Source organism: Anthonomus grandis, chromosome 10 (genome assembly GCF_022605725.1).
Source record: "Anthonomus grandis grandis chromosome 10, icAntGran1.3, whole genome shotgun sequence".
Taxonomy (NCBI): Eukaryota; Metazoa; Arthropoda; class Insecta; order Coleoptera; family Curculionidae; genus Anthonomus; species Anthonomus grandis.
Window position 1 is genome coordinate 16,401,034 of NC_065555.1, and position 109,651 is coordinate 16,510,684.

Sequence of the window (109,651 nt, forward strand, 5' to 3'; positions counted from 1 at the left end):
AAACAAAATTAAAATAAATAAAAATATAACATGGTTTGTAATAAAAAAATATATAGGCGGATACCACTGTATCTATAAATCTATATTATACCTATATCTATTTTTAAGGGTCAGCCTTAGATCTGCAGAAGACATATTAAATAAATCCACATGAACTTGATTAAGGAACTGGTTCGTAATTGCCATCACATTATTCATTGGAGACACACTATCAGAAATAACACAAAATAAATTGTGTGGATTCCGAAGCCTTAAATTGACTTTTGGTGCATTTATTTTGATGAAGTTTTTAAGATCACAGTTACAATATTTAATGTTATTTATAATAAAGAACAAATATATCACCTCTTGTTGTTTTCTCCTATCCAAAAGAGATTCCATCATAAAAGTCTTAAGCATACTATATGAGATCATATTTTATTTTTTTATTTATTTTTTATTTTATTTATTTTCTTAAGGATACAAACAGGTAAACCCACTACAGTATCCACTCATAAATATAGAAGCAAATATAAACTTGCAAACACTAAAGTTAAATACACTTAACAATTGCTAAACCAGAAAAAGACTATTAAATTTTAAATACTAATTCCTACACAAAAGACAAAGTCTGGGACACGAATTATAGTAGCTCTGTCTTCAATACACCTCTCAGGTTTTTGTTATTATGTTATTATAAAAATTTGATAATCTCATCATTCTACACAGTGGAGATGACTGACAACTGTTAGTATTTCTGAAAGGTAAATTAAAAAGATCTTAACTGCCGTGATGGAACATTAAACCTCAACCCCTGCATCAGACATGGACAATCCACTTTATTATTCAACAGTTTATGCAAAAATAAAAGGTCTGAAATTTTTCTTCTGTTGTCAAGAGTAAGTATACCAAAATGTTTTCTTATATCACCTAAGTCATTAGTGACAATATTTAAATTATCCCTATAATAAAGACACTTTAAAAATTTATTCTGCACAGATTCAGAGGATTTCAAAATTTTAGCCTGCCTATTAATAAACCCTAACATTTTATACGCACTTAGCACTAAGGTATTAATATGTTTATCAAAAAGTAACTTCTCGTCAAAAATGATTCCCAAATCCTTCACATCTTGAGCCCTTTTAAGATCAACATTATTTATATTATAATTAAATCGGATTTTTAATTTATTTTTAGTAAATGAAATAAACTGAAATTTTTCAATATTTAAAAAAAGGCAATTGATCCGACAGTATTCAACAAGGCTTTCTATATCCTCTTGCAGGAGCTGGCAGTCTTCGTGTGATTTTATAGGTCTATAGGATTTAAGATCATCTGCATAAAGCAAAAAATCCGAGTGTTTAAAACATTTAAATATATCATTTATAAATATTATGAAAAAAAGGGGGCCCAAATGAGATCCTTGGGGCACCCCCGACGTTACATTAACTATTTCGGAGTTTACGCCGTTTATGCAGACTGTGAACCTTCGATTTGAGAGGTAAGATTCAACCCATTTTAAAAGATAGGATATTAATTGATTTGCCGGTTTATATATCCATATAAGGATATTCATTGTGCTTTCTAACCTAGAGATACCTGGCAAATCTTTTTTGAACTTTTTCAATTTGATCAATATGTGTTATTGTTATAGGCATCCAGATATGTGAAGCATATTCCAGGTGCGGTCTCACCAAGGCATTATAACTGATTTGTGCGAAACTACCGTCAATGTGCTGGCTGTTAGTAAATTTGGGAAGCCGAATCGTAACGGGCGTCAGGCTGTTAGGGTGATCCTTGGTAGTACAGGCAATGTTAGGCTTGTTTTGAAGAACAAATTGAAGACTGTCGGTAAATTCTTCATCGAGACGGACATATGACGCCTCGGCAGCGCAATGAGCTTAAGGCAGCCAAATCGGAGTTAAAGCGACGCAAAGAGGAAGGAGAAAATAATATTTATATAAGATACATCAATGGTTCCCCCAAAATTGTAGCAAAAAACTAGACTCGCCTTTATTTTCACATGCTAGTGATGCCTACTTAACTTGTTTTTATCAAAATGTTCGTGGTCTTAACACTAAAACCGAGACTTTTTTTCTTGCCGCCATTGCTCAGGATTTTCACACCATATGCATCACCGAGACATGGTTGAGGCCATGAGTGGTGAAATATTTCCAAAGACTTATGATGTTTACCGGTCGGACCAAAAATTTGAATCCATTATTGCCACACGTGGTGGCGGAGTTCTCTATGGAGTTTCTAAAAATATTGTGTCTGAAAAAATTAGTTTTTCTCATTTTTGCAACAGTATTGCGCCCTCTATCGATGTTGTTGGCTGTAAATTTACTATTAGGTTACAGATATTTTACATGATTGTTTTGTACATCCCACCATCTATCACATCTGTAATTTTCGAGCAATTTCTGGATCAGTTTACACTCATAATATCAAAGCTAAACCATAATGTAATAATAGTGGGCGATTTTAACGTGTCTGATTTCTCTATTAACTCACCTACAGGTAATCATGTTAGTCAAAAGTCTATTGCTGTGAATAATTTTGCTAACACTTTTAATCTTGTTCAGTGTAATCACATCCTAAACTATAATAACAGACTATTGGATCTTGTTTTATCTAACTTCACCTGTACTGTTTCGCTTAGTGACATGCCTTTTGTCTTGGAGGATTTGCATCACCCTGCACTGGAAATTGATTTTACTGTCTCAGGCCAACGTGTCCATAATTTTCAGCTTAATAAAAACTTATCTCATTCTTTTAATTTTAGAAAGGCCAACTTCCATCTCCTTTATGGGTCAATCCTTGAAGCTGACTGGTCTACTGTGTATTTATCCTCTAACGTTAATGATGCATGTGGAGCCCTATATGATATATTGAATGGCATATTTGCCGCTCACATTCCTGTTAAGCAGCAACGTAAAATAAGATTTCCAAATTATTATTCTCGAGATTTGATTAAGAACATTTATAGGAAAGAAAAGGCTTTCAAGGACTTTAAAATGTACAATTCTCCATTCTTTCAAAGTAAATTCCATTCTCTTAGACGCCTTATCAAAGTACAAATATGCAATGAATATAAGTTGTATATATCAAACACCGAAAGGAATATTTCTTTGGACCCATCTAGCTTTCGAAATTTTATTGGTTCTAAGAAGGCTGGCACCAGGATTCCTGGTATGATGAGGCTACCCGATGACGTGGTAATTAAAGACCCACAAGACAAAGTTGATGCTTTTGCACTGTTCTTTGGTGAGGCATTTATACAATCAAATTTCATTAACCATTCGTCGACGTCTGATAATGTGCCCCACTTTGACATTTCCAACGTTTGTGCTTCCCAGATTATTTTGGCTAGTAAAAAACTCAAAAATAAGTTAAGATCTGGTGTAGACGGTGTGCCTAGCTTCTTGGTCAAAGATTGCATTGGTGTCCTGGCTGATCCGCTGACCTACATTTTCAACTTAATACTGTCAACAGAACAAATTCCTGAAATTTGGAAGACTGCTAAAATAATACCTATTTTAAAAGCTGGGGACTCTGATCAAATCGTGAACTGCAGGTCAATCTCATTACTCTGTAACTTCTCAAAAATTTTCGAAATTATCCTGAGTCGGTCACTATTTAGTCACGCAAAAGAGCTCATCTCTGTAGACCAGCATGGATTTTTTAGCGGGCGATCTTGTGTTACTAACTTATCCTGTCTGTCTAGCCACATCTGTGAATCACTTGATGTTAATACTCAAGTCGATGTTATTTATACCGACTTCCAAAAAGCCTTTGATCGGATAGATCACTATATTTTGCTGCATAAATTAACTCAGTATGGTTTTTCAGGAAGATTATTTAATTTATTTCATTCCTACTTGATTGGTAGATCTCAATATGTTGAATATGAGGGCTTTAAATCGAAACTTTTTAACGTAACGTCGGTTGTGCCACAGGGCTCGAACCTGGGTCCGTTCCTGTTTAGTTTTTTTATAAATGACTTGATTGAGTCCCTCACTTGTCATAGGCTGGCTTTTGCCAATGATTTGAAGCTATATTTAAATGTATATGGTTTGGAGGATTGTGTTTTTCTTCAGAACTGTCTAAATACATTGGAGGTATGGTGCGCTGTTAACAGGTTAGGCTTGAATGTGGCTAAATGTAGTGTGGTCAGTTACTCTACATCAAAAACACCCTTAAATTTTAATTACTTTATTAATGATACTATTTTGAGTAGATTAGAGCAAATTACTGATCTTGGTATCACCTTTGACTCTGAATTTACATTCATTTCACACTTCAACAACATAGTCAAGAAGGCTTGGGTTCATAATTAGAAGTTCTCAGAGTTTTACTTTGGAATCTACATTAAGACTGCTTTTCTGTTGCTTTGTGAGATCAAAACTGGAGTTTGGCTGCATTATATGGAACCCGCTCTATCAGAATCATGTTGGTCTCCTTGAATCTGTTCAGCATAGATTTGCTAAGTTTTTGGCCTTCAGGCAGGATGGCATATATCCGGTAAGAGGGTTTGATCATCGGCAGCTATTGGAAGCTATTGGAACGCTTCAATCTACATCCATTACATCTCAGAAGAATGATCTTCTCTGTAAAATTCCTGCATGGGTTACTGAATGGATTCATTGATAGTCCTGTACTTCTTTCTGGTGTACGTTTCATGGTGCCTAGGCTTAATGCTAGACATCCCCTAACATTCTTTCTGCCAAGGCCTCATACTAACATCCTGTTGAAATCGCCACTATATACAATATGCGCTATATTTAATCGGATCTATCACATGTGCGATATAAATTTCTCTCCGGTTCATGTGATTGTCGATATCTTGGTGGATCATTACTCTTGGGATTAAGACCCATGTGTTTAAGTTATAGTTATATTGCAGTTAATTTAATTTAATTTTGTTGAATATGTGATTATCTTGTTAAACTTTTATAATTGGGTTTTTATATCATATTAATAGTTATTTGTTCTAATTTTTTGGATAACTTTTGAGATTGTGACTTACTTTACTTTTTTTCTTTTCTTTTCATTCTTTTAGGTTTGTGTGTGTTTTTTTTTAACTATATTTTTCATTGTTTTGCAACTGTTTCCTGTTATTGGGCAAGTTGCCTGTTGGAAATAAAGGCTTATTATTATATTATTATTTCTTGGATATTATCAAAACCATTACTTTCCAGAAGTTCAATCAGATATTCCAAAGTTTCTCGTATAGGAATGCTTGGGAACAAAGAAGATACATTGAAAGAAACAAGAATTTCATTTTCACTTAGAATTAAATTATTGACTTTTCAAATAAACTGTTGGTTGTTTTTGACTGAAAAACATTTATAAGGTAATTTTAATGTCTCAAACTGCTTTACTAAAAACTTTGAAATGTTGTGAGTTGGAGATCCTATAGTGGAGACAATTGGTCTCATATTATTGCCAGGTTTATGGATTTTTGGTAAACATGTCAAGAGTAAAAATAAAGAGTTTTGGTTAGTGGTAAAACTGTCTCCTAATTTAATTTTCAATTATCTTTGTTCAAACCTACATACAGTTGTAGATTGCAAAGAACTTAGTGCAGGTATCTCAGATCACAAGGAAATCATTGCATCTGTAGCCTTAGCTTCTTGTATTTCCTCTAAAAGGGATAAACATAGATATGGTAGATTATTTTCTTGCAGAAACTATCAAATTTGAACTATTATGCAATCAGTATAACTGGAACAATATCTTAGACTATCCTAACCCAATGGAAGCCTTCCACTTGTTACTTTTAAGGATTTTTAATAGGGCTTTTACTTCAGTTCATATAAAAAAGAATAAGAAAAAGAAATCTTGGTACATAAAGGGAATAAAAGTTGCTGCCAAAAATATGGGATTTTTACATTACATGAGAAAATTTTCATTACATAATTATTACTTTATGAATTACTACAATAACTACAGGAAAATTTACAGATCTACTCTGAAAGCAATACAGCTATACAATTCTCAAAGGTTGAAGTGGTCAATTGTGATATAATAATAATAATAATATAATAATAAGCTTTATTTCCAACAGGTTACATATACCCAGTTACAGGAAAATCAATTAAATATCCTAAATGTACAAGTACGAATGCATGAACTGTATTAGATTCATGCAACTAAACTATAAAAGAATTGCTATATAATAAAAAAAAATAATTAGTGAGTTTGAGAAAATAAATAATAAAAAATCAACACTAAATTAGGATAAGAATCAAGAATTAATTTAAATCAAAAGAGCAGAAAAAAAAATGAGTAAACAAATGTATTCAAACTAAAAACTAAATAACCTAGCCTCCCCCACCGGCCATACGCAGGTGACTCAAAATAAGTGCCAAATTGTCATGGTGAATGTCATAAGAATCAGCAATAGTGTTAAAGTTTTGACACATAAAGTGAATAGGACTCTGGTACAGAATGTTGGACCTGGCTGTGTCCAAGTTAAAAGCTGGACACTGTCTAGATCCTGGGCATGGTATATGAAAGCAAATCCTTTGCAAAAGGGATGGGCAGTCAATTTTATAGTTAAGTAAATTAAACAAGAATTTCACCGAATGCATTTCTCTCCTCTTCGCAAGTGACCGTATATCTAGAGAGCAGCAGGTTATGGTCAAAACCCCTTGAAGGATAGACTCCATCATCCTTAAATGCCAAACATTTAAGGAATCGCCGTTGGACTGATTCTAATAGGTGAATGTGCTGGTTGTAAATGGGAGACCAAATGAGGGAGCTGTAGTCCAGCCTGGATCTAACAAATGCATAGTAGAGAGTTTTGGCAGTGGCACAGTGTTTGAAAAAAGTTTGCAATTTCTAATAATAATGCCCAGCATGCCAGTAGCTTTAGAAACAGTATCTTCAATGTGAGGGATAAAAGGAAATTTTTGGTCAAAGGTGACTCCAAGATCCTTAAAACAGGTAGACCTTGCCAGAGACTCTCCATTAACTGAGTAATTAAAGACAACTGGACTTTTGACTCGAAAGTAGCTGGCCACATTACACTTGGAAACATTAAGGTTAAGCCGGTTCAAAGCGCACCAATGGTGTACAGTATTGATGTTCTCTTGCAGTTGACCACAATCTGCTATAGAGTCAATCCTATGGAAAAGCTTTAGGTCATAAGCATATGCTAACCGAGGGCAATTGAGGGTGGAGATCGAGTCATTAGCGAAAACGTTAAAGAGAAGGGGGCCCAAGTTAGAGCCCTGAGGAACTCCAGAGGTGGGTGAAAAACAATCAGATCTAAAGCCTTCAACCACTACAAACTGAGAGCGGTCAACTAAATAGGAGTTAAGGAGCTTTATCAAGCGATCGGAGAATCCAAACTGGCGTTCAAGCTTATTTAATAGGATGAAGTGGTCAATCTGGTCAAAAGCCTTTTGAAAGCCTATGTAGATAACATCGATTTGACCTCTATCATTAAGTGCTTCGCACACAAACTGAGAGAAGAATGCTAGGTTTGTAGTACATGAGCAGCCAGAAACAAAGCCATGTTGATCGTTGGCCAGCATGGACTTAACCTTGGGAAAAATTAATTTATAAAGAGCCAACTCGAATAGCTTTGAGAAATTGCACAGAATGGATATAGGGCGGTAATTCTCAATTGTTCCAGCATCGCCCTTTTTAAATTTAAAGATAGGGCAAACTTTGGCTTGCTTCCAGATATTGGGAAAAATACCTGTGTTAAGGATCATCAGATTAAAAATGTGGAGCAGAGGGTCTGTAAGTGCAACAGAGCAGTCCTTTCTAATTCCTAAAAAACCAGGAATTAGAAATTAGATCTGGGCCAGAGGTCATTTTGCTTTTCAGACACTTGCTCGCAATTATAATGTCGGTAGCCGCGAGCGCGACGACGTCTATGCAAGTTAAGGGAGGATCAGAGACGACAGGATGATCGCTGGGAAGTGAGTTCGTGTATACACTCCTGAAATAAACTCCAAAAGCGGACACAATGCTGGGGGATTTGAGACTGATTACGTTTGCTTCGATTCGAATAAAAGACCAAAATTCACTCGGATCGGAGGTTATTTTGTTCTTAATACTATGGATGTACATTTTGTAGGCCTGTGCAGTTAGAGCTTTAATTGTCTTGCGCAGAGATCTAAATATCTCTAGATGATGATTAGACTTGGAATTTGGAAATCTTAAAATCACGAAATGCTCTTTCCTTTTTATATATATGACGAAGTGATATGCAGTGTCTGGAGGAATCGTGTAATTCCAATAGTCTCAAATCAAATCAAAATATGCTTTATTGTCATAAGAGATAATCTTGTCGACAAAGCTGTATGGGAAGAATGGCATTACCATACATAGATACAAACAAAAAAAAAACACATATACAATACACAAATCATACATAAGTATAAAATAGCAACTAAAATAATGCTCAAAAAAGAAAATCTCATACAGCAAAACTTAAGTACTACATACACATTTCTGACAGGGCACAGACAAATATTCGTCAGAAAATATAAAATATATAATGTCATATGTTAAAATCTATCTAAAAAGAAGTCATTTACTTCATAGTAGCCTCCTGCAACCAACAATTTTTTACCCTTTTCCTAAAGACTCTATTACTTTGCACTTCCTTAATATCATTAAATTTTACATATTATTAAATTTTTATACTTCATGCACTAACATGTATTTACGCATTTAGGTGCATGTCAAAGTATGACTATTAATAACTAGTAAGAATTGGTAAATTAATTATTATTGTAACAAAACATCAGTCTCTTATGCTGGTGGCACAGTGGCAGTTTTTTTCTGGAGAAACTTTGGACTTGGTAATATATTAAAAATCTCATTATATAGCAGTATATCTTATGGTAGCAAACCAACTGAATTTGATACTATTTAACAGCTTAGCAGCAGTTAGGAATTATGTGAATGTTAGATTAAAAAAATGCTTTATTTTTAATAATACATAATAATACATAATAAGCTATATTTAGAAGTAAATACCTTCAGTAAACATGATAAAAATTTAGTTAAATTTGTTTCCTTTCATATCTTGTAATTTTATACTATTTTTATTAGCATTGTAGTTTTTTATTGACAATTTGTATACATTGTTATGATGTTGATGGTAATAAACAATTTGATTTGAATATCTATGCCTTCCATTACCTCATAAAAGATTATTTTTTACACGTCAATGTATCCACTCCCACATGTAAAGTTGGTTACAGTTGACGTCGAGAGATAGAGAGCAACTCCCAAACGTAGATACACCATATCTCATATATTTATTTATTGAATCACAGCATCAACAGCCATAGATGCCAATTATTACAGATACCACCTATAATATGTACTTACTACTCTAAAATGTAATCCAAATATAATATTAGCATATAAATGTACAATGCACCCAATAAAAATTTTAAAATATTTCTTATAATCTATAATATCTATAATTAAGTATTTACAACTACCCACATTTAAAAAAAAAAATATATATACATATTTATATCATGACATATCAGGCCTGAGATTGAGAAGCAAAAATTCTAATGTCAACAATTTCTGTAAAATGTCTTAAATCTGTAATAGCAATATCAAGGTCAGAGGCATAAATATTAAAATAATCACACATTCATTATATAGGTGAGTTCTGTATATATTTGTTATAGGACATTCAAGATAAAAAAATTTTCTTTGTCTGGTATTACCAACATTAATGGCAGCATTGCCATAATTTGAGAAGCATCAATCTTATTTGTCAAACTTTTATAAATGTACACTAGGGATGTTCTAATGCGCCGATTTTCTAGTGATGATCTGTTAAATATTTTCAGAAGTAAATTATGGATAACCATAATTTGCTTCTGAAAATTGTTTGGGATAATATCCAAATCTCTTAAAAAACACATATTTTAAAAATTTGCGGTGTACAAGCTCTATGGTTTTAATCCAGACGTCTAATTATATCGTATAAATATATTGTGGTGACCAAATTATGCTTTATTTTAATCTTGGAAAACCAGACTATCAAACAGTTTTAAACAACACTCAACATAAAGTTTTTGGTAGTTCTAATAATGAAATTCATTATTCTGTGTGCCTCATTAATTGTGTTAATAATGTGATCGGTAAAAGCTAAATTACAGTCAACAATTACACCTAAATCATTTTCATTGCTGGCATGCTGAACATTTTTGTATTATTGAAATGAAATGAGTTTGCATTACACCAATCAACAACCCTATCTAAATCATTCTGCAGAGAGATGCAATCACCTAGAGAGGTAATTTCCATGTAAATCTTAAAATCATCTGCAAAAAGTAGTTTTTGTAAATCATTAGAAACAGAAGCAATTTTATTTATGGCAACCAAAAATAAGAGTGGTCCCAAATTGGAACCTTGGGGAACTTCTGAGGTACTAGTGTAAACATCAGACCTGGTGACCTTAACCTCTACAAACTGTTGTCTACTTTCTAAATAGGAAGAAATTAACTGAATTAAATCTGTAGTTTATTTATTTATTTCATTATTTATTTATTTATTTACGGAATCCATTTACAAAAGTGTTACATAGCATACCCATACAAACATATATATTCAGATACAAAACTATCTATAAATCAATGAAAGGTGTAGATGAGTTAACTAATTAAAGCCCCTATGAAATAATATTCTTTCACTGCCCCTTAAAAGATGTAATCCTAGAGTCAAAAAAGCTTATCTGTGCTGACAGACCATTAGCACTTTGAGCCATTCGTGTAATTGGCTCATTAATACCATAATTGGTATGGTGGAATGGGACTGAAAATATTTCTGATTGTCTATTTAATCTGGAAGGCACCCTAAGTTTAAAAAGAGACAATAACTCGGGACAATCTATAGTAGCATTTAAAACCTTATGCATAAAACATAAGTCGAGTAATGTTCTTCGTGACTCTAATGTGGGTAAGTTCAGGTTATCCCTGACCACTGATAGTAATACTCCTGTCTCCTGTAACCACATCTAAAAGCAGCCACCCTTAAAAATGTATTTTGAGTTTTTTCAATCTGCTCAATGTAGCAGCTATATGACGGGGACCACACAATTGAGCCATACTCCAAGATGGGCCTAACAAGAGAGCAATAAAGTAATTTAAAAGTAAACAAAGACAAATCAGTTGTAGACCGTTTGGATAAAACCCAGCATTTTCATTGCCCTACCAGTCACCTGATTGATGTGGCTTTTAAAAGACAACATTAATTCCTCTGGCTTGGATGAAATTCCGGTATTCGTCTTAAAGTTTATTGGGATTCACTTAGCCGGACCCACTTCCAATGTGATCAATGAGAGTCTTTCTACCCAAATTTTTCCTTCTGCTCTTAAGTGGGCAAAAGTAGTGCCTGTTTTTAAGAAGGGAGAAAAAACGAATATTGCCAACTATCGGCCAGTATCCGTATTACCATCCATATCGAAGGTATTTGAAAGGGTTATCTATCAAATAGTTATGAATTATTTAACTCACCATCAAATAATAAATAAACACCAATACATATTCGTTCCCAAAAGATCGACGGAAATGGCCATTTATAGTGCAATACAATATATTATGGAGAATCTTGAGAGAAAGGCCAGTGTAGCTGTACTGTATTTCGATTTGTCTAAGGCGTTTGACACGGTTGACCATTCTTTACTGCTGGACATCCTGGAACGGTATGGCATCAGGGGTGCAGCATCTAAATTACTTAGTTCATATCTAGAGCAAAGAGAACAAATAGTTTGTGTGACACATTCCGGCTCACCAACGTTTTCCCGCCCCCAAATTATAAGAAGAGGTGTGCCTCAGGGCTCAATCTTGGGACCTGTGCTCTTCCTATTATATGTCAATGGCTTGCCTGAGCTGTTCCCTTCTGATATGATTTGTCAATTCGCCGACGACACATCAGTTATAGTTGCCAGGAAGACAGTGGCAGATCTTTCACGGGGCTGCTCATCCGCAGTGGAGCGCATGAGGACCTGGTGTCTGGACAGTAAGTTGTCTTTGAACTCTGGTAAAACGGGGTTGATTAATTTTTCGAAGGCCAATATTGTCTCAGAATCTCTACTTGTGTGGTCTGGTGGGCAGTCAATCCCTGTAGCCAATAGTGTTAAATTCTTAGGAATACACATTGACCCCAATTTAAATTGGGAACATATTAAAAACCTTTATTCCAGATTAGCTAGCTTGTGCGGATTGATTAGAAGATTAAGGGATGTAGTGTCTGAGGTATCTCTTCGCCTATTTTATTTCGGACAGGTACAGTCGATCTTACAATATGGTATCTGTTTCTGGGGATCTGCAAGAGGAGCTCTAGATATATTTAGAATGCAAAAGCGTATCATTCGTTGTTTATTGGGCATGACCTACAGAACTTCCTGTAGACCTTACTTCTGCAAACTAAAAATACTCACCCTTTCCTCCTTATACTTTTCTTCCTCGGTGTTATTTGTGAAGAGACACAATCATTTGTTTGTTGAGAATAGGGAAATGTACGCTGAGGATGTGACTATGATTACACGACATAGAAGCGATCTCCGCATTCCATTGCATAATTCAGCTTACTATGAAAGAGGTTCTCATTATATGGCCATCAGGGCTTATAAAATGCTACCTGCTGATATTAGAAGCATTGAATCTACAGTCCAATTTAAAAAAGCTGTTTACCACTGGTTGCAGATTAAATGTTTTTATTATTTTACTTTTGGATAATAATTTTAACTTGTGTTAGATATTTAGAATATTTATTTTAAATTTAAAATTTAAATTATTATTATTATTATTATTATTATTATTGTTATTATTATTATTATTACATGGAGTCAATAAATATTCCTAAGTCAGAAACCTCTGTTTTGACACCAATTGCTACACTCTTTATTTTATAAAGAAAAGCAATAGGGTTTCTTTGCTTAGAAAAAGTAATCTTACGGCACTTATCAAGTGGCACCAATCAAAGAACAAATTAAGGTCTTTTTGCAGGAGCACAGCATCAGAAAGGGATGTGATAGGCCTAAATAGCTTCACATCATCAGCAAACATTAGCACACGACAATTTTCAAGTTTCCAAACTAAATCAATCAAAAAGAGGCAAAACAAAACAGGGCCCGAGTGAGAGCCCTGTGGCACCCCAGATGGCACCAAAATTTCAGAGGAACATGTACCTCCAAGATTAACAATCTGGGTTCTACTTCTGATGAATCCCAAGATCCCCTGAAGAAGAGGCCCCACAATACCTAAAGCCCTAAGCTTCTGCAAGAGTACCCCATGGTTAACCCTATCAAAAGCCTTGGAAAAATCTGTATAAATTGAGTCAACCTGAAGTCCTTTCTCCAAGCAGCAGTAGAGGTAGTAGATAGTACATACAGCACCAAATTAGCATCAGTAGATCTGCCTTTTATAAATCCAAATTGCTCAGGATTAAATAAAGATTTAAAACTCCAGGCAATCCTATGACTGACCAGGCAGTCAAGCAGCTTTGGCAACTCAGATTGGTTACCTACACACAGCCCAATAATTGGAAATTTCATTTCTACTACCAGATTTAAAAATGGGTTTTAGAAAACTTCTCTTCCAGTGGAGAGTGGGATAAGAACCAGTACCTAGAGATTTGTTAAAAACGAGCAGTATTGGTTTTGTAAGAACACATTTCTTTAGGAAGAATGCCGGAATCCCATCTGGTCCAGCATAGAGCTTATATTCTTAGAGGAAGTAATAACCTCATAAACATCCTGCACATGGTCAAACATCCTGTACATGGTCAAACATCCAAACATGGTATGTCATTGACTTGCTCATCCGAATAGACGGATGAAAAGTATTCTGCAAATATATCCGCAGTATCCGAGATATTCATCAAGTATCCTTATAGGAGACCTGAGATGGGAAATCAGACTCTTTTCTTTGATTACGAACATGGGACCAGAAAAACCTGGGATCCCTAAATAAACCTGCTTCTACTCTACTTAAATGATCATCATCCTAAATATTTTATTTTAATTTCAATTTTTTGCCTTATTTGTCTGTACTTATCCCACCAAAAGCTTATTTTTGATTTTCTAAATTTGTTTAAAAACCGTTCCTTGGTTTTGATCATTTTAATGATCTTGCCATTGTACCATACAGGAAAAGTGTTTCCCACTTGGGGAGGAACACACTTTTCAAAAATTTCATTCATTATGCTATAAAACTCCTTTACAGCATTATTAACATCACAACATTTATACACATTATCCCAATTTCTGTTTTTATACAATGTGTACATAAGGTCAAAATTCGCTTTTTTAATATGAGATTTTGTGTTGTTGACTTGTTTACATTCTTCAAAATTATTATTGATATTTACTTCAATTGAAAGAACAGGATGATGCCTATCAATAGGCAACAATGGGTCATCATTAATGTTTGCAAAATAAACCTTTTTGTGCTCACTCTGAACCTAGTTTATTAAGAACCAGTCTTAGTGGAAGAGGCCAATTTCTTTTCAGCTTTTCTTTTAATGTCGCAATATGTATATCAAACTTTAAGACAGAATCAACCTAAACATTTGTTACAGTCTTTATTCAGAATTTGTTCCCCATATAATAAAGGATTTACTTTTGGAATAGCTCCTTAAAACATAATTAGCTTAATCTTATTGATGTTAAATGTAAACTTGTTTTGCGCCACACCATTTTTCTATATTGCTTATATTATTATGAATTGTTTCTCCCAAAGTAGTGTTGTTATTGTTCCTAGCCACAGTTGCTTTTACTTGGTTTTAGTAAAAAAATTATCTTATGGTGAATATGGCTTATTGACTGGCCAAATTCAAAGAGTAAAAATAGCTTGTTAAAAAATAGATCAAAGGTCATAGACGTTTTATTTGATGCCAACAGCCTACACCAAGATTGAAAACCTACACATTGTTATTATAAATCATTTACATTTTATTTGGCAAGTATGTTTTTTTTTACACAGTAAAATAACAATTATAAATAAACATTTTCTGGAAATCCCATAATCTGTCAGGCATGATACGTAAATTATTAAAAGATTACACAGATTTGTCCATTTCATTATACCTATCTAGTTATTTATAAATTATATCAAACATTAGACTTATATGGCTATATAGAGTTAAAGCTGTTTTATTACCTCTACATCAAAAAGAACTTGAACTATTTAGTCTTTTATGGATATAAAATCCCACTATTAGGACCAAATGAAAATATTGAATTTTGTATAAATAATTTCAATACAGTCTTAATAACATTCCTTTATATGCATTTTGCTTAGGTATGCAAGTGATTAAGTGTGTTTTTGCAATTAAATATAAATGAGTCATAACATCACCAGATTTATTTTATAATTGCCTGCTAAATGAGTCTATTGATAACATGTAGGTAATTTTTTCCTTTAAGCAATGGATAACACGTTTCTTTTAAATTAATATAAAAATCTACTCTTTATTTCCTTCCTTCCTTTTTAAATGTATGTACCTTCGCACCTTACACAATATTGTACAAAATCCCAACAAAGAAATTCCAAATATAATTAGCATGAAGCAATAACACAGACACCTGCCCGATTCAAGGTCTTCCACCTAACAAAGGTGTACCAGAGTCTGGTAAATTGAAGAATAAACAGCGGTAACATTGAAAGGCCAAGCACTCCACTGTAAAAAATTTAATGAACTTGGCAGTGAACTTTTTCAGTTCAATCAACAATTATGTAATCGATTTTTAATCTGTACAGTATGAATTTGCATACCAAAGAAACAGATCAAAACATCAATATAATTAATATGAATAAATAACACTTGGGATCTTATGACTACAAATTCCTTTATAATTGGACTGGGGCCCACAATACTTTATCATTTAAGCATCAGTATTTTATTTGTATTTACTATCTCACTTTATGATTTACTTGGCAGGGTCATTTTTATTAGCACATTTTTAAATCCATGGGGAAACCTCGCATGACTTGTACTAATACAATTATTAAATATTTATCCGTAATTAGATCTTTTGCAAATCAGACTCATATAATTTTTTTTAAGACAGTATAATTTTTTTTAAGAATCTATATAATTGTATAATCTAAGTGAATTTTTTCCTCACTATAAGTGTACATATATTAGATAAGATAAGTAAATTAAAAAAAAAATTCATGATAATAATGTCATATTTCCTTTTTAATCTTTCCCTAATAAAGTCAAATTCTAATCAGTACCGCTTTGTACAAGCAACTATTAAAGGTCAAGAAACGGGTTTCTAAAGCAAAAAAAGTTGTCTATATGTTTTTTATCACTTCTATAGTACTATAATAATGAATACTAAAATTTATTGCATTAATAAGCCGACCTTATATTACTGGCATTTCCCGTGAGTAAACTATTCATATTATAGTAAATTAATAAAAAATTGACTGACTTTAATACAGACGTTTACCTTGATAATTTTTCTCTTTAGTAGAATGGGCGATTTCCACGATTATTCAAAAAATCCAGGAATATCAGTCAAGCAGGAACCACTAAACGAATCCAGTATCATGATGACTTCAGCATCTGTACCAATCCCTGTCCGGAGGGATCCTCCTGAGTATCGAGATTATATTTTTGAGAGTGATTCTCAAAACACTTGGTATGGAAGTTTAGGTAAGAAATATGGAAAAATACATTATTCTATTTATTTTTATGTGATGATAAAATAAGGGTTGATCAAGAAGTTTTTTTTTTAATCCACAGATCTTTCATAATACAAAGAATTATAGACGTAGGTCTAGGACAGTAGTTACTACGAGTAAAATCAACTAAATTTTAAGATACTAATTTTAAGGTACTAATTCATTGGTTTTGGGTAAAATAGTAAAAGCAAAACACTTATATACATTTTAAAATACACTAAAAATATAAAATAATACAAATACAAAGAACTTAAAATCCCAAACCCAGAGCTGTTAAAGGGAAAGCACCTCACAAGAGTATAAGGGATATTCAGACAAGAGGTTACATATCTTTGTTTGTTACATATATTTTTTTTAAACTAAATTCCCTGTATCTAATGGTAAAGCATTATACAGTTTTATTTCCTCATTCATTCTATTTCTGCTAAATATAATAATCTTTCTTTATTTAGCAAAGAGTGCTACATACAAAAAAAAAACAAAAAAAAAATATACAAAGATGTTTGCTTATCTACATTGACTTAACACCAAGTTTTCAAATCAAATTGTTCCATATTGATATAATAAAAATTATGTTTTGGAATTGTCAGAAAAGGTTAAATTAGTAGAATACAAGTTATATAACTAACATCACATACATCAAAACAATTAAAAATTAACACAAGGTTGGCATAAACAAGTAGACATAAAAAAAATAAACAGCAGAACAAAGGTATGATCTTGATAGTAGAACATTGGCTAAGTATTGTGGGTTTTCTGCCATTAAATGTTTAACTTTCTTGAGAAAACATCTTTGACTCAGTTCTTTTTATATCATTAGGCAATAAGACATAGTGGTTGAAGGACTTTAAGGATCATATCTGCGACCCTCCTGTACTTGCGTTACTCCACTGGTATATACAGGGTGTTCATTTGAAAACTACCCACCACGGATTTATCGAAAACCACTGTTTACAAAAAAAACGCCGAAATACTTCAAAAGGTTTGTCAAGGGGGACAACTTTCTAACCTAAAATTACTTCACCCCCTTTCACCCATTGATCCCCAGGGTCATCCCCTTAAAAATTTTAAATGGCAAGGGCTATCGAGTAATAGCTTGTTTTAAAGGTCTTTCGAAGTCTTTTATTTTGACGTTTGATTTTTTTAAATCGGTCGATTCGTTTTCGAGAAAATTAGAAAAAGCTTTATCTTAATTTGTTCAGCTAGAAAACAAAAACATGAAAATATCAGTTTTTATTTCAATAAGTGTTAAAAATGTTGCCCGTTAGGGTTTGCCAAATCTACAATTCGTTTATAATTTAAAACCGAAACTACCAACATAAGGGGAATGGGTGAAAGAGGGTGAAGTAATTTTAGGTTAGAAAGTTATCCCCCTTGACAAACCTTTTGACGTATTTCGACGTTTTTTTTTTAAACAGTGGTTTTCGATAAATCCGTGGTGGGAAGTTTTCAAATGAACACCCGGTATGTTGATATCTCCACATGTTGCATAGTGACTCAGATTTTTATGAATGTAAGACGCCCCCTGGAGAACATATCCAACAATTGCAAGGATTCTTTTATCTTTAAAATTTTGTCGACGAAGCATTGAAGATGAAACATTGTTCTAATGATTTGTTTTTGCTGAATAAGGTATTTTCTATATGCATGGAATGCATAGGTTGGGGCAGAAGAGATTGTTGAATAGTAGTAGATCTTCAGGGTAATATAATCTACGTAAACGCCGCGTTGCAAAATTGCATAATACTTGCTTGAGGTGTTGGTCTATAATCACACCAAGAAAGTTAACTGATGCCTGCAGAACTAATGCTGTACAATTTGCTTAGGAAGATTTTATGGTTGATGGTTTCAAACACTTTAGTGAAATAAGAATATTCCCAAGGACTTTCGCTTCCTGTTAAAATTATCAAGGACGCAATCGCATCCGTTGTTGATCGCAACAAACCCATATTGTTTTGGAGTTAAGATTTTAGCGGTCTTACTAAACTGAAGAAGTCTTGTCTGAAAGGCCTTTTCAAAGATTTTCGAAAGAAAAACTGACAGCAGAGTAGTTGGAAATATCCATGCACAAAAGATAAATTAATTAAATGTGTAACTGGAGACTTTTTACAGGTAATCATATGGGTGTTGTTATTCTGCTACTTTCGTCCTAGCATCGGAAACATGGATGGATGGATTACTGCATGGGTCTGTGGCAATGTAAAGATCATGTTAGGAGTAGAGTTTTCGACAAGTCTGTTGACAGAATCTGTTGACAAGTCTGTTGAAGAATATTGGAGATATTGATTTGCTCTCTGATCCTTCAACTATCATTACTTTAAGTGGTGGTTTTTTCCTAGGCCTTACTGAGAGATGTGCATTTATTATATCGTAAGCCGTTTTGGATTCATTTGTAGAATTAATAAGGACTTCTGAGTTATGGTTTGTTTAGCGGAAGCTAGATTGGATTTATAGGGTTTGTAGCGAAATCGTTATATACCGGGTGGTGCGTCGCCGAGCGGAACATTGCTCGGTTCCCGTTTGGTTTTGCCTGAACCGAAAATTTGGTAATTTTGCAATTACATTTAATTAAATAATTCAAGATTCGCTTATTAAAATTTTTTGAAACTTTGCACGAGGGTTTTCCAGATTGGTCTTTTCAAAAAGTTATCTTACATTTTTTCTATAAAATGTACAGGGAAGCCAATGATTGACCCCCTTAAAATGTATATCGATTTTCCTGTGTTCCGCTCGGCGACGCACCACCCGGTATATATAAAATCCAATTGTTGTTTCCAGCTGATGTCCCAATAGCCAGAGTGAAGAAACATCATTCAATTGGTACTAGTTGATCTAGAGTGAAAACCAATATCAGCATGTATTGGTCAAGTGACCAAACCTTGGTTACCTGATTTGAAAATGGCACCGAGTTTTGACAACTTCTACTCCTCAGGAAAGATACTAGTTCGAATCGATAAACTGTATGTCTTACACAGACGACTTGACCCCATCTCGGTCGAAAGTATCACAGAAGGTGATAAAGAAATTATGTTTTTTGTATGAGTTGAGTAAACTACAAGAGAAAAACAATTTACAGATGAACCAAGCAGTAGTAGAGAATGAAATGCATTGTAATGGAAAAGTTCAACTTTCAGATGATGATAACAAAATGATGTTTTTTGCATGTATTTAGTTCGAGGCAGTAGTATTAAATTGGTTCTTATGGAAAAACCAAATTATTAAAGATTAACCAAAACGAATCCAGAAATTTTGATTTACTTATTTATTTACCAGTATCAACAGCCAGAGGCTAATTATAGACACTAAATATAACATCTTTATTACATAATAACTAAACATGAGAACAAAATAGGTTAACCTATGACATTAATAAGAACAAAATTACATAAACTAATAAGTGTCAAATATATACTAATTCCACTGTGTATTGGGCCTGATTCTGGGAAGTAAAAAAAGTTCTTCCTTCTTCTTCCCAAGCTGTGCGAAACAAGGTGGAGCGAGAAATACAAGAGCATCAGAGTTTAAAGAGAATTTTTGTGATATAATGAAGGCACTAGAAACCCTGTCTCGAGATGGCAATATTGCGACAAGGAAACATGCATATCAGCTCCATGCTGCAGCTTCCAAAGTTTCGTTTATTTTTAGCCTTGGATTGAGCCAATTATTCCGCTCTTTTAGAACCAACAGTAAACGTGCTCCAATCAGTCTCCTTGGATGCAGTTCAGGCATCACAGCATATTGGTCGTATTTTAAAACTGATCAAAAACCACCGTGAGAATCCCGAAAAAATAACAGAAGAAATTTTCAAATATGCTTCTGTTATTGCGGAAAAAATTGGATTGGATATGAAATCAATACCGCGTACTGCTGAAAGACAACAACACCGTAGCAACCACCCATCAAAAAGCCCCTCAGAATTTTGGCGCAGGTCCATAACAATTCCTTATTTGGACTCAATTATAAACTCCCTAGAAATAAAGTTTTCTGAAGAAAATAGACCATCAACCTTACATCATTTACTTTGTCAAAACTACATCCTGCGCAAATGAAAAACATTTCTTTGGAAGAACTTGAAGAGGCTTGCGAGGAATTTAAAAAATTTTACGGTGTTACAAATATCCAACATGGGATAGAGCTTTGGAAAAAAATATGGGAGGAAAAACCAGAATCAGTCAAAATGAGTGTTGTGGACATCCTCAAGGAAACTGATGATTTCTATCCTGAAATTAAGAAGGCTTTACAGATCCTTGTTGCATTACCTTGTACGACTTGTACTGTTGAAAGGTCATTTAGTAGCCTTAGGAGAATCAAAACCTGGTTGAGGAGCACCATGGCTGAAACTCGACTCAGTGGCCTCGCTATGATGAGTGTACACAGGCAACACATTTTTAAAAACTTGGACGATTTTGTTAACAAAGTGACTAACGAATTCGCAGAGAACCCTAGAAGATTATGTTTCAATTGATTTTCATGTAAATATTTTGTTCGGTTTTTATTTTTAATTAAAATTTTTGTTTTTTGTCTTTAGTTCTTTCATGCTGCCCCTCACTAGCTTACCGGCTGGCGACGCCCTTGCAGTTCTGTTATGTAAAGGGGATTGTTGGGATGAAGCTTTTTAAAAGCTGAAAGTACAATGTGTAGTGTTCAAACATGGATGGATATTAGCTCACTGACAGTAAATGTCAAAAAAACTAACCTCATGTGTTTTTCAATGAATACCTATAGTGGGACTACCAGGCAAGCATGTTCTTACCATTCATACCCCAGATTGTAAAATGAATATTAACTGTACTTGTTCTGGCAGCATCAAATCAACAAACAAAATTAAATACTTAGGTGTTTATTTTGACAATTATTTAAAATGGCAGCATCATAGTGATTATGTTCAAAACAAACTAAAAAAACTAATATATAAATTTTATGAGTTATTTTATTTAAATCCAGACTGTTTCTTTCCAACCTTTTATTTGAACAATCTGGAATATTTACTGTTACTCAACTTTATATTAAAAATGTACTTAGATTCTCAATTTACAGTAACCGTTTTAAACATTTTATTAGTCATAATGTTAATTAGAGCAAATACCCATCCCCATTTTAGTGTAACTCGAAGATGTATAAAATATATACAGTAGTGGCAGAAAGTAGAGCAACTTTTAAAAAAATAAAATTTCTTGACAACTAACCAAGGAATAACAATGATATTTATCCACAATACTTTTGGTCAAGGTAGTCTTAAATCAGATAAGAATTGACCTTCTAAATATTTCTGTTTATTTTTAAACTGATAAGAATTTGTGTACCTGGCAAAAAGTAGAGCAACATTTTTCTTAGAACTTACAAATCGAATAATATTAGTTTAATTCCAGCTGTTTACCGGTTGCATTAAAAGCAAAGTTAGTTTACAATGCCTAGAGGACGGCCTTTATCCGTTGATTTAAAAACACGAATTATAGACTGTCACAAAAATGGTGAAAAACGAATCAATATTGCAAGAAGGTTTAGTTTGAATAAATCTATAGTATCGCGAATAATTTCACGTTATGTGAAGCATGGACATGTTTTACCTAGAAAAAAAACGGGAAGACCAAGAAAAACCGATAAATATCAAGATAAACAAATTTTGAAAATATCTCCATTTTTGGGTTGAAGTAAAATAAAGCAGCGTTTATCAGAAGAATTAGGCGTTCAGGTATCTTCAAGGACAATAAGAAGTAGATTATGCGAGGCCAAATTATTTGCAAGACGTCCAGCAAAAAAGCCCTTATTATCTGCAAAAAACAGACGATCCCGTCTTCTTTTTGCTCGATCTCATTTGCACTGGACAATTAATGACTGGAAAAAGATAATATTCAGCGACGAATCAAAGTTTAATTTGTTTCAAAGTGATGGAATAGCATATGTTCGACGTCCTGCAAACCAAAGGTTAAATCCCAGATACACTTGTCCAACAGTAAAACATGGTGGTGGATCAGTTATGGTGTGGGGCTGCTTTTCCGGTTTCGGAATGGGGCCACTTCTTAAAGTTGATGGGATAATGGATAGATTTATGTACAAAGATATTCTGGAGAATGAAATGGTTCCATATGCAGACGAGAAAATGCCCCTTAGGCACATTTTTCAGCAGGACAATGATCCAAAGCATTCTTCTAAATATGTAAAGGCTTGGTTTAAACAGCAATATATTCAAGTAATGGACTGGCCAAGTCAATCACCAGATTTAAACCCCATCGAGAACCTATGGGAAATTTTGGATAGGAAAATAAGGGGGAAAACTTACAAAAATAAGGACGAATTGTTCAATGCATTACACGAAGCTTGGATTAATATGGACCCAGTAATAATTACTAGGTTACTGCAATCTATGCGCCACCGTTGTGAGGAAGTTATCAAAAATGATGGATATTTTACAAAATACTAAAATTGTAATTGTATTTCAGTTTTTACTAAAAGAAAAACATCAATTCTTAAAAAGTTGCTCTACTTTTTTCCCCCCCCAGAATTAATTTTTGTACATAAAAAATATAAACAAAGAATATTAAGTTAAGTTGTTGATAGATTTATAGTGCTTAGATCTTATTGGTATTATATTTCCAATATGATTGTATTTTCTTACTAAATAAAATAGATGTGTTTAAAATAAAGAAGTTGCTCTACTTTCTGCCACTACTGTAGCTCCCAAATTATTAAATATGTTGCTGCAACAATTTAAAAACAAAAACTATTATACTGTAAAGATAAAATTGTACTTATGGATTAAAGATAACATAAATTCCATCAAGCATGCCAATAACTTCCATTGAATTATAACTGGCTAGTATTAAGTCAGTTTAATATTTCTGAATTTAATAATATTATTTAAGTAGGTATTTGTTACTGTTATTAGTCTTAGGTTGAAGTTCATTATGAACTAATTATTGATGAGCTGAATGTACATACATATAGACACATTATGTTCATTGTATGCATATTATGTCATTATCTCATAATAATTATAAATTAATATTTAATTGATTGATTGATTAAATAAATAAATATTTTTGTATGTAAAAAAAAATTTTATCGAATATCTTTTCACTTATTACATTGGTTAATGTACATTTATTTGGCAGAAACCCATGGTGGTATTCAGATATATCAAATGTAACTTTTATACAATTTAGAAACTGAATTAAAGAGACCTATTACTAGGTCTATAGTTGCTTACAAGAAATACCAGAAAATTATATTTGCCACATCTACTGAACCTTGTCCAATTTCTGAACCTCAAAACAATATAAATCACAAATCTTTGTATCTGCTATACAGGGTGTAAATAACTAGATGCGAAAAAATTCAGGGGCTGATTCTTGGGTAAATTTTAAGAAAAAAACTTTATATGAACGTATGTTTTAAAAGGCGTAATTTTTGATATACCAGGTGATAAAGATTGAAGAAAAATCGATGTTTTTTAAAATACCTATAAAATTTGGTATGCATTTTCTATGAATCAAAAGGCATTTTCTGAGGCTCACTAATTTTTTTTAATTAGTACCAGTAACATTCGTGTAAGATTTAAACTAAATAATTTTGAGGAAAAATAGGGTATGCCACTTTTTTTGATATTTTTTTTGTTTTTGTAATTCTCATTTATTTCTGAGCAAATTTGATCTCTTGACTTTCTTTTGTCCGAGGTTGCGTATTCGGTTAAAAAAATAAAATCTATCTACCTAAATGTATTACGTTACGTGTTTATTATTAATGTTTAGATGTCATTCTAATTTTTGTTTTAAACCATATGAAAGAAAAAGAAATTAAATAATTATAAAACATGTTGAAAATGACCACCCTCTGCCATTATGCAAGAGTCTATACGTCGCTGCATTTGTCGACGAATCCGATAAAAAAATTCCGGGAGAATTTTGAATTACGGCACACGAATTAATGATTCAATTCATCAATATCTAGTACCGGAATTTTGTAGTTTTTTGAAGTTTTTAAATGGCCCACATGTGTTGAAATCTAGTGGATTCATATCTGGTGACCGAGGTGGAAAAAACTGAGAACCGCCTCGGCCTATCCAACGATATGCATATGTTTCGTCTCAATAACGACGTGCGAATAAACTAAAATGGCAGGAGCCCCATCGTGCATAAACCACATTACTCTTCTAACATCTAGGGGTACCACCCCAAGAAGTCCTGCAAGTATGTCTTGGAGAAAACGAGTGTATATGTTTCCCTATTCAATCAATCTCTGTGGTAAAAAATGTGGGCTAATAAGGTGGTCTCCAACGATTCCAACCCATACATTTAAAAAAATTGCTGTTGGTGATGAGCTTTAACTATGGCATGGGAATTTTCATGTACCCAAATATGGTTATTATGGTAGTTAATGATTGCCTCCCTGGAAAAAATTAGCTTCTTCGGTAAACAGAATCTGCCATAAAAGCTGAGGGTTTTGCTCAATGACTTCTAACAACCAACGAGAAAATTCAAGACGCCTAGAAAAGTCTCATGGTATTAGAGCCTGGACTCGTTGTACGCGATATGGATATAATAACTGATCCTTTAAAATAGTCCATACCGTCATATAATTGACATGTAGCTGCAGACCAATTTTTCTAGTACTGGTGTCAGGTTGTTCATTAATTAAATTAAGCTCTTCCAATCCCAAGAACTGACAATCAATCAACAATCATCAGCATACATTTAACAGGTTAATACAGATTAATAGGTTAATACATTATTTGAAAGGTTAAATAAAAAACGAAAAATGTTAAAAGGTTAAGTAAACCATGGTGTACCATATTTTTCATCAAAAATATTTATTTTAAACCTTGCACCAACGTCACTGATACAAATTTAAAAAAATCAGTGAGCCTCAGAAAATGCCTTTTGATGCATAAAAAATGCTTACCAATAATTACTAAAATACCTACAGGGGTTTCACAGGTATTGTAAAAAAAATATATTTTTCTTCAATATTTACCACCTGGTATCTTAAAAGTTAGGACTTTTACGACATACGTTCATATAAAGTTTTTTTATTGAAATTTATCCAAGAATCACCCCTTGAATTATTTCGTATCTATTTATTTACACCCTGTATATTAAGAAAAGTAATGGGCTAAAAATAAACTGCTTAGACACTATTTCCTAACTTAACCAATTAAAATATAATGGGACACACAATCAAAAGTTTTGCCTAAGTCACTGTATACACTAAGATAAGTACTTTTATAGGCTCGTTTAGTTATCTGAAAAACCAGTCTGGTTCTATCTAATTGTTGTATTTTTATGATAAGATTATAAGCTTTTTCCACCTACACCTAGTTAATTCTATATTTTTTTATTCCTGACTAAAAGTTCTTGTTGTATTTCAGGTCTCTCAACAGAACCAGCTTTATCCCCAACAAACACGTTTGACACTTACTGGGGCAACAAAATCCTAGAAAATGACCAACTATTGCTGAAATCTGAGGCTTTGATCCATATGGACGAGGATGACATATTCCAGGTGGATAAAGCCGATCTTATCCAGGGTTAGTTACTTTTTATCCCCAAATACGTTAAAAATTACCTGATTTTATTGACATAATATGTAAGTAGCTTAGTAAAATAATATCAGTTCTGGTTTTAGGACCTACACTCGCAGAACTGAATGCAAACGATGAGAACCTCCTCGGTGACCTGAACTTTGACGATTTACTTTTACCAAATAACCAGAGATATGCCACATTGGAAAGCAACCAGTCAAATAACCCGTATGGCAACAGTTTCGGGGGGAATTACGCCAATAATAACCAACTTCTTGGTGCCATGTCCTCTTCCTGTCCTCAGGGTGAGTTTTATTTTATTTGCCATTAAATAAATTACGGTTTCTGTCACGCCACTATTTTGATAATTCATCTGCACTTGTTTACTACATCGGTTTTAAGCGTGCATGAAATTATATCAATTTTATGACGAAACTTTGCACAATAATGAAGCAATCGTATTGATTTGATTGTTAAGTTAATAAAAAAATATGGAAAATCCCACGGAATTTTGCCAATAATAATCATAATGTTTATTATTCATATTGAGAGCGTGAACGAGACGGGTTTATATGGTTAATATTATTGCTTGAGACACTGTGATAATTTTTTCCCTTTGAAGTTTCTTCTAGAAAATTTCCTAAATGGTTCTGACCATAGCTAAAAGAAAATATATACATATGTAATACAAAATATTACACAAAAATATACATACAATATAAATAAACATTAAATCTGATTTTCAATGACATTTCATTTAAATTGCATATTCAGTTATGCTAAAACTGATGGCATTTAATTAAGTGTCTTTTTATTTATTTAATAGTAAACGGACCACGTGGACTATCAATAAAGGTCATAGTAAACTATTGCCATTCACAAATCAACTTCCTGCTTGTAAATTGATTTTTAAGCGATTTTGCGCATAAATTAGGTTGTTTTTTTTATACAATGATATTTTTGTGTTGAATAGGATGAGCATGCCAAGAAAATGGCACCTAAATAAATCCAATTAGTTTTAAAATAGCCGGATCCAACTACTTGAAGTATAAATTTTTTGAATGTTTTTGTTATGATTCACGTTGTGAGTAACGTATTAACAAAATAATTTTTCAGTTCCTTATTGAAATTCAGACCACAGTTTAACGGACTGATATTCTTCATTTTGCCATTCTCTGAAATATCTAAAGACGTTCCAGGAAGATCTGCGTAATTTGAATATTTTATTGAAACATTAACTGAATATCAATGTTCTACCACTGTTGCCTGTTCAATTTTAAGTTTTCGTATCTGTAAACTCTAAATGTGTTATTAATAAATATCAAATTTGTTACAATGGGTGCTTCTTGGACCTTAAGAATATTCATATTATTTAGTGTAAATATTCTGAAGAATATTCAAATTAAAATATTCTTTATTAGTCGAACAATTAATAATTTTTTTGAAAAAGCAAGGCTGGTGTACAAGTAAAGAGAAACCATTAAATATAAAACCACAAAAATTACATGAAACAATTTAAAATAATAAAAAAAGCGAAATAAAGTCAAATTTTAAAGTGCCATCCTGGTAGGATTCTTCTATACTACAGGGTGTTTCAGATCTATGGGATCAAACTTCTAGGGGTTGTTCAGTGCAACAGTAGAATCCATTTGAGTATAGGAACCCATGTCCGGAAATGTGTCACTACGCCACTACGGCCCTAAGACGCGTTTAAATTTAGAAAAAATATCAATTACCTAAATAGGATCTGATGCATTTATTTTTACCTTTTGTATATGATACCATCACAACAATTGTTCAAAATGTCTTCCTCCAACCTCAATACACCGATTTAAACGCCGCACATGATTTCGGCGGACTACACAAAAAATTTGATCCTCGTTTTAATTGATTTCAAATGCTGCTGTTATTCGTCCAATTAAGTCTAGCTCTGATTCTACTGGAGTTTCGTAGACTAGAGGCATATCCTCATAAGAAAAAATCGAGCGACGTTAAATCGGGTGGCCTAGGAGGCCAAGAAACTACTCCACCTCTGGCAATTCAACGGTGCCCAAACCGCTGAGCCAACAGTAAAGTGAGCCTGCGCTCCATCATGCTGAAACTATATTTGCTGTCTAACGTTTAGTGGAACATTTTCAAGGAGTTCTGGGAGAACTTCCTCCAAGAAACGCAGATAAATAGGCTCTGTTAACCGTTCCGGTAGAAGTTATGACCCAATTAAATAATTATCAACAATGCCTGCCCATACGTTGACAGACCAACGATTCTGATGTTTTGTTGGAAAAATTGCATAAGGATTTTCTTCGTCCCAAACATGGCTATTCCATGGGCTTATTCCAAGAGACGGTATTAAAAATACCGTCTCTTGTGAAAGAGGCTTCATCGGTCTACAAATTATATCGTAAAAAATTTGGATGTGCAATGATGTAATCCAGAAGCCATCGACAAAATTGAACTCTAGGATGATAATCGGCTGCAGTCATACCTTGAACTTTCTGGAAGTGGTAAGGATGGAGTTGTTGCTCGTGTAGTACCCGCCAGACAGAAGCGTTACTCGTATTCATATTCTTAGCGACGTCACGTGTGCTATTTGATGGTTCATCGGCAACTCGCTGAAGCACCTCTTCTTCAAATTCGACCGTTCTTACGGTTCGAGCAACACCAGTATCATGCATCTTGGTCTTAAACATGCCTGTCTCAGCGAGCCGCCGATGAACCGCAATAAACTTTTTGTATCCAGGATGCTGTCGTTCGGGATAACGTTCATGATACAACCGCGATGCTGCTCGTGCATTGCAGTTTGTTGCTCCGTATGCCAAATGCATATCCGCCAATTCTTGATTGGTAAAGTTTTCCATTAGCAATAAATGTTTAAAAATTGTAAGCTATAACATTTTTAAACATGGCATTGAGAATTGACATTGATAAGCGTTGATTTTAAACAATTGTTGTTATGGTATCATGCACAAAAGGTAAAAATAAATGCAGCAGATCCTATTTACGTAATTAATGTTTTTTATAAATTTTAACGCGTCTTAGGGCCGTAGTGGCGTAGTGACGCATTTCCGGACATGGGTTCCTATACTCAAATAGATTCTTCTGTTGCACTGAACAACCCCCAGAAGTTTGATCCCATAGTTCTGAAACACCCTGTATAATAAGCCCTATCCAATAGTAAAATCAATAAAAAGAGTGTCGAAAGGTCTTAAAAAAAAATTTATGTTTTCAGATTTATTAGTAAATGGTTAAACACCTTTTACCAGTGCAGATCTTGAAATAGGTAAAAGCAGAATGTGATCTTGCTTGATTTTGCTTTCTTGTGAGAGAGACAGGACCCATGAGTGCAAAACGATTTTTATAAATAAGGGTAGCAACTTCTAATATGAATGAAGATGTAAGATTTTTAGTTCAATAAGTGTGGTCTACAAGACTCTCTTTGAAACTTATTTACTTTAATCTTCTGCAAAGATTAAGAGCACCATTTAAGAGCACACTAGCTATATCACACCTACAGTGGTGGCCAAAAGTATGGAAACTTTAAATTTTTTCAAAAAATGCAGAAAATATCGCAATGCGAAAACTCTCAAAAATATAAATAAACAGCCTATCAGCAAATAAAGAAATTCCAATAGAGGTAAAGCAAAAGAATGTTGTTTATTAGTTTTGATGAAAGAGGAGTTATTTCTCTATGGCCAAATGTATGGAAACCTTTAATAAAATCATAATAATTGTTTACTACAAGCTGTTTAACGGTACGATTTTGTTTGAGTGAAGACAGGCATCATGCCTAAGTGTAAATACATCTATTGATTTAAAAAGTAAAATAGTTAAAATTTACCAGAAGGGTTATAAACAAATTGAAATAAGTAAAAATTTAAACATTTAAGGCACTGTGTCAAAAATAATTAAAAAATTTGAAGAGAGAGGAAATGTTTCGGTAGCCCACAAGCAAGGAAGACCAAGAAAGTTGTCCAAAAGGGCTATAAAGGAAATGAAAAGAATATCGATGAACGACCCAAAGAAAACTTCTATAGATAATTCTGGAGAAATGAGTGAAATGGGGATTTCTGTGTCTGCTCGCACGGCGAGAAGAAGGCTAAATGAAGTGGGGCTTTTTGGAAGAGTTGCTGTAAAGAAACCACTAATATCAAAGAAAAATAAAAAGGATCTCTTGAAATTTGCACGAGATCATCTTACCTGGTCTCACCAAAATTGGAATACTGTATTGTTTAGTGACGAAAGTAAGTTTCAATTATTTGGGAGTGACGGGAGACGTTATGTCCGGCGACCAAAAGGTGCAAGGTACAGTCACAAATACCAAATGCATACGGTAAAACATGGTGGTGGAAGCGTAATGGTGTGGGGTTGTTTCTACCGATCAGGTGTTGGTCCTCTGGTTAAAATTGATGGAATAATGGACCGTTTTCTACACAAAGACATATTGGAGAACAACATGTTGCCTTATGCTGAGGAGGAAATGCCATTGAGATGGTTGTTTCAGCAAGACAACGACCAAACACAAGTCAGAATTTGTGAAAAACTGGTTAAATGAACAGAGCATTGCTTTAATGGATTGGCCTTCACAGTCCTCAGATCTGAATCCCATAGAGAATTTATGGGATCATTTGGACAGGAAGATTCCAAACCATTCGATTTCAAACAAGGCTCAACTGTGGGAAATACTGCAAAAATAGTGGGCTGCCATTTCCAGTGAAGACTGTGCAAGACTTGTCGATTCTATGCCACGAAGATGTGGAGAAGTAATAAATTCAGAGGGATATGCCACAAAATATTAGCACATTTTGATTTAGATGTAATTTATATAAATAACTTTCTTCAGTTTCCAAACTTTTGGCCAAGAAAATATTAATTTTATTTCATTTTCTTTTTATAAAACGTTTAATTTCAAATTAATATGTTAAGTTAGGTAATATATTATATATACTTTATCACAATATGAGTAACATTATTATAGTTCCTGGTTTCTTTAAAAAAAAATACATATTAAAAAAGTTTCCATACTTTTGGCCACCACTGTAAATCCAACAATACGCAAACAAAGTACAAGCTACAAACGCTATATAAAATTAAAATTTGGCACACATCATTAGTACCCTAAATACTACGTTTTAGTCTATTCTAGCTCATTTTGCAAAACTTCGGCGGGACGTCATTATAATTATATATTAAATCATTACTTTCACCCATAGCAAAATGATCAGCAAAAACTCTACAAACAAACAACACACCTACAAACAAGTTATACTTGAACAGGTGTAGTAAAGAAAATAAAAATAAATAAAAATTCCAATAATAAGATTACGTAAGGCTGCCATTTTGCTATGGGTAGAAGTAACGACTTAATATTCTAGGACTATAAAGCATTCAGTGGGAGCTGTCAAACGATGTATCGCATGACATTCTACTTAATTTTATTTTTCATAATGGCATTCCGCCGCCATTTTGAAGTTTTGCAAAATGAGCTAGGGACCAAAAAGTAGTATTTAGGTTTGCTAATGAGGTGCGCCAAATTTTAAATTTTTATATAAAAAACGCATTCAAAAGATAAGAGGGGGAGGACAATTAGAGCCGCACTTTATATCAAAAACAAGATGATCCCGATTCCTAAGGTACGACTTAAACCACTCCTCAAAAGCCATACCTTTCAGCCTATACCAGGAGATGGAAATAATAGTCAGTGACGTATTTTCGGCTTTAGGGCGCGCCGAGTGAAGCAAGGGAAGAGGGAAATAAATTCAGTGGCGGCAACAGTTTCTCTTTAGTTATTATTTATAATTCCTATTATAATGGGATAGTAATAAAGAGGTAAATATGTACTTCCTATCTCCAGCTTATTTCATACAAAGAGTTTCTAGTTTTAAAAGATAAAATGATTTGAATTTCACATATGGGCTTAGTACTTTTACTATATTTATAAATTCCTATTATACAGGGTGTCTCACGACGAATAGACGCGATCGATATTTCGGAAACTAATTTTTCAAAAATTTTGAAAATTTGGCAACATGGCACAGTCGATGGGGGCTACACAACTAAAATATTTTGACAGTTGTGACGTTTCCGGTTATACCGGAAGTAGGTGTCAACTTCGTTATTTTAAATGGAACACCCTGTATATTTTTACTTTTTTGGCTTTTACGTGAAATTCTAAGTATATTTTGTATATAATGTCCTATACCTAAGTGTAACCGTTTTTGACATATTTTTAATTTCATGTGAAAAACTATGTTTATAAGCCCTAACATAATTACCGATTACTCCCTTTTAGTAGCCTTTATTTATTGGTTAGTTTTGGTTTTATTTTAGAGGAAGGACCACTTTAAAAGACTATTTTAAAATTTGGCTGAAAAAAAGATACAGGGTGGTCAAAAACTAGCATTAAAAATTAAAATGAAAAAATCATTAAAAGTCAATTTTTTTAAATGGAAACCCCCTATTTTTATAATTTTTTCATAAAGATAATTAAAAATAAGGTTAACTTTGTATAAGGTTATCTAGTCCAAAAATTGATAGTTTCCGAAATATTGGCAGTTTAAATTTGGCCTAATATTAAAAGCCGTATAATAACACGGCTCAAGGATTGTTGATTAGTTGGGCATGACGGTTGTCATAGTAACCGCTAGAAGCGGCAGTAAGACAATGGATTATATGCATTAAATTTATAAGTTACTTGCTATTTAAGTTTTCTTCCTAAAAGTGTAGTTTAATTAAAAAGTGTATATTTCTGTTATAATCCATTATCTTACTGCCGCTTCTAGCGGTTACTATGACAACCGTCATGCCCAACTAATCAACAATCCTTGAGCCGTGTTATTATACGGCTTTTAATATTAGGCCAAATTTAAACTGCCAATATTTCGGAAACTATCAATTTTTGGACTAGATAACCTTATACAAAGTTAACCTTATTTTTAATTATCTTTATGAAAAAATTATAAAAATAGGGGGTTTCCATTTAAAAAAATTGACTTTTAATGATTTTTTCATTTTAATTTTTAATGCTAGTTTTTGACCACCCTGTATCTTTTTTTTAGCCAAATTTTAAAATAGTCTTTTAAAGTGGTCCTTCCTCTAAAATAAAACCAAAACTAACCAATAAATAAAGGCTACTAAAAGGGAGTAATCGGTAATTATGTTAGGGCTTATAAACATAGTTTTTCACATGAAATTAAAAATATGTCAAAAACGGTTACACTTAGGTATAGGACATTATACACAAAATATACTTAGAATTTCACGTAAAAGCCAAAAAAGTAAAAATATACAGGGTGTTCCATTTAAAATAACGAAGTTGACACCTACTTCCGGTATAACCGGAAACGTCACAACTGTCAAAATATTTTAGTTGTGTAGCCCCCCTCGACAGTGCCATGTTGCCAAATTTTCAAAATTTTTAAAAAATTAGTTTCCGAAATATCGATCGCGTCTATTCGTCGTGAGACACCCTGTATATATAATTCCTATTATTCTGTTTTTGAAGGTGGTAGACATTGGTAGAGTAGTAATAAATAGATACAGTTTACACTTGATAACGGTTGCGGATACTACCAACCGAAACGTCGTGTTAAATGTTAAAATAAAGGCATTGCAAGTTCGAGAACCTATTTATTACTTTCCTATTATTCTAATTACGGGTAGAATTTTTAGTAAATAATCAGCGTCGCAAACCCTAAAACTCTTTCAGGTAGGTCAGGTACCTATAGTCTGCAGTACTAGCTATAAGGGTTGTATCCCTAAAATATCCGTTACGCAGGTATACACACTTTAGTTCTCAGGTAGGTTATAAGTTGCAGCATAGAGAATATAAAAGGTTTATTTATTATATTTCTCTAAAATAAAGGCCTTTTATTATATTTCTCTATGAGTTGCAGTGCTAGGTTACCTATAGTTGGCAGTACTAGGTACAAGGGTTGTATCCCTAAAATATTCCTTATGAAGGTATACCCACTTTAATTTTCAGGTAGGTTATAGGTTATTATTTTAAAACACTTACTTAAACATTAATTTGGATTATTATTATAACCTATTATTAAATTACGTATTTAAAAGAAACACAAAGCCAAAGTCAAACTAAAGATAATAGACATAGTTTTCTAGGCGATTTCTGTCTCTGTACCCAACCCAACCCAACTCTCTCTCTCTCCCCTATCTCTCTTCAAAACCGACGGTGCCTCTTCAGGATTCCTCGCGCGATTTGGATATACGGGTTTTCGGACGTATGGGGTTCTCCCAAAAAAACAATGTTCATGTAAAATTTTTATTAAAAAAGAACAGACAAATTTTGTAATAAGATTTTGTATTTGGGACTTAAACTAACTAACGTAAACTATGAAATAAAACTTATATAGTAGCGAGTATACTATGATAGATTAGTCATTCGCTATCTCATGCGGTCCAAGAATCGTCACTATCACTACTTTCGAAACCAGTGATAATAAGAGGTTCAACCATAACTTCAGCTTGCGTATCCAAGTCCCACATTTTTTGTTCTTCTTTAATGACGTGCCCAATACACTTCTTCCAATCATCTGCTGTCACGCCATTAATAGCTTCACTTAACAACAGCTTAACGTCATTTAATTTAAAGGTTGTATTTTTTCTCGCAACTTCACCTTTTATCTGCGCCCATATAAGTTCTATCGGATTTAGCTCACAGTGGTATGGAGGTAATCGCAATAGAGTAACTCCACATTTATGCGCCATTTCATCGATAACATATTTAATATACCGGTCTTTATGTACCCGGACAATATCAAGCAATTGTACTTTTAGCAAATTTTCATCAAACTGGATGTCTTTTGATTTTATCCAGTCTATTATGTCGGCTTTTTGGCAAGCAGACGTAGGTAATTTTTCTACTCGGCGACTGTGATACGGCGCATTGTCTATAACGATCACCGAACCGGGTTCCACAAGCCGTAATACTGATGAAAACCACTTTTCAAATACGTCACTGTTCATGTCTTCATGGTAGTCGCCACTTTTTTTAGATTCGAAAACGTTAAGCCCGCCATCCAAAAATCCAGAGTTACTACCTATGTGGGTAATTATCAGACGACGGCCCTTACCGGAAGGACATTTCAAGCCTGTCGATAACCCGTCAAGGAATGCTTGCCGTGAGCTTGTGACATTTAAGTCCTGCCATACTTTTGAGCGAGTGTGTCCCTCATTTAACCAAGTCTCGTCAGTATAATATATCTTATTCCCTTTAAGCCTATGGTCACGTATTTGTTTTAAAAATTTTTTTCGCCACAACACAATGTCATCTTTCTCAATTAAAAAGCTTTTGCGATTTCGCTTCAAATACCGGAAGTTTAAACCGCGTAATGTTCGCTTTAAAACTCCAAGGGATATTTTGGTTAAAGAATCATCATCATCTACTTCAGCCTTAATTTTCTTTAGTGTTGGCATTTCATTTCTAAAAAAAAACTGTGCACTTTGCCGCGAAGTATATATTTTATATCATCCTCTAAAACAATTTTCTTTCTACTTCTTGTTTCCTTTTTTTGCTTCTTGTTATTAACTTTAAGCGATCGGAAAACTGTTCTAGGACATAATTTTGTTAAATTTCCGCACAAATTTGCTGCGTCTTCGGCACATAAATCGGGATTTTGAGCGCGAGTACTTTCATATACAGTTTTTACCCTTACATGTTCGCCCATAGTTAAATGTTTTTTCACTTTTACCATTATACTAAAAATTAATATTTGAAATACACTTTTTTCACAAATTTCACAAACAAAACAACAAAAACACCGTATTAAACACCGAAGAAAAATACCGTAAATTAATAATATTATAAGTAATAAAATAAATTTATAATATATATTATTTATTATAATAACGTATAATAACGCAAGCAACTGCAACAACACTAAAATAAACAATAAACCCGCAAACACGCCCATGGGATGTATCAAATCGTATAACAAGGAAAGCATGTTTCTGCGTTTATAGACGTTGCCATTCTGTTAAAAGTAATGACTGTTTATCTCGCTGCCCCATTTACCGCGAAACAAGAGAGAAAAGGACGAGCAATATACTTGGCACCACTGCGCGCTTTATGCGAGCAAGGCGGGCCTATGACAACAGCCACTGAATTCACATAATTGGAGTAGGCGCGTGTCACCGGCTTTTAATGGATTTTGTATTTAGGGAATTAAATATTATTTTAAGCCACTCTAGTTGTGTTGCTTGTTGGTTTTTTCTGACGTCACTGACTATTATAAACGACTTCGACTATAGACAGCAGTATTCCGTTATGCAGACAATCAAAAGCTTTAGATACATTTAGCGGTTGGTTTACATTAAAGTAAACGTCAAAAAGTCATACACGGGGTGACACAGGAAAAATGGAACACTTAATAACTTTTTTACTTTTCAAGATAAACAAATGAAATTTGGCATATCGATAGAACAGTCATAAGAACATTTTTTGACCTATTTTGGTATTTTTTGTGCCTTCCGGTTTAACAGGAAGGGACACTAACTTTTTTATTTTTAATGGGAGAATTGGTATATTATTACGTATTTTGATAGAAAATAGACTAAGAATAATGATACCGCATTTGCTACTTTTTATTTTATATTCATAGAAAAAATCAATTTTTTAAATTTTGAAATGAGGTGCCATCATTGTATTGAAAATTTTAATTTTTAATCAAGTAATCACGGAAAAATAATATTCGTTGTGTTTTATTAATTAAATCAGTTTTTCAGAAATGCAGTCAGTAAACATTTCAAATATTAGTAAACACAAGAATTCTTTCAAAAAAGTGCGGCAAATTTATTTAAATAACAAACAATAATTGTACTTGACAAGACGTCATGTATTATGTCAGTTGAAAAATAATTTAAGAACGCGTCAAAACGCAGCCTCCTAGTCAAGAAATCAAAGCCTTCTACGCTATTTCTATTAATTAAATGCGTTTATTTATATGAATTAATTTGTTTTTTCTTATGGCATCAATTTAAAAAATAATCATACCAAATTATTGGGAAAAAAACGTTATTTCAAAAGTGGTTGTTCCCAATAACGTGCTTTTTCAAAAAATAAAGTAAATACCAAAATTAACGGTTTGGACATTTTAAATAGGCGTGTAAAAGATTTGAGTCATAAAATGCAATTAAAACTATTTTTCCCTGATTACTTGATTGAAAATTTTCAACAACAAAACTTTCAACACATTCGTACCATGAATGTGGTATTTAAAATTTTATAATATTTTAAAATTTTAAAAATTGACTTTTTCTATAAGTATAAAACATAAAGTAGTAAATGTAGTATGTATCATTTTTCTCAAAATAAAATTTTCTACCAAAATACATAATAATATACCACATGTCTCATTTAAAATAAAAAAGTTAGGGTCACTTCCGGTTCAACAGGAAATGACATAAGATGTTCTTATAGCAATTCCATCAATATACCAAATTTTATTTATTTATCTTGAAGAGTAAAATAGTAAAGCGCCCCTCACGCGATCAGTATTACAGTATTTCAAAATCGTGTGAGGGCAAATACTGATAGACTGTCAGTCGTGAATGAATGACTGATGTGATTTTCGGGATCCTGAAAAGTACGTCAGTCATTGGGGGCAGAGCTAAAAGATTGATGAAAATACTGACCGTGTGAGGGCGAGACTGTCAATCATTCCAACAGTCTGAATTGCATCGTGCACCGACAGAGGCAGAGATAAGTTGAGTACCGTGCACAATGGAAGAAACTCAGGAAACGACCCCTCTGAGCTACACCTGATTTGGGTGAAGCAGAAGAAAAAAGAAAAAAATATATTTTAACGAAATTTATAGACCTATACCGGGTGGTGCGTCATCGTAATATAGGTCTATGCCCCCATTGTGGAATTCAAGTATATCTGAATATTGTGACAGAGATAAGAAAAGAAGAGGATATGAAGCTCTGCTTAAAATTTTTGTGCAGTACAAACCGAATGCGACCATTGACGATGTAAAATGTAAATGTAAACAAATCAATACGCTAAGAAGCAATTTTAGGCGAGAGTTAAAAAAATTAAGGATTCCAAACGGACTGGAAGTGCAACAGACGATGTGTAATGAACCAAGCGCGTGGACGTTTCACGCACTTCCATTTCTATCTGAAGTGGAAATACCAGATAAAGGAAAAAATTCCATGAATCGAACCAAGGTATATAAAAAAAGTTTAAAAGTTGTTTATATCCTTAAAGCGCCTCAGATATTGCATTGCAAGTCTCCATGACAATTTCACTTATAGTAGTGGGAGAAATTACAGCACAGCAGAATATTTTAAATCCTCGAATGATCTTCCAGTTGCCAGAAAACGCAAAGTTACTGCTAATCTTTCATTTGCTGATATAGGATCGCTCATGTTTGTTCGTTGTTTCATAATATAAGGCTTAACCAAGTCCAAAAGTTCGTTGTACACTACACGTCTTGTCATTAGGAAATAATTTTTGTAATCCTCAGGGTCTGTGTCTTTAATAAAATTTAATAAATTCAGATGGGTATATTTTTCACGTTGACTAATCCAGCGTCTCTTTTGCTTATTACGTTAAGCACTTGTTAAATGTTAAATTATAATAGCAGCGCAAGCTTTCTTTTTATAATCCATAGCAAAATAACTAACAGATAAATGACGCGAACGCTTTAACTGCTTCAAGCAGCAGAGGATTGGAGCAAATCAGCAGACTGGTGACTGAACACACTTCAAGAGACGATTCGAGCAGACTGATGACTGATAGAAAATACTGATCGTGTGAGGTCGCGTGAAAAATACTGACGACATACTGTCAGTCTTCAAGACTGTCAGTAATACTGATCGTGTGAGGGGCGCTTAACTATTTTACTCTTCAAGATAAATAAATAAAATTTGGTATATTGATGGAATTGCTATAAGAGCATCTTATGACATTTTCAGTTGTTTTGCGTCATTTCCTGTTGAACCGGAAGTGACACTAACTTTTTTATTTTAAATGAGACACTTGGTATATTATAATGTATTTTGGTAGAAAATGTTATTCTGAGAAAATTGATACTACATTTACTACTTTATATTTTATACTTATAGAAAAAATCAATTTTTAAATTTTTTTTAATAGGGTACCATGAATGCTTTGAAAGTGTTCCCTTTTTCCTGTGTCACCCGGTATAGCATCGTGAGTACCTTTCGATGCCTAAAAGCCAAACTGTCCTGTTGTATACGTAACGATTGTAAATAGTTCCAAGCCCTCCTTTTGACAAGTTTTTCGATAGAAATTGGGCGGTAATTACTAGGATCTTCAGAGATCACACGTTTAAATAAGTACCAAAGAAAATTTTAGACAGTCCTGAAGCCAAGATAAGATATAGGTTTAGTTCTAGAAGACAAGTGCTTAATTAGACCTCTTGACTATATCTCTAGACTATACCTACTCGGACAGAAACATTTAACCCATGTTCGGTAATTAATACTATATCAGGAAATCCTATACTATCTAAAAACATATAAAATTATCACATTTATTCCTTAAAGACTGACTATTTATTTATACTCTATTTCAGAAGTGTGTAAAGCAATAAAACCTCATTAGGTATGCAAAAGTGGTACCTGGTGATCCACCAATATTTTATGCCACTACCTTAGTTTCAATGTAAAATTCTTTCTTTTCGTTGATTGCAGGTAGTGCCACCCGGTTTTGGGTCAATTTATGAGTTTTGCCCATTGTTACCCACTGATAAACATTGAAAACGGTTCGCCAAAGGCGTGCAACTGGGACTTGTTTTTTACCTTATAATTAATGTACTTAAATGCTATTTTATTTTAGAAAGTTACTTTTGTTTAAATGGAATAATATATTTTTTTCACAAATTTATTGAACATAATATGTAGAGTAAAACAGTTGAAAATGTCACTTTTGGATCTGGCACTTTTTGAACAGTGTATAACAATTTTAAATTATAATAGATTATAGTCTTCTTCGTCATCTGACGAACTGTCATCACCTCTTGACATTATAATTAAAGGATCGACTGTCTGATCGATGAGGTTGTCAAGATCCCACATTTTGTCCTCTTGCTTAATTACATGCTGGACTGCTTTTCGCCAATTCTCTGGTGTCGCTTCCGTAATGGCTTGATCAAACAGTAGCTTAACATCTTTTATTTTAAAAGTCAACATCTTTCAAATTAAAAGTGTTTTGTCTTGCTACAAATCCTTTTACCTGCGCCCATATCAGTTCTATAGGATTTAGTTCGCAATGATATGGCGGTAAGCGCAGTACAGTTATATTATATTTTTCGGCTATATCTTCCACGGCGTATTTCATGAAACGAGTTTTGTGTAAGTTTGCTATTGCCAGCAGTTCTTTTTTTATCAAATTTGCTTCAAACGCAATACCTTTTGCAGTCAGCCAATCGATAATTTCTTGCTTTCTCCAACTTGAAGTTGGCGTCTTCTCTATTCGCCGTGAATGATAGCTTGCGTTATCCATAACCACCACCGAATTAGCCGGAAGAAATTTTATCATTTCACCAAAATAGTCCTCGAAAACGTCTGAGTTCATGTCTTCATGGTAATCTCCTGTGCGAGTCGACTCAAAGGTTAGCAGACCTTCTTTTAAAAATCCCTCTTCGCTTCCAATATGTGTGATTATAAGTCTTTTTCCTTTTCCCGAAGGTACTTTAATACCCGTAGACAGGCCTTCTATGAAAGCTTGGCGAGCAATGGTTATATTTTTGTCTTGCCACATTTTTTGGACTATATAACCTTCGTTAATCCACGTCTCATCAAGATAAAAAACTTTCTTTTGCTCCCTGCGGTACTGCTTGATACTTCTCAAGTATTGTCGTCTCCAACAAACACTTTCGTCGCTCTCCAGTAAAAGTGCTTTGCGGTTATGCTTTTCCCAGGCAAAATCCATATTTTTTAAAGTTTTCCATAAAAGTTTTCTACTTATCAACGGAATACTGTCATCTCGGCCAAGCTCCATTAAAATTTTGTCTAGGGTGGGTATTTCCTTTTTAAAATAAAAAGAGTGAACTTTTCTTCGAATTATACATTTAGCATTTTCATCAAGGACTTTTGTAGGTCGTCCTGACTTTTGCTTGGGAGATTCCACTTGACCTGCTACTTTTCTTTCCCGCAACAATTTGAAAATGGTGGACTTTCCAATTCCACTCATTCGAGAACATTTTTCAACAATTTCTTGCACAGTAAAACTAGGGTAATCGTGTTTTATGCAATCATGTACATTTAAAATAATAACTTTTTCACTCAGCGATAGTGGAGAATTTTTAGTACGTCTTTTTGTTGGACTGAATACCTCCATTTTTTAAATATTGGGATAATAATATTGTGATTACACTACAGCGTAGCAGTGACTACTAACGTTTAAAATATGATTTAAAAGTATTTATAGTCTGTATATATTACCTGACCCCATTTTTGCATGTTACAAAGCGTTAAAAGATAGGTACCTATACAAAAGGATTAAAATTATTTATTTAGTATTTAATCTCTTTCAAAATAAAGGCATTTAATCCGTGAAAATTAAATTCATAAATATTATAAGTACCTGCGCCTATGAACTACCACGAAATGTAGCCAAACAGAACGGAATTCCCCAGTTTATTGCTCCATACACTTCTGAAATAGAGTATAATAACAATAATGAAATAGTCCCAGTGTCCTTAAATAGAACGTTTAGGTAATTTAAAGTTAAAAATAATTTGTTGGGGAGTTTGAGTGCTCAAAAAGGACTAGAATGAAATCATTAAAAATCAAATAAAATAATTAATATTCATTATCTCTGGTACGGTTTTGCCTTCTGGGTATACTCTAGCAATTATATTCTTCAAATGTTGTTTATTATCCAAAAAAGATCCATTTGGTACATTTGTGGGGTAAATTACAGGGTTTTCTGTCGTCCGCTTTTCGTCCAAGAAGAAATATTAACTCTTCCAGGCCTATTCATTTTTGAGACTGCTTGCTTGATCTATAAGTACCAATCAAAGTTTACAATTCACATTTATTTACAGTATTTATTAATTAACAATAATGAAATAGTCCCAGTGTCCTTAAGTAGAACATTTAGGTAATTTAAAGCCTTCTTTAAATAATTTGTTTGGGAGTTTGTATTTGCTCAAAAAGGACTAGAATGAAATCATTAAAAATCAAATAATTATTATTCATTATTCATTATCTCTGATACGGTATTGCCTTCTGGGTATACTCTAGCTAGCAGTTATATTCTTCAATTGTTGTTTATTATCCAAAAAAGAGCCATTCGGTACATTTGTGGGGTAAATTCGAGGGTTTCCTGTCGTCCGCTTTTCGTCCAAGAAGAAATATTAACTCTTCCAGGCCTATTCATTTTATTTTAATCTATAAGTACCAACCAAAGTTTACAATTCACAGTTCCCGGTATCCATGCAGGAAACAAGTTCTCCGCTACCTCAACCTGAAGAAAAAAGTCGATATTTTATGATAGTATTAATATATATAATCATCTTCCCATCTTGATTAAAAACTCCCTATCCCTAAGAATGTTCAAATAACAGTTAAGAAAATTGTTTATTGTAAGGCCTACTATTCTCTCGGCAAATTTTTTGGGGATTCCCTGTGATTTGGTATTGTGAATACTGTGTAGTGCAGCTTTTTAAAATTGTGGTTTGTAACTATGCATCTGTTAGAACTTTATTGTGATATGTCTAATTTTAACATATTTTAATCTATTTACGTGGTTTACTTTTCTGTATTTTTTTGTTTAAGTGATTTTTTTAAAATTTTTAATTATAACTGTATTTAATGCTTTGTTTATGACATTTTATTTATGTTAAAACAATACAGCAATATTTGATTTGAACATTATAACCAATGTGAACAAATGTGCTCTTCCAAAATCACATTGGGATTACCAAATTCTTAAAAAGTTAAAGTCAAATTCTTTATACAGGAATAGTGACTATGCAGTGCAAGTCATTAATAAAATTGGGCCTATTAAAATCTACTTAGGAAATTTGACTAGGAGTACACTTATTAAGCTGAAATGCATATTCAGTTTAATATTAAATTTATAAATATGGTTATTAACTTCCTTGTTATTTTCCGAAAAAGATGCAGATACTAAAATAATCTTTGTATTTAAAGAATTTTTAAGTTCAAAATTCAAACCTTTAAATGAATGATTTTTTTTTTCAAAGTCATTTGACTCAATGCTCAAAATCACAGTAATATTTAGAGACAAGTCGAAAGTTGTAAAAAGACAAATCTTCTGTGACTTGTCCACTAAGTGCATTAGGCTTAACAATAGTATGGAGTTTATAAATATTAAATTTAGAATACCCAACTATATCAGACTGTATAATATCGGTTTAGAAATACTTATATACACCCAAAATCGCAATATGTCGCTCACGATTCCTTTTTGGAAGGACTCAGATTACCTTCTACTTCACGTAGTTCATAATATAAATTATTTACGGGATGGGGTGGTAAAGTTGTAGTTGGTGTACTACCTTGTGAAGGTCCTATTCTTTCAATACTGCTGGATTCAACCCTGGATGTTGATACCGTAAAGTAAGACTTTAGCTTGATTTTTAACAGAGCCATTTTATCCGAGTATAATTTGTTCTTGGATTGAAGCAAACGAATGGTAGAAATCATGTGTCGGCTCATGACACAATTTTCTGGTGAAGGTCATTTTATTGTTGCAAGACACACAAGTTTGCCGCAAGTCCAGAGCTTGCTGGGATGAAAAAAATAAGACGATGGCCATTTCCGAAGTTATTTAATTAGTAAAAACCTCAAAACTCGTTAAATTTGCTAATATTCAAGTACAAAATGTCGACAAAAAAAAAAGAGAAAAGCGGACATTTAAGAGAATAGTTAAGAAACTGAAAATTTGTTAAGAAAATGAGGAAAAGAAAATGTCCTAATTAAAACTGTCCTTACTACCAAAATCGTTTACTGCGAGTTACGTTTTTATTCTCAAGAACTCCTTTATATTAGTGTAAAAAAATAACTATGAAAATATTGTATATGGCTTCAAAGTCATGCCAAATAATCATCTGGTCTTCTAAAGGGAAAAGTAGATAAATACTGTTTAGGGGTTCCTAGACAGTATTTATTTACTTTTCCCTTTTACAGAAGTAAAAAATTCAAAAAATACATATGTACTTAGAAAGCTAAAATACTCATGGTATATTTAAAAAATATCAATACCAAACAGGTCATTCCTAAAGAAACGTTCCAGGATCATTCTCTCAAGTGTCCGAAGATTGTAGATCTTTGGAGGTTATTTCCTAAACATTCTTGGATAGTAGTATAATTGGATATAAATATATTGCTATTTCTGGTAAATAACGATTACTGGAAGTTTCTAATTATTTAACTCTCTTCAGTAGTACTACTTTATAAAAAGTAAGAGAAAAGTATGTAAGTATCAAACAAGAAAAAGATATAAATACAGTGCAGACGTATAAATAAAATTATGGTTTGTAGAATAAAAAGAGGAAGAAACTGGATTAAATTACTTGGAAGACATTAAAAATGGATCCTAAATGGAAACTATGATTTTTCTTCTCAAAGGAAAAGCTTCCCAATTTTAGAAAATGACATCAAATGTCTTGAATGTATAGTAAACTATTATAAATTCCAAAATACATAAAACGTTTACCAACAATTCAGAAGAAATAAAATATTAATTTAAATCCCAGCAAGAAACTTGGATCATATAATAACGCAAGCAAGGCAAAATATATCAGATCCTAAGTTCACAATCGAGTTTGAATATTTTGGGAAGTTTTTAAAATTGGATTTATTATCTATTTAAGGAAATGAAGGCTTATTGGATAAAATATAACTGGAAGGAACATTTTTCATTATTCTATTATTTAGATATACGGGATAAATACTTTAAAAAATGATCATAATGGAATCTATTTTAACATAAGGTTATACTGTATCATGTAGTTTTTTTTTGATAAGGCACAATTTATCTTATCTGGTTCAATCAAACTACAGCAAAAGTATTATTTTATTAAACGCCTGCCTTCTTATATACCTTATAAATAAAAAAGTAATAATATCCTATAATATGAGATTAAATAAACCATGCAATAACAACAATGGATTATAAATACAATTCCTATGAATTTAGTCATGTTTAATGAGCTTTTCATCAAATCAACAACAAATGATATCATTGGCCTATTTAAAAAATAAAAAAAAATCTGGCTTATTACTTAAATTGTCTAGGGAATTTGAAAACTGACTTCAACTGCTTAAAAGGGATTTAAAACCCCCCCTAGTAATCTTGAAAAATCACTTCAAATGCCTAAAATTAAGCTGTTTAATATGGAGTAGTAACAAGTACATTTAAGAAGCTGTCTGTCGAAGAGCATGGATGGTACATACTTATTTCATAAAAGTATTAAAAAGACTCTTAACTGTATAATATCAAGGAGATCAAATGCAACAACATAGACAAACCATATCTTTCTTTGAATTTGTATATAGGCCATCCACCTTTACATAGCAGCTAGAAACTGTTGTAAACATTGAAAAAAGGATGTAGATAAGACCATTAGGTGTGCAGTTTACTGTCCCAGCTAACGGTGTAGCTTTAGAGCCTAATATAGACTTTAGAAGCAAATAGAAATTTCAAAAGCTTTCTATATTTCTAACAGAGGGAAAACTTGAAGGAATATTTTTGAATCTTATATAGGATCTTGGGTAGATTACATTGAATATTTCATTTTTTCAGTCTTAAGATGGGACGTTCTTTCTCAGAAATAGTTTTTTGCACAAAAAACATGTCCTACTTTTGATTATATATATATTTTTTGATTTATTAGGTGTTGCCATTTTGACAAGCGTCTGAGCCATACCTGATTTTTTCACTTTTAATACGTGGATTTATATTAATTAACATACATTTTGTGATTTATTAGGTGTTGGCATGCATTTACAGAAAAATAAGTAAAGAGGCTCAAATTCATATTTTTTAAATACTTTTAGCCCATAAGTCGTGATTAATTTCCGTTTTTATTCTTTAATTTTCTCCCTGTTTTCCTCAATTTTAGTATACTTTGTATCATCACTTTCAATAAACTTACTAGCTGAGATCTATTTTATATTTATATCGACGTCTCTACAAATATCATTGTCACTGTCAGGATACAATGCTTTCAATTCTTAGCAATTCTAACGAAAATAGTCTAAGCGTCCGTAGTACTATTATTTTCTTCCCTTAACTATTTATATTATATTTATATATTTATATTTCTTTGTGGTTTCAGGTTTAATGTTTTATAAAGAATTAGAACTGCCCTCGGGAGTTACAACGGCAAACTATGACATTAATTCAAGAACTCCAGTGTCTGCACTATCACCAGGTAACAAAACACATAAAAAATTTCATTTTTACATTGGAAAATGAAAACTGATTGACTTTTAGGTAGTCCCGCAAGTTCAAGTTCCTCAATACTAAATTCGCAACCTTCTCCGAAACATATACTAAACCTACAGCCTAAACAGAGTACTTTACACGAACTTCTTATGAGAAAAGACAAGGTTGAGTCCTCGCCTGAGAGGTCAATCTTAGGTAAGTTTTCGTTTTAAAGGGTACAGCCATTTTAATATTAAATGCAAATTATCAAAATACAATTTTAGATTCTGCGTGAAATTCTATGCATTATTCGTTCAACATATCACTAACAATTTTGAAAGAAAATTATGTAACTTCTTGGCTATTTTATGCTAATCTAAAAACACTAATCTTCTGAAACATTCCCAATAGCATTTTCCTTTAATAACTCCAAAGGAAACACTTCAAGGGTGTAGGATCTGGGGATCTTGCTGGCCATTCTATAGCAACAACATTACATATCAATAATATACTGATTTATATTTTGTCTCGGTTAATTTTTGGACGATTTGGATGTAGATGATGCAGTGATTGTAGATCTTGTAATGGGTCTTTTCACCATATTTCTTATTAAAGAAGTTCTTCTTGACTTCTCGTTTTGGCTCCGCAAACATTTTGTTTAAATATAATTACCGTAGAGAAAATGTCCAGGGGTGTAGGATCTAGGCATCTTGCTGGCTATGTTAACATTATACACGTCCGACAAATTTCTTTTTTGGCTGCCCAAATACCCATGCAATAAAATGTAATAGAAATTCTTAGGCAAAGCTTTAAGTTAAAAAGGGAACGACAATGCTTAATCGATTCCTTTTTTGTGCTTGCAGCTAAGAGGGAAATACTGAAATCTCCATGTTAAATTTAGTTCGAACTGTTGTAGTTAGTAGAGGGTGAGTAGGAGAAACGATATCGTTATGTTTTTTTCGTTTGTGACTTATTGCAGATTAATACATTGATTTCCGCACCCAAGACCTTCGTTGGCCGGGCGTGTATATTTTTATACGAAAGTTAAACAGTCTGAGCTCACTATTGGGATTTCGGTAGCTACAGGAGATGCAAAAGATGTGAATCGGATCAAAGTTACGCAATTTTAAATAGCGATAAAGATTCGTCAAATTTTCAGTAGGTCCCAAAGTTATCCGGAAAAATCCGAATCAGATCAGACCTTTTATGAAAAATCGATTTTCTTTTCTAGTTAGTGGTTTTATTTTAAATAGGGGAGAGTTGCTAAAACAGGATACCTAAAGTGCTTTACTGATTACTGATTTATTTGATCATTTGTTACTAAATATACAATAGAATAAGACAAGTCAGGAGAAAGAAACTGATAATCCTAACTAACTTATTTAAAAGAGTAAAACTATTATAAAAAAACCTAATTACACACATTAAAACTTAGAAACTATAATAACCACAAAAGCACCAACAAACAGTACAAACAAAGTACACACACTGACTAGGTAGGAGTGACTTTCAGCATGTTGCTAAATTCGCTGGTATCATAGACGACAGAACTTATTATAAGCCGTTTTAGTCTATTTTTAAATAAAAGGTGTCCAAATAGGGTATCAGCACTTTATTTGTGCATTTAATCTCAGATGTGGCAACGCCGCCACTTACGGTGGGAGTCAAAATGACTAGCGTCTGCCGCCTGGAAATCACTGTGCCTCTGCAGTCAGATGTGTGGTGCTACGTTGCCGCTATTCATATTAAAATACCGGCTGCATACTGCATATGATGCGCGCCGCACCGGCAGCACTGAGAGATATTTTTTAAGGTGGTAGTTGGTTAAAAATAAAATAGCTTTGTGTTCGAAAAGCCTCCATTGTTCTAAATGGAGGATTCTTTTATTAATTATTTTTTTAAAGGTTATATCGCTACGTACAGGGTACAGTAATAGGACATTATGTACCTATTTATGTACCTATACCTAATTTATATGGATTTTTCAGTTTTGGTTTTTAATGTTAAATAGTTGTCCTTCCTTATATACTAAAATGGGTGACATTTAACATTAGTGCAATCGGAATTACATGAACAAAATTCGAAAGGGCGCGCCTGGGTTGGAGTAAGACTTGATTTTAGAGTTGGATCTCAAAACGGATATCGACCGTGGATGGGTTAGTATCTTTTGAGCCGCGTACCGGGAATATTAACTTTATTTATTACTTTTTTTCGTTTTCACGCAAAAAAATTAATTTTTCCGCATATTTTTCCTTAAAAAAATAAAAATACTATACAATGCCTCTCCTCTTTAAATTTTCTTCAAAAAACGTTTACTCTTGATTGCACTAATATTAAATAGACCGCTAAAATGAGTTAAGAATTGATAAAGGTACCTACTACGATTTCAATGAACTCATAATGTAATAAAATCACATGGTATTTTATTCAACCATTCATGAGATAAATGTGTTGAAAATTGTGCTTGCTATGACTAGGAAAATGTGCAGGATTCTAAAGATGGTAAAAACATATTGCACCTTTCTGAATGTAACCATTAACCTTTGAATTGCTAATTTTTAGGATTCATAAACAGTTTGATATTTTATTCAATAAATACCTAGGTATTTTTTTATATGGGTAAAAAACATAAGATAAGAAAATGCGATTTGTTTATTGTTTATCTGCAAATAGATAATAGATTTAGCTGCATATTACAGACTGAAGAGCATTAAAATAGTAATAATGTAGGATTTGGAATTTTTAAAATATCGCTTTTGAGAAATATGTTTAAATTAGCAATTATTTCAAAAATATTTCAAATTTAGAAAGAAAATGATTTTCTAATGATCTAAACACCATCAATAGAAGGAATAAAGGCACCAATCCAAAATAAAACCATAGTATAGGTGACTAAATTTTATTAATAAAAAACAAAGAAAAAGATAAACTTATTTATGTAGCGAAGGGTTACCAGAAGTAGGACCCAATATCCCAATAAGGAAATGAAACCAATTTCTTACAAAAAAAATGCCGACGTTTCGACCTTATCCTTATATTTAGATCATCTTCAAATGTGGCTGGAAATAACACAATACATGCATAATGTAAATGGATATACATTTAAACCAATCACTTAGCTAATGATATTTGTTTATATCAAAATAAACAAGTAAATACAAAATTGCTAAACATTGAGCCTGCGAGACTGCAAGCGAGCACATAACGGCTCACCCAGAATGCGTTTTAATCATAAAATATGATATCTTTGATGAAAGCGGCAACATTCACTATGCTCTGCCGCGAGAGCGAGCGCCGGCGGCACAAGGAACGGTGGTTCCGCAGACGCTAGTGTCAAAATGTAAACGGTTCAAGCAGTTTCAGTTGCAATGGAGCCGCTTACCGGAGAGCAACGCGCTTTTTGTGTACGTGCATTTTACCAAATTATTAATTCAATCGTAACAGCACGCCGTCTATATCGCGCTCATTACCAATTACATGATATTCAATTATCACCTAGCCCTGATGTTATTAGAAAATGGATCAGAATGTTTGAAGCTACTGTACTTATCTGTACGGAAGCGAAGTCAGACGACTACTCTCAAAAGATCATTTTTACATAATATTTTGACCAAAGACTTGCATCTGCATGCATATAAGATACAGTTAGTGCAGGAATTAAAACCGAGGGATTACAATATACACGGTTAGAATTTGTCAGTGAAATGACGGAACGATTCGTCGATTTCAATAACATTTTATTCAGTGATGAGGCTAATTTTCATGTAAATGGCCACGTAAATAAGCAAAATTGCAGGTACTGGTCTGACGTTAATCCTCGCAGAAAACATGAACGTCCACTGCATAGCCCCAAAATGGTCGTATGGACTGCTATATCTGCTGATGGCATAATTGGACCGTATTTTATTGAAGATCAAAATGGACGGGCGCTTACCGTTAATACCGAGCGGTATTCTGCAATGTTACAAGATTTTCTTGCACTATCTCTCTGACAGTTTCAAGGTTTTAACTTAGAAACCTGGTTTCAGCAGGATGGTGCGACATGCCATACGTCAAATCGGGCAATTGAAGCTGTTCAACAATTATTCCCCAATAAAGTCATTTCAAGAAGAGGCAATATTAACTGGCCTATTAGGAACCCGGACCTGTTGCCACTTGATTATTTCTTATGGGGTTACCTCAAAAGTAAGGTCTACGAGAATAATCCAGCTGATACAAATCAATTAAAGCAAAATATCCAGGAGCAAATAAGATTAATATCAAGGGAAATGTGTGGACGGATTATCAATAACTTCGTTCTCGATTTGAAGAGTGCATACAGCGCAACGGACACCATTTAGACAACATTGTTTTTGGTTCATAAATTTCCATTGACTGTACATTAATTTGCCATAAATAAATGATCATAGAAATATGGTCTATTTGGTTTATGCAAACATCACATTGCTGATACCCTTTTTGGACACCTTGTATATTAAAGTTATTTATTAGTTTTAACGAAGCAGGGAGTTGATTAAATAAGCTAATTCCTCCATAAAAGGGGGTCTTTTTAAAATAAATAAAGTTAAATTTTGGCAAATAAAGAGCATCCTTACATCTAACATTATATACATTAAAATCACTTACTTTGCGGAAATGTTCTTGATTTTTAAATATATAAAACAATAATTTAAATATATAAATTCCGGGCATTGTTAAAATATTATATTTTTAAATGTTTCACGGCAGCTCTCATTATATTTCAAACCAAAAATCAGTCTCATAAATCTTTTCTGGAATACAAATACCCTTTGTGCCTCTGATCTATTATCCCAAAAAAAAAAAAGAAACATGTGAGGTCAAGAGAGGGTACACAATCCCATAGTACACACTCAGTAGACCCTTCATTCCTAGATGCCTTTTAAGGGTAAACAATGAAAAATACAGTCTAGATAGTTTGCTGCATATCTCGTCAATTTGAGAAAGAAAAGATAGGTGTGTCTATTATGTATCCCAAAAACTTGACTGACGATTCGCAGACAATTGAAACAGTATCCAAATCTTCAGAAAAACTCTGAGCTTCCAACACATCCTTTGAGAAACTTATGTATTTAGCTTTTTCCAAATTTATTATAAGGTGATTTCCCTCACACCAATCGTTAAACTTTTTTATAATAGAGCAGCCTTTGCATTCGATTTCCTCCATACTTTCTCCTGTAACTACAATAGTAGTATCGTCTGCGTACATGAACACTTAAACATCGCCAATGAGTTTCCTATGATTTTCCTATTATATGAGAGATCGTTCACATATAATAGGAAAAGCAACGGCCCCAAAGTGCCGCCCTGAGGAGTTCCCAAGTTCGCAGTTTTATTTGATACTCACTAACTATGCTATTGATATCTACTGTTTTTTACCTACAACTTTTTCATTGACTCTTTTTTATGTGTAAGTGTGGTTATTCATAATTGTCTTGATGATAACTTAGAAAAAGTAGTATTTTTTTAAAAAATTAAAATATCATGTTTTGCACACCTGGTCGGGTAAAATGAGATGGTGTTTAAAAATAATTAAAAAAATCACATAAAACCTTAATTATATATAGGGAGCTTAGAAGCAGAACAAAGTATCATTGCAATCATGAGTATCACTTGCAATACTAAAAAAAAATTACATTTTAATCTCGACAAAAATCGCACGAATACGTCTCATCATCATTTTCCACTCCGGCGCTAGCTTTCATCATTTTCTTCCTATTCTTCTGAACTGTTGTCTATTTTCTTTCTCTATGTCATTTTTTTTCTTTTATAATATAGACCTTTCAAAATATTTCAAGTCAAAAAATTAAAGTTAAAGTTTATGAAAATCACAAATCGAAAATTAGTGTTACAGTGTGGCTTCAGCAGGGTGGGATCAGAAAAAAAGAGTTTGGCTGGAGTAAAAGGCATCTGGAATATACAAGCTAATAAAAGTAAATAAATAAGTTAATATTAAATTCTAAAGCCTGAAAAATGGCCACTATCTTCGGACATATTAAATTTAAATAAGTAAAATATAAGCTGCATAGCATTCTTGGATTAACTTCTATTTTTTAATAACAGTAGATTGGTCAAAATTATTGATTCAGCAATTTCGCCTCTAGCATAGAATAAAGATATATAGCGTTGGGTAAAACGGGATAGTAAATGGGATAGTGTCCCGTTTTACCCACCTCCCAGGTATTCCATTTTATCCAAATGCACATGTTTAAAGTTATTTCTAAATTTTCACAACAAAAAAAATTGTGTAATGTTCACCTATCTCTCAAAATGCAACCAAAGACCTACAGAATCATAAAAAATCCCTATTCTTATTTAATTACCGACTTTAATTCAAAAAGTTCGTAACTAAAGACTAACAAAATACATACCGTAACCTTGCTTTTTCGAACTGCCGTTTGTTACTCATCGCAATAAGAAAATTAATAAGAATCTCCAGTTACTACATTTAGACAAATGTTATTTTTCGTGATTAACACCGCCATTCGACTGATGGCGCTGCTTGTTTTGAGAAAAGGAAAGGTATCCTGTTTTACCCAACTATCCTGTTTTGAGCAATCCTCCCCTACAATGATTTACGCACCCAAGACCGTTGTTTGCCGGGCGTGTATTTTATTAACAGATTTGGAGGTCACTATTAAATATTTATTTTAAATCTTAAGAGGGAAAAAGTTCAGGGATATAAGATCCTGGGACCTTTCTGGCCATTCCACGGCTCCAATACCTGATTGTTTAATTAATTTATTCCATATTTTAGCCATTCACTGTGTACATCAATTATATTTATATAATTAAATCACATTGAGAAAACTGTATGGATCCTTCTCTGCGAGGTCGAAAGATAAGGCACATTCTACTACGCTAGTAGTCAATGAATTTTTTTGGCGTTTAACGCTTATCTCTCATGTTAGTTTACGGATTGCGTCACTCGGTATGTAAATGTCGAGCGGGATTATCACTTGCATTAAGTCCGTCCTCTAAAATCGGCGTTATATTGTTTCAGATAATTTTGAATCATATTGACGAAGGTCGCACATTCCGCGTGTCATTTGAAGGTTCAAAATTCAAATGATTATTTAATATGTGCTACATTAATAAAAATTTAATGAAATGGGAAAGTCGTTGGACGGTTTTAAAGTCCGATAGGAGGCAACGTTTTCATACACTATATCGGGGTTAATGTTTTTATTTATTGTAGTTTAATGTTTTGATAAATTAACTATGAATTGCTAAATAATAAACCGTATTTAGTCACATGATTAATAATAAATTAAGACTATTCTCGTTCTTGGAAAATAAACATTTCAAAGTATCAACTTGGGTTTAAATGCGGTTAGCTGATTTTGATTGAGGATTATTACCTTACAACACGGAAAGGCTAGAATTAGTAAACAACTTTGTGGGGTTCAACATGTGCACAGGGGAAAGAGGGATGTTTTGTTTACAGCTTCTGCCTCTTTGGATTGCATTAATTGTGGCTCTAATTACCACAGAAGCTGTGCGTTTCAAGCTAAAGTAGCAGACCAAGATAAAATAGTTAATTGTTGTGATGGGTCCCGAAAAAGTGAGGCTAACCTACAAAAAAACTTAAAAACAGAAGAAAATAGTCTTAAAATAGTAATAAGTGTCGTGAAAGAGTGTCTTCTGGAATTTATGAACCCCTTTAAAAAAGGTATTGAACGGGAAATGAAGGAAATACAAAAATCTGTCCAATATATGTCAGACTGTTTTGACAAACAAAAAGGATCTCTTTTGAAGAAGTTCTTGCTGAAATTAAGTTTTTGAGGGATGAAAACACGAAGAAACCAAATTTGAGGAAATGGAGCAAAAAGAAAAGCTCAACAACATCGTTATTGTTGGGGTTCCAAAACAAAAAGAACCCTGTACACAACAAATTGTGGAGAAAATTCTGCAAAATATGGAGGTGTCCTTGAAAAATGGAGATATAAAAGAAAGTCTCAGATTAAATAAAAATGACAGTGGACCAATCCTAGTGAAATTTGATAACCATCAAATTAAAAAACAGCTATATGCACGGATAGGACAACTTAAGGGAACAACTGTAACGAAATGTGGCTTGGAGGGGAACGACCAAAGACTTTACTTCAATGATGATCTCACACTTAAAATTCGCACACTATTTAAAAAGGCCAGGGAACTGAAACAATCTCGACATTTCAAGGCGGTGTATTGCTCCAGTGGGCACATCTTTGTTAAAAAAAGTGATGCTGAAAGAGCAATAAAGGTAGTCTGTGAAAAGGACCTGCATTCGTTGCAAAAATAATTAAAAGGGATGTATAATATAGAAATGCCAAAGAATTAAGCCTTAAAATTCACTGATCAAAATAATATTTGTGATGAGTATAAAACTCATGATGTGATTACTTGTGATACCTTAGATGAATTAGCCATATTTGATGATAATGAAGACCTTCGCATAATTCATGTTAATATAAGAAGTGCGTATAAAAATTTTGATAATTTGTTAGTATTTTTAGAATCAACCGGTAAAACCTATGACAAAATAGTTATGACCGAAACCCATATCATTTATAACAGTAGCGATTTTAATATTCCTGGCTATTCTATGTTCTGGAATGAAAGTACCCTTAATAAGTTTGATGGTTGTATAATATATGTCAAGCAGCGGCTTTTCCAGAGTTACCAAATTAAACAATCAAATAATCTTAAATGTGCTTACCTGTCTTTGTGTAAAAACAATATTTTTGTTAATATTCTGGGAATCTATAGGTCACCTGCAACAGATGTGAATGATTTTATAGGTAATTTAGGGGACATTTTGAATACTGGCTTTTCCGATAGTAAACAAATATATGTTTTAATGGGAGATATTAATATTAATCTACTTGACACTTCCTCCCCAGTAGTAAATAATTACATAACAATGTTAAACTCTTATGGATTTTTGAGCACAATCAATAAACCAACCCGCATACAACATCAAAGTGCTACCTGTATTGATCATTGCTTCATAAAATGTAATAGTGCTGTATATAATAATCTAAATTCTGTTATATTAAAACAAGATTTCACTGATCACTACCCCATTTTATTGAATATCAAACATGATGCAATTAGTAAATCGGAATAGGCCAGTGTTTCGGAGGGTCAACTTTACTACTTTGAAACAAAAACTATCTCTTGAAACTTGGGACTCTGTTCTTGAAAAAAACAATTCCAACTCTTGTACGGAAAAATTCATGAATCTGTTGCAGCAGTATGTGGAGATGTGTTTGACTGGTCATGAGATAAATAACAAACAATTAAGATTGAAACCATGGATCACAGGTGGACTCTTAACATCTATTCGTAGAAGAGACAAACTAAAAAAATATATACATTAAATCTAAATAACGCTGAAGCATTAAATACCTATCGACAGTACAAAAATAGTTTATGCAAATTAATTAAAAAATCTAAGTATAATTATTACAAAACAAAAATGTAAAAGACTCAAAAAAAAATCTGGAAAATAATAAAAGAAGCCACAAATGATTTCATTATTAAATCTGATATAAAAGCAATTTGTAACGATGATGGCATTGAAATTACTGAAAAGAATTTGATGGCAAATGAATTTAATATATACACCAGCAATGTTGGTAAAAAGTTAGCAGAAAAAATTAATCCTCCATCCTGTGAACCAGGGTTTCAACAAAAAGTAAATAACAGTGAATCGTTTTTTCTATCTCCAATTGAAGAGCATGAAATTGTAAAATAAAAAATCTTAAGAATGGTGTCTCTTGTGGAGAAGATGGCATTACATCAGAAGTAATAAAAGATAATCATATTTTTTTACTTAAACCTCTGAAACACATTATTAACATCATTTTTAGTTCGGGAGTATATCCAACTGTTCTGCCCTGCTTTATAAGCAGGGTGATAGAAGGTTAATGAATAATTATAGACCAATTGCAATAATAAGTACTGTTAGTAAAATAATAGGAAAATGCCTTAAACATAAATTAATGATATTCTTGAATAAACATAAATTATTATCCGAAAGTCAGTTTGCTTTTAAAGATAATGTTAATACAGAAAATGCATTGTGCAAAGTGACAGAACAAATTATAAAGTCTTTAGATAGCAAAGAGAAAGTAGTGGCAATATTCCTGGACTTGGCCAAAGCCTTTGACACTGTGGCACATCACATTTTATTAAACAGATTATATGATATGGGGATAAGAGGAATAGCAAATAATCTATTCAGTTCATACTTGAGTAACAGAACTCAGAAAGTACAATTAACAGAGGAGAAAAGTGATCCTGTAAAAGTGGGAGTTGGTGTGCCACAGGGTACAGTGCTGGGGCCAGTCTTGTTTAACATCTACATGAATGGGATTTTTTCTGTGTTGAATGAGGGAAGGGTTCTCTGTTTTGCGGATGACAGTGTCATTATAGTAAATGGCAATACATGGCAATCAGCTATTAGAAAAGCAGAATTAGCAATAACATACATAAAGAGATGGTTGGATTTTAGTTTGTTATCACTTATATTGATAAGACCCATTTTATGATGTTTGCATTGACTCAGGCAACCCTTCCTAAAGTTCAAGAGCTCAAGGTACATGATTATCTTTGCGATATACAATCTTTGCACTGCAAATATCAATCTACCGTTAAAAGAAAATGTAATATTAAGTATCTAGGTGTATTCATGGATGAAAATTTAACTTGGAAATCACACATAGAATTTGTAACTGCTAAAATAAGGAAGTTGATTTATAAGTTTTATGAGTTACGTAACATCCTAAATATAAATTAAAATTCTTAAAACTATATATTTATCTTTAATTGAATCAATTCTAAACTATGGTATTATTGTCTGGGGAAATGCTCGAAAAACTTTTATGTCAGCTTTAAATGTAGCACAAAAGTATATAATTAAAATAATGTATTTTAAAAACAGAGGATACCCATCTGAATTGCTATTTCATGAATGCAAATTATTGACATTAGAACAACTCTACATAGTGGCAGCACTTAGATTTATGTTAAAAACAGATTGTTATAAACAGGAAATATCTCATCAATTAAATACTAGAAATTCATCTCGGCAAAATGTTAATATACCTTTAGTAAATAGTTCAGCCATACAGAGACATATCTATTTTCGTGGTCCCAAACTGTACAATTTCCTGCCTCTTTCACTAAGAACAGGAAACTATCGTCAAATTAAACATAGATTTAAAAGTGGCTTATTGATAGTGAGGTAGCAATTAATAATTTTGGCTAGATTAACTTGTTAATTCCTTCTCACTAGATTTCTTTTTCCACTAAATTAGCTTAGTCTCCTTCAATAAATTAACATTATATAACCTCATTATTATTATTATTATTATTATTATTATTATTATTATTATTATTATTATTATTATTATTATTATTATTATTATTATTATTATTATTATTATTATTATTATTATTATTATTATTATTATTATTATTATTATTATTATTATTATTATTATTATTATTATTATTATTATTATTATTGTTTATTGTTCATTTACTTAAGTATTTCTTAAAAATGTAAGTATTAACTACTGCACACACAGATTTATAATCCATTGTGCAGTTTAAAGTAAATTGTATAAAAAACAAATATATTAAGTTTGAATAAATTGAAATTGAAATATTATCGATCTCTGTTGTCAAGTTTACAACCATTTTCAAAAAAGGAAAATTTCAACTATATATCATAATGTTAATTTAATTTATTAATGTTAGATTTTGTATTAAAAATAAAATGTAAAAATATATGGATACTGTGAAAGCTCTCCTTGCGGACAGCTCCTATAAGCGGACGCTCTTATAAACGGACGCGGACATTAGATTTTTCTGTATGTAATCAAAAAATCTCCCATAAGCGGACGCGAAACTCTAATACCCGGACGATTTTTAGTTCCGCTTATTGCAATGTACATATCTACATACCTTAAATTCGGTAATTCCCCGATTTATATTAGGTGATTCCCCATTTACGCATTTCGTTGGTTAGCCAGTATGTAATATTGTGGTTTTTCTTCAGTTCAGGCAAATTCGTAGTTGATTGAGATATTTTATTATTGTAACTGTAAAATGGCACCAAAAAAAAATGATGCTCTCGTTAAAGGAAAAGATGGAAGTTGTTAACGTATTAGACAGAGAAAGTGTTTTGGTTCGTCATTTGGCAAAAAGGTTTAATATTGGGAAAACGCAAGTAGCTGAAATTGCCAAAAATAAGGCAGATATCAGGAGTAAATGGCAATCAGGAACTAATATAAATCAAAAGAAGGACTTTTTAAAAAAGGAAGGTTTTGCTATAGACAACACATGTTTTGAGTGGTTTGGGAAAGCTAGAAGTCAGAACATTCCAATCTCAGGGCCGTTAGTGAAAATGAAAGCTAAAGAAATCGCCAAAGTAAACTTTGGGCTATAATAATTTCAGTGCGTCCGACGGGTGGCTGCAAAGGTGGCGCAAGAGACATAGTGTGAGTTTCAAATGCATTATCTGGCGAAGCTGCTGCAGTAAATCAAGTTGATGCAGTTGTCACAATTTTTGGAGAAACTGCCGTCCGTGTTGCTTGGCTACAAACCAGAAGACGTGTACAACGCAGATGAAAGTGAATTTTTTTTCGCGCATTGCCCGACAAAACTCTGTCCCTTAAAGGAGAAACATGTGTGGGTGGAAAGTTGTCTAAAGATAGAGTAACCATTTTATTCTGTGCAAGTATGGCAGGTGAAAAATGCGATTTGATTGTGACCGGGAAAGCGGCTCGTCCCCGTGCTTTAAAAAACGTTGCTATTAAGGATCTACCAGCGACTTGAAAATTCAACAAAAAGGCATGGATGACCCGAGAAATCATGTTGTTACTGAGTGGTTACTGGAATTCGACCGGAAAATGGGAATCCAAAAAAGGCAAGTTCTTTTATTTTTAGACAATGCTTGCTCTCATCCTCATGATCTGAAAATGAAAAATGTGAAAATTATATTTTTACCGCCAAACACAACTTCAGTTTGTCAGCCCTTGGATCAAGGTATTATACAGAACTTTAAATTTTATTATCGGCATTTGATTTTAAAACATATTTTAACAAAAATTGACCATGTCCAAAGCTTATCTGAGCTTACAAAGTCTATTCATGTGTTAGAAGCTTTGTATTTTATAAAAACAGCATGGGATAAAGTAAGTTCCTCTACAATTAAGAACTGTTTTGGCAAAGCTGGATTCAGAAAAAGTGGATGTAGCTCAGAATTTGCTGAGCAAAATTATTGCGATGCTGAAGACGATCTGCCCTTAGCAACACTTGCTCAGTTACTGCGACATGCCAAACATTTAGGAGTAGTAGACCCCCAGAAAGTAGATGATTTCCTGGCCTTAGACAATAACATAACAACAGAAGAAAATGCCATTGACAACTTTTCGAATTTGGATGTAGAAAGCCCAGGCCAACTTGAATATGGTAGTCCAAACGACTCAGAAGAAGAAGTGGAACTGGTGGACTCACTAAGAGGTTCAAAAACTATAAATTCATATGGGGAAGCTCTAAATCATATTTCTATATTGAAAAAAATTGCCAAAGATGATTTCACTGCATTTCAACATTTAAAAAATTTAGAAAGTTATTACGAAAATTGTCTCCTTCAGCAAAAGATGGTGAAATTTCATCAGACAAACATTTTAAACTTTTTTCAAAAAGCTAAAGAATAATGTTTTTTTTTTATATTTATTTTTAATTTTTTTTTTGTGTTACGGAACCGTGAGTGTCCGCTTATGGGAGCTTTCACTGTATATAAATATATCTTCAAAGCAAAAAAAAATTATTAACATTTTTATTCCTAAAACCGCTTAAAAAAATTGAAATGAAAAACGGCAGGCAAAAGCTGATGTCATCTTGTAAAATGTCATCCTGACAAACGGCTTTGTGTTTATATTCGGCATTTGTGAGTTCGTTAGTTCCGTGTTTGGGTAGAGGTTGAGGAAATTCAGTGCTTTCGTGAATTGTTACGATAGTAAAAACTTGTGCCAACTTGGACAACTGTAAGAAATATTAAAGAACAGTAGGCTTAGTGTTATATTAATTTTACGAATCCGTTCGGTTTGTTTAGAATGTAAGTATTTGTAAAGAACGACTCGAACGGATAAGGTTTTTTTTTTGCTGAGGAATGCAAACACGGTACAGGAGTTAGTTTTAGTTTTGGCTTGACTGTTCGAAAGCAGAGTATTGATATTAAGCCGGTTTACGAAACTTGTAATAAAAGTATTGTTTTTGTTTTAGAAGAAGTAACTGTGTTTTTGTAACGTTATTATCCTTACATAGCAGCGGTGGGATAATACTCGCGATATTTCTTCGGAGATAAGCTACATACCGTAAAAGTTAGCTAGTGCGTGTGTGATGTGATACAGCTCGTTGTTTACAGAGAATGAAGGTACCCCTTAATGTTAATGTTCCTTGACGTGAGTTGTTAAAAGTTTGAGTGAAAGTTGTTAAAATGGGCAAAAAATCTAAGAAGGGAAAACGCCGGCGATCACCATCCTCCAGTTCTTCTTCATCAAATGAAGACCGCAAGGACCGGAAAATCCGGAGGTTAGAACAAAAGCTAAGCAAGCTGACTGATCAAGTAAGTCATAGTTATAATAAACAAATGACAACTTTTGGTTCGGTTGTCAATGAAACAATTATACCAGTGTTCGACCCTAGTCTGGAAAATTTGACTGTGTGTGAATGGGTTCAAAAAGTGGACGATCTAGCTACCCAGCACGGTTGGGAAGATTTGTTAACTTTAAAGTTAGCTACAAATCGCTTACGTGGTAATGCGCGTAAGTGGTATGATACAGCGCAGGTGGCTAATTTAGACTGGAGCGATATTAAGCAACTCTTACAAAGTAATTTTCCAGGAACAATAAAATTCGGGAAATTATTAGTTGAAGCTGCGCTTTGCAGACCATTTTCAAGTCAAAATTTGGGGGATTATTGCTTCGAAAAAGTGTCAAAACTCAATAAACTTCGTTTACCTATACCCGATGAATTTTTAATAGATAGTGTCATTGAAGGTTTAGTCGACAAAAACGTAGCGTTGGCTGCTAGGGCTGCCAATTTTCAGACGGTCGGAGAACTGGCTAACTATTTAAGTAATATTAGTAGTAATCCTACGAGTTTTAGGGCTGTAGATAAAGGTCCTAAAGTGTTTATTCCGCCTAAAGACGAACAAACTAAACAAAAATATTCTGTTCTTCCGTATGCTAGTGATAAGAGAAATCAAAGTAAGAAGAATGTAGCTTGCTATAATTGTGGCGAAAACCATTTTCTAAATCAGTGTAGAAAACCTTTAAAGAAATGTTTTGTATGTAAAAAGATTGGACATTTGCGGGATGGGTGCCCAACGAACTCGAAGCGCAAAGATAAAGACATTGTGGCGTCTTGTAAAGTATTTAATAGGAACGAACAACATCTGTTTGTAAAAAAGGCCTATGTTAACGGTCGTGAGGTTAAGTGTTTAGTAGACTCAGGTAGTTGCTGTTCCCTCTTAAGATTTTCCTTAGTACAAAAGTTACAACTAAATTATGTTACATGCGAACCGAAAGTTTTGACCTCTTTTAACGGTAATAGGGTTGTTGTAACGAAGGCTACTACTAGGGTAACAGTTGAAGAGGCAAGTGCCGAAGTCAATGTGCTTTTGTTAGATGACCATGAATTACGGTATGATTTTATTTTGGGTACCGACTTTATAAATCAAGAACATATTATGATGTTGAAAGTGCGTGACAAGCTAACATTGCGTACACTAAAACCGTTCAATTTTGATGCTCTAGAGGACTATGATGTTAACATAGTGGAAGTGAATCCTATAACATTAGATATGTTGAAAATTGGCCAGCAAGTTACAGATATCGAAACGTCGCAGTTGTTACAACTAATAAACAAATATCGTGACTGCATTTCTTTTTCGCTGCAAGATCTGGGTAAAACTGATTCGACCCAAATGACTTTAAAATTTAAGTGTGAAGAGCCCGTAGTTTACAATCCTTATCGCATGTCGATTTTTGAAAAGGAAATACTACGTAATATTGTTAAGGATTTGTTGGATAACAATATTATACGTGAGTCGGTTTCACCTTATGCGAGCCCGGTACTTTTAGTAAAAAAGAAAACTGGGGATTATCGTTTAGCGATTGATTATAGAAGATTGAATGCCAAGTTGGTAAAGGAAAAATATCCTCTCCCTTTAATAGATGATCAGCTGGATCGTTTAGGAGGTCATAATTGCTTTATCACACTTGATATGGCTTCTGGCTTTTATCAAGTGCCAATGGCGGAGAAGTCTATTGAGGCGACTGCATTTATTACGCCAGATGGGCATTACGAGTTCCTCAGAATGCCGTTTGGTTTGGCAAATTCGCCACGCCAAGGGCCAATGGGCAGTGCGAAAGAGTGAATAGAACAGTTTTAAACTGTCTGGCAACCACAGCTGGTGGAGATTCAGAAGAATCGTGGGACAAGTACGTAAAACAAATCCAGAGTATAATAAATTGTACATCAAACAAAACAACAAAAGTTTCCCCAATAGAAGCTCTCGCAGGTTATAAGGGCAAAATAGTGGCGGAGTCGAAAATTCTGAATTTTGTGAAGGAAGGTTTGAGTCGTACTGATTTACGTGTATTAAGAACCAAAATAGATGAAGGCATCGCAAAGGAGCAGTTGGCTCAGAAAGAGAGGTTTGATAAGAAGAGGTCCAAAGCAAAGGAGTACAGAGTAGGCGATGTGGTCATGGTTCTTAGAACCGATCACCCAGCAACGAACAGTAGTAGAAAGTTACTAGCAAAGTTCAAGGGTCCCTTTCGTGTTGACAAAGTACTATTTAACGACCGTTATCAAGTCGAAGATTTGAGAGATGGCTCCAAAAGGCTTAAGACGGTAGTAGCTGTGGATAAAATGAAACCATGGGTTTTGTTACGGGAGTAGTTAGTATAGGTCAAAATTCGGTTAGCATTGACCATAATGCAGTCAGCATTGGCCAAAATGCAGTTGGCATTGGGCTTGTTGCAGTTGGCAATGGTTAAAATGCAGTTGGCATTAGTTAAATTGCAGTTGGCAATGGTTAAAATTAAGTTGGCATTAATTAAATTGCAGTTGGCAATGGTTAAAATGCAGTTGGCATTAATTAAGTTGCAGTTGGCAATGGTTAAAATGCAGTTGGCATTAGTTAAATTGCAGTTGGCATTAGTTAAAATGCAGTTGGCATTGGTTAAAGTGCAGTTGGCATTGCTTGAAATGCAGTTGGCATTGGTTGAAATGCAATTTACATTAGTTTAAATGCAGCTGGCATTGGTTGAAATTTAGTTGGTGTTGGCTTTGGTGCAGTTGGCAATATCTAATGAGCCGTTGGCACGAGTTTATCTGAAGTTGACATGACTTATTATTGGTATTAGTTTAAGCAGAAATATCTTAAGTAATGATTTATTTGTTTGTCATCCGACTTAGTATTGAAACTAAATACATATGTGGAAAATCAAGTAATTTATTGCTGTAATAATATTAGAAACTAACTTAAGATTTTCTGTATAAACTTTTATATCATGGTAGATAATTAAAGGTGTTTTAGAATACAAATTGTATTAATAGTTGTTAGTATTTTTGTTGTTGCCGTAATGGTACTAAATTTGTATATTTTCTTTTGAGTATTCGAGGACGAATAATCTAACAGGATGGCCGAATGTAAGAAATATTAAAGAACAGTAGGCTTAGTGTTATATTAATTTTACGAATCCGTTCGGTTTGTTTAGAATGTAAGTATTTGTAAAGAACGACTCGAACGGATAAGGTTTTTTTTTGCTGTGGAATGCAAACACGGTACAGGAGTTAGTTTTAGTTTTGGCTTGACTGTTCGAAAGCAGAGTATTGATATTAAGCCGGTTTACGAAACTTGTAATAAAAGTATTGTTTTTGTTTTAGAAGAAGTAACTGTGTTTTTGTAACGTTATTATCCTTACACAACCATCGTCATAAACGTAGAATAATAAAAACTTATTAAGAAATCTATAATAAATATAAAATATTTAATTTCCATAAAAAATGCATTTTATTAGATAAGTACCTTTACTCTAATGAAGTACGTTAAAAAACGCATAAAGAGTTCATGAACGGTAATATTTTTTTATAATTTAAGGTATTATCTATTAATAATAAATATTTATCATGTAAATATTTTTTGACGTCACTGGTAAAGATTACTTCTGTCAGTGGAGTCAACAATGCGCTTTAGCGGCGTTATTATGTTGTTGCCTTTTTCTCTAATATACAGGGTGTTTCAAAAGTCATGGTCCAAACTGAAAGGGGGGGGGTAGGGGAGGCTATTTGGAATCACAATAACCCCCCATGTTGTTATCCCATTTTTGATGGTTTAGAAGTTGTAGCTGTTTTTCAGTTTTTTTCTATAATTTACTTCTGGCTTAAAAAATTATTTTTTTCTATGTCTGTGGCTTTATTTTTTAAATATATTTTTTTGTTTTTATTCCAACAAATGTCGAGTCTTTTTAATAAAAGTTTAGTGTAAAATTTTTTTTGTTTCGCTGCAGAAAATCTTGTTTAATTTGTTTTTGGATTCTTCAAAAATGAATTTTAACAATTTAATGAAGCACTACACAGTACACAAAGACCTACAGGAATTTAAACCAATGTTTAAAAACTTCCTACTATTTCTAGTCTTTCAATAAAAACATTTACATTATAGTGTTTATTATTTGATCAATGTATGTTAAGAACATTTTTAGAAAAATGAAACGTAAAAGAAATAAAATCATACAACATTTTTTGCTTGCATACCATAAATTTGGTAATATTTAAGTGCGCTTGACCTTCAAATTGGAATTCAGAATGCTATCAAGAGCCACAAACAAAAATGATATTCTCACATGGACCATTTTAAATAGCCAAACCACAGCATAAAGAAACCAGCAGTCTCACTCCGCTCGAAAATGTAAGCGAACTAATAGCATCCTTAGCCATGCCGCAGCCATGTTCTCCGGATGCCGAGCTCACTGTTTATCGAACTGTGTTCATAGGTGTATCGCCTAGTTCAGCGCCGTACTTAGTGACTATTTTGATAGCGTTTTTACAAAGCGTAGCGTTTTTTATAAAAACTTTTGTATTAAAAGAGGGGTATGTCAAAAATTATTAATGAAGCAAAATAATTGACTTTGCCAAAGTTTTTAATAGCTGCAAATTTGGCTGTATGGCTTAAATAACATAATTAAGCATCAGTTAAAGTTGCAGCAATGTAATATTTTTTTTTTTTGAATTTTTAAGGACATTATTTATATTTCTGCCATTTTAACAGTATTGCCATATTTAAAAGAGTTGCAACATTGTATACTTTTACTTTAGTTGGTACTTAATAATATAACAAAAATTCGCAGATGTTAGAATTGTTTTGAATTGTTGCCAACTATTTGTCTTTATTTATTGGCCTAAGAGTTTCTATTTGTTTTGAAATATTACTTTATTTGTATAATTAGTTATCCTTAAACTACTATGTAGTCAGATGTTAATCTAAAAGCGTTACTATACAGGGTGTTAATTAAGTATGTACCATAAATTATTTAACAGGCTAATTTACCCCTAACATGATTAAATTTATTAGGTTCAGTGTAATCTCGTACGGGACCTGAAGAAATATTTGTGGCAAAAAAATTGGGGCACCTGAATTTTGTGCCATTTTTAATATCTTATTTGATTTACTCAAATACAAATACATCTTTTTCGTATCTCGCTTATTTTTCGAGAAAAAAAAGTCCACTTAATTGTATATCCCTGGATCACACGAGGAATTTGGGGAAAAGTTTCATTTGGAATTTATTATTAACTAAGCAAGATACGAAAAAAATTTAAGAGACAGAAAAGTTTTATTTGTATAATCCACAGAACATAATAAAAATTGCACAAAAGTCAGTGGCATATATTTTAGTTGTTGTTAAATTTTAACACCCTGTATATTGAGAACGAAGAATTTCTGGACATATGTTTATATGAACCTTTTGTTTTAAAATTACTCAAAGAATGGTCTCTTAAAGTTATGGTTCATACCTAATTAACTTCCTGCACGTATTCTTCTATATCGTCGTTGTTAGATGTAGAAATGCGATGTTTATTTTTGTTTAAATATTTTGTTAATGTATGAACTTTATTTATATTAAAAAATCAATATTTGTACTATGTAGGTATTTTTATTTTACAAGATAATAACATCTAAAAAAATGTTTAAGTCCGGCTCTAGCCAAGGCAAAAGCCGCGTGGACCGTAGCGAGTGTCAGCGGCATCCCTACTATAAGCAAAAATGCCTCGCCTGCGTTAGTACACATGCACCGAACTCGCTTATTCAAGCCAATGTATTTTTATTGAAGTGCGACTGCTGGTTTCTTTATGCTGTGGCCAAACCGACTATTGTTGGTATTTTCTGTATTGTTTTCTGTTTGTCTTTAGCTAACATGTTAATCGATTTTTTTTTCTATTTTCTGACCTACTATACCATTAAAGTAATCGGCATCGAGATGCCGGATCGGTATACCCCACAGGAATATGCTGAAATGCATTACATTTATGGATTGTGCGGTGGAAACGCTCGCCTTGCTGTATCGTGAGTATCGTGATCGTTATCCCGATCGTGAACGCTTTCCCGATCACAGAGTGTTCATACGGGTACATAACTCATATTTGCGGGGAGAAATACCTGGTGATGTACAACAAATAGGCAGACCGCGGTTGTATGATGAAGAGGTGCTTGCTTTGATAGAGGCGGACCCTTCTACAAGTATGCGTAGAATTTCTAGAGCTACTGGATTAGCTATAGCTACGATACATCGCATGTTGCGGAGGAACAACCAGCATCCATACCACGTGCAACGTGTTCAAGCCCTCTTACCCCGTGACTACGCGCCTAGAGTAGCATTTTGCAGAGAAATGCTTCGACGCTGTCTGCAAGACGCGGACTTTTTTGACTGCATTTTGTGGTCCGATGAGTCTTCATTTCAAAGACTTGGTATATTTAATATTCACAATCTTCACTATTGGGCTGTAGAAAATCCGAGAATAATAAGGCAAGATCGCTTCCAGTACCAATTTGGTGTAAATTTGTGGGCAGGAATTCTCGGTGGTAGGCTGATTGACACTTTCGAGTTACCGGTCAGATTAAATGGAGAGAGCTACCTAGATTTTTTAGAACACCAACTTTATGACCTTTTGGAAGATGTGCCTCTGGAATTACGGGCAAGAATGTGGCTGCAACACGACGGAGCGCCAGCGCATAGTGCACGAATAGTCAGAGACTATCTAAATGGTGCTTACCCAGATCGTTGGATAGGCAGAGGAGGAGTGGTATCGTGGCCACCGCGCTCACCTGACCTTAATCCTCTTTAAACTATTTTTTATGGGGATACTTTAAAGAACTTGTATACCAAACGGAAAATAACACTGAAAATCAGCTTCGTCAAAAACTGCGAGATGCAGTAACAAGTTTACGAAACAATGCTCGAGCATTTAGAAACTTAAAAAGAAATTTTATAAGACGATGTCGTTTGTGTATAAGAGCCTGCGGCGGCCATTTTGAACATCTTTTTTAAATAAGAGCTAAAACACACGGAGCTGTTTGGGAGCGTTTTGTGCCGAGTCGGCCGCCGATCGGCAGCCGACTCGGAACATCGTTTATGGGCTTTGTGTGTTTCAAAACACACGAGAAACTTTCAGAGTTGGCGGCAGCGCGTACCCTCGCATCAACCATGTGCCGAACGCGTTTTTATTACTTCAGTCGGCGGATCATTTATGGGTATTCAGTGCTGCGAAACACACGCAGAGCGTTTTTCGAGCTGTTTGAAAAGGCAATGTTGTCAGTGTGTAAGTTAATTATTAGTAAAAATGGAATTATCCATGCTCGATACCGAGAAACTCATTAATGAGATACAGTTAAGACCCGCGATTTGGAATATGTGCCCTTTCCCTTATTATAGGGTGTATCCAAAACCGCCGCTTTCTTTTCTTTTTAATTGTTTGTGATAATACATTTGCAGTTAATAAAAAAAGAAGCTCTTCATCACTACCACTACTGTCGGATGAACTCATTTCGAATGTCTTCGCTATACATCTGACAACAGCGAACTGATTTTTTTTTTGAACGAGACCAGCGCTAGCGGCCGACTCGGTCCACACCACTCACAAACAGCTCCGTGTGTTTCGAAGCAGTCGGCTGTCGATCGGCGGCCGACTCGGCACAAAACGCTCTCAAACAGCTCCGTGTGTTTTAGCTCTAAATGTCAATGAAATATTCGAAGTTTTATTTTAGCTTTTATTTCTTTTACGTTCCATTTTTCTAAAAATTTACTTAACTTATATTAAACAGATAAAGACCTTTAATTTAAACGTTTCTATTGAAAGGCTATAAGTTGTAAGAATTTTAAGTATAAAATTAAAAATAAGTTTAAATTCTTGCACCGCCTTTCTGTACTGTGGTGCCTCATTAAAACGGTAAAATTTGTTTTTAAAGAAACCAAAAAAAAATTAAACATGATTTTCTGCAGTGATAATACAATTTTTTTTTATGATATACTTTTATTAAAAAGACTTGACATTTTTAAAAAAAATATATTTAAAAAATAAATCCCAAGATATTAAAAAAATATAATTTTTTAAGCCAGAAGTAAATTATAGCAAAAAAGTGAAAAACAGCTATAACTTCTAAACCATCAAAAATCGGATAACAACATAGGGGGTTATTTTGATTCCAAATAGGTTCCCCTACACCCCCTTTCAGTTTGGACCATGACTTTGAAACACCCTGTATATTATCTACATTCTTTTAACTTTGAATGTTGATTGACTTATAGAGTATCTTATCATATTTTATGAAAAAAAATGCTTCATATTTTATTGAAGAGGAATAATATTGTTTTTCGCCTGTCAAAATAAATGACAAATTTTATAAAGATTTAGATGATATAAAGTGTGTTTTTTTGCCATTTTTACATAAGCATTTGGCATCATTGCATCAGAGATGTTGAAAGCAAACAAACCATAGTTCCATGGCAATGCTAATTCTAGCCTTTAGTCCAGGACTATTAGACGAAAAGAAGATCAATCTGCTGAAAAAATCCCATCTGGCTGAATTTTTTACCACAGCTTCTTTTCGACATTACAAATCATCCCTCAAAAGTCCCCATGAATCCAAGTAGAGCTTTTTTTATGGGGGTCAAAGGTCACAAAAAACACTTTTTTACAAATATCGTCGAAACTATCAATCCTACGATAAAATGAGCTATTACTTTTTTTGTTCAGTATGAAATTCTCCACAAAAAAGGTCTTATGCATTTTTTTCGTAGAGACCTTCGATTTGCAGAAAATTGAGGTCAAAGTGTCGGTAACTGTCAAAAATCATAAAATTCGAGTCAAAACATGTTTTGAAATCGTTTTCTCGTTGAATATTTATGGTAGGGGCTCTATAGGTATTCCCCCTTGTGACCTAGAGCACAGCTGGCCCTTTTTTTCTATGGTCGTATGTGCGTCACTGTATACCTGGCTGTGGGACATTCACGTCATTTGACCAGTCTTCAGGCCAGTATTCTGTTATTCTCAGTTGTAAACAGACGTGTAGAATAATTTCTCACAGTTTTTTCGTGATATTATTCACCTAGTTATCGAGAAATGGCCGAAAATTGCATAATTTGCGACAAATCATCGCTGTCAGAGCGCGGTATTAAAACCTTACGTGACGCCAATATCGAGCGGAATGATGGAAAAATTGCATTTTTGCGGAGTGTCGATTCGATAAAAGTACACGTGGTGTGTCGCAAGGAATATACTCGTGCAAGTAGTATTACTGCGGCTAAAAGGGAGCGAGATGCTGTCCCCAGTACCTTGACTGCTAGCCCTCCTCGGCGAAGAATGTGTTCTGCCGAGAGCGAGCAACTTGAATTCGACGAAAATTGTTTATTTTGTGGATTGGAGTGTTCGGAAGAACATGAAAGACGAGTTCCTATGAGTCGTCGGCGAAAAATCAAGCAGGTCTCCACATCGACATTTAAATCGACTTGCTACAGCTCAAAAGCGTAATAATTCTCTTGGTAGGCTAGTTGAGAATCGTATTATTTATGAAGAAGATTTAGTAGCAGTAAATGCGAAATATCATAGTGAGTGCTACGTCTCTTTCGCGCGACCTTTATCATTCCAAACATGGGAGACCCCAAGATATGAGGATCTCTTCAGCAATGGAAGAAATTTTTCATTACATCGAAAATAATGAGGACTGTCAATTCACGTTATCTGATTTTAAAAAGGTATGTACAGATTTTGTTCCTGGCGATGTTACCGTGAAATCAAAACTCGTTGAAAAGTACGGTAAAAAAATCGCCATTACCACGAAGAGTCGGAAGTTCGACTATGATTTGCTTCTCCGATGTTCGTCATGATATCTTGAACAAAACCTGGTATGAAAATCGAAAATACGATGATAAAGAAGAACGTTTCAGAATTTTAAAGGCCGCTGCAGCAATCATTCACGAAGATATTCAATCCACATCTATTGATAGCGATTACTATCCTCCTACAAATCAAATGTTCGACAATATTAATGAAGATATTCCTGAAAGTTTGCAATATTTATTGGAACAAATTATCATGAAAAATAAAAAAAGGAAAGCTGGAGCCACTGAAATTAAAGTGTACTGCTTTGAGTCATTGCATTATGTCAGCAGTGCGACCACGATCCTTCATATCGCGTTTACAAATTGGCTTATCAGTTTTTCTACATAGAAGATTCGGGTCTAGGCGTATTCTTGACATACTATCAAGCTTGGGATTATCATCATCATATAAAGATACACTTCTCTATGGTCACCCGTCAAAACACCAGCATTCCACCTGCCAAAGAATGTCATCCACCTTCTATTTACATTGTTTGAGAAGTAAAATGCTGGTGTTTTGACGGGTGACCATTCTAATATATCGTTGCACTAGACCTTACTACCTGAAACTGGAAGATTTATACAATTCGCTGCTGATAATGCTGATATTAATGTTTATGCAATCGATGGTCATAATACCATTCACATAATGGGAGTAATACAAATGATTACACCACTAAGTTTAGTCATCGCAGAGGATCCAATTGCAAGATTGATGACCATCCCAGCGGCGACGCTGAAGTTCCAATTGAAGTTTATGACCATTATGGTAACACTGGGCTGAGCAAAATACCATGGAAAATCTCGATTATGAAGATTCAAAACCCCTGTCATTTATCCGCAAAGTTGATTTGTTATGGATGTATGGGAAGTGGCGTTCTATATCAAAGGTTCCAGGTTGGAATAATTTTCAATGCTACCACCGACATCGAGTGCAGCTCAATCACATTTATGTCGTGTTTATTATCAAGTCCAGAAATGGCTTGGTAAGAATTTTAATCCATTGCATTGGGGATGGACCATGGTTGATAATTATTTACAGCCAATACAAACATTATTGCCACCTGCTCCTGATGTTTTATTAAACACAATCTTTTGTAATTGTACGAAAAGTTGTGGAGCTAATTGCGGATGTAGGAAACTTGGACTACACTGCTCTCCGATTTGCGGCTACTGCCATGGACAATCTTGTTTAAACATAAAATCGGACAATGAAGAGTCCAAAAACATTGAGTTTGATGAACATTTAGATCCAATGAATTTTTTGTGCTTAACACTTGAAGTTGAGGAAGACTTGGAAGATGCCGCATCATGTCACACTGATGACTAAATAAAAAATTCTATTTACTTCATATTTTCGTTGTAGCTTCGTGGATTAACTCTATGGTGACGTGGAAAAAATACAATATTTTACAATTTTTTCAATATCCAACATTGAAACTAAAATTTCTATAAAAAAATGACCTCTACGAAAAAAATGCATAAGACCTTTTTTGTGGAGAATTTTATACTGAACAAAAAAGGTAATAGCTCATTTTATCGTAGGATTGATAGTTTCGACGATATTTGTAAAAATATGTTTTTTGTGACCTTTGACCCCCCCTAAAAAAAAAGCTCTAAAGCTCTACTTGGATTCATGGGGACTTTTGAGGGATAATTTGTAATGTCGAAAAGAAGCTCTGGTAAAAAATTCAGCCAGATGGGATTTTTTCATCAGAGAAAGCCTAATCGTCCTGGACTATTTTCTAGGTTCTAAGATTATTACACTGATATACAAAACGTTATCTTATTTCATCGCTACGGTGTACAACCTGTTCTTCAAAAAAAGGATAATAATTTTAAAAAAATATAATTTACTTCTTTAAATTTATTTTATATGTTTTTCAAACTTTCATTAGGTCTAAGCTATTTAACTGTAATTATAAATTTATCTTTAGTTGAAAAAAGCACACCTAGTTGGTTGTTTTATTTAAACACCACTAGGAAATTAAACCTATTTTCAATTTGGCCTTTATAAATTTTTGCTTAATTTGCAATTGAAAGTTTAAAAAAAAATAAACATTCAAGAAAATCGTGAAAATATACAATTTGGTCCGTGGCTTATTTGTACACAAAATATTTGTTGAAAATTCCCTATTTTGTGGTAAAAATGTTTATTTGAACATACAGCAGGTCTGACAATTTTTGATAGTGGTCAAATGTATGTACAAGGCAGGATTCTGCAAAATGGTTTTTTTAATATCTTAAACTCTTTGGATTTTAATATTATTTTTTTTTCCACTTTGGGGTTTCTGAGCTGCAGAGAGCAAATAAGTACATTTTGGCATTTTTCACAAATCTACTAACGTCATATTTTATGCATTTTTACTGGTTTTTCTCTGAAAAAATTTACATTTTCAGGTCAATCTGTACCAAACCGAAACGTAAAAGGTCTTCGAAATCAAATCCTCTCAACATCTGCTCCCACGCACCTTGGACCGGAACAAATGTCCTGGAGAGAACCTAGAAAACATCTCTTATCCACTAGGTAATTTATACAAAACCCACAGTTTAAAATAAATATCACAAATTACCAAAATTCTTTTACAGTTCTTTAGCCGAATGTGGCTCGACATCCTCCCTATCGACCGGACTATTAAGTCCGGACCTTCAAGACTATTCCCTCGACGAATATGAGAGCGAGGAAGATAGCGACGGACATTATGAAGACTATTCTACAGACAATAGTAAGAAAATTAGTTTGCTGTTATAAGTTTTGCTCATAACTGTTATTTTAGATTCGGACGATGATGATGACCATACTAAAGGTTCCAAAAAAGACAAATGTTTTTGGCAGTATAACATACAATCCAAGGGACCGAAAGGGCAACGATTAGTGATGAAAACAAAGTTAGAAGACCCTCATGTTTTACATGAGATTACTGATCCGGTGTTTAGTCCTGATTGTTCTGTTAGAGGAATAAAGCATAGCGGTAAGTTACGTACGTTTAAGATACATTTTTTGTTTTTAATTTATTCATTTTTAAGCCGTACAAATCACTTTTAATTTATCCTTCTATTATTAGGTAAAGCTAGAAAAGGCGACGGAAACGATTTAACACCAAACCCAAGAAAGTTGTTTAATATAGGAAAGGAGTTAGACAAGTTGGGTCGAATAATAAACGATATGACCCCAGTAAGTGAATTACCATTTAACGTTAGGCCTATTTCGAGAAAAGAGAAAAATAAACTCGCTTCGAGGGCGTGCAGGCTTAAGAAAAAGGCGCAACATGAGGCTAACAAAATCAAGTTAAACGGACTTGAAAATGAACATAGTAAGTGGTTTAATTGAGAAAAATAAAGTTAAAAATGACCATTTATTGTTTTTTTAGGGAGATTTTTAAATACGATCCAACAGCTCAAGCAATTAGTTGCGATAAAGTTGCAGGAGCCCGATAAACGGGAGGAATTAAACAGGAATATTGAGAAAATGAGTAAAACTTGCCTGAGTAAGTCTATTATTTATTATAGAAGTTTTATCTTTTCTTATGTTTGAATCTTCAGTATGTAACTATATCACAAGAGTTCAAATAAGGCAACAATCCTCCTGTATTGATAATTTCTTTGTAAAACAAAAACATTAAATAATAAAAAATTAATTAAGCAGGAAAATTGGAATGATGTTTTACATTGCACTGATAAAGATAATTGTGCTGATCTTTTGGTAAATAAGCTTCTTATTTACAAAAAATCGAATTTTTAAAAAGTAATATTAAACAAATGTGGAAATTACTGAAAATAAATAAACTAGTCTAGAATATGATCCAGTAGAGCAGTTATTTTTACTCTGTAGAATAGGTTGCAATTACTTTATTATAGGCGGGATATACATTCCCACAAATTTAAATGCTAATTTGTATTAAATACATTGTCACATGGTAGACATTCTCACACAAAAATATGTTCAGTATAATTTTTTTTGTGATTTTAATGCTCTTTGGGAGAATGATGATTCTGGGATGATTGTTGAATGCCCCCTTAATTCAAATGGGTTAATTTTTGGGACAAACATGCTTATGCTTTTCTTAAATTTTTTCCGAGGGTATTGATACCAAGTCATAGGCTTATGTATTTGAATCTTATTTTTACGACAGAAATATGACTGTAACTGAAGCTGTTTATTACCTTTTTAATGGTACACAAAATCATTATGTGCAAGTAAAATTATGTAGAATTTTCTTATGATTTTCGAATTGCTGATTATATTGGAATCAATAATTATTTGTGTGGAATTAATTGGGATTTGGTTCTAAGTTCATCCGACATTATTCTATCATATTATACAAATGGCCATAGCTCTATTTGTTTTAAAACATTTCATTCTCCCATATGGTTTTCAGCTAAATTAAGATATTTGGTTCAGCCAAGGAAAATTACCCATAGAAATTATCAATGTAGTCGGGAGTGTGGCTGATTATGTCGTGTTCTCAGGACTGAGAGCTAGATGTAAAGTCATGACGGATATTTATTACTAAAACTATATTTTGAATTTAGAGCACCGGGTGACACAGGGTGTTTCAAAATTCACTACATATATTTTAAGGGCGTATTCCTGAGGTCAAAATAAGACTTTTTTGTCCTATAAACATGGGTTCTAAAATGCACCCCCTTCAAGCTACAGCCATCGCAAGAAGTGTAAAAAAAAATCGATTTTTTAAAACTGTGTCTGCAGTTTTGCATCAAATTTAACGAAATTTGGAATACCCCCGTTATTTTAGGCGGTCTATTAACTCTTTATCTTAGAAAAGGCGTAAAACTAATTTTAAGGGGTAAACTGAGGGCCAAAATTTTATGTACGCATACACTTTTAAAAAAATTAAGCTACACCAGAATATGGGCCATACAAAAATCTAAATTATATGTCTCTTGCATTTTGTTGATAATACGAGTAGTTTTTGAGAAAATCACATATTAATAAAAGGCTACCAATAACGTAATAGGTATGTATTGATTTATTTGTTCTGCTAAAAATTTTCCATGCTGGTTTACACTAGAGCATAAAGAATTAATAATTTTAAAGAAAAAGGCACATAAGAAATATGTGGAATCTCATTCAGTTATTGATTATAGTATTTTTTCTGAGATTATATCCAATTGCACACGTGTTATGTTAAGTATGTTTTTCTCATAACCATAATCGCAAGGATTTTTGGAAGTTTGGAAGCTTAAGAAAAAGGAATAATGCAGGCCCTTGTGAATTATAAGAATTTTAGGTGTTCCACTGGGAATAATATTGTCAGTCTTTTTGCAAATTATTTCTCAAAAATGTTTCGCACATCAACATCACACCGTAATGATTCTACGACTCTAGATAATACAGGGTGTTTCAGAAACTATGGGATCAAACTTCTGGGGGTTGTTGTGCAACAGAAGAATCCATTTGAGTATAGGAACCCATGTCCGGAAATGCGTCACTACGCCACTACGGCCCTAAGACGCGTTAAAAATTATAAAAAACATTAATTACCTAAATAGGATCTGCTGCATTTATTTTTACCTTTTGTACATGATACCATAACAATTGTTTAAAATCAACGCTTATCAATGTCAATTCTCAATGTCATGTTTAAAAATTTTATAGCTTACAATTTTTAAACATTTATTGCTAATAGAAAACTTTACCAATCAATTGGCGAATTGGCGGATATGCATTTGGCATACGGAGCAACAAACTGCAATGCACGAGCAGCATCGCGGTTGTATCATGAACGTTATCCCGAACGATCTTCCTATCTCGCTGAGACAGGCATGTTTAAGACCAAGATGCACGATACTGGTGTTGCTCGAGCCGTAAAAACGGTCGAATTTGAACAAGAGGTGCTTCAGCGAGTTGCCGATGACCCATCAAATAGCGCACGTGACGTCGCTAAGAATGAATGAATATGGATATGAATACGAGTAAGGCTTCTGTCTAGCGGCTACTACACGAGCAACAACTCCATCCTTACCACTTCCAGAAAGTTCAAGGTATGACTGCAGCCGATTATCGTCCTAGAATTCAATTTTGTCGATGGCTTCTGGATCACATCATCGCACAACCAAATTTGTTATGATATGTTTTGTGGACCGATGAAGCCTCTTTCACAAGAGACGGTATTTTTATTAGTAAGAATAGCCATGTTTGGGACGAAGAAAATCCTTATGCAATTTTTCCAAGAAAACATCAGAATCGTTGGTCTGTCAACGTATGGGCAGGCATTGTTGATGATTATTTAATTGGGCCATACCTTCTACCGGAACGGTTAACAGGACCTATTTATCTGCGTTTCTTGGAGGAAGTTCTCCCAGAACTCCTTGAAAATGTTCCACTAAACGTTAAGACGGCAAAAGTGATTTCAGCATGATGGAGCGCCGGCTCACTTTGCTGTACAAGTACGCGAGTATTTGGCTCAGCGGTTTGGGCACCGTTGGATTGCCAGAGGTGGAGCAGTTTCTTGGCCTCCTTAGGTCACCCGATTTAACATCGCTCGATTTTTTCTTGTGGGGACATGTAAAGTCTTTAGTCTACGAAACTCCAGTAGAATCAGAGCTAGATTTAATTAGACGAATAACAGTAGCATTTGAAATCATTCAAAACGAGGATCAAATTCTTAGTGTAGTCCGCCGAAATCATGTGCGGCGTTTAAATCGGTGTATTGAGGTTGGAGGAAGACATTTTGAACAATTGTTGTGATGGTATCATATACAAAAGGTAAAAATAAATGCATCACATCCTATTTAGGTAATTAATATTTTTTCTAAATTTAAACGCGTCTTAGGGCCGCAGTGGCGTAGTGACACATTTCCGGACATGGGTTCCTATACTCAAATGGATTCTACTGTTGCACTGAACAACCCCTAGAAGTTTGATCCCATAGTTCTGAAACACCCTATATAAATATCTCTCCCTAGACCGTTTCAATATTTGAAATATACTTTGGGCTGAGTATGTTGGATAACAAAGGTCCTGGTGATCTGCAGCAATATTAATTCAAGGCCTGTATTCATTTGATTTAACTTATCATTGAAAACGGGGTGATTTTCTCAATTTCTGGAAATACAGCTTTATCGCACTCGTTTTAAAAGGAGTATGCATGAGATAACAAGCAATAAAAATTATAGGTCTTTAAGTATTCTCAGTTCAACTCCCAAACTTTTCGAAAAATTGGTACACAATTATTTGGGTATCTTGTCTTGGCTCTCCACTAAGTTGAGTGTTCTCACTTTTATTGATTTTGTTATCCAGTCATTTGAAGATGATAGTCAGGTACATGCTATTTATACTAACTTTTCGAAAGGGTTTGATCTTGTAAATAACAAAACTTTGTTAAAAAATATACCATTACAGCATCTGTGGCTCATTGTATTTGTAATTGGCTTTGGGAAACTGCTATAATATTGGTTTATTTTTATTTTCTATTCGGCGGCATCATAAAAGATATATTTTGGAATGTCATTTGTCTTTTAATCTCTTTTTGTCTGATGTGTTCAGGGAATAGTTTAGAGGTTGTATAGTGGTCTGGTGCAGTTTTCTGGATGGTTTTCGTCCATGATTTCTGAGCATTTTTGGCATCATCTCTTACTTGTGCATTGGGTTTTTGTGTGTCCATACCGAAGGCAATTGTGTTACATTTTATATATTTTAATAAATTTTGGTAGGACGAAAAAGGAAAAAGGTTGAGTCATTTTGGTGTTTTTGTGAAGTGTTACGATAGAAAAAACTTGTGCCGTTTGTGCCGCACTATGAGAAAAAGGCGATTTAGGCCGATTTTTTCACAAGATTATACCAATAATGTCATAAAATCATATCAAGGGACAACCGTCGTCATAATAAATACGTAGAATAATAAAAATTTATTAGGAAATCTATAATAATTATAAAATATTTAATTTCCATAAAAATGCTTTTTATTAGATAAATACCTTTACTCTAATGAAGTACGGTAAAAAAACGCGTAAAGAGTTCATAAACGGTAATATTGGTTATAATTTAAATCGTAATCTATTAATAATAAATATTTATCATGTAAATCATTTTTGACGACGTCACTGGTAAAGATTGTGTCGGTAGAATCAACAATGCGATCATGCGGCGTTGCGAAGTTGCTGCGTTTTTCTCTAATATAGGGACGTTATATTTTATTGTGCAGATATTTATAGTACGCATTTATGTATATTTATATTTTTTTATATGAATCATTTATTGTATTTTTTTTGTATGTAGTCTTGTATTCAATGAAAACAGTCAAAATTTGTAAACTCCTAAAATCCAAAAATCGGTATATAAATCTGTATAATTGTCTGAGCACAAGTTTGGAAGTCGATATCTCGGCTTCTATAGGCACTATCTGAAAAAACCAACGGATCTGATTAGTTTCGTCCTTCCGTACTTTCGTCCTAGTATTCCCAAATTCGTAGCTCTTATATTAGCCGAGATGATAATTTTTAGTTTCCATATTTGTGCTTCAAAAACCCAAATTTTGGAAGCCGATATCTCGGCTTCTATGGGCACTATCTGCAAAAATCTAACGGTTCCGTTTTAGTTTTTTCCTCCTGAATCCAACGATACTATTCAAAAACTCGTAGCTCTCACTTTAGCCACACATGGCTTAAAAGTTACTTTTGGAAGTATAGACCTACCTAGGTTTTTGACAATTTCTTTAATTTCTCCTTGGTTAAACTCTTTGCATGTGGAAAAGTAGTGAGGCCATTCATTGTATTTTTGTCACCAATTACATACCAATGCATGGACTGAAGGTTTTTTATCCATTTGCCTACAAGGAACAAAATTTAGAGTATACCTCACTTAGGTATTTAAAAAAATGAAAGATTTAGTAAAAATACCTTAGTATTCCTTAGCAGAGATATTAATTTTTCTTTTTCCAGGGGCTCTTTTGGAAATTTAAAGAAATGACAGGTCCGTTTTTCGCTATGATGCTTTCAATCTGATGCAAAACACATAACCTTTGTTGGTGTAGTCCACTAAAATCACAAAAACAAAATCAAATATAACAATCAAAACATTATGACATAACCTTAAAATGTATGTATTTTCATAAATTTCAGGATTATTCACTAAAAATTGGTAATTATGAAACTGAATTTAAAAAAAAAAACTTTCGTATGTGTGTAATTGTGATACTTACATTTTATTTTCATATAGAAAAGTAAGAAAGATGTGGAGACTTAAAAATATCTTCCAACATTTGTTTGGATTTTGGGAACTCCCGTTTCTGCATCCGCCTGCCGGTGGCGTTTATAAAACAGATGGTAACGTGGGTAGTTTGTCGGACTTTGAAATGTAATTTTCATTCAAATGGGTAAAAGATATCCTCTGGAGTTCCTCAAGGATTCTATATAGGACCGTTTTTGTTTAATATCTTTATCAAGGAGATTGGTACTTGCTTTTTACATAGAGACTATCTTTTAGTTAGACATGGATTTTTGAAATGATCTCGTATTTAATTATGTTGCTATACCAGTTATTGACTGTGATTATACTTGATATAATTGTATTGTTTTGTTTCTTCTAGTGTAGGTTAGGCTAATATAATTTATATAAATATTTTACTTTAATTTGATTTTATAGTGGGTTTAATGCCAGTTGGTAAATAAATAAATAAGATATTCTTCACAAGCTTCTCTTAGATATCCGGGAATTGTCCCTGGCATCCCCTTATTAACATAAGGAATCCCTGGGATATTTCTATATTATACATATCTGCATGCATTTTAAAACATTCAGGTTAAAGTTAATAAAAACAGATTACTTATTTGTTGTATTATCATTTATAAAAATAGAAGTTTTATCAGTATTTTCCTAATTTCAGAAAGTAAAGTTGCGGGCAACACCACCGACTACGTGAACAAAGTGCTAGAAAAAGTGAAAAACGGCAGCAGCGTTAACTCTGCCCTCTCATCTAGTTTTACTGACGACCTATAGACTGCGAAATTTAAAACATATGAACAGAAGACATTGTTTTTATTAAGAGAATCTCCGTGCTAAACGTCCCGAAACAGGTAAAAATTATGAAAATGATGGATGTTTGCTAGTCTTTATTGGAAAACTACAGGGTTTGAAATTTTCGTGTTTTTTTTACGTGGCTGCTAAACGACTGATTTATTTCCCCCATCGCCCCTCTCATCCTCAAAAAAAAATTAAGTACAAACCAAAATCGGGTATAAAAGCTTTAAAAAAGCAAAAAAAAAGTTACATTTACCTCGTTTCATTAAACAAATGTTCCTAAAAAATACATACATATAGCGCAATAGAAAATATGTTTATTTTGCCATTTAAAAAAAAAGGTATTTCTGCAGCTTAGCCATTTTTGGTTTTGGGCGGATTTTTTTGTTAAAATGTCTCATTTTAGTGTAACACTTGGGGACGCAATTCAAAGTTTAATTCATTCAATTTCACCCGTTTTCAAAGCATCGCTGTCACGGACCTTTGACATAACAATTAATTAAGTACTATTCATATAAATAAAATGAATATATTTATATGCGTATACAGTAAAATATATGCCTACACAAACACAATTTAAAACTCTAAAGAAACACAGCCTAAAAATCATTAAAATTGTTGTTGAGGTTGTCTTCAAGTGCATAGAAAGGTTTTTAACTAAATAATTTTTTTGCTTTTTTATTAAAAGATTGTTCGGTAAGCGTCATTCACCTCTGTTGGTTGTTTCAAGCCTGCGAAAATCCGGCAAAATATCCAAATTGTGGGAGTAGAATATTGATGTTTATTACTGTCAGTTTGTTAAGATCGTATTTTTAAAAATAAAAGTCAGACATTGTAATGGAAATGTAAGAATGCTAAGCTCAGAGAAACAGTTCCGACAACTATCATAGCATGTATGCATATGCGTTATTATCTAAATATTTTCTCTCCTTATGGAAAGCGTTGACTCGAGAGAGTGTGGACTGGAGTGTAGTCCAGATAAACAGATCAGCACTGCATATGCCATATATATATATAATACATATATAACAGCTAAAGTAACAGCAAAATTTCTAAAGTCAGCCCTGAATAGGTTTTTTTATGAGGAAGGCTACTTTAATTTATTAGAGGTCAGTTTAATTATGTGCCTTTCCCAGGTGAGTTCAGAGTCAAGAAATATACCCAAAAACTTCACACATTCATCCTGTGGCAGATCTTTTTCAGTTTTGAGAACTGAAAAGTTGAGATGTTCAGTTTTAATACGATTTAAATAATAATAAAATAAAAATGCCTTTATTTTAAACTCGGCAAAGATCAGCTAACTGAACCGAGCATTCAGAAAGATACATTTTAGTTCTTTCATAGACAAAATTGAAACGTGTTCCACGAGAGTAAATCTGATTTCTCCCACATAATTTTTCAACCAGATATGAGGGGCTTTCAGTTTTGACCATTTATTATCGTTGGCAGATTAAATGTAAGAGTTCTGCACTTTTTGAAGTTTATTCTTAGTAAATCATATACAAAGTTACAATAGGGGAGAGTGGTACACAATGACACAATTTTTAGTAAATCCACTCTAGTGTGCGATTTTAACGTTTCAAAAATCTGCATTTAAGATGTCGTTATGCGTATATATATTCCTATAAAATTTAACAGTTACAATAAAAAAACACAATTAATTACATAGAAATTTTTTTAAATATTTATTTCTGCATTTGTATCAATGTGTACCGCTAGTGGTACAGTTTGAAACATAAAGTAGTTTACAATGAAACACATTGGAATAAATATATTATTACAAAAAATCTTTATGTATTTACGTTTATATCAGCGTACAATCATATTGTTAAACTCTAATCCAAATTTATAATAAGAATAAAGCGTTTTGTTCTTTGTATTTATAGGTTTCGGTAATAACATAACGAAATCCGATTTCAGTCCCATATGAATATCAGAAACATCCGGAAAGTAAAATGAATTGGAAACCTTAGCACTTCTTCTTAAATATGAAATTTTAAACTCATTAGAATTTATGACTTCCAAAATTTTAGCGACATAGTGGATGTTATTTTCAAATTTCACTAATACAAATGAGTCTTCTAAAATTGCAGTTGTTTCGGTAATTGCAGTAATCGTGTCATCTTTCTGTTCCTCCATCATATGATATTGGAGATCAGCTAAGGTTAATTCATCATCCGAAGAGTCCGCTAACTGTAACTCTGAACTTTCAGATTCCGTTTCTGATTCACTCTCACTTGTCTTTTTCTTTTTACTTTGTACGTCCTTTTTATACTCTTTCTTGTCTACCTTCTTAATAAACTTTCGAAACTATCGAAATAAACTTTCGATATATTTCGCTTTATTTTTGTCACTGTCTTAATATTTGGGATTTTATTTTTTTCTTTTTTTTTTTTTTTAGATTTTGTTTTGTAAGAAAGCTCTTTCATTTCCGGCGTGCTGGTTAAAATAACACTTTTCTTCGATTTCCGTGTTCGATTTGAATTTTCCTGGGCGCAGCCTTTGGAGATCCTCGAAACTCAAATGGCGTAGTAAAGGAACTCCCTGATGTCGACGCTATTTCAAACGTTGAGTTTTCCTCATCTAGTCCACATTCCCTAATTTTCCTTGCACTAGATAAATCAGCGGTGGATGCTTGTTGACGATATATCATTAATAATGGTAGCTTGTATTACCACCATTCCTTTTTGTGTATCGTCGTTTTCTAAATCATCTTTTTGTCTGTCAGTAACCGAGGATGAAAGAAAATCAGCTTCCATAAAAATATTTTTGTTAAACGGGTAGATTCCTGTAGATTTGAAACCGTTTATAATATTTTCAGGAGTCATAGATTTTGAGTGAGCTATACCGACACATTCTGCATTTTGGTATAATGTCATAGGAACTACAGGATGGTTAAGAAGCCTCGAATCAATTGCACTGTTGTAAAAATTTTTGAAAGAAAAAAATACTGACTTATCTAAAGGCTGCATCTTGTTGCTTGTGTGTGGAGGTAGGGTTAAAATGATTATGCCATTCGATTTTGCTTTTTCTGCTATCTCCAAAGACATATGTGTTTCGTGATTGTCGTATATTAATAGACATGGATTTTCTTTCGTAGTAGAAGTATACTTAATAAAATGATCTATTACTTGGGTGAAAAGGTCTGCGGTCATCCAGCCACTTGGATTGGTTAATCCCAACGTTCCTGGCGGTGCTCCATTTAACATGAGGTTGATAAATTTTTTACCTGGGAAAATAATTACTGGCGGTAGAAATGTTCCATCTGCTCGAATTATTGCACAAGTAGTAGCTAGTAATCCGCTTTCAGCACTTGTGCACTGGTTTAACTGCTTAACCCCTTTTTGCGCTACTATTTTATGAGGCCGCTGGACGGTTGTTGTAGCCGTTTCATCTAAATTATATATTATTCGGATATCGTGAACAACTGATGGATGTTTTTTATATATTTGCTCTAAATGTGAACATTAGGTTTCGTAAAAGAAGTAAGCCTCGATAGAGAGCAAGCTTCGGGCCTTCTAATGCTTAAGGATAGATTTCTCATTATAAAAGCCCGTAACCAATCTTTGCTTGCGCACTTATTAGTTTTCCAAGATTCTGGCATAGTAGTATTGTTTTTAGCAGCCATTTCGTTTCAATTGTCTAACTTTTAGGGTATTTAATCCGTATGCCATTTGGCTGCAGTTCTTGATGTAAGCACATATAATCTTTTCCTGCTCTGAGGTAAATACTAATCGAACAGCATAATTTGGCTCCATCTTGGCTTTAGGGTCATTTTTCTCTTTCATCACATATCGCCTTAATGTGCTAAAGTTTATGTCAAACATCTCTGCAGCAACGCGAAGTGAAGTTCCATTTCTTTTCACCTCTTGGACGGCTGCCGTCATTTGTTCGCTTGTAAATTTGGCTCTTGTTCGTTCTTTCTTCTTTTTTACCATGGTATACCAGCAATAAAAAAAACGACAGTATAGAATGATCATAATGGTACACAATGAAACACGTATCATTGTGTACTACCTGCATGTGTTTCAATGTGTACTACCGCATGCTTTAAATTTCAATTCAATGTAAATGCGAAGCCTGAAAAATTTTGGCCCCAATATTTATAGGTTAAAACTTATACATCACAAGATGTATAAGTAAAATGACATATTAATAAAAACTAAATCTATTTATTTGAAGGTAACATACCTTTCTATGTTCGATCCTCTTTTCGATATTTATCCACAAGAAAACAGAAAACGCTCCGTAAAATCTTTGTTGGTCGGCATACGAAAACTAACTAATGGTGGGCGGTGGCTAGTGAAATTGTGGCGGCAAATTTAGACGAGTTAATAGCAGTGTTTCATTGTGTACTATGTGTCAATGTGTACCACTCTCCCCTAATTAACCAGTGCTTCGCAGAGAACTTTCTTTAGCTTAAAGTTAAGAATATCTTTACTCTTGTAAATGCTGCGAAAATTATAATAGACTTTTTGAAGAAGCCTAGACACATGAAATTTGTATGTTCCTCAAGAACTGATATTGCCGTTCATTATTATAACAATCTTATGAGACGCCCAATATTTAGCTGATCTAAAGTAGATTATGGCAGATTTATTGGGATTCAATTTTAACCTTCATACATTCATTAAACCTATATGATACACAGTCAAATGCCTTTGTCAGGCCAAAGAATGTGTCAAAGTCATTTTCCAAGCTATTCGATGCAAAATCCACCAAACTCTCAATGGCCAATATACTAGATTTATTGCTTTTGATCCCAAACTGCCCTTGCATAAGGAGACTTATATTTTTAAAGTAGTGGTACATTTGATCCCTCAAAAGTGACTCAAAGTTATTTAAGAATATTGGTAGCATTTAAATATTGCGATAGTTTGACACCTTTTCGACCGATCCCTTGATTTTTATATTATCATTCCGTGAGCATCCCAAAATACGGAATAAAATGTATCTATGGAAAGAATATCTATGAAAACATCTTTACAATCTGGCAACTTTGTACTTATTACTTTGATTCTCCTAACTAAATTGCGTCAAAAATTTGATTCTTAATTAAAAAGGTGAATGTTCATTATAAAGCATTTATATTTATTTCAATCACTAGTAATAGTCAAAAAGGTTCAATTTAATTCCATACTAATTTTTTTTTTAACAAAAAGGAACCTAAGCTGCAGAACTACCTAAAAAAAATAGGTTTGGTGCAGTATCGATAAAATAAACCGTTTTGGCCATAATATTTTTTATAAACCGTGTATATAAATATATATATATATATAATTTTAGTTTATAATATTTTGTTATTATTATTGGTGCGATTTATACCATCAGACGTGTTAATTAGTCAGTATAAGAGGTTTTAGGTCGGCACCTTATATATTTTTATGTAAAATAAGCGGTATTTTACTTGGCCCTAAGTTTGCCTTTGGTCGGTTTTTTTTCTTTAGGCCAATCAGGCGCGGAAATGAAATTTTAAAAATTACACCTCGCGCCTCTAAATTACACTACAAAGAAGAAATACGTTATACTCAAAAGTTTAGCTATATTTCGAACCATATGTCTTGCTAGTCTAGCTTTGTTAAACCTAGTTTTTAAGTAGATTCTTTAAGTTGGGTAGGTTATTTTACTGTCCTTGATTTTTAGTCGGAGAGTAGCAAATTAAGGTGAAATTTCCCCTTTATTTCTTGAGAATTGACGGATTTTCTTTAGTTTGGTTTGTAATTACTCCAGCAAGCATGTCATCTCTATTGAAACGCTTAAATGACATTTATAAATTCTAAAACGATAGGGTAGAGTTGGGACAGATGACGCACCTTTTTTTGTTGCGTGATAAAGTTTATAGTTCTAACATTGGGAGACAGTAAATAAAAACCACATTTAAATGTTTAAGTTTATATGTGAAAAATGTATTATTTGGATTCAATAAATCAGGTTTCCCCGTCAATAACATTTTTTTCCTTATTATGTATTTGGCAATCTCACCCATCCTATATGGATGTGTTGACGCCGACCGGGTGGGTGTTATTGCTTATGAGCTTTATACATAATTAAAAAAAAAGTGAAAAATGCGTAAGAAAAATGTAAGTATTAAGCTCACATTAAATATAGGTAGCTTACATAAAATAAAAAAAGTAACAGAAAGATTTCTAGATAATATGAATTAAATATTAACATGGCTATTTTTTAAAAACTAGTTTAGCACATAACATGCAATGTTGTTCATATGAGGTGCAGGAAAAGGCATGAACCCATCTCTCACATTTAACACATTTTATCAAGTTTACCTACAGTGGTTGTTTGGTCGTACTTTTCTAAGCAACCAACACATTCATTCTCATCAAAAATCTCGTCATCGGTGGAATCATTAATTGAAAAATCATCATCATTATCTGATGATGACGACTGACTTTCAACTAATTTGCGTTTGGCAGAATTAAGAGCACTCACGCGAGAAAGTGAGAGTGCTTTTTGTTGGTTTTGCTTCTGTTTTTCTAATTTTTTGGCTTCAAGCTCTAGTTTTTTGAAGTCAAAATGTTGATAGGGCTAGTTAGGTCTTGGGCAGACTGTTTTCTTCTTTTTGGATTCTTTGAAGCTACGATCTTGGGAACAGGAGAAAGATCTTCTAAAATCTTTGAAGGTGTCCAATCTGATGTACAAGCGACAGGCACTGCAGAATGATTATCCAATGTCTTAAGAGGGGAAGAGTTTGAACTTGTCAATACTACATTGGGTGTTAATGTGGATTGATAAGGACCAGGTTCTGAGCGTTCACTTGGTAAATGTTGAGAAGGTAATTCATTTTCCTCGGCAGAAAGAAAAGCATGATCTGGGATAGCAGATGGTTTCAAGGGGTAAATTCCTGTAGCACAAAATCCTGATATTCCAATCTCAGTTGTTGCTGCACGTGTCCAAGAATCTGCAAGAAGTTTCCCAAAATGTCTGCGTTCAATACGTTTGCCTGGATTTGCCCTTATAAATTCATCACATGCACGTTTAAAGTAACTTTTCAGTGGCTTAAAAAAAGAGCGATCAAGGGGTTGTAAAAAATGGGTAGTATGGCTGGGCAGACACAATAATAAAATGTCATTATCCAGGGCAGTTTCTATATTTCATAGAAGTTCATATGAGAACCATGACCATCTAAAATCAGGAGACACTTTCCAGCTGGCTTCCTGGGTATGAAGTGATTTGTTAGCCAATCCATGAACAGCTCTTCACAAATATAAGCAGACTTTTTTCTCATTTTAATTATGGCTCCGGGCGGCATATTTTCTTCCCAAACTTGTTGCTTGTTCACCCCCTTAAAAATACAATATTACAGCAAGCCACAAGAGTTATAGTCTCTCCTCTTTCTTGACTTTTAATAACATGAATATCTTACCATACTTCCTTATCATACTTCCTTTTGCAGCGATAACTTTTCCAGGATCATTGTTAAGCTGCAAGCCACTTTCATCCATATTAAAAATATTCAAAGGCTTATTTAGCAAATCATTATCTGTTAAAATTTTTGATAATAATTGAAAATAATTATTAACCTCTTCTTTATTTAGCCCTTGAGCTCTTGCTAAAGAGACGCCCTTTGTTTTTCTTATAGAAAGGCTCTTATTTCGATTTCAAAAAAGTTTCAACCAATCTTTTCCGGCCATATGGGCTTGTGTATTGAACCTACTTTCGATACCCAACGATTTTGCTAAATTGTAGGATAAAATTCTAACAGTTGTTCTTGTTGGTGCAAATCCAGAATTCTGTAGCTTTTTAATATGCTCACAAAGCTTTTTTTCAACATCCTCCCCCAAAAGTGATTTTCCACCCATTCCACCCTTCTTAAAATCGTTTTTGTGCATTCTAAATCTTAGCGTTCTTTCAGGAATATTATTTTCTCTTGCAGCCTGTCTTATTGAAACGTTTCTGACTCTTACAGCTTCTACAGCTTTTAGCATTCTGCTGTCCATTTGCCCCTTGAACTTTTTCTAGGACCGTAAAATGTTGGCATTTTGAAGGATCTGAAAATAAACATTGGCTTAAAAAAGTAAAAAATTTTTTATAAATTATGCGTCATCTATCCCAGATGTGTGGGAGAGATAACGCACCTATATTATTCTATATGTTATGAAGTAAACGCACTCGCCTTAATATAAGCACGTTACTAACATAACCTAGTTTTTCCTACGTCAAGTATTTTTTTTGGTTATGTACGAACTTTGGTTAAAATAAAATATTTTTTAACATGTTCCGAAACTTCGTGATACTTACAAATTAGAAAAATTATACTGCACCTATATTTTAACGTCTTTTTATACGAAAAAACAAGAGAAACCGAAAACAGTACCAGCTTTACCACATGGCGTGCACGACTAATAAATTGGGTATGGTTACACCATAATTTTGGCTCTGCGTCATCTGTCCCGGCGCGTCATCTCTCCCGACTTTACCCTATTGAATTTTAATGATGAACTACTTAAAGGTCTATTGCTTTAAGAGGAAAATTAATAGAAAACGTTGCTACCATCTATAGGAAAATATTGAAAATTTGGCTTCATGGCAGGGTCTTTGAAGGACGAATTGTCAAATTTTCAATATTTTTCCATTTTCATTCCCTAATGCAGGATCCGGAGAACCACCTTGCATTATTATTCTTAATTATCCTGTGTTTTATAATATTCAACATATTCACATTTTATTGCAATATTATTGAGGAAAAGACCTGGAGCTACATCGCTAAGAATTTTATGATTTTAAACTCAAAATCTACAGTTACATGTTTTGGACTATAAGAACATCATCAGACCTACAATAATTCATGTTTAAGGCTAAAAACCATTAGATGACTGACATTTTACTTGTAGTCTTTGTTATTGTTATGACAAGAAGTTTTTTGCTGGTGAGAGTTTTACTCTTTTGGTATGAGAAATGGTTTTATGTTTGAAATATGAATTACTACAGGTATGATGATAGGAGATGATCTTATAGGGCGCAACTTGTAATCCATACGGTATCTTTAGGAAAATAGATGATTGCTGGAGTTGGAGGGTAGAGCAAAACCTTTTTTTTTTGTTAAAATTAAATTCCTAAAGATATGAACATAGACCCATATTTGCCATAAAATGAAATTTTCTGATTTTTATCCATCCATAGTTTGAAGCCAGTTTGCTACTTTCCCCAAACATTCAAAAAAAAACAATTTTTATTTTACAAATATTGTGTTCATTTTGTGATAAATATGAAACTAATTTAGTGATAAAATTAGAGCTGGGCTCTTAACAAAATTCTTGCTCTAAAATTGCAGGATTAAAAATCTTTTTTTTTTCTTTATTTATATTTTATTCATACAATATTCGAGTATATATAACTTTGAATGTATGATATTAAACCCGAAACTATTTTTTGGTGAATCACTTGCTTTAATTTTGCTATTCAAAAAAAGTCGAGATACATCACCTAAAAGCATGTTTAGTGCCAACCCATTACAGCATTTCCAAAGAAGCAAAATTAATTATTTTTATGGCTATGTGAAATGTACTTTGACAAGGGAAATTAGTAAAAAAAATTACCTTTTTGTGGCTGAAATAAATTCCATCTTTGGGTATTATAGTTGTTTTGGACCTTAAGAGATCTATTTAGTTTTCTTCACCAAAAAAAAAAATAGTTTCGTGTAAAACTGGCTGTGCGAACGATAGTGATAAGGTGTTTTAATTTCTTTAAGTCTAAGTCTAGTTTGGTTATTGTTTAATTGCCAAGTAAAATACATTATAGAGATTGTAAAATATTATATTTGTACCGTTATTTATTAGACTTTAATGTAATAGTTTTTTTTTTGTAAGGGGATACACGTTTCATTGTGCCTTAATTTTTCTGTTCTTTGGTTTAGTCATGTAGTTTTTAGTTTCGTTTTGCCGAAACAACCATAACAATTAAAAAAATAATACATCTATTCTTGTAATACGATATTTTTGCTATAAGTGAATCATAGTTAGTGTATAATAAGTAATTTTTTTTAATTTACAATGGTATTTCTTAAACTTTGCTTTATACAGTGTGTTTTATTAAGAACTGCTCTCATATGTGGGCTGAAACAGCAAAATACAACTAAACAAGAATTAAAATACACTGTATGGCACCTCATTTATTCACCAAATTTTGTTTTTATAATTATCTAAATTTGTTTCGACATATTGCAATATTTTGTTTGTTATGCTGAATTGTTAATATTTTTTTCGTTAGCCTTTTGTATACTGTTAAAAATGCGATAATTTTTTAAGTTTTTATTATGTATTTGTATAATGTTTGTCTCAATATTAAATGGAAATTATTTTACAGCGTTTGTGTTTTATTTTTTTCATAATTCCCACATACAGACTGCTGGAATTTCTATTGTTTAGAATGAGTAACCCAGGTTAGGTAAGAGTAATGATAGACTACGGATTCCACACAAAAAATTACTTGGGAAATGACCCCCGGCTTTCCAAGAACAATTATGACCTCATTATTTGTTGACTAGACCGATTAGCAGCTTGTAAAATAGAAAATTTTGCTAAATTCATGTTTTTGAATGCAGAAAAGTTTTATTAAAGCAATATTTATTAGGTCTTTTTTCATTCGTTTTCCTGAAAAATCCAATACAAAAACACTTTGATTTTTCCCAAAAATGGTGGGGAATTCGAAAAATTGACCATTGGATCGGAATAACCAAATTTAAAGTACAGAATTTTCTTAATCTAAGTTTCCTTTGAAAATAGAACTTGTTTTAATTTTTTTTTTAATACCTATTAAAGAGTTGGTGAAAAGAAGCAAGATTCTTTTCACCAACGTTAAGATTGCAAAAATTAAGGATGACTTACGCAAAATTTCTTTTTGCATACAAATACTTATTGCACTTCTTTATTAACTCAGTAAACTTTACTATAAAGCGCCATTTACTGACGGAATTTCAAATTTATTAAGCACAACACGAGTTATTTAACATTTTCTATAGCAATATTTTTTTCTTGTAATTGAAATAAATAATAATTAAAAAAAACTAAAAGAACACGCTTCTATTGATAATCGAACAAAAAAGTAGAAAATAATTTTTAACAGAGACAAAGAGTTTTTATTACAGTAGTAGAAGGTCAGACAATCAATTATAATTAATTACTTCAAATAATAATAAAAGAGAGTAAAAAGCGTGAGATGCTCGATATATTAAATATGATAATTCTTCTATTGGCAACTATCTATGAGAGAAGAGTTATGAAAATTAAGTAAAATGCCCCCCCACGCCTTTTACTTTGATTTGAATTAGTCTGTTAATAACTTTAACTTTATTGTGATTTTTATTTGAGCTAATTAATTATGATTGATTGTTCGACCTTCTACTATTGTAATAAAAACTCTATGTAATTAAAAATTATGTCCTACTTTTTACTTCGATTAGGAATAAAAGCGTGTACTTTTAGTTTCTTTAAACTATTATTTATTTAATTCATATTCGTTTATAATCAATAAAATTTTATATATTAAAATATTTTGATCACGATAAATTCCTTATTTACTTGCCAAATTTTGTGCCGTAAAATAATTTTGAAATTTATGTCCTGATTATTTTGTTGTGATTAATAAGGAGCGTTTGTAAATCACGGTTATTAGAAGACCCCAGAAATCAGTAAGACTAACTCTAAGAGTGCATGCGCAGATCGCCTGGCTCTATGTCTCTTACTCTCCTACAGAGGATCTAAAAAAATAATTTATTAATTTTGGCAGTCCTAATAATGATAATGGGAAACTGTTATCAAATTATTGCATTGTCATCGGTCTTGACACGTGGGCAAAGTTCCAAGTTGATCATTCCGTTACATACATACATAGATTTTTTTTTTTTGGGGTCGGTGGAGAAATTCTTTATGAACACTGGTTACGCGGCGCTGCCGCCAGTAGTGTGGGACTCAGTGTCGAGTCTGTTTCATCCTGTACCCACTAAAACTCCACCGCTGGGTGGTGCCTTGTGGCTCCCTACACTGCGGTCTGCTAAGAAGCAGTCCTATTGTGTCCCATATGTTTAGTCCCACAGGTTCAATTCTGTAGCTTCAAGGAAGTCCAGGATTGTGCCTAGTGGTAGATTTCTTATACCCTCTGGTGAGGGTTTCTCTTCCCCCAGGAATGTTGCCCTGGTTTGATTAAATGCTTCACAGAAGCACAGTATGTGAAGAGTTGTTTCGTCCTCCTCATTGCATCCCCTACATAGCGAGGTAACTGATTGCCCTAGCGTATGCAGGTGTTTCCTGCTGGGCGCATGGCCTGTAAATAGCCCCGCGACCCTTCGCAGTTGTTGTCTGGAGAGGCCCAGTATGTTCTCACCCTTCTTGAAGGGTGGGCTGCCTATAAGTTGTTTGGATTGTTCTGTTCCATCTTTGGCAGCTGTTCCCCGTAGGATTTGTTCTGGTTTGTTAGCCAGTTGCCGATTTCTCTCTTCCAGGTCTTATCGTTGACACTACATGTTGGTTCAGGGCCTACCAGGCTGTTGCTGGCTCCCTGAGTTGCAAGTTGGATAGCCCTTCTTGCAGCATTATTGTTGCCCATATTCTCTGCTAGGATTATCTCTGGCCTATTTTGCGCTTCGGCGAGGTTCCTGAGATCCTCCCAGCAGCTTTGCACAGTCCTTGACTTAGTCTCGAACTGTTGTAGTGCAAGTGTTGCAGCCTGGTCTCCTGTGAAAACTGCGAAGGTTTTGCCTCTTGGCAGCCCTCCTCTTATCAGTTGGACACAGGTTTGTATTCCTATTATGCTTGCCTGTAAATTTGTTGTTTCCAGGCCCAGGTTTAGCATGAGTTGTCTGCCCTGTTGTTCGTCCTCCACCATGCCCACAGCTACCCCGATCTTGGATCGTTTGGTTGCGGTGTGCCATACTGAGTAACCTCTTTGCTTGAGCCTGTCCGCTTCTGCGTCCAGTGGTCCCATTTTCTCTTTGCTGACAAAAGGTTTGTCTAGGTATGTGACCTTGGTTCTGTCTGTTCTTAGGGCCAGGCGCCCAAGGTCCTGTATCTTGTCAAATAAGGCATTGTGCCCATCTTTCGATAGGATTGTTGCGCCATTTGACAGCAGTCTTTTTGCCCCCGATATAGCTTCAGCCCGTACCACTAAGTGTAGCGGGCTTAGTCCTATCAGGTTCTCTAGGGCAGCAGTCGGCGTTGTTGACATCGCTCCTGTTATGCCCAGACATGCTATTCGTTGTGTTTTGTTGAGTATCTGTATTACAGTCCTCTTTTCTGCCGCATGCCACCATATAGGTGCTGCGTATGTAATGATAGGTCTAACTATTGTCGTGTACATCCAATGTACCATTTTTGGTGACAGTCCCCATGATCTACCGAAAATTCTCTTACAGTACATAAGAGTTTTCGTAGCTTTATTTGTATCCTGGATTACATGCTTCTTGAAGCTGAGTTTTTTATCCAGGGTTATACCTAGATATTTGACCTCGTCTTCAAGTCGCAGATTTTCTCCATAGAATTTTATGTTTCTAATGGGCTCTAGTTTCCTTCTTTTGGTAAAGGAAAGCAGAGTAGTTTTTGTGGGATTTACCCTTAGTTGTTCTTTCTCACACCAGTGCTCGACAGTAGTCAGGGCTCTTTGCATTTTTTCGAATACATGAGCCTGACTACCCCCTCGTGTAAGGATGACTATATCGTCAGCATATCCTATAGCGAGGATAAGCTGCCTCTCCGTCGTGTCAGCAAGCTGTTCGATACAAGGTTCCACAGCAGCGGTGACAATAATACGCCCCCTTGCGGTGTTCACCTTCACACTTTGGCCTTAACCGTTGTGCTGTTGAGATCTGCTGCTACTTTCCTATGATTTAGCATTTGGGTTATCCAGCCGCCAATCATGGGATGTATTCCTCGTGCTGCTATCGAACGGTTGATTGAGTCATATGATGTATTGTCGAATGCTCCCTCAATGTCTAAGAAAGCTCCTAGGGCGATCTCTTTGTTGTTCAGAGATTGTTCGACCCTCTGGGTTATCTCGTGAATCGCTGATTCGCAAGATTTACCTGTTTGGTAGGCATACTGGTGTCGATGTAGAGGGTTGACCCGTAATACATTGTCCCTGATATGTATTTCTATGAGCTTTTCCTCTGTTTTTAGGAGGAATGATGTAAGGCAGATTGGTTGGAAGGATTTAGGTTTCGCATAGGGGTCGCGTCCCGTCTTTAGTAGAAATACTACCTTTGCTTCCCTCCAACTCTCTGGTGTATGCGCCGTGGGTAGACTTGCCCGCATTATTTTACATAGTGCAAGCAGCAGCAGTTCGCTACCCCGCTGTAACATGACTGGCATTATGCCATCCATTCCGGGAGATTTAAATGGTTTGAAGGAATTTATCGCCCATTTAACCTTCTCGTAGGTTACTACCTTTTTTGCTAGTTCCCAGTGTTCCCTTTTGCCCCTGTTCGGAATGATAGGAGTTGGGTCCTGGGTATGTTCTGGTTGATGGAGAATTTTCGATCCCGGAAAGTGCGTGTTCAGCATTAAGCCAAGCGTTTCTTCCTCGGTTGTCGTATATTCTCCATCGGGTTTTAGACAAGAGCCTAGGGTTTGTCGTGGCCCTTTGGATATTGCCTTGTGGAGTCCTGCATATGCTGGTGTCTCTGTTAGGTCCCGGCATAGCTTCCTCCACCCTTCTTTCTTTGCTCTTTTTATAGCATCATTGTACCTGGTTAAGTGTTGTCTGTATAGATTCCACTCGCCAGTTCTTTTGGCTCTGTTAAAAAGCTTTCTTACTGTCTTCCTTAGCTTGCCCAATTCTTGGTTCCACCATGACGTGTTCCCTGCTTGACGTGGTTTGCTGAGTGGACATGAATTTTCAAAAGTAACTTTAATAGCCTCAGTGACTGAATCTGTCAGCACTTCGAGCTCTACATTGTCTTTTGCCTCCGTTGGACAGTTCTTCAGTTCGAGTCCTAGTATCTCATTGAAGAGGTCCCAGTCCGTTTTCCTGGCGTTCCTGTAGGTCTCCGGATTTGTATCCATAGATTCTAGATCGAATCTTATGTACCTGTGATCCGACAAACTTGGTTCGTCAGATAAATGCCATTTTTTAACGAGGTCGCAGATGCGTCACTTGCCAATGGTTAGATCAATTACTTCTCTGCGGAGTATGTTGACGAAGGTCGGTTCCTCCCCCACATTAAGTATATTTAGACCGGAGGCAGCACAGTAATTTATTATATATTACATACATAGATACAACTCATAATATATTACATACAACTCGAGTTTAATTAATAAAAGCGTGTTAAAAATGCAAAGACTTTCGAACATTGTCGAGCACTGCTGCATGGAAGAACAACTAAGGGTAAACTCTGCAAAAACCGGCCTAGTCGCCTTCACAAAATGGAGGAAACTAGAGCCCATAACAGGCTTAGTGCTCTTTGGCGGATACCTGCGACTCGAAGATGAGCTCAAATATCTAGGGGTGACCCTGGATAAAAAACTCAGCTACAAGAGACATTTAATAAATAATATAATCAAGGCCACGAAAACTTACGTAGGGGAGAATGTTCCACAATCAGACAAAGCATGTAATTTTGAAATTCCCGCCGCAAGTTTGACGTTTTTCGTTCGGATAGTGCGGTTATACACGCCGATGTGTTAAACAAAGTTTGAACGCTGTTCTCTTGGTTTTGTGCATTTTTTAATGAAAATTTTTTTTTTCAAGATAAGTTTTTTCTATGGTTGATATGATATTATATGCTCTAATTTTTCTTCTGAAACAGTAGTACAAAAACAACCTTTACATCAGATTTTGGGCTATTTTGTCGATATTTTATAAGCAAGTTTACTTTTGTAGGTTATGTATGAAGGTCACAGTTAAATTTAATTTTGTATTGTAGGTTGTGTTCCACCTCCAGACAGCATGTTTGTTCAGACTTTGTCTGATCAGATCTGTTGTTCAATCAGACACTGTCTGATTGTGGAACACAACGCTTGTTTGGAGTGTTGTTGAAGAAGTAATTGTTTTTGTAAAAATTTAATCAGAAAATTTAATAAAAAAACAGAATCCCACCAAAGAGATTAAAATGGCTCCAAATTATGCTTGTAGAAAAGTCTTTTCTGAAAATCAAGAAAAAGCCCTAGCCGATTACGTATTAATTTGCTCAAAAATTAGTTACGGACAAACGGTCATTATTATCAGATAACTGGCTTATGAAATGGGAACTATTAATAATTGTAAAATTTCGGAAAATTGGCAAACAAACAAGGAAGCTGGGCGCGAATGGTTCCTTGGATTTATGTCCAGACATGCAGAGTTAAGTCCTCGCCAGCCGGAAGGATGTAGCCTCTCCAGAGCGACATCATTCAACAAACACAATGTTGAACTTTTTTTCAAAAATTTGGAAAAAGTGTTTCAGAACCATGGAAATTTTTACAGCGGTACAAGAATTTATAATTTAGATGAAACTGCCACCACAACCGTCCAAAAACCGAAAAAGGTTGTTGCTCAGAGAGGGATCAAGCAGGTCTCTTCCTGCACGAGCGCCGAACGAGGTTTACTCGTCACCACTTGTTGTATTATATCAGCATCCGGGAATACAATACCACCAGTCATGATTTTTCCACGAAAAAAGTTTAACCCTCGAATGACTTATGGAGCACCGCATGGTACTTTGGGATTGGTTTCCGATTCTGGATGGATTGTAGAAAGTAAATTGTTTCCAAGCGTTGTAAGGCACTTCATTAAACATACGTCCAGCACAAAAGAAAACCCTTTTCTCCTAATTTTGGACAATCACAAGAGTCATCTAACGATAGAAGGAATAAATCTAGCCAAGGAAAATGGAGTGATCATTTTTACCTTATACCGCCACATACTTTCAACAAGCCGCAACCATTAGATGTCTCGGTGTTTTTTCGTTGAAATCATTCTACAATACTGCCTTACAAACATGGCTTTTAGAGCACCCTGGGATACCTGTTTCTATTTTTGATATCGCTGGCTGTGTTGCTTATGCATTTGAAAAATCGATGACTCCCGCTAATATCAAATCCGGATTTTGAAAAACTCGGATTTATCCCTTCGATAAATTCATATTTACAGATGACGACTTTGCTATAAGCAGCGTAACTGATAGGAATGTGGATCAAAACAATGAAGAAGCTCAACGACTTATGGATCCAAATTAACCATCAACATCAAAATGCATTGAAGAAAATATAATGTCAGACTCCTTAGTTTCAGTATCAGTTAGTTTAAACACAACACCTACCCAAAATCACAAAGAAACTTTCGTAAGTCCACAACAATTTAAAGGATACCCAAAAGCTAAAGAACGAAAAAATCAGAGAAATAAGAGAGAAAAAGCTAAAGAACGAAAAAATCAGAGAAATAAGAGAGAAAAAGCTAAAAGTATTATCGCCACATCCAGAAAAGATCGCCCTAGAAGCTAAAGAAATGGAGCGAGAAAGAAAAAAAGTGTTAAGAAGAAAAAGGTCGTGAAAAGAAAAGTAATCGATGAAGACTCAACAGACGAAGAGAATGAAGACGTGGCGATGCTTGTAACCGAAAGTTCCGATAATGATATTGATTTTGTAGGAGAAATCGATCCACCACCACTTCTAGATAAGCTTAATAAAGAGCCAGAAGTTGGCGATTTTATTTTGATAGAATTTGCGGACAAAAAGAAAAAATTTATTACATAGCTGAAGTGTTCTGTAAAAAGGATAAGGAATGCGAGGTCAAATTTTTGAGAAAGTCCGTTAAGTATAATAACAGCTTCATTTACCCCGAAATAGAAGACGTCTCATTGGTATATTTGGTAAACATTAAGATGGTGTTACCAAAACCAGCACATGTGGGAACAACAAAGCGGCAACAATCTTATTTGAAGTTTGAAGTAAATTTTTTAGCTTTAGAAGTTCGTTAAAACATTATTACCTTTTGTTTTATTGTGGAACATGCAGTGTCTGGATGTGGAACATGTGTGTTCCACTAACAGACAACTGTTCTTCTTTTGGTAAACAAACTTTTTTTTAAATTAGTTTTTGGTTTATGATGTTTGTTCTACCATAAAAACTTATGTTTACCTTAATTTATTTTAGTGATAATCATATTTTGGTTGGTTCAATAAACAAGGTCAATACTTAGCAAAATCTATTTTGTGTCTGATTGTGGAATGCTCTCCCCTACTGTAAGAGCATGTTCAGCAGATCATTGGCACTCCACAGGGCTACTCACAGGCCATGCAGCCTACAGGAAACCTCTACATAGACTCGGGAAAGTAGATACACGGCTATATAGAGGTTGTGGGGAAGAGGAAGAAACCACTCTTTACATTCTATTCAACCAGCTTCTGCGAAGTATTCAACCAGATCAGACGACGGTCCTGAGCGAAGCCAAACCTTTACCCGAGAGGATAAGAATTACAATACTGTGCAAAATACTGGACTTCCTAGAACCAACAAAACTGAGCATGTGGGAGTAAATCTATGGAGAAAAAAAGAACTGCAACAGAGCAGACCGCAGTGCAGGGAACCAACCAGGTACCATACAGGGGGAATGTGGAGGAACTGGGCACGGAATCCCACACTATCGAATAAATTTTAAAAGAAAAAACAAATTGAAGCTTTACACAAGAGGCGTGTGAAAATAAAAACCTCTTCCAATGTCAAAGATTAATTAATAGAATGGATAAAAAGAAAGAGCATTAACAACACAATTGACTGAAGATAATGCGAGCCAACACCGAAAAAAATAAAATACCTCGTGCGCGGGTGTCGTGAAAACAATATGCTCAATAGGTTAATTTGTCGTAGAACTACTGTAATTCTACAGTGAATCAATCCACTGTTAAGTAAAATCGTAAAATTTGTTTGTTCTGTGGAAAGCTTTCCATTTTTTTTGTTTCTCTTTTCCAATACCGTTATCCGTTATTAGACTTTTCGAGACGATTGGGATAATTAAGAAAAATGGAATGCTGAGACTGCTGCTCAAGGTTTTTACGTTTGCTTAGAAATAAACGAGTTTAATTTTGTCCTTTTTTTTTGTAGTTTTGACTATTTTATATGACATAATAATAAGACAGTCGCATGATATTATACTTTTTATAGGATAAATGAGGATTTTGGTAACAATTAAAAAACAAGAGTATTTTAAAAATATTCAGCATAAAAGGAATTAGAATAGATTACGTCGGCGACCGCGACCTCCTATCGATGAATTTCGTCAAACATTTTTTTAATACTACTACAACATATTAAAAAAAATTGAAGTAATAAATAAATACCACTGTCGGAACACCTCATTGGAGACAGTCCTGTAGGTCCTTTTCCCGCGACCACGAGCGTTTTCATCTAACCTGTTCTTTTAGCTGTGGCCAAAGTAACTTATTTATTTATTTATTCATCAACAAACGGAAAAGCCCCTTCAAATATTTTAGATAAACAATCTTAATACTTATTATTTACTGGAAACTCTCTTATTTCCATTGCCACTTTATTAAAGTCTTCCAAGATTTTCTACCTGCCTTATCTGATGGTAGTGGATTCACCATGTTTGGTATATTTTTGCTAATTTTTTTATACAGACCAAACTTTCCAGTATATACACTGAAAGAAAAGTTAGAATTTTATGGCGAGTAAAAGCTAATAGAGTAAATCATGCCTGAGATTATTCTGACTGCTCTCGTCTGAAGGTCAAAGATTTTATCCACACAGGACGCCCTCCCGCACACTAACCTGCCATTTGAGATAGCTGAGTGAACAAGGGCATAGTATGTAAACCTCTACAGCCACAGCCCAACATAATTTTCTGTGTTTAAACATGCCCAGGAGGATGTTATGAGATACACAGTTAACGGCCTCGCTGAAGTCAAAGAATAAGGCGGACCAATATGCCAGTTTTTCAAATGCACCCATAATAGCCGCGACCAGACTTAGAACAGCCTGAGTAATGTCCCTCCCAGCCCTGAAACCATACTGCCATCAGAGAAAGTGTATTAACAATTTGATTACCATATATTGTTTTTATTACATATATTGCTCAAAAATGGGGATGGGTCTATAGTTTGTGATGTCTTCTTTGTCCCCCGATTTGAAAATTGGATTAACAATGCCCCGTTTTCATTTAGAGGGAAAACTTCCCTCACAGAAGCATAGATTTATCAACCCGGTGAGCGAGAAGAGAGGTTTTTATCGGATTTAGTAAAGGCACTGTGCGGCCGTAAATGTGAGCTATTTTTTGTTTGTCAGAAAAATTAATGATTGACTCAATGGACTGTGCATTCCATAATTTGTTCCATGGTAGCGACCTTCAAATGTTTTATCTCTCTCAATAGACAACTTGGCACACTTAGCAAAGAGTCACATGCTCCAACAAAGCTGGGCAGTCAATTAAACCATTAATAACTTCAAAAACAGACATCATTAACTTTCCTTCTAAAAATGTATGGATTTTCTCTGAATTTGTTCAAACTTATCAATGTATACAGCATAGAATGAAAACCAAACCATAGATGAGAACTTTAATTGAGCTCTTATCAAAGAGCTGTAGAATTATTAAAGATGAAAGTGAAAAATCACCCGTTAACTTTAGAATAAAACACCGAGTTTTCGTTACATTATAAGTATTGCGAAACGTGATTTTGGTGTCAAACAAGATTCTCAGGGTTAACATTTTGAAGTTCTCACCATTTACAAAATAGACTGTGTGAAACCTGTGGTAATTTCTGAAAAAATAATGATAGTAAATTTACTGACATTAAGAAATAGGAGATTTATACTACACCAATGGAAGAAATTATCTAAGCTTTCCTGCAAAACGGCTGCATCAGATTCAAAAGTAATAATCTTGTATATTTTCATGTCATCCGCAAACTTCAGATACTTGCAAGATGTAATCCACTGCTTTATGCCATTAATAAACAAATTAAAAAGGAGAGGTGCACAATGTCCACCTTGAGGGACACCATATTATGATAACAATTCCCCGACTTTAACCCTCTTTCTATGACCCATCAGCATGCTGCCCAACCAAAATAAAGGCGATTCACTAAAACCCATGGCTTTTAACTTCGCTAAAGAAGTCGGTGATTTACTCTATCAAACGCCTAAGAGAAATCCGAGTAGATGGCGTCAACCAAATATCCATTCTTCAAGTAGCTCAACAGAGCAGCTGACAATAATACTACAAATACCACCAGACTCGTGGACGTTGACCTTCCCTTGACAAAACCACGTGATATATGCTCTATTGATTTGGATAAGTAAATTGTAGATTAGAGGTGTTTGTTCTGAGTTCCATCCATGACAGTCTTAGGATTGGTGTGTGTATCCATAATTCAAAGGCTTTAATTCTTTTTCGATCTGTTTCGCTTAGTGTCAACGTTTCAGCAATTGGGAAGATCAACGAATTGGCCAGCATTACTTTCACTGTTTTTGTAACGGTTGGATCTCTCCAATTACAAACCTTCTCTTTATTTCCTGGGAACAGTCTCCATCTTTGGTTATCAATTTATCCCAGGTATACACACGACATCATGTGTCATTGGATCTATCAATGATCATTGGATTTTTGCTTTGTTGATTTTTAAACCATATTCTCTACTATAGTTGTCTAATTTGTTCATTATATTTATCTGCTGTTTTTCGTCTGCTGCAATAATCATGTCGTCCGTACACCTCAGGTTACTAATTTTTCTTCCTCCGATTGATTGATTTCCACCTTCTCAATAGTCAAGGAGTTTTCTCATGAGGTATTCGCTATATATGTTGCAAAGGAGAGGCGATACTGTGCAGTCCTCTCTATTTTGAAACAAGCAGTGGGCATTATTTAAGCACCCTGATGTTATTCTGTTGGTTTTTCTATGTATGTGTCATATGGTTATGAAACAATAGGTATTAGTTGCTCTTAATAATTTTTTTTACTAGTGTTTTTAAAGTAAAATCCAGTCTTCGACTTAGCTGAGGTTTTAATTCCATACATGTTTTGTCCTTCGAGCCGGATTTTGACATTTTGAAAAATACGTTATTTATATGTTATATATTCAGTACCAATCATTCCAGCTACAAGTGCTTCAGTTAAACGAAGTTTCAGATTTTCAGTGAAAGTTTCTCCTTAAATGTTTCTCTATTTGTTTTTTTTTGTTAATATTATTTATTAACGCAGACAACTAATTTATAATGCGCTGAGGAATGATCTCATAGAGGTTGAAACGTTGACCTAATATAAAGAAAAGGTTCCAATAACGATTTATTTTTGACCTAAATCCAACAAACATTGATTGCGCAAAAGTAATTTAAGGTCACGAAAACTACTAAAATATCACCTTAATTCCAGTATTTCCTCTGCTGGGTCAATGTTATAATACCCACTTTTGAATTAATAGACCTTCAAACCAGATTTATTTACAATTAAGGTAAGAGTACTAATGGGCGTTAATTCAATAGAAACAGACGTTTTTTCTCATATTATTATGTAATAATTTTATGATCAAAGGGAACGTTAACAAAACAAAAAATAACGAGAAGATTTACAATCTAATTCTGAGATAATAAAGAAATCCTACATAAAAACTTTATATTACCGTTAAGGCCTATTGTATTTATTTAACATTTGGAGTAATCTAACAAGCTTTAAACTTATTTTAGCGTGTTTTTTATGTTTCGGACAGTTGTCAAATGAAAGGTCTTGAAGGCGCTTAATCATTTTCCATGCAACATTCATGTAAGTGACAATAAAATCCAATCTTCGATTTAAATGATCGTTTTATTTCCTATATGTTTGGACCTTCCTTTGGTTTCTATATATCCGAGCCGGACTTTATGAGAAATTCAATAAGAGAAGACAGACTTTCGAAAACAAAATTGTACGACGTTGGTATAGACAATTGTGTTAACTGTGTGTACTGTTGAGCATAATAGAAAATGCCTTGGAAGTTTTTTGTAATAGATAATAAATAATAGTAATATATTATATCTTAGAAATACCCTCATAGATTCGCTTCCTTTCCTAAAATAGAACCGAACGCCACTACTTAAGAGAGAATTCCAGTATTTTCTGGGCCAATTCGAGGGTGGCCTCAGAAGTACCCGACCCAAGAAAGAAAACACGAAAATTTTAGAAAAAGTAGCTGTTTATGTATCAAGGGCATTGTAAGGACGATAATGTCCGGAAGGTGGAAATAGTATTAGTTATTGATTTTGTTTTAATAGGTACATATGTTTAACAAATTTTAATATTTTTAGTCGGAAAAATACAGTCCGAACTCTCTCTGGACCAAGTATTCTACCCTAAGGTCTACGTTAATGGTCTATAAAAATATAGACATCTCGCAATACCATCGTCTATCTTTTTTAAAAGTTAAGTCGAAAGGATATGTCCCGAAGAAGTCTAAAGTTTTGGAAGGAGAACAAATAATAAAATTTATTAAGAAGGCTCCTGATGATATCTACTTGGTACACAAAGTCATATTGGTAATGGGTGTTTTTGGAGGTTTAAGACGAGATGAGTTGGTCAAAATGACCATTGATGATATCGAAGATAGAGAAACGGTCTTGGTTATAAAGTTACCAGAAACTAAAACTTCAACATCAAAAAGTTTTACTATCATTGAACAAAATTTAGACGCTTTAAATTTAATAAAAAAGTACGCAGCATTAAGACCAGCTGGAATAAAGGAGCTAAGATTCTTTTTTACCTATAGAAAGAGTCGCTGTACAGTACAACCTGTTGGAAAAAATACCATAGGAAGCGTCCCAACATTGATCGCAAAATTTTTAAAACTGGATAGTGCATAAGCTTATACTGGCCACTGTTTGCGTCGCACATCGTCAACTTTACTTGTTGAGGCAGGTGCTTCGTTTGAAATGCTAAAGCAACATGGGAAATGGAAAAGCTCTTCAGTAGCTGAAGGATATATAGAAGAAAGTATTTCATCCAAAAATAAAGTAGCCAAAATGATTGCCAATTCAGTTAATTTCCACCTTCCGGGCATTATCGTCCTTACAATGCCCTTGATACATAAATAGCTATTATTTTTCAATACAATCTCCTTTCAGCTCTATACACTTTTCCCAGCGATGTTTTATAAGTTCGATACGCTTTTTATAATAAGAACTGTCTTGCGCCTCGAAATAGCCATTAACTGCAGACATCACTTCTTCATCGTTGGAAAATCTTTGACCACCGAGCCAGTTTTTTAAGTTTGGAAACAGAAAATAATCTGAGGGGGCTAAATCTGGAAAATAGGGTGCATGAGGTAACAATTGAAACATTAATTCGTTAGTTGAATAGAAGTCCATAATTTTGGCCATTGCAATAACGGATTTGTGAGCTGGTGCATTGTCTTGATGAAACAACACTTTTTCCTTAACCAAATGCGGCCGTTTTTGCTTGATTTCTTCGCTCAAACGTTGCATTAAGTTCGCATAATACTCGCCGTTGATAGTTTTACCTTTTTCAAGATAGTCAATTAAAATTATCCCTCGCGCATCTCAAAAAAACGACGCCATGACCTTGCCTGCAGCTGAAACGGTTTTCGCCTTCTTTGGAGCCGGTTCTCCCTTTTGAGTCCATTGTTTTGATTGTTGTCTCAGGTGTGAAGTGATGGACCCATGTTTCATCCATGGTTATGAAACGACGCAAAAATTCTGCTTTGTTGCTATTAAATTTCACTAAACACTCAATTGAAACATCTTCACGACACTGTTTTCACTCGAGTGTGAGCAAACGCAGCACCCATCTTGCACACAGCTTTCTCATGTCAAAATTTTCAGTTAATATGCGATGTACCGCACTTTTTGAAATGCCTACTATGTCCGCTAGCTCGCGCACTTTCAGTCGACGATCATCCAGTACCACTTTGTGAATTTTCTTTAAAATTTCTGGAGTCGTCAGCTAATTTGGTAGACCACTGCGATGCTCGTCTTGGCAGCTCGTTTAAACTCTGCTACCCAATATTTTACTGTTGTTAACGAAGGAGCCGACTCACCCAGAGTAGAATCCAGTTCAGCTTTTATATTGGTTGGGCTGAGGCCTTTCAAATAAAAGTATTGTATCCAGGGACGGATACAATACTTTTATTTGAAATTGGGACAGGCGGGAGACCGGGAGATTTCCCGGTGGGCCGGTCGGCAAAAAGAAAAAAATATTAAAATTATTTTTTGTAAAAAAATAAGAAATAAAAAATAAAAAAAATAAACTAAGTACCGCACTGACCATATCACTCCCGCCCGCTTAATGGAAATCCTGTCGCGTCACATCAATAACAATTACAATTACAATCCTTATATCCACCAATTCCGAACTTAGATGCACGCGCCGCGCCGCCGCCGTAGGAAATAGTTCTTCGAATTTCGGACTGAACTGAATTGGGTGTTTTTTTGTGAGTGGTTGTTATATATTATACGTACTATATTATTATCGTTATCGTGCCTTGCCAAAAAATTCATAAACCGGGATAACAGGATGGATAAAGGAAAAAGAAAAGGAGGGGCGGAAAAACAAAGGGATAGGAAGAAAAAGCGATTGATGGAGCAGGCAAGTAAATGCCAAAATTTAGATTCGTTTTTAAAACCGGTAAACTTAAATGAACGTGAACGTGATACTATAATTAATGCTGATTCTCCCAGTACTAGTCAGGAAAGTACACCAAAAAGGGATTCCACTGAGAATTTTAATTCAAATGACGAATCAATGGTTACAGGGGAGAATTTTTTTTTTAAACGTCCAGTTTTTGATGAATTAATCCGATGTTTTGAGTATCATCCGCAAAGGCCTAAAAGCTAGAAAGAGATACCTTTTAACATTCAAAAAGTATTTGATAGAGATAATGACACCCAAAGGCTGTGGCTAACATACAGCACAGGCAAATCTGCGCTATTTTGCTCTATTTGCCTGGCATTTTGTGGCACCAATGAGTCAAACAGTTTTATTGAAGGTATGAGAGACTGGAAACATGTACACCAGAGGTTAAACGAACATGAATCGTCAGACCTCCATACAAGGAATATACAATCCTATATAAGATTTGCAGCCAATAAAACAATAGACAAGTATATATTAAGGCCCGAAGTAATAGAAAAGAGAAATTCTGAAATTTTTCGTAATAGACAAATTCTTCACAGTGTTAGATGTTATTAAATTAATTGGAAAGAGGGGTTTATCATATAGGTAAGTACCCACTTATCTATTTCTGCTTTTAGATTTTATTTCATTTTATTCTCGATTTTATTATTATTATAGTTTTTTATTTCTTATAGTATATGTATAAACATTTCATAGCGCCAGTAATAAACTTAATTTTTGTCGCGTCTAGTCCAAATGGAAAAAAAAATCAAAAACTATAATTCCGTATTTTTTACAGAGGAAACGCTGATGAAGCTGCATATACGCTAGATGATGCTGATAAGGATCATGGCAATTTTTTAGAAATTATCCTACTTCTTGCCAAATACGATATAATACTAAAACAACATCTAGACAAAATTATTGAAAAAAGTAAGAAACTTAAAAATGCTGGTGTTAAACAAAGATCAGGGAATTTTTAAACATTTATTTCAAAAACATCCATAAATTTAGTTATAACTTTAATAACAAATAAAATTAAAAAAATTATTTGTGAAGAAATAAAAGAATCTGGAATGTTTTCTCTAGAAATAGATACCACACAAGATATCTCGGTTAAGGACCAGTGTTCTGTTGTGATCAGGTGAGTAGTATTCAATTATTCATTATTTATTAAAAAAAAAATTGTTTTTAAAATTTACAATACATTATTAATTAGTCTATGCTTCCAACATTTATTAGCCTAATTTCTTTTAAAATCATATTAAGTATAATCTAAATTTCAAAAGACTTAATCTTTTATGTATGTCTACAAAGCAATGGTTCACGAGAGGCTTCTGGCAGTAATAAATTGTCATGATACATCTGGACAAGGGTTTCAAGATTTAATAAGAGAAGTTGCACAAAAAAACGGACTAAGCATAAACAAATGTATTGCTGATTCAACAGATGGTGCTGCTAACATGCAAGGGAAATATAGCGGATTTACTAGTAAGATGAAGCAACAAAATTCCGAGCATGTCCATGTGTGGTGTTATAGTCATATACTGAATTTAGTCCTGGGAGATGTTTTAAAAGGACATATTAAGGCGGCAACCTTTTTTGCATTTCTGAACTCAGTTGCAGTTTTCTTTAAAGAGTCATACAAGAGAATAGATATTTGGAAAAAAAAGTCACAAGATCCAAAACTTAGAGTACTACAAACTATAGGAGAAACCCGATGGTGGTCGAAAGAACAAGCATTAACTAAAATATTTTAGCTTGAATGTTCTAGTAAAAACGCTAAAAAAAATCTTACCCGCTATATGTAGATCTACTAGAATCACTAGACATCATTTCAAAAAAAACAGATTTTAATCCAGATATCCGATCTACGGTAGAAAACTTTAAAATTAATTTGACAAAGTTTGAAACGATTATGATGGCCCATATATTCTTAAAAATATTCTCGATTACAGGACCACTGTCGCGATACCTTCAAACGAAAGGTTTAGACCTAATTAAAGCCAACGCGATGATTAAGACATCAATACAACATTTAAAAGCCATTCAGAGGGATATGGAATGGATCACAAAATCTGTTAGTGATTTCATGTCTTCAGTTAATGACGAACTAGATGACCGTCAATTGGACATTGAATTAGAAAACGATTTTCCGAAGACAAGAAAAAGACGAGTTAAAAAGTTTTTTGACGAAAATACGTCTGACGAAGCTCCTCAAGACGAACATAAAAGTTTTCAGGATAAAACATACAATGTGATTATGGATATGGTATGTGAGTCAATGTCGAATAGGTATGCCCAGAATATAGATCTCTGTGCTGAACTAGCTATTTTTAATCCAGCATATTTTAAAGAAATAAAGGCAAACAGCTCGCTACCTGACAAAAGTATGCATTTGATAGCTAATTTAGTTGCAAAATTTAATAACAAGGCGACGCCTGACAGAATTAAGGAAGAGTTAATAAGTTTTGCTGCTAACTGGGACCTTTACAAGTTATCTCTTCAAGAAACGTTTGCTAAAATCGATATTTCCAATCGTAGCGATAGCGATGACAGTGAAGGGGAGGATGATAGAGACGATGTGCAAGGAGATTGGAAAGATACAATTACAGTTTGCTCTTGCAGGGATTGCGTGTATTGCTGTTACGTTGCTATTTTAAAATATAACTTGTATCAGGAGGCGTATTCAGTCTTAGCAACGGTTTATCATTACATTTTGAGTTTGCCAATAACCCAGGTGTCATGTGAGAGATCATTTTCCATTCTCAAATACATTAAGAATAGACTAAGAAATAGATTAAGTGATAATTTGCTTGAATCTTTCATGCTTATGAATATAGAAAGATCTCAACTTAATCAAATAGATAATGAAGATATTATAAATGAGGTGGCAGAGTCCAGTACCTTGTATAAAAAAAGTACTGAGTTTTTTTGCATTTTCTATGTTTTGTTTGAGAGTTCGTTGGTCCTTTTTCATTTTCTTATTTTTAAAACTTTTCGGTTGTTAAGCTTGTTTGTTCTTTCTTTTTAATAGTTGACTGAAGACTGAATTTAAAGAAAGAAAAGTTATAATTTAGGATAATATTAAG

At 33.8% G+C, this 109,651-nt stretch overlaps 1 protein-coding gene across 2 annotated transcripts; it reads left to right on the forward strand.

Moving 5' to 3' along the window:
• The first annotated feature begins 16,225 nt into the window (after positions 1–16,225).
• Positions 16,226–91,339, forward strand: LOC126741612 (protein CREBRF homolog). 2 transcript variants are annotated; one of them, XM_050448115.1, is made up of 12 exons: positions 16,226–16,366; positions 16,454–16,638; positions 26,032–26,190; positions 26,277–26,489; positions 46,483–46,578; positions 46,641–46,787; positions 73,439–73,565; positions 73,628–73,764; positions 73,816–74,010; positions 74,104–74,352; positions 74,410–74,526; positions 80,887–91,339. In XM_050448115.1, exons 1-12 carry the CDS (start codon positions 16,311–16,313, stop codon positions 80,997–80,999), a joined length of 1,794 nt encoding a protein of 597 aa, XP_050304072.1. In that variant the 5' UTR covers positions 16,226–16,310; the 3' UTR covers positions 81,000–91,339. The 2 variants fall into 2 exon arrangements, with proteins under 2 accessions (XP_050304072.1, XP_050304073.1); XM_050448116.1 differs by having other exon boundaries at positions 16,228–16,366; positions 26,289–26,489.
• Positions 91,340–109,651: the final 18,312 nt, after the last annotated feature.

Coding starts and splice junctions, on each gene's coding strand:
- LOC126741612 (XM_050448115.1), top strand. CDS start 16,311: ATGAATACTAAAATTTATTGCATTAATAAGCCGACCTTATATTACTGG. Junction 26,191..26,276: donor TAAAGCCGATCTTATCCAGG/GTTAGTTACTTT, acceptor AAATAATATCAG/TTCTGGTTTTAGGACCTACA. Junction 74,011..74,103: donor TAGAGGAATAAAGCATAGCG/GTAAGTTACGTA, acceptor TTCTATTATTAG/GTAAAGCTAGAAAAGGCGAC.